Genomic DNA, 144,179 nt, shown 5'->3' with positions numbered 1-144,179 from the left:
AGGAGGAGGAGGAGAAGAAAGAAGTAGAAGAAGAGGAAGAAGAACAATAAAGAAGAAGCAGGAAGAAGGAAGAAGCAGGAAGAAGAAGAAGAAACATAAGTGGGAGGGGGGTTTGTGAAGAAGAAACATAGGGGTTTGAGAGGTTGTGTGTGTCGTATTAAAGAAAGAAAAATAAGATTTTTTATGTTTGTGTGATATTGATTTTCATTAAACGTATAAATATTATTATCTATATATTATTTAAGTGGTATTGTATTATTTTATGGGTGCAAATTTAGACCGGATGGTCTTTTTAATAAGAAAATCGGATGCCATAGGATGATTGACACGTGGATAATTTAAATTAAAATATAACTAGTATTCTAATAATTGGAAAAAGAAAAAGAAAAAGGAAAAAAGAAAACCCCAGCAGAACCCGTAACCCCTCTAACCCTAATTATAATAGGGTGATTTATTAAGAGTTAGACTTAAAAGTGCCACGTGTCAAAAAAATAGTGGAATCCGATTTATATTATATATCGGCTCATCCGCTCAGAATTTAATCTCTTATTTTATTGTTTTAACATATATATATATATATATATATATATATATATATATATATATATATATATATATATATATATATATATATATATATATATATATATATATATATATATTGACTTGATGTAATAAGAGTGTAATTTGAATTTCACAGATATATAACTCAATATTATTTGATAGATTTTTTATTATAATTTGTACTATCATTTTTACTTTCTTTCCTTTGTTGAATGCGACCCAACAAGCGCCGCGTCTCCTCCAGAGCCGCCATCCCTCCCCCCAAGCCACCACCTCCCCTAAAAAAAATGGGTTGGAGCGGTGGCAAAAGAGATAGCTTGCAATCGAGAGAAATTAACCGAGCAAGAGAGATAGAGAGAGCGAGAGAAAGCGAGACAGATCTGGAGAGAGAGAAGAATAAAGAAGAAAAATAGATCTGAGAGAGAAACATGAATATGTGGTTATAAGATTTATGGTGTAAGGGCAAGATAGGGATTAAAAAAAATTAAGAATGTGGGCCATATATTATATCAAACTAATGATTTATTTGAATAATTGGATTTAAACTTGTCATTTAGTTCAAATTAGGTTTCATATGAGGGGCTCATAGCATATTACCCCTATAATATATTATATCTATTTTATTATTTAGTCCACCCAAAATTCAAATATACAAAAAAAGTCCTAATTTTTTTTTTGTTAGCCCCTCTCCCCAAAGACACATTATATTATATCTATATTATTATTAGTCCACCCAAAATTCAAAATATACAAAAAAAAGTCCTAATTTTTTTCTTCTCCTAATTTATCTAAAAAAAGGTTCAATTTTTTTTTCCGGGCCCCTCTTCCCATAAACACATTATATTATATCTATATTATTATTTAGTCCACCCAAAATTCAAAATATACAAAAAAGTCCTAATGTTTTTTTTTTATCCCCTCTCCCCCAAAACACATTATATTATATCTATATTATTATTTAGTCCACCCGAAATTCAAAATATATAAAAAAAAAAGTCCTAATTTTTTTCTTCTCCTAATTTATCTAACAAAAAAAGGTGCATTTTTTTTTCGGGGGGCGCTGCCCTTGAACCTCCGAAAATTTAAGACAACTTTGTAGTAAATTCCTAAACTCGCCACAACCGGCATACTCTGAATTTTCATCCTGAATCCGCCACTATATATATATACTAGGGGAGTCGCACCGCGCTATACACGGTACGTAATGTCCAGTATGCATGGAATTTCACGATTTAATATATCTGCTTTTTCGATATATTTAACACTATATATCATATGTTTAAGTTGCATAAGATCGTAGGATAGAATAAACAAAATTATAAGGTTACATATTACAAAAGTTTTGAAGATATTATCATATATTCTAAGCAAGCATAAAATAAGTTGAAGTTATGATTTAGATAATGATAATACAATTCAAAACGATGGAGATAATACAAACTGTTTGATGTATTAATTATGCCAATGCAACGAAAAATGGATGTCTAATATTGGATTCTTCTACGATTGTAATTAGAGATCGAAGTTGGCTGGTAGATATGTACCACAATCCATCTTCAACATGCATGAACTCATGAGCAATATCTAAGAAAGATTAACAAATATTAGCCAATAAAGTTGAACAAAAGCTTAAAGAACTAAAAAAGAATTGGATTGTATGATATATTAATAGCTTACCTTCACCAAAAAGCTTCCTATCAATAACCTTTTTATTCTCGATATTCCCATAATCATTATGAAAATCACTGTTTGCTGAATAATCTTCGTGAAGAGGCTGCTTGTTCAATTGTTTTTCCAATAGTGAGATAATGAGTGTATATTGAATTTGCATATCATTAACATCACGTTTTATGATGTCTCTTGATCCACCTATAAATGAAGAAGGCATCGAAAAAAATTTCCGAACATTTGCAGGGTCAATTTCTCCATTGATCAAGGAGGAATGCAAATCTCATCAAGTGATTCAATTTGGGATTCTTTTTGAAGTTGTTCACATCTATAATAACCCATACGAGATTTCTCCAACTTAATGTATGAATCGATTGCGTCCTCATGACCAAGGCTTCCTAAATGCAACACAAAGGAAATGTGACAAAAATGTATTTAAGCTGTGTAACACAAATCGAAAACTCTCTACATATATGTTCATATTTATTTGAACAAGTGCACACAACTAACATTTTTTAGTTATTGTTAATTGAAGTATTGCATAAAAATATTAAAATTCTATGTTCAATTGTAACGGTAAATAACAACCGTAATTGAAACATTAAATCATATTATTGGTAATTTATCATGATATGTACCATTTTTTTCCATTGCCAATATCGTCTCAACTGAAACAGATATGTAAAAGCCTTCAAAAAATGTAGCGGATATATGCTGCTTCAACGAACCAGTTAAATAGTACCTATTGTACAGAAACAACATAAGAAGTGAAAATGGTTCATCCACTCCAAATAAGAAGAGGTTTCTAGTTTCTGCAACTCTCAGCGATCAGAAAAATACATTATATAATAAAGAAATTAGCAAAAATGTCTACCTTTGATTAAATGAGACGAACTCCGATAGATATGTAAAATATATAACACAAAAACAACAAAAAGATCATGCAAAAGAGTTGGAGTACATACCACAATATCAATAAAACTATAAACTGTTAAGAATTTGTTTGAGAGTAAACATATTTGACAAAAGCACAAGAATGTTAATATATTTTCTAACTGAAAAACTTTATCCCGATTCTATCTTGTTTGAAAAGATCAAAATTAAAAGCTTCATTAAATCTATGGAAAATTTTGAAAACTATTCTACTTGTGATCATATTTTCAGCATAATATTTTCAAGCTTCCTATCCTCTGTTCGTGTAACATCAAGTTCAACCATCAATCTTCCATTAACGAATGGTAATAAGAAATATTACAAAACAAAAACAAGAAGAGAAAAGACAACATACGACTGTATATCCCATTTTCAAGGAAAGAGAAAAAGAAAGTTGTGAATAATAGTGAGGACAAACAGAAAATTTCAACAAGTGTTTGATAAATACAAGAACTTTTACTTATATTGCATTGTAACAAAGAAATATAATATACAAGTAACAAATTACTTACTTTAGATGTCTATAAAGTTGGAGACGAAAGTTAAAGATCTGCAACCGAAAAAAAATCGTCAATGCAAAAAATTATAAGAGAAGAAGAAGAACTTGAAGAAAACTTACGTATGTGAAATGAAAGTTGAATAAGTAACCTGGGAGCAGAATGTTAAACTGGGGCCATTAATTATACGAGTAAATATAATTGTAACCAAAGCTTCTATTGAGATACAAAAATATTTGCCTAGAAAAGTAATTTAAGAAGAAAAAACCTGCAACAAAAATTTGGAAGAAGTGGAAAAAATGAACATATGGTTACCTTTTTATCACAAACTTTGATAAATGCAGTGTGAAATCTCTGAAACAAAACAATCAACAAAAACCCTGCACGTAAGAAGTGTTTGAGGGAGAAATAGCTAGAAAAATTAATGGAAATAGTATTCCATTGTAATGAATAAAAGTGGAAATGGAAAACTGAAAACCTCCTTGTATAAGTGTCTGAGAAAATGAAAAGAAAAAAAGAGGTTGTATGAGGGGCCATTTTTTTTCTACAACATGTGGGCCAATTTTTTTGAAAACTATGACGCATTTTCAGCTTCTTTTACTTCTACAATAATGCGTCATTCAATGTGACAGCTTTTTAAGAAACAACCATGTGTCAAGTGTTGGGGATCGTGCATGTATACGCAGCGGAATTTAAATTTTTTATATCGAACTAGTTTCGATTACATGCATAAACTAATCACATAGTCAACGTACCTTAACGCTTCCGCCATACATATGGTAATTATCGATTTAATTGAAAAACACGTAAAACCGAAAATTACGAAACACATATTACTCATAAAATCGAAACACGTAATCACATATTACTCATAATCATAAATTATAATTCATACAAACATGCTCGAATTAATTTACGAAAGTTTCGATTTATTTACCTCTTGTAGCGTGAGATTTCGACGAATCGAAACCTAGAACCAATCACGTACAAGCTGCAAATTACCAATCCTCGGGGCTGCAATTCACGGCTGGAACAAGCTGATCCAGCAAGCGACGAACGGCGGTGAATGGCAGCAGCAGCGGCGGCGCGTGGCAGCAGCAGCGGCGGCGCGTGGGCGGCATAGCGGCGCGTGCGGCGGTGCAGCGGCGGTGCGTGGATTCGTCGGGGCAGCAGCTCCTCTCCAATTAGGTTTCACCTCGTATTTTCGACCCACTCGAACTACAGCACTAGATGTAAACGAGTTAGATAACAACAAGAATAAAACGAAGGAAACGAGAGGAGAAAACCGGCGGTTTTCCGGCGGTGATCGGCGGTGGCGCGGCGGGGCAGCAACGGCCGAAGAGGGCTGAGCGGCTAGGGTTTTGGTGCTGAAAAATCTGATCTCAAACTCTTGTTTGAGGTCTATTTATACCTAGGGTTTTCAACCCTAGTGGGTTTAAGTCATTGGGCTTGACCCACTGATGTATTAAGCCCATTCCCTCGTCGGCCTCGTTTCTAATAAACGATCGTCCACAAAATTATAACAAAATTATATTTGTGACGAGCTCAAAGTCCTCGTCGATACGAGTGCCTCTTAGAAATTTCCAATTTCCAAAATTGGAAACTTCCACTTCAGTGGACTTGCTAAATCGGGAAACTTCCCAATTTAGAAAGTTCACTACCGCATGTCTCTCTTTCTCTACGTTTATTCCGATTCGCAATCCACAATTACGAATCTTGGATTCAATCATATCGACATCCAATCGTTCAAAGATTAACACATTAATCTATGCTTGTTGTTATCAAGGATCTATATTACACGAGAAGTGTAGCGCCCCGCCCCGAGTAGCAGGCACCTCGTGGCGGAACACCACTCAACATGCAGTACATTCAATGACTCCAAATATGCTCCTCAAAATTTCGATGATCAAAATATTAAACCCCCAATATCTATACCATCGTGTTTACAAAAGGAGGTTCTATTACAAGTCGACTTCGACACCACTTACTCTATTACAAAATTCTCGATCAAAGGATTCCTATACGAAACATAAATAGAGATACCTCTCGACGAGACTAATCGGAGGTATACACGAGCTTTAACTCTTAGTATGAAAATTTAGGTATAAATCTTTCTTTTACCTGCGCATTAATATCAGAAAGGAGAAACGAATAAGTCCGAATGACTTAGTGAAAAACATATGATCCATGAGTATGATGAGAATCAACAGAACAGAACATATAACGAGAGACTTTACAAGAATTTCATTAACAGAAGTGTAACATGTACAAGAGTGTAACATGTACGGCTTGAGTTCAATATTTGGTGGGGTCTCCAACCTTGTAACTCCCAACAAATAAAATCATATCACATCCTTATCCCTCCACTCCGTCCCGAGTGGCCACTCGGTCGGAAACAAGCAAGAGGCACGACCGGAACGTGCCGATCCGGCTCAGGAACGTTTAACTCCAAACGAACGTGAGTCCGAACCATCAGGAGGTACCATTCGGGAGACCAGTCATCGTCAGCCCAATACTGCCCGATCGTCTTGCCGAAATGGTCCTAGGGCCCAGCTCCCCCAAGAGCGTCCTCAAGGGTGGGGACAGTAGGTTCAAGAATCAATATCATTCCTTTTAGGAATATCAAGTCATTCATTTCAAGAATCAATTCAAGAATCAAGTCAATCGTTCACAAGATAAGTCACGATCACGATAATTGAATATTAAGTCTCAGGATAATGAACATGTTCAGATTTCAATTCAAGCCAATGAAAGAATTGTCGTGAATATGGAATTCAAGAAGAACAATAAGTTCCATGTCAGGTTCCAAGAACGAGTATATCAAGATCTCAATGAATTCAATAAACATGAGATTCAAGTTCGAGCCAACAAAATATTTATTCTCGGAAAGCATTCAAGACAAGATTTTGAGAATGAATATAGTTCAATATCGATTCAAGGAAAATGTTCGGGCCAAGGAATCAAGTATAGGAATTAGCCGTGAACATAGCAACCAAGAGAATTGAAAAGTTCAAGAGATCAAGGTTCCAAGTTCGAGCCAAGGAAACGAATATGCTCGCAGAACATTAAGGATCATATTCCAAGAAAAATATAATCAATGCATCAAAGGATTCAAGATGGAGAATATATTTGGTTCAAACAAAGGAGATATTAAGCGCAGGAAAGAAATCAGATAAGGAGTCATAGTTTCTCACCTGGAGTCCAACGCTAGTGTTATAGAAGTGCTATAAGCATCTTTAAGCTTATACCTTGAGTCAGAGCTTTACTACGCTCAACACCTATGCAAATATTAGAACTAAATAAGAATCCAAACAGTAATATAGCCATATTACCATCCACTATATGACATAGTCAATTTCTTAAACATATACTAAGAATTGCTTCTCGTGGCACTCTATTCAAATAATCACTGCGATCGTCGTACTTATCCGAATGACCTAAATGATATATAAAGTTAAAGATAACATCTGTATCTACAAGTTTACTGAAGACTTTAATCCCAAATTAACAACATAACCCGTCAATAACAACCCCGAAAGATGAACACATACCCCTGCCAGATTTTCGGATAATTTCGTTTACTGTCACACCCCGTTTGAAAAATCATAACAAATTGTACGGTTATCCAAATTGTCCAAACAATACATCAAATTAAACCTGACAGTTTAATCTACAAGTGTCATGAAGGCACATAGCCCAAATTATGATCCAACATATCGAAAACAGTCCCGCAAGAAGATACTCAAAACTGCCCTGTTTCCGGCAGATTACTGTCATCGGATTCGGACCTCTAAAACATGCATATTACATACTCTAATTCGATACAATTGAACACTTACTTATAGTTTACGATGTCCTCTACGAGTTTCCTGAAGGAACTGATTCGAAATTCGCATTCGAAACCCTTCGATTTCGGCTCCGAAAACAGGTGCGGCAGCAGATTTTGCTTCCCTTCGTTTCAACGAGCGAGCTGAAGTTCTAGCCAATTCCGGTGACCACCGCTGATGTAAACAATCAAGAACCACCACCACTGGAAATCTAACTTATTAAGGTTTCGAACGGTACCTTCGGATCATCGATGCTCCATCTTTAAGACCTCCGTTTAATTGATTTACGGAAAAGGCAAAACTCTGAAATTGAAATTCTGGACAGCTCGTCTTCTTTGTCGGATTCCAGCCACCACCGCCGGCGACTGCTGCTGGAGACCACCACCACTATAAATCCGACTTCCCAATATTTCTAATCATATGAGCTGATCATTAATACCCTTTGCTAAAGCATCCACGCAGCCCCGATTATGCTGATAATATGAATTGGGTATTTCAGCCAAGAATCAATATATAGAGAGAGAGAGAGAGAGAGAAGAGAGGAAGATAGAGAGAAAGAGAGAGACGGTGAGGGAGAGAGAAGAGTTGGGGAGAATGAAGAAACGTGGCTGCAAAGGAGCATTCTGAATTGATGATGTACACGTCAATCCATATCTCAAATATAAATTCTGAAAATTGGCTATAAGGCCAAATTGTTTTCTTAATTACCAAATAGATATCATAATTTTAGATAATTACAATTCTACACTTCCCATCAAATTCGAAATATATTATAATTCCATATCGACACATATCAACTAAATAAATTCAATTATCCCCACACTTAAACAACTTACATATTTACGGGGTGTTACAAGAAGTGTGACCCTCAATGGTTCAGGTGTATGCTAGCCGTGGGCTCACAACTCTTTGTGATTCGAACAACACATTGTTCTTATACGAACTCCTCCCAAGAGTCCCGATTAGAGTAAAACTCATTTTACCTAATCCCCGATCAAATCGGTGCCCAACGAATCAAGATTGGCGTCTAGCAACTACGCATCATGATTCCCTAGATACAAGTGAAGTGCCTGCAAGAACCTTATGATATAGTTAGCGTACAGTACGATCCTTTCGCAGCACATGTCCCGATTGAACTAGAGGCATTGGTTCACCGAGACCTCTTATAAAGTTCAATGACCGTGCGAACGTTCTAGGTATTATAAATCCGTTCGTGTGCGACTTAGGGAAACACATTTCCCTAATCACCCCACTATCAACTCTGGCCAGAGATTCCTTGGATTATAAACCGTCAGAACACACAGGACATCCATGACTACTCAAGCGCTCGAATCCCCTACTACAATGCACAGACTTCACACTAGATTTCGGATTGCACGAACGTTGGCCCTTGGAGTGGTCCGCGGTGGGACTCAGAGACAGGTCACGATACAATCGGTCCTCTAGTGAAGTCACGGTGATGTCTGGGTCTTAAGGACTAATGGTGTACAACTATATCTTAGAAACCTATTACTCGATGAATGAGAACCACTTATAGATTTCTAGGGCGAGGGAGTTCAGTGAACTCATCTAGTATGAGCACCCACTCAAGTATGCCGATGTCACAACACGAGGACTGATGAGACGCAGTACACATACACTAAGTGCTAGTCTCAAAAGGGAAAGGCCGGTATCCTCATTATTGGCGTAACCCATCGACTAGGAACAAGGTTTAACAGTTACATTACCTTGCTGAGTTATCTCACGATTCTACTAGACCAACTCACAATAATAGAGTAACTTGTTAGGACTATATCTATGCTACTTGCATGGGATAACAGATATAGAATGCCAAATAAGATATTTTATTATTACGAACGAAAAACGATTGTTTTATTACAAGATAAAAGGAAAGACCACAGCCACAAGTTGGCTTGTTGGTCACCTACTCCAACATCAAGGTGATTGTGGGCCACTTTGTATTTTTTTCGAGTAAAATATTGATGAAAAATAAAAAATGTGAGAGGCCCACACGGTAAAGGAGGACTTGGTGTGGGTAGGTTTGGCGGTAAGGATCGGGGGGGGGGGTGTGTGTGTGTTAAGAGCATCTCTAGTCATTTACCCCAAAACCACCCCTTAAATAGTGGGACCCATATGACACATTATCAATTTATTCAATCCCTAAAAAAATAACCCACTTTTATCCACCTAAAATAAAAGTTGCTCCAATGATGAATATTAATATTCCCTAAAACTTATCCTCGTATATTAAAATTATAATAAAATATTCATTAATTAAATATAATATTTTTTTATACTTAATTATAATATTTTTATAAGATACTTTATCAATTTAAATTTAAATAATATATTATATGAGTCATTAATAATTTTATCATATTGTAAGATGCATTATTTTTTTCTAATCATAAATATTTATGTCAATACGAAAGTATTACATTATTTATATAAACACGAATAACATAAATTTAACACGAGTATAACATGAATTATAATAAGTTTGACAAAGATTGTTGGAACATCCTTCCAACTTTAGGCACAATAGATTCAAGTAAAATCTTGTAGACAGTTATTATGCTCCCTACAATTTATCTTTATTTTTTCTTGTACGATTTAAGATCTCTATTTGTTGTTCAAGAATCCAAGCTTTACTTGCATCTGTAGGTGCTGACTCGGGATCCATCATCATTATTTCTTTCTCGTATTGTTTTGTTGGTGTTCTTGTTGTGCTGCAACTGCCATTCTCTTTGCTTCAATTTTAGCTTGTATTTTTTGTTGTTCTATTGCATTTCTTCTAACACTCTCCTCCTCAAAGCGGCTTGATCGTTCTTTTCTCATATTAGAAAACTCTTCCACAAATAAATCGAGGGAAGTGAGATTTTTCTTCCTTCTAGAATTTTGTGTAGTTTTGCTACCAGTAGGACGTCGTAGTCCAACTGAGTCATCGTTAGATACCGGCTCATTATTTTCGCTAGCTGAAGTTCGAGTTGTAGTTGGGGTCCATTGATCAGTTGACGGAGTTTGTCCGTTTGACGAATCTCCAATTTCTTCATCATCCAAATCAATTTGGGTCCTCTTTTTTTTAGAACTATTTTTTTGCTTAGCCTTTTGTGCAATGGTAAGATCATACCATTTGGGAGTGTCTTTAAGAATATTCCAACAACTCTCCCACTTAAATTGATGATTTTCTTTATTATTATATAGTAGTTTCACTGCAGCCATCTAGAAAAAAAAAAACAGGAGAAAAAAATATATCAATGATTGACGGAAAGTATTATACTACAATATTCATTAAAGAAAATTTCATTTTTTTTACTGTTATTTTCGAATTCCAAATATTTAACTGGAAAAAATCAAAGAAAAATAATTCTAAATACTTAGGGCCATAGGGGCAAGATGGGATATATATATATATAAGAGTATGATGAATTTTTTATTTACTTACAGAATCTTCTGCATTGTATCTATTGGGTTGAGATACATCTATGAATCTAACATATGAAGAAAACTTGGAGATGCTATATTGAATAGTTGCCCACCGATGCATTAATCCCGAAATATTCCTACCAGAATCTTTGTTTAATTTTTTTATAAATTACACTCTAATTTCTCTCCCACAACTTACCTCTTTCTTGGTCTGTACCAACTTCTGCATCTTCTGAAATACTTAACCAAGCCTTACATAATGCTCCATCTTCAGCCATATTCCAGTTCGGATTTCGTCCTTGAATTTTCTTTTTACCTGATTTGCTAGTATTTTGTGACTGTTGTTGACTTGGGATTTGAGATGGACCCGCAAACATGTATGGATTGAACGGTAAATGTGAAAATGGTTGGGACTGGGATTAAAATAAGGATTGAAATGTTGATTGTATGGCAAGTGTTGTGGAAATGTTTGAGATTCGTTTTGAGTAGGTGGTGGAGAGCTATATTCAGGATTAATATCAGAATCAAAGGGAAAAGATGGATCCATAGTATAATGACAAACTTTATATTGTAAATGTAAACTGAAGAGATGAGTTACAACATAAATGTAAAACAAATATTTATAGTATTGTAAAACTAAAATTTACTGATAGTATTTTGTGGATAGATTTTTCTGACACACTTTACAATTGTTCGGACAATATTTTCCCACCAGATATTTATGGATAAGCTTATAGATTTTTTGTACTATAGTGTATTGTAATTAAAGTTTGCACAGGAAACACGTGAGTTTTACTGATGTAGAACTCAATTATTTGTCTTGGTTTTCTCAACAAGACATGTGAATTGTTATCTTGATTTTCTCAATTCCAATTTTGTGGTGCTTCTGCATTTGGATGATTCCTTCAGTTATTTTCTATTCATTAACTATAAATAATGTGTTTCGGCACAATAATATAGACACCATATCTTATCTTAAATATGGCTTATTCATCTGGATGGTTTCCTTCAGATGAACTTCCATACACTAAATCTAGTTCTTCGTCCTCTTCCTCTTCTTCGGAGGAAGAACTTATTTCTATTCGCATGGAGAAAGAAACTCAAGAAATGTTCAATTTTATTCCTGGAGTATTATCTGCCATATAGGAACAACCACATCAACGACAATATATCAATCATGATCGCGAGCGAAGTCATCAATTTTTAGAGAACGATTATTTTTCTGAAAATTGTACTTTTACACCTTATTTGTTTCGCAGGCATTACAAGATGCTAAAAGAGTTATTTTTTTGCATTTTGAATGATGTTGAAAATCATAATACGCACTTCATTCGGAAAAGAGATGCTTTTGGTCGTCTTGGTTTATCATCTATTCAAAAAATAACAACTGCACTTCGTATTCTTGCTTATGGATTATCTGCAGATTATTATGATGAATATTTGAAGATTGGAGAGGCGACTGCTGTAGAGACCTTAAGCTATTTTGTTCATCGGTCATTGAGCTATATGGTAAACAATACATGCGTTCACCAAATGAACATGATATTGCACGTCTTCTACAAGAAGGTGAATCACGTAGTTTTCCAGGTATGCTTGGATCTTTAGATTGTATGCATTGGCAATGGAAAAATTGTCCAACTGCTTGACACGACACACATAGAGGTCGCAACCACAAACCAACTTTAATTTTAGAAGCAGTTGCATCCCACAACTTATGGATTTGACATTCGTTTTTTGGCATGTCGGGTTCTAACAATGACATCAATGTGTTAGATCGCTCTCCAATTTTTTATGAACTCATAAGTGGTAGAATGCCTCCAATCAATTATACAGTGAACGGTCATTCATATACGATGGGGTATTATTTAACTGATGGTATTTAACCTAAATATGCAACTCTTATTCAAACCACCGCTCATCCAACAACTGCAAAAGAAAATTTATTTGCGACAAAACAAGAAGCAGTTCGAAAAGATGTGGATCGTGCATTTGGCGTTTTACAAATTAAATGGGGTATAACACAAGGACCCGTTCGTTATTGGTTGAAAGAAGATATATGTAGCATAATGAAAACATGCATTATACTTCATAACATGATCATAGAAGACGAGCGTGGAACTGACGTTGAACCATGGGCACCACCACCCGAAGAAAGGATTTCGCCCCCTGTGATGGTTCCAGATCCATCGATTTTGGTTGCATATATCTCAGCACGGCTCGGTCGGATTCGCAATGGAGGAACCAATGAACTTTTGAGAACTGATTTGATGAACCATTTGTGGAATATCTATGGAGAAGAAGATGTATAAATAATTTATTATTTATAGTTTTTTTAGTTATATTTATTGTTTGTATTAAATTTTAAATTCTAGTCGAATTTAATTTTAACTTGTTTATTTATAATGAGAAAATTTTATTATAACATCTATTTAGTATTTGCATTAATTAATTAAAAAAATGGAGATAACATACATATAATATACTTAAGGTATCAAATAATTGATTTTAATTTAAAATAAATTAATGAGACAGACTAAAAAAATCAAGCATATAATTAGGGATGGCCAAGGGGCGGGTACGTGGCGGGTATCGCAATCCCCGCACCCGCCCCGTTTAGAAAATCAAGCAACCCGCACCCGCCCCATACCCGTTGCGGGTTGGAATTTTAGAACCCGCCCCCGACCCATTTTGCACCCGCGGGTACCCGCCCCGTTTGACGACCTGTTTTTCCTTTTATCTTCTATTTAAACTTTTCCTTCTTGAATATAAAAATCAATTCTAGTTATGTTCCTTCAAAAAATTTTTTTTTTTCCAATATATATATATATATATATATATATATATATATATATATATATATATATATATATATATATATATATATATATATATATATACTAATTACTAAATACAATTAAAATATAAATGCAAATCAACAATCATTTTATAAAATAACATATTACATCAGAAATTAAAAGCAAGCATCGTTATCTTTTAACAAGCCACCCAGTCACCTATGTTCGACAATACTTAATACAAAATAAATAAAAAGAAAATAAATAGAAAAATAATATATACAAGGGTATTTTACGTAAATAAAAAATACGGGTGATAAACGGGTCGGGTACGGGGGAAATTTTACTATACACGTACCCGCCCCTTACCCGTTGCGGGTATAAATTGTAAAACCCTTACCCGCCCCAATCCTAAACGGGGTGGGTATTACCCGTCTAAAATAGGGCGGGGCGGGGCGGGTACCCACCGGGTCGGGTAATATTGCCATCCCTAAGCATATTTTTTTAGATGAAAGGTTTTCAATAATTTATAAATTAAAATAAAAAAAAAAACTATACGTTAATGTTCATTCAAATAATGATAAAAATCATGATTAATGTATTTATAATTTTCTGATATATATTACAATTAATTACTATTTAAAAATTAAAGAAATAATTATTATTAGAAAAATGTATATTTTTTTAATTACAATTTATAAAACAATAAATAATTAATATTATCAATTAATTACCATTAATAAAACTCCACCATTTTTTCTCACTCCTAGTCACCATTTTCTCTCTCCTAAATAACTTCCATATTATGGGGTGTGTGATAGGGGATCCCAATGTTTAAGGGAAATTAGAGCATCTCTGGTCATTTATCCCAAAATCACCCCCTAATTAGTGAGACCCATATGACACATCATCATTTTATCCAATCCCTAAAAAAATAACCCACTTTTATTCCCCTAAAATAAAAGTTGCTCTAGTGGTGAGCATTAGTATTCCCTAAAACTTATATCCTCATATATTAAAATTATAATAAAATATTCATTAATTAAATATAATATTTTTTTATACTTAAATATATATTTTTACAAGATACTTTATCAATTTAAATTTAAATAACATATTATCTAAGTCATTAATAATTTTAAATTTAAATTTAAATAACATACATATAATATACTTAAGTTATATTTTTACAAGATACTTTATCAATTTAAATTTAAATAACATATTATCAATTATATACATATAATATACTTAAGGTATCAAATAATTGATTTTAATTTAAAATAAATTAATGAGATAAACTAAAAAAATCAAGCATATTTTTTTAGTTGAAAGGTTTTCAATAATTTACAAATTAAAAAAAAAAATTATACATTAATGTTCATTCAAAGAATGATAAAAATCATGATTAATGTATTTATAATTTTCTGATATTTATTACAATGAATTAATATTTAAAAAAATTAAAGATATAATTATTATTAGAAAAATGTATAGTTCTATTTAATTACAATTTATAAAACAATAAATAATTAATATTATCAATTAATTACCATTAATAAAACCCCACCATCTTTTCTCACTCCTAGTCACCATTTTCTCTCTCCTAAAGTACTCCCCAATTGTGGGGTGTGTGATAGGGTATCCCAATGGTTAAGGGAAATTACAGGGGTTCTATAATAACCCACTAGAGCATTATTTTCCCAAAATTTTAGGGATTAATTGGGAAAGTGGTTTTAGGGGTGTGACTATAGATGCCCAGGTGTGACTAGAAATAATTATTATTATTATTATTATTATTATTATTATTATTATTATTATTATTATTATTATTATTATTATTATTATTATTATTATTATTATTATTATTATTATTATTATTATTATTATTATTATTATTATTATTATTATTATTATTATTATTATTATTATTATTATTATTATTATTATTATTATTATTATTATTATTATTATTATTATTATTATTATTATTATTATTATTATTATTATTATTATTATTATTATTATTATTATTATTATTATTATTATTATTATTATTATTATTATTATTATTATTATTATTATTATTATTATTATTATTATTATTATTATTATTATTATTATTATTATTATTATTATTATTATTATTATTATTATTATTATTATTATTATTATTATTATTATTATTATTATTATTATTATTATTATTATTATTATTATTATTATTATTATTATTATTATTATTATTATTATTATTATTATTATTATTATTATTATTATTATTATTATTATTATTATTATTATTATTATTATTATTATTATTATTATTATTATTATTATTATTATTATTATTATTATTATTATTATTATTATTATTATTATTATTATTATTATTATTATTATTATTATTATTATTATTATTATTATTATTATTATTATTATTATTATTATTATTATTATTATTATTATTATTATTATTATTATTATTATTATTATTATTATTATTATTATTATTATTATTATTATTATTATTATTATTATTATTATTATTATTATTATTATTATTATTATTATTATTATTATTATTATTATTATTATTATTATTATTATTATTATTATTATTATTATTATTATTATTATTATTATTATTATTATTATTATTATTATTATTATTATTATTATTATTATTATTATTATTATTATTATTATTATTAAATTATTATTATTATTATTATTAAATTATTATTATTATTATTATTATTATTATTATTATTATTATTATTATTATTATTATTATTATTATTATTATTATTATTATTATTATTATTATTATTATTATTATTATTATTATTATTATTATTATTATTATTATTATTATTATTATTATTATTATTATTATTATTATTATTATTATTATTATTATTATTATTATTATTATTATTATTATTATTATTATTATTATTATTTTTTAAATGGTATCAGAGCCATGGAAGTAGATATTATATTTAGAATATAGTTCTTGATCTGGCACATATATTAAAATATTCTTATGAATATTTTTGGAATGAAAAATACTGTTAAAAACAATATATTTGAAGATTATGACATTCCAGATAACCTGGATCTACTTAATAAGTGGACTATCCCTAAAATCGAACCAAAATTGGTTTACAAATTAGGAACCTTTGAAAAAATAGGTCTTAGACAAATTGTTAAAACAACTGAATCATCAGTTCCTCTTCATGATGAAGAAATGGTTATAAGACTACTTAATAAAAGTGACTTAATTCCTTTTAAATTCCATAAATTTCTTCATATAGGATGTGTTCAAATTGCCTTCAGACCCTTAACTCTTGAAGGATTACCTGAAAGTTTCCTCGCTACTCTTAGAGATGGCAGGAATCTAAATTGGAAACAGTCCCTTATGGGAATTATACAATCCAGTCTGGCACATGGCCCAATCTACTTTGATGTTTATCCTAATCTTTCTTTATCTCTTTCAGATATAAACATCTTAGATGCTTTAACTTTAAATGTTAAAACACATGGGTATAATTATATACAAGGAACAGAAGTCATATGTATTTGTTATAGTATTTGTTATAGAATTTATTATAAACCTCTTTTTACTTTAAATCCTATGTGTAAAAGAGTTGATAAAAATTCCAATGAAACTATTCTAATAGAAACCAATTTCAATAAATCTAAGATTACAACTCGAAGATCTATCAAATGGGAAGAAATTATTTTTCCAGATAATTGGGTTATTGAACAAGCTATTCCTAGAAATCCTATAATAAATGATAGGTTTCAAAATATTGTTCAGACTAATGAAGGATCTGTACACATACAATTTGAAAATCGGCAAAAATATTTGCCTTCTCTTCATAGATCTAGTTCGAGTCATTCATACATTTCACCTTTTGACTATAATGTGGAAATTCCACAAACTTCTAGAGCTTCTACCTCTTGTCTAAGAGAAGATATGAGATCTGAAAAAGGAAGTCATATTGATGAAATTATAATAAACAGAAATAATATTGTTCACAATATTAAAGAAACTGATACATTATCAGATATGAATTTCACAATATAATTTATGGATTTAAACCCAAAAATCAATTTTGCTAAGGATCTAGTGCAAGAGCACATATCAATGAAGAATTTTATGATCCCAAATGGGATAAATTTAGATTATGGTATTTCAAAAATTTCTCTAAAGAAGAGTTTGAATATTTTATTAATAGTTTTTATGAATTCTGTGAAAAGCATAATGAAATCATATATTATGTTCCTTGGTTCTTTAATACATTTGTCAAAGATTATATTTCTGTTATTGAAAGAGATTATAAGCTTCAAACAGGACAAATACAAAAAGAATAACAAATAGAAAAGAATAACAAACAAATTAATTTTACTGCTTTTTCAAAATTACTTGAAAATGATATGCTTCAAATTACTACAAGACATATAAATCAACTCTTTGAGAAACAAAACTTCACCAACCTTTATCTAACTATTCTTGGTGAAGAAATCATATCTTTACAAGATAGGGTAGAAAGAATAATTTCTGCGATTACTCAAATTAAACCAGATGTGCATATACAAGCTAAAAAGGAAACTGATATAGTTTCCATTGCTTCTTCTTCCATCCAGCCTCCTCCTGAAGTCAGAGACTTCAAATTTAAAACCTTTGCTTCTCAACTTGAAAGTTTTATAGAAGAAAAATTTAAAGCCTTTAACATTTCTGCTTTAGATGATGATACTAATAATGTTGATGAAATTAACAAAATGAATGGGCTGATAAGCCTACTCATAATAAATATTATTATAACAGACCAACTCCTTTGGATGTTCTTCATGAAGAACAAGAATATATTATTTCTAATAGTTATAATGGAAAAAGTATTTATGAATGGAATGTTGATGGAAATACTGAAAAACATATCTTTACTCTTGCACACCGTATGCTCATGTATAGTACTGTTTGCAAACTGCTAATAATACCGACAAAAATATTGCCAAAATGATTATAGCCGGTTTTACTGGCCAACTTAAAGGGTGGTGGGATAATTATTTAAGTCTCAACCAGAAAAATGATATTCTAGGATCCATTAAAAATGAAAATGGTAGTCAAGTAGAGAATGCTGTGTATTCTCTTATAACTACTATGATTGAACACTTCACAGGTAGATATACTGATAATAGTGATACTATACGTACCCTTCTTAGTAATCTAAGATGTAAAACTCTAACTGAGTTTAGATGGTACAAAGATACTTTCCTTTCTAGAATCTTTGAATTACCAGAATGTAATTCTGGTCATTGGAAAGCAAAATTCATTGATGGCCTACCAAGTCTTTTCGCTGAAAGAATTAAGAAAATTCTTAGAAAAGATAATTTATCTATCCTCTATGATACATATACATATGGAAATCTCATAAGCATATGTATTCAAGAAGGATTATCCCTCTGTAATGATTTAAAATTAAATCAACAAATTAAGACTCAAAATCATCTTGAGAAAAGACAACTTGGTCAATTTTGCAACCAATTTGGCATGGATATACCAAAAGTTAATAATAAGAAATCCTCTTTCCAGAAAAGAGAAAGAGATCCTAGAAAAAAATTTAAGAAAAGAAAAGAATATAAAAAAGAATATAAAAGCAAAGAAAGAGAAAGATATCCTTTTAAAAGGAGTAAAAATTCTAAAAGAAACTCTTCTTTAATATGTCACAAATGTGGCAAACCAGGCCATTATGCTAATCAATGCTGGGCCAAAGAAAAAATAAAAAATCTTGATATCAATGATGACATAAAAAAAAGAGATTTATGATATTATATTTCATAATTCTGAGTCAGAAGATGATCTTGAAACAGACTATAAGTCTGAATCTTCTGAAAGCTCTAATAAGAAAATGGACAACGACTCCATCTTCTCAGAAGAAGAATGTGAGAATTGTAAACAAGGAAAATCTTGTATTAATCATATTAATAACACCAATGATAATAATGATGAATTTTATAGACTCATGTCGCAATTTAAAGATTTAAATATAAATGTCCTCACTGATAACAATATTTTAGAATTCTTAAAAAGAATAAAAGATCCAAATTTAAGAACAAGCATTATTGATCAGATGGAAGATATACCTTCTACTTCTAAAGAAGCAGAAGATAATTATGTTCCTCATTCAAATCTATCTTATTCTATGGCAGAAGTTAATAAGCTTTTAAAAAATAAATATACTAATCATAATACTATTACTATACAAGATTTATCATATGAGATTGATAATTTGAAAAACGATATTAAAGTACTCAAAAGAGAAAATTCTCTCATTAATAATCGTATCTCTGATATTGAAAAAGGAAAAAATATTATTCAGGAAAATTTTGAGGAAATATCCCTAGAAAAAAATCATCTTTCCACGATTACTATGATCATATCCCAGAAATGGTATACTAAAATTGTTCTTCTTATTGATAATACATATAAAAGAGAATTTATTGCCATGATTGATAGTGGTGCTGATTTGAATGTTATACAAGAGGGTCTTATCCCTACAAAATATTTTCATAAAACTTCTCATTCCTTATCACATGCTGGTGGAAAACCCCTCAACATAAATTATAAACTTCCTAAAGTCTATATTTGTAAGGATAAAAATTGTATTCCTTCCAGCTTTCTTTTGGCCAAAGACATCTCTAGGCAACTCATTCTTGGTCTTCCATTTTTACATCAGATATATCCTTTGACTTCTGTCAATTCAAAAGGTCTCACAGGTACTTTTGAAGGAAAACCTATAGTTTTTGAGTTTATTACAAAACCTATACAGAGAGTTCTAAATGAACTACAAGAGCATATTGACAGAAAAGAATTTCATATTAATTCTTTAAAAGAAGAAATTAGTTTTTTATCCATTGATGAAAAACTGAAAAATCCCAAATTACAGGATAAGATTAAAACTATCCAAAATAATTTCTCTGTCGAAATATGTAATGACTTTCCAAATGCTTTCTGGGAAAGAAAGAAACATATTGTTTCCCTTCCCTACGAGGAAGATTTTAAAGAAGAAGATATCCCTACCAAGGCTAGACCTTGCCAAATGAATTCTGAATACTTGGAGTTATGCAAAAAAGAGATAAAATCCCTCCTTGACAAAAAACTTATCTCTCCCTCTCAGTCCTCATGGTCTTGTACTGCTTTCTATGTTAATAAACATTCTGAACAAGAAAGAGGTGTTCCTAGGCTTGTTATTAATTATAAACCCCTTAATAAGGTTTTAAAATGGATTAGACATCCGATCCCGAATAAAAAAGATCTTTTAGACAGGCTTGTCCATGCCCTTATCTTCTCTAAGTTTGATTTAAAATCCGGATTTTGGCAAATTCAGATTAATAAATCCGATAGATATAAGACCGCTTTCAATGTTCCTATTGGACATTATGAGTGGAATGTTATGCCTTTTGGGTTAAAAAATGCCCCTTCAGAATTTCAACAAATTATGAATGACATTTTTACTCCTTATAGTGAGTTTATTATCGTCTATATAGACGATATTCTTGTCTATTCTAGAGACATTGAAAATCATTTTAAACATCTTGATCTTTTCAAAAAAATCGTTATACAAAATGGTCTGGTTATTTCAAAACCTAAGATGGTTCTATTTCAAACAAGCATTAAATTCCTCGGCCATAACATTGAAAAGGGAAATATTATTCCCATCCAAAGAAGTATTGAATTTGCATCAAAATTCCCTGATATTATTACTGATAAAACCCAATTACAAAGATTTTTAGGGAGTCTAAATTATATTTCCCCTTATATTGAAAATCTCAATAAAGACTCTTCTATTCTTTATGATAGGTTAAAGAAAAATCCTTTACCTTGGTCTGATAAACACACTGAGGCCATTAGAAAAATAAAAGAAAAGGTTAAAAATCTCCCCTGCTTAATGATTGCTAATCCCCAATGGGAAAAAATTATTGAAACTGATGCTTCTGATATTGGATTTGGAGGAATCCTCAAACAAATTGATCCCCAAAATAAACAGGAATATCTTGTTAGATTTTATTCTGGTAAATGGAATAATGCACAAAAGAATTATTCCACTGTTGCAAAAGAAATTCTTGCCATTGTTAGAAGTGTTCTTAAATTTCAGGATGATTTATATAATCAGAAATTTATTATTAAAACAGATTGTCAGTCTGCAAGGTTCATGTTTATAAAAGATTTTAAACATGATGTATCAAAACAAATGTTTGCCAGATGGCAAGCTCATTTAGCACCTTTTGATTTTCAAATTATTTATAAACGAGGGGAAGATAATCATCTCCCTGACTTCTTAACTCGTGAATATCTGACATGTCAAAATCCTCAGGAATGAGTACACCTGGACGTGGCTATTTTTCCTCTTATAGAGGAAGAGGTGGTAGGGGAAAACCCCCTAATTTTAATTACGATGGAAGAGATGATACCTCCAACACTATTCTTCAGCATGGGAAGAAAAAGCTTATAGCTCAAAGCTTTTCTGGAAGTAATACTTCTAGTTATACAAAAGACCCACTCCATGATGAGTTTCAAGAATTCTTGAAACAAAAACAACAGAAAAAAGGTAATATCCCTGAGTCAAGTTCACAGGCATCATATGCCAATATTGCAAAAGATGATGATGATTCCCATCTTTACATTGAAAATCCCAATAAAGAGATCATTCTTCTCATAGAAGAAAAGGATTCACAATGGGCAGATAACCCATGGATAATTATGGAAAGATATTTGAGTAATAGCTCTTTGCCATACGGTTCATACAAACCTAGAGGATTCTATGAAAATATCCTCGTTCACATGAAAAGTGTTGAGATCAACCATTTTTCTTCCGGAAATGAAAAGGAAAAAGGAAATTATAGTTTTTCCAAGATCATTATTAAAAAGATTATATCTTTTGAAGAATGGGGAATTTCTCCCCTAAATGAGAAAGAAATGTCCAATCAAAATAATATGAATTTTAAATTCAACTATTTTGATTATATAGAAAGTTTTTATAAAACTTTTTACTTTGAAAATAAAAAACAAAGACATTCTTGGTTTATTAAGATATGTGAAAATATTTTTCACAAACCAATTCCTACTTGGTTTTTTTCTTGGTGGAGAATTTTTGGACCATCAACAAATATTTTGCCTGAAAAATTCAGCAGCCTTATGAAAGAATGGGTAGCCATCTCTCCCAGCATCCAAAATAAAGAAAAATTTATTGAAGGAAAAACTTCTTGCATATTTTTTATTGAATTTGGTATTCCATGGATTTGCAAGTGGAAACCAACTTTCGGTTATACCAACTACGGTGCTCCATGCTTATGGAGAATCGGTATGTGTAAATTCTGGGAAAAACTCATACGCCTGGACACAGAAACGGGAGAAATATTTGGCTCCGAAACCATCGAAAAAATTAAAGAAAAGATCAATAGTTATAAAAATGATCAGGAAAAACGAGAGGAAGATGAGAATGCTAGTCCTTTCAAACTCTTTGCTCAGAAATATTCTGAGATCTATCCAAAGGAAAAAATCATTGATATTTTCCTCGAACAAATGAAGAAGGATATATCTAAGCAGATGAGAAGTTCAGAATCAGATGCTTCCATGAACTCCGATTCGAGTTTTACCAATGACCCTTTGCAAGATGCGCAAGACCCGGAGGATGATATTGAAGACCTCCCAGACATTGATAATGCATTTGAAAAGTTTAAAGACACTCTCTTAAAGTGATAAAGGAGACAAAAGAAGACGACAAGAAAATAAAAGCAGGAGCATTATTGTCCTTCATAGTGGACATATTGCTAATCACCTTTTTGACTTTTGAGTCATTTCTTTGTTTAGGTAACTATTTACCTTTTGACTTCTGAGTCATTTGTTTGGTGAAATATCACCTTTTGCTTGCAATAATAATAATAATAATAATAATAATAATAATAATAATAATAATAATAATAATAATAATAATAATAATAATAATAATAATAATAATAATAATAATAATAATAATAATAATAATAATAATAATAGTAATAATAATAATAATAATAATAATAATAATAATAATAATAATAATAATAATAATAATAATAATAATAATAATAATAATAATAATAATAATAATAATAATAATAATAATAATAATAATAATAATAATAATAATAATAATAATAATAATAATAATAATAATAATAATAATAATAATAATAATAATAATAATAATAATAATAATAATAATAATAATAATAATAATAATAACAATAATAATAATAATAATTATATTATTATTATTATTATTGTTATTATTATTATTATTATTATTATTATTATTATTATTATTATTATTATTATTATTATTATTATTATTATTATTATTATTATTATTATTATTATTATTATTATTATTATTATTATTACTATTATTATTATTACTATTATTATTATTACTATTATTATTATTACTATTATTATTATTATTATTATTATTATTATTAGGGGAAACTACAGATAAATCCCTAATCCAAAACTCAACACACAGATCAGTCCCTAGGTAGTTTCCCCAAGCAATTCAGTCCCTATTCACGCGTCTGACATGCAGTTCAGTCCCTAATGTGAATTTTATATATTTTATTATATTCTTATTATTCTATCTCTTCTTTTTCACTCTCACCCTTTTCTCTCTCTTCTTTTTCTCTCTCTTCATCTTCTCTTTCTTTCTTCTCTTTCTTCTCTGTTTCTATCTGCTCTCTTTCTTCCCTATTTCTTCTCTCTTTCTCTCCTCTGGTTTCCTCTTTTTCCGACGAAAAAATCACTGTAAAACCCACCCACCCCACAATGGTTTCGAATCCCGGAAGATTATTTTACTGTTGCCCACACTATGGCTACTCCCATTGGTGTGAACCATTTGAAGTTGGGCAAACTTTTTCCAACTCAAACCGTGAAGAAAATGAAGCTACAAGTGCGTCGATGAACCAAATCCATCAAGAAAGTGAAGTGAATAATTGCAATTCCGAAGGTGGAGTAGTTCATAGTTTGATAGTGTTGAATCTAGTAATATTTGCAGTCTACATGCTATGTAAAACCTATGTACTGTTGTTTAATTAGTGAGCATAAGAGTACAATGTATAAGCTGGTAAAGTTCGGGTTATTCGTGAATATAGTACGCTTTGTTCACCAAATAAGTACAATGTATAAGTTGGTAAAGTTCGGGTTATTCGTGAATATAGTACGCTTTGTTCACCAAATAAGTACAATGTATAAGCTGGTAAAGTTTGGGTTATTCGTGAATATAGTACGCTTTGTTCATCAAGTAAGTACAATGAATACACATGTGAAGTACAAGTGATTCGTGACTATAGTACGATTTGTTCACTGATAAAGTATATATTTGCCATTCATATAGTATTGTTACAGTCTATATATTATTGTCGGCCCAATGCATCCATATGATCGCATTTTAAGACACAACTCTTCATTTTAAGACTATTAAGAATGAATGGAGACAATGTGGGAGTTGATCAATATCGATTATGGTAACAATTGAGGAAAATATTAGTTTTACACTTGAGCATTGTAGACTTGTATGAATATATTGTATAGTATATGAGTATCATGTATGAAATTCAACATATTTATGGGATCTTGTATTCCAAACGCAACAATAATTCTCACCTACCTTAAAATAACCATCTAAAACATAATTTATGCATCTCCCGTACTTATTGATCATTAAAGCTTCAATGAAATTGGTACAATTCAATTCATCAAAAAATATGGTACGCTTTGTTCATCAAGTAAGTACAATGAATACACATGTGAAGTACAAGTGATTCGTGACTATAGTACGATTTGTTCACTGATAAAGTATATGTTTGCCATTCATATAGTATTGTTACAGTCTATATATTATTGTCGGCCCAATGCATCCATATGATCGCATTTTAAGACACAACTCTTCATTTTAAGACTATTAAGAATGAATGGAGACAATGTGGAAGTTGATCAATATCGATTATGGTAACAATTGAGGAAAATATTAGTTTTACACTTGAGCATTGTAGACTTGTATGAATATATTGTATAGTATATGAGTATCATGTATGAAATTCAACATATTTATGGGATCTTGTATTCCAAACACAACAATAATTCTCACCTACCTTAAAATAACAATCTAAAACATAATTTATGCATCTCCCGTACTTATTGATCATTAAAGCGTCAATGAAATTGGTACAATTCAATTCATCAAAAAAATGGTACGCTTTGTTCATCAAGTAAGTACAATGAATACAAATGTGAAGTACAAGTGATTCGTGACTATAGTACGATTTGTTCACTGATAAAGTATATGTTTGCCATTCATATAGTATTGTTACAGTCTATATATTATTGTCGGCCCAATGCATCCATATGATCGCATTTTAAGACACAACTCTTCATTTTAAGACTATAAAGAATGAATGGAGACAATGTGGGAGTTGATCAATATCGATTATGGTAACAATTGAGGAAAATAATAGTTTTACACTTGAGCATTGTAGACTTGTATGAATATATTGTATAGTATATGAGTATCATGTATGAAATTCAACATATTTATGGGATCTTGTATTCCAAACGCAACAATAATTCTCACCTACCTTAAAATAACCATCTAAAACATAATTTATGCATCTCCCGTACTTATTGATCATTAAAGCGTCAATGAAATTGGTACAATTCAATTCATCAAAAAATATGGTACGCTTTGTTCATCAAGTAAGTACAATGAATACACTTGTGAAGTACAACTGATTCGTGACTATAGTACGATTTGTTCACTGATAAAGTATATGTTTGCCATTCATATAGTATTGTTACAGTCTATATATTATTGTCGGCCCAATGCATCCATATGATCGCATTTTAAGACACAACTCTTCATTTTAAGACTATTAAGAATGAATGGAGACAATGTGGGAGTTGATCAATATCGATTATGGTAACAATTGAGGAAAATATTAGTTTTACACTTGAGCATTGTAGACTTGTATGAATATATTGTATAGTATATGAGTATCATGTATGAAATTCAACATATTTATGGGATCTTGTATTCCAAACGCAACAATAATTCTCACCTACCTTAAAATAACCATCTAAAACATAATTTATGCATCTCCCGTACTTATTGATCATTAAAGCGTCAATAAAATTGGTACAATTCAATTCATCAAAAAATATGGTACGCTTTGTTCATCAAGTAAGTACAATGAATACACTTGTGAAGTACAACTGATTCGTGACTATAGTACGATTTGTTCACTGATAAAGTATATGTTTGCCATTCATATAGTATTGTTACAGTCTATATATTATTGTCGGCCCAATGCATCCATATGATCGCATTTTAAGACACAACTCTTCATTTTAAGACTATTAAGAATGAATGGAGACAATGTGGGAGTTGATCAATATCGATTATGGTAACAATTGAGGAAAATATTAGTTTTACACTTGAGCATTGTAGACTTGTATGAATATATTGTATAGTATATGAGTATCATGTATGAAATTCAACATATTTATGGGATCTTGTATTCCAAACGCAACAATAATTCTCACCTACCTTAAAATAACCATCTAAAACATAATTTATGCATCTCCCGTACTTATTGATCATTAAAGCGTCAATGAAATTGGTACAATTCAATTCATCAAAAAATATGGTACGCTTTGTTCATCAAGTAAGTACAATGAATACACTTGTGAAGTACAACTGATTCGTGACTATAGTACGATTTGTTCACTGATAAAGTATATGTTTGCCATTCATATAGTATTGTTACAGTCTATATATTATTGTCGGCCCAATGCATCCATATGATCGCATTTTAAGACACAACTCTTCATTTTAAGACTATTAAGAATGAATGGAGACAATGTGGGAGTTGATCAATATCGATTATGGTAACAATTGACGAAAATATTAGTTTTACACTTGAGCATTGTAGACTTGTATGAATATATTGTATAGTATATGAGTATCATGTATGAAATTCAACATATTTATGGGATCTTGTATTCCAAACGCAACAATAATTCTCACCTACCTTAAAATAACCATCTAAAACATAATTTATGCATCTCCCGTACTTATTGATCATTAAAGCGTCAATGAAATTGGTACAATTCAATTCATCAAAAAATATGGTACGTTTTGTTCATCAAGTAAGTACAATGAATACACTTGTGAAGTACAACTGATTCGTGACTATAGTACGATTTGTTCACTGATAAAGTATATGTTTGCCATTCATATAGTATTGTTACAGTCTATATATTATTGTCGGCCCAATGCATCCATATGATCGCATTTTAAGACACAACTCTTCATTTTAAGACTATTAAGAATGAATGGAGACAATGTGGGAGTTGATCAATATCGATTATGGTAACAATTGAGGAAAATATTAGTTTTACACTTGAGCATTGTAGACTTGTATCAATATATTGTATAGTATATGAGTATCATGTATGAAATTCAACATATTTATGGGATCTTGTATTCCAAACGCAACAATAATTCTCACCTACCTTAAAATAACCATCTAAAACATAATTTATGCATCTCCCGTACTTATTGATCATTAAAGCGTCAATGAAATTGATACAATTCAATTCATCAAAAAATATGGTACGCTTTGTTCATCAAGTAAGTACAATGAATACACTTGTGAAGTACAAGTGATTCGTGACTATAGTACGATTTGTTCACTGATAAAGTATATGTTTGCCATTCATATAGTATTGTTACAGTCTATATATTATTTTCGGCCCAATGCATCCATATGATCGCATTTTAAGACACAACTCTTCATTTTAAGACTATTAAGAATGAATGGACACAATGTGGGAGTTGATCAATATCGATTATGGTAACAATTGAGGAAAATATTCGTTTTACACTTGAGCATTGTAGACTTGTATGAATATATTGTATAGTATATGAGTATCAAATGCACTAGTAATACTATTGTGGCATATGACACATACTACAGAACCATCAAAGATTATACTTCCAGTACCCTGTGTTAATACTGTCCGAAGTCAAGAGCAATACCATTATTACATATGACATATCCCTTGTTGGGACTAAATGCTTTCGGGACAGTACTTCGAGTACCCTGTGTCAATACCATCTAAATGCACTATTAATACCATTACTGCGCATGACACATACTATAGAACCAGTACGAAAAATACAATAAGCCTCTTTCCCATATCCTATATGAAACCCTTGTTAGGACTCAAAATGCTTTGGGGACATGCTAATGTCACCGAAGAATAATACCCATGAGGAAACTATTACAAAATCATGAAATTCGACAACAAATAAATGATCTTTGCAAACCCAAACAACAGAAAAACAGATATTGGAACCGATTTAATGATTAGGGAAAACACCGAATAAAGTCGATGCATAATACCCATGAGAGGATATGTTCAAAATCATGCAATTCTACAACAAATAAACCTTTTTGCAAGCTTAAGCAACACCCAAATGGGTCTGTTTCCAAGAAAATGAAAGAAAAAAAAAAATCAAACCTTGTTGTTTACCCTGCTTCACCATTGTCGATAAATGGGTTTGTTTATTTTTATTTTTCCTTTCGTTTTATAATTTTTCTGCGTTTTGTTGATTCTTCGTGTTTCGTTGTTTCTTCCTTCTTTGTTGTTTCTTTGTTCTTCGTTTCTTCTCTGTTTCTTCTTTGTCTGTAAATGGGTATAAACTGAACGGTGGTTTTTTTCCTGCGCCTTTTTAGCTTCTTTCTTGTTGTTTGATTTTTGAAATGTAACGGACAAAGAGCGTGTAACACAAACGGCGCGTAGGAGGTTGGAAATGAGTTATGTAAAATTAGTATAAAGTAAAGGGTATTTTAGTATTTGCACATTTTATAAGGGACTGAACTGCATGTTAGGCGCGTGAGTAGGGACTGAATTGCTTGGGGAAATTACCTAGGGACTGATCTGTGTGTTGAGTTTTGGATTAGGGATTTATCTGTAGTTTCCCCTTAAAATAATTATTTGGTGAATTTTTATTAGCACCTTTCTTGCAAAAATTGATGTTAATCATATATATATCGATGTCAAGTCATTTCTCGTCAGACTAATAAATAATAATTAATGAGATGCATCTCAAATCTCAATAAATAAAATATAATAATAAAATCTATTATATTTGCTTTATTTAGTTATTATATTCTTTTTGTCTATGTTTCCAATATATTTGATGCAATGAGAATAAAAATATTCGAGTTTATGATTAAAAATAAAATAAACTATATAGTAATTAATCTTTAATTTAGCTTAATTTGGTGTACAACTTACATTAGCTCAAGATGAATATCTGTAATCATTTTAATTTAATTAGATGATCATGATGAAGTTGTATTGTATACCAAATTAAATGGAAGAAACATCATTTAAATAATCCACGTTGGCATTCTAAAATTTCCGACCGTTAGTAATTAATTTATTGTGAATAAGGGAAAACATAATAAATATAGTGTGAAATTAAAGAAAGAATGAACAATATACAGCTGGTAATTAATTTTTTTTTTTAGCTGGTAATTAAATTAAAGGAACAAAATGAAATAATTTGAGGAAACAAATTAAAGAACATATAAAATCAGGTGCAGAGAAAAATACCAAAAGCGTGAAAGCGATTTATAGAGGAAAATAAATAAACTCGTAGAGGAAAAAAACGCAGTGATTTTATCCCTTTGCATGAAACTTTGTACAAGAGATTTACTAGCTGACAAAAAGCAAACCCTATTTATTCAATTGTTTGATTTATATTTATTTACATTTAATAATGTATTTAACCTATCAACAACCACCAACCTGCATGCATATTAATATATGACGAGGTTGTCTTGAATGTTTATATATGAGCTCCACCAAACCCTAATTTCTACACAGCTTTGAAAAAATTAGAATTCTGCAGCAGAAAAAAAATTAAAGGTGCTTTGAAACAGAATATCCATGGCGGCGATGAACCCTAGAACCGGGAGAAACTTCGTCACTCGATCAGTCGTAAGTCGCGATTCATCGATCTCTTACTTCATTGATTACTTTTTAATTAAATATGCCATGCTTTATATAAATTTATACAGGTTGTACGTAGTGCATGAATATTTATAACAAAATGATAAATCAACTATGTGAAAATATCGATTAGGCCCAAAACCCGCATGTTTTAAAATTTATTATTTGTACAGCAGTTTGAAAAGTGAGAAACCCGCACAGTACGGGTCCGTTGGCTGGTTATGTTACTGAAACCCGCTTTGAACCCGACCCGCACCCATACCCATAATTTAAGTATAAATCTGATAATTCAGCTTTTTCTTTCCCATCTTCTCGTTTTTTACAATCCACAACCGCTGCTAGATTCACCACCATCGGCAACACAGCTCGATTATATTCTTCCACCGGCAGCAGATCTAAATTTTCATGTGAGGAATAAAAAGATTTTCATTTTCATTTTCATTTTCATTTTCATGGCAGGTGTTATAAACTCAAACACTTTAGATTGTGGAATCATTTCGGTCTTAACTTTCTATTTCTTCACGGGTTCAGTTGGAATCTCTTTTATATGTATGTCTGTATTATTGCTTGTCCGTTTTTGAAAATTTTAGTTGTATAAGAATTAGCTTATTTCTACTCAACTGATGTTGCCCGCAACCCGCCTGCTAACTGCCCAACCCGACGAACCCGAACTGTGCGGTTTTCAAGAATAACTAGGCAGGTGCGGGTTGTGGTTTTAGTAACCCGACTGTTTCGGGTCGGGTTTTGTTTTTCCTCAAACCCGCCCGTGTTCACACCTAAACAGTATCGATATATATAGATCACTTGTTGGACGAAATTCCCCGCACATCAGAATATATAGATGCATGTTTATAATTCTTATTTTATAGAAACTATTTTTTGCAATGTTAGATTTTATTTATTCGGAAAAAGATGCTGCTAGAATTTTAAGGATAAGATTCTGGTAATTTATTTCTTGAGAATGTTTGGTACTGTGTCAATGATTTTTTTAATTGAAATTTTTATTTGAACTGTGCTAGCTTGCTAATTATATATATATATATATATATATATATATATATATATATATATATATATATATATATATATATATATATATATTTTGCAAAATCAAACTGTGCAGAAGGGTACAACCATGGAAAGGAAGAGTACAACTAAGCCTTCCTTTTTCCAGATCCTGATCCACAATGATTTCACTAGATCACTGGTGAGCTTCTGATCCATTAATCAATTTTTTTTTTCTTTTTTGAAGTTTTAATTAAATATTGTGTGTGTGTGTGTGCAGAAAGTTCCGCTAGCTTTCGGACAGAAACACAAAAATATCCTAACCGAAAACATGAGGCTGAGGATCGGTTCGGGAGAAACATGGGACGTAAAAGTCGAGCAAGCGGACGACGGGCATTACTACTTCACCAAGGGCTGGGAAGATTTCGCCCGAGATTTGAAGCTCGAGCGCTCCGATTTTATCGGTTTCACGTTCGACGACAATTCGACCTTCGACGTTACTGCATGGGGGTCCGACGGGTGTGGGAAGGAATATTCCTTCCCACATCCTTACGTCGTTGTTGACGACGACTCCTCAGAAGACGAGCTGCTCGAACAACAAGAAGAAGAGACGAACGTGATCAACCCTAAGTTCGCCATCGTTTTGCAGCGTTCGCATATTTCGAGAGTGGTAATTAATCAATTAAAAAAATATATTAATATTTCACTAATTTGTGTTTCTTTTTTTCTTTGCTTATGATTGATTTAATTTAATTTGTATAGAGCATATGCAAGAACTATGCGGAGGAGGCTGGTTTGATAGGTAAGAAGAGGGTGGTTTTGGAGTACCAGCCGGGCGGGTATTGTTCGAGCGTGGTGCTCGATTTTAGGTCGCCGAATATGAGGCTGAATAAAAATGGTTTCAGGCTTGATTTCGCAAAGGGTTGGCGTGATTTTCGGAAAGCGACTGGGATGCGCTTTTACCGAACTTATTTGTTCGAGTTCATTCCTTGGAAGGGGGTGATTCAGGTTAAGGAGGTCTGAAGAAGTTATTCAACTATATATTTATTGCATTTTATGTATGTTTTGTATAATTAATTCTGAACATTGATCTGGTTGATCACAAGTTAATTACTTAATCACATGCAACAGTTGGAGTGCTAATTATAATTTATATATATTAGTAATTACTTGTGTTAATTAATTAGCTAGCAAGTAATCTTAAATTTTGCATGTGTGCAGCATGCACAATTTACATTTGCCAATATGAATTTCTGCAATCACACCACAATTAATTTCATTAAGTAGGTAAATAGATGAATTTTGATTTTCAATTTTCATATTGGGGAGGGCGAAATGGTCAATAATAACAGTGTGGAGTCGAATTCGATCTAAGAACATGAGTAAAATCAAGAATATAGCAACTCAGTTATCTTGCAAACATAACTGAACTTCAATCAATGCAAGTTCTTTATAGCAGTTTGACATGTAAAGAAAAATTACTGGATGTAAAAAAATTGCAGATGTGACAGTATAAATAGCTAGCTCCAGAGCTGCATATACACAATTAATGGAGAATATTAATGTAAAGAATAATGACAACAATTAGTCTTAATCATAAATTTTAATGAAAAGAGGAAAAGAAATTGGGGAATGGCGATTAGTATTTCATCAAATCAGTATTTATTATTGCAAAAAAAAAAAACCCCATTTTTCTTCCAATCATATCACACTTCTCCGGAATGGCTTCCAGTTCCCGGCGGTGGCGCCGCCGCCGCCGCCACGTTTTGCCAAGGTTATAGTGGACCCTAAATCAGACAGCCTAGTAAGTACAATTTTCCAAATTTCCAGCAAATGTACATAGTATTATAATGTGGGGGATTTATAGGGTTTGGAGCAAGCAATTTGTTTAGAACTCGATTTTTTAATCGGAGAGAATCCCGGCTTCGTTTAGGCGAAGGTGTTACGGATAAAACTCTGCCGGGTCGGGTTTCGCTGAGGGTTCCCAAACGGGTCGGGTTTGGAGGTGGAATTGGTTCAGTTTTATGGCGTGGATTCAAAGAGCGTTTCTCGTCAGGATTTGGGTATTTCATGATGTTTGAATACAATGGTGAATCCTAGTTCGGATGTTGTCATTTTCAATGCAACTGCTTCTGAGATTGAATATCCACCGTTCAATGATGATTGTGATAAAACAATCGAAATCTCAGATAGCTCTCCACCGAGGAAATCGGTTAGGGAAAAACGCAACCTTGAATATCGATCGAGCTTCATCCCCAATTCGAAACGATCGTAGATTTTTTTTTTCTCTTCGTGTGTTTATAATTAGTGATGTTTTAATTTTTTTTTCGACGAAATGATGTATTTGCAGACGAATGCAGGACACTTGAAATGGAGAAAGATGCATCGCCTATCGGAAAGCATTAGATTTCACGTCAAATAACAGTAGCACTTTCGAAAACCCGTTCTTCGTTTCTGTCATGCGCCCGTCCTATGTTTCTTATAAGTTCCTGTTGGTAAGTAATTAATCAACAATGAAAAAAAAAAAAACAGTGATTAATTTTATTATTACATTTTACGTTCGTTGCAGAGTGTGCCGATGACCGATGCACGAGTCGTAATTGATCGAGGTTTTATGGCATCTTTGTTTAATCCATGACGAACTTTTCAAAGAGATACAAGATAGTCCGATGGATATAAATGCTATTGTGGCAAAGAGACGAAGGGATTTTACGGGGGACTTCTTTCGCCACCTCACTTTGCTCTCCGAAACCTACGACAGTTTGGAAGATCGAGATGGTAACGCTTCTTCAATTTATCAAATCTAACCCAAGTAACACAGATAGGCAAATTTTTAATATCATATCAGATTCGATGCATATTTCGATAATTTGTGGAGTCACAATACGGTGAAACTTGAATAAAAGAATTCCATGCAAAAATAAGAGATAAACTTGTGTTCGTTTCATCGAGCAGGGCTTGCTCGTCTGGGAGCCAGATGCTTATCTGCAGTCAGTGCTTTCGACAACACTTTGGATATTGTGGATACTTTAGACACTTCCCAGGAGAAGTTCGACGAAATCTTGAATTCTCCTTCAGTAGATGCTGCGTGTGATAAGATTAAAAGCCTAGCCAAGTCAAAGGAGCTCGATTCTTCTTTGATTCTGTTGATAAACGGTGCTTGGGCTTCTGCAAAGGATTCTCCTACCATTAAAAACGAGGTATCAATTTCTTTTTCTCCTCCGAAAAAAATAAAATTAGGAACATATGTTCCTCAATCGTAAAGCTTATCGGTGAACGTGGAGGATGACAGTAAGGTCTCGTTTGGTTGGTAAGATAAGACATGATTAATTAAATAATTAGGTTTTATGTGATGTTTGGTTAGTGCAGCAACTTTTTGGGTTGCCCCACAATTATCGAAATGAGCTATTATACAATTGGGGTCTCATTAGATTGCATAATCTTGTCTTGGTTAATTTTATCTTGCCACCAAAAGATAATGTGTTATGTTTAAAAACCTGCAAAATGACTTAGGCGTCGTTTGGTTTCTATGATAAGATTATCCAAGATAAAATTAAATAATCTAATGAAAAGTTGAAAACCCAATCGTATTATTTTACTGTGGGAAGGTCCAATAAAAAATCTTTCTAAGATAGATCATGATAAATTAATATTTCAGAGTCCACCCGGAAATCTATTGGGTTTACCAAACATTAAACAAAGTCCAATTAATTAATTAATCACGGCTAATCCTCCCAACCAAACGAGGCCTTATTGTGTTATACTACTTTTCCATTTCCTCAAGAACTTGGTTGATATTTTTTCGTACGGTTAAAAAACAAGCTAAGTTTTGTTTTTTTGCAGGTGAAAGATATAATGTACCGTTTATACAAGGCAACTCAAAGTAGTTTGAGAAGTATCGCACCGAAAGAAATCAAACTGCTCAAATATTTGCTGAACATCACGGACCCGGAAGAGCGATTTTCAGCATTAGCCACTGCATTCTGCCCAGGCGACAATCCTAATAATGTCAAAGAATCAAATGCTATATACACGTAATAATAATTTATTTCTTTATTGTAAATTGTTTAATGCTTGTGAATTTATATTGAGGATCAATTTCTTTCCATCTGACGTGGCAGAACACCGAAGGAGCTGCACAAGTGGATCAAGATAATGCTCGACGCATATAATCTGAGTAAAGAAGAGAGCGAAATTAGGGAAGCCAGGAAATTGAGTCAACCCGTTGTCATACAGAGACTTTTCATCCTTAAAGAAACCATCGAAGTGGAGTATTTGGAGCAGAGTACCAAAACAGAGACACAAGAAGAGGAGGAAGTAGACGAATCGGGAGATATTTTTTCTCATCAACCGACTCTGTGAGAGAGCTACTAAACCTAGTTTATTTTTCTTTCTTCCGGGCTCGTAAAACCCATTTTAGAACTTCCGGTAGAATTAATTAGTCTGTCGTCTATACTCTGTGGTGTGAAGTTGAAGCAAGCAAAATCTCGTCACATATTTTGTTAAAAATGACACGAGATGAACATGTAAAAAAATCCTCTCGTTTACGTATGTATGGTTTGTCTTCTTCTTCATACTATCGTCCTTGTATGGAATGCGTGATGGGGGCTATGTAACTGCTTTTAACTTATCCTAATTTGCATGGAACACACTTCCGAATAACCGTTTTTTTTTTCTTTTTTCGATGCGTAATTTCTCGGGGTGGCTTTCGTAGGCACTTGTGAATAAAACAGAAAGTCATGCTTATTGTGCAACTGAGGATGCTTTGTAGTGAAATCAGTTACTAGTACTATAAATGAATTACCCTCCGTTGGAATCTTTACAGAATATGCCCTTACATAATCTAAATCCAAACTCATTTACTAAATTAGCCGATGAATTGTTTAAATATGAATTATTTAATACTGTCCGAAGTCAAGAGCAATACCATTATTACATATGACATATCCCTTGTTGGGACTAAATGCTTTCGGGACAGTACTTCGAGTACCCTGTGTCAATACCATCTAAATGCACTATTAATACCATTACTGCGCATGACACATACTATAGAACCAGTACGAAAAATACAATAAGCCTCTTTCCCATATCCTATATGAAACCCTTGTTAGGACTCAAAATGCTTTGGGGACATGCTAATGTCACCGAAGAATAATACCCATGAGGAAACTATTACAAAATCATGAAATTCGACAACAAATAAATGATCTTTGCAAACCCAAACAACAGAAAAACAGATATTGGAACCGATTTAATGATTAGGGAAAACACCGAATAAAGTCGATGCATAATACCCATGAGTGGATATGTTCAAAATCATGCAATTCTACAACAAATAAACCTTTTTGCAAGCTTAAGCAACACCCAAATGGGTCTGTTTCCAAGAAAATGAAAGAAAAAAAAAATCAAACCTTGTTGTTTACCCTGCTTCACCATTGTCGATAAATGAGTTTGTTTATTTTTATTTTTCCTTTCGTTTTATAATTTTTCTGCGTTTTGTTGATTCTTCGTGTTTCGTTGTTTCTTCCTTCTTTGTTGTTTCTTTGTTCTTCGTTTCTTCTCTGTTTCTTCTTTGTCTGTAAATGGGTATAAACTGAACGGTGGTTTTTTTCCTGCGCCTTTTTAGCTTCTTTCTTGTTGTTTGATTTTTGAAATGTAACGGACAAAGAGCGTGTAACACAAACGGCGCGTAGGAGGTTGAAAATGAGTTATGTAAAATTAGTATAAAGTAAAGGGTATTTTAGTATTTGCACATTTTATTAGGGACTGAACTGCATGTTAGGCGCGTGAGTAGGGACTGAATTGCTTGGGGAAATTACCTAGGGACTGATCTGTGTGTTGAGTTTTGGATTAGGGATTTATCTGTAGTTTCCCCTTAAAATAATTATTTGGTGAATTTTTATTAGCACCTTTCTTGCAAAAATTGATGTTAATCATATATATATCGATGTCAAGTCATTTCTCGTCAGACTAATAAATAATAATTAATGAGATGCATCTCAAATCTCAATAAATAAAATATAATAATAAAATCTATTATATTTGCTTTATTTAGTTATTATATTCTTTTTGTCTATGTTTCCAATATATTTGATGCAATGAGAATAAAAATATTCGAGTTTATGATTAAAAATAAAATAAACTATATAGTAATTAATCTTTAATTTAGCTTAATTTGGTGTACAACTTACATTAGCTCAAGATGAATATCTGTAATCATTTTAATTTAATTAGATGATCATGATGAAGTTGTATTGTATACCAAATTAAATGGAAGAAACATCATTTAAATAATCCACGTTGGCATTCTAAAATTTCCGACCGTTAGTAATTAATTTATTGTGAATAAGGGAAAACATAATAAATATAGTGTGAAATTAAATAAAGAATGAACAATATACAGCTGGTAATTAATTTTTTTTTTAGCTGGTAATTAAATTAAAGGAACAAAATGAAATAATTTGAGGAAACAAATTAAAGAACATATAAAATCAGGTGCAGAGAAAAATACCAAAAGCGTGAAAGCGATTTATAGAGGAAAATAAATAAACTCGTAGAGGAAAAAAACGCAGTGATTTTATCCCTTTGCATGAAACTTTGTACAAGAGATTTACTAGCTGACAAAAAGCAAACCCTATTTATTCAATTGTTTGATTTATATTTATTTACATTTAATAATGTATTTAACCTATCAACAACCACCAACCTGCATGCATATTAATATATGACGAGGTTGTCTTGAATGTTTATATATGAGCTCCACCAAACCCTAATTTCTACACAGCTTTGAAAAAATTAGAATTCTGCAGCAGAAAAAAAATTAAAGGTGCTTTGAAACAGAATATCCATGGCGGCGATGAACCCTAGAACCGGGAGAAACTTCGTCACTCGATCAGTCGTAAGTCGCGATTCATCGATCTCTTACTTCATTGATTACTTTTTAATTAAATATGCCATGCTTTATATAAATTTATACAGGTTGTACGTAGTGCATGAATATTTATAACAAAATGATAAATCAACTATGTGAAAATATCGATTAGGCCCAAAACCCGCATGTTTTAAAATTTATTATTTGTACAGCAGTTTGAAAAGTGAGAAACCCGCACAGTACGGGTCCGTTGGCTGGTTATGTTACTGAAACCCGCTTTGAACCCGACCCGCACCCATACCCATAATTTAAGTATAAATCTGATAATTCAGCTTTTTCTTTCCCATCTTCTCGTTTTTTACAATCCACAACCGCTGCTAGATTCACCACCATCGGCAACACAGCTCGATTATATTCTTCCACCGGCAGCAGATCTAAATTTTCATGTGAGGAATAAAAAGATTTTCATTTTCATTTTCATTTTCATTTTCATGGCAGGTGTTATAAACTCAAACACTTTAGATTGTGGAATCATTTCGGTCTTAACTTTCTATTTCTTCACGGGTTCAGTTGGAATCTCTTTTATATGTATGTCTGTATTATTGCTTGTCCGTTTTTGAAAATTTTAGTTGTATAAGAATTAGCTTATTTCTACTCAACTGATGTTGCCCGCAACCCGCCTGCTAACTGCCCAACTCGACGAACCCGAACTGTGCGGTTTTCAAGAATAACTAGGCAGGTGCGGGTTGTTGTTTTAGTAACCCGACTGTTTCGGGTCGGGTTTTGTTTTTCCTCAAACCCGCCCGTGTTCACACCTAAACAGTATCGATATATATAGATCACTTGTTGGACGAAATTCCCCGCACATCAGAATATATAGATGCATGTTTATAATTCTTATTTTATAGAAACTATTTTTTGCAATGTTAGATTTTATTTATTCGGAAAAAGATGCTGCTGGAATTTTAAGGATAAGATTCTGGTAATTTATTTCTTGAAAATGTTTGGTACTGTGTCAATGATTTTTTTAATTGAAATTTTTATTTGAACTGTGCTAGCTTGCTAATTATATATATATATTTTGCAAAATCAAACTGTGCAGAAGGGTACAACCATGGAAAGGAAGAGTACAACTAAGCCTTCCTTTTTCCAGATCCTGATCCACAATGATTTCACTAGATCACTGGTGAGCTTCTGATCCATTAATCAATTTTTTTTTTCTTTTTTGAAGTTTTAATTAAATATTGTGTGTGTGTGTGTGCAGAAAGTTCCGCTAGCTTTCGGACAGAAACACAAAAATATCCTAACCGAAAACATGAGGCTGAGGATCGGTTCGGGAGAAACATGGGACGTAAAAGTCGAGCAAGCGGACGACGGGCATTACTACTTCACCAAGGGCTGGGAAGATTTCGCCCGAGATTTGAAGCTCGAGCGCTCCGATTTTATCGGTTTCACGTTCGACGACAATTCGACCTTCGACGTTACTGCATGGGGGTCCGACGGGTGTGGGAAGGAATATTCCTTCCCACATCCTTACGTCGTTGTTGACGACGACTCCTCAGAAGACGAGCTGCTCGAACAACAAGAAGAAGAGACGAACGTGATCAACCCTAAGTTCGCCATCGTTTTGCAGCGTTCGCATATTTCGAGAGTGGTAATTAATCAATTAAAAAAATATATTAATATTTCACTAATTTGTGTTTCTTTTTTTCTTTGCTTATGATTGATTTAATTTAATTTGTATAGAGCATATGCAAGAACTATGCGGAGGAGGCTGGTTTGATAGGTAAGAAGAGGGTGGTTTTGGAGTACCAGCCGGGCGGGTATTGTTCGAGCGTGGTGCTCGATTTTAGGTCGCCGAATATGAGGCTGAATAAAAATGGTTTCAGGCTTGATTTCGCAAAGGGTTGGCGTGATTTTCGGAAAGCGACTGGGATGCGCTTTTACCGAACTTATTTGTTCGAGTTCATTCCTTGGAAGGGGGTGATTCAGGTTAAGGAGGTCTGAAGAAGTTATTCAACTATATATTTATTGCATTTTATGTATGTTTTGTATAATTAATTCTGAACATTGATCTGGTTGATCACAAGTTAATTACTTAATCACATGCAACAGTTGGAGTGCTAATTATAATTTATATATATTAGTAATTACTTGTGTTAATTAATTAGCTAGCAAGTAATCTTAAATTTTGCATGTGTGCAGCATGCACAATTTACATTTGCCAATATGAATTTCTGCAATCACACCACAATTAATTTCATTAAGTAGGTAAATAGATGAATTTTGATTATCAATTTTCATATTGGGGAGGGCGAAATGGTCAATAATAACAGTGTGGAGTCGAATTCGATCTAAGAACATGAGTAAAATCAAGAATATAGCAACTCTGTTATCTTGCAAACATAACTGAACTTCAATCAATGCAAGTTCTTTATAGCAGTTTGACATGTAAAGAAAAATTACTGGATGTAAAAAAATTGCAGATGTGACAGTATAAATAGCTAGCTCCAGAGCTGCATATACACAATTAATGGAGAATATTAATGTAAAGAATAATGACAACAATTAGTCTTAATCATAAATTTTAATGAAAAGAGGAAAAGAAATTGGGGAATGGCGATTAGTATTTCATCAAATCAGTATTTATTATTGCAAAAAAAAAAACCCCATTTTTCTTCCAATCATATCACACTTCTCCGGAATGGCTTCCAGTTCCCGGCGGTGGCGCCGCCGCCGCCGCCACGTTTTGCCAAGGTTATAGTGGACCCTAAATCAGACAGCCTAGTAAGTACCATTTTCCAAATTTCCAGCAAATGTACAGAGTATTATAATGTGGGGGATTTCTAGGGTTTGGAGCAAGCAATTTGTTTAGAACTCGATTTTTTAATCAGAGAGAATCCCGGCTTCGTTTAGGCGAAGGTGTTACGGATAAAACTCTGCCGGGTCGGGTTTCGCTGAGGGTTCCCAAACGGGTCGGGTTTGGAGGTGGAATTGGTTCAGTTTTATGGCGTGGATTCAAAGAGCGTTTCTCGTCAGGATTTGGGTATTTCATGATGTTTGAATACAATGGTGAATCCTAGTTCGGATGTTGTCATTTTCAATGCAACTGCTTCTGAGATTGAATATCCACCGTTCAATGATGATTGTGATAAAACAATCGAAATCTCAGATAGCTCTCCACCGAGGAAATCGGTTAGGGAAAAACGCAACCTTGAATATCGATCGAGCTTCATCCCCAATTCGAAACGATCGTAGATTTTTTTTTTCTCTTTGTGTGTTTATAATTAGTGATGTTTTAATTTTTTTTTTCGACGAAATGATGTATTTGCAGACGAATGCAGGACACTTGAAATGGAGAAAGATGCATCGCCTATCGGAAAGCATTAGATTTCACGTCGAATAACAGTAGCACTTTCGAAAACCCGTTCTTCGTTTCTGTCATGCGCCCGTCCTATGTTTCTTATAAGTTCCTGTTGGTAAGTAATTAATCAACAATGAAAAAAAAAAAAAAAAAACAGTGATTAATTTTATTATTACATTTTACGTTCGTTGCAGAGTGTGCCGATGACCGATGCACGAGTCGTAATTGATCGAGGTTTCATGGCATCTTTGTTTAATCCATGACGAACTTTTCAAAGAGATACAAGATAGTCCGATGGATATAAATGCTATTGTGGCAAAGAGACGAAGGGATTTTACGGGGGACTTCTTTCGCCACCTCACTTTGCTCTCCGAAACCTACGACAGTTTGGAAGATCGAGATGGTAACGCTTCTTCAATTTATCAAATCTAACCCAAGTAACACAGATAGGCAAATTTTTAATATCATATCAGATTCGATGCATATTTCGATAATTTGTGGAGTCACAATACGGTGAAACTTGAATAAAAGAATTCCATGCAAAAATAAGAGATAAACTTGTGTTCTTTTCATCGAGCAGGGCTTGCTCGTCTGGGAGCCAGATGCTTATCTGCAGTCAGTGCTTTCGACAACACTTTGGATATTGTGGATACTTTAGACACTGCCCAGGAGAAGTTCGACGAAATCTTGAATTCTCCTTCAGTAGATGCTGCGTGTGATAAGATTAAAAGCCTAGCCAAGTCAAAGGAGCTCGATTCTTCTTTGATTCTGTTGATAAACGGTGCTTGGGCTTCTGCAAAGGATTCTCCTACCATTAAAAACGAGGTATCAATTTCTTTTTCTCCTCCGAAAAAAATAAAATTAGGAACATATGTTCCTCAATCGTAAAGCTTATCGGTGAACGTGGAGGATGACAGTAAGGTCTCGTTTGGTTGGTAAGATAAGACATGATTAATTAAATAATTAGGTTTTATGTGATGTTTGGTTAGTGCAGCAACTTTTTGGGTTGCCCCACAATTATCGAAATGAGCTATTATACAATTGGGGTCTCATTAGATTGCATAATCTTGTCTTGGTTAATTTTATCTTGCCACCAAAAGATAATGGGTTATGTTTAAAAACCTGCAAAATGACTTAGGCGTCGTTTGGTTTCTATGATAAGATTATCCAAGATAAAATTAAATAATCTAATGAAAAGTTGAAAACCCAATCGTATTATTTTACTGTGGGAAGGTCCAATAAAAAATCTTTCTAAGATAGATCATGATAAATTAATATTTCAGAGTCCACCCGGAAATCTATTGGGTTTACCAAACATTAAACAAAGTCCAATTAATTAATTAATCACGGCTAATCCTCCCAACCAAACGAGGCCTTATTGTGTTATACTACTTTTCCATTTCCTCAAGAACTTGGTTGATATTTTTTCGTACGGTTAAAAAACAAGCTAAGTTTTGTTTTTTTGCAGGTGAAAGATATAATGTACCGTTTATACAAGGCAACTCAAAGTAGTTTGATAGTAGTTTGAGAAGTATCGCACCGAAAGAAATCAAACTGCTCAAATATTTGCTGAACATCACGGACCCGGAAGAGCGATTTTCAGCATTAGCCACTGCATTCTGCCCAGGCGACAATCCTAATAATGTCAAAGAATCAAATGCTATATACACGTAATAATAATTTATTTCTTTATTGTAAATTGTTTAATGCTTGTGAATTTATATTGAGGATCAATTTCTTTCCATCTGACGTGGCAGAACACCGAAGGAGCTGCACAAGTGGATCAAGATAATGCTCGACGCATATAATCTGAGTAAAGAAGAGAGCGAAATTAGGGAAGCCAGGAAATTGAGTCAACCCGTTGTCATACAGAGACTTTTCATCCTTAAAGAAACCATCGAAGTGGAGTATTTGGAGCAGAGTACCAAAACAGAGACACAAGAAGAGGAGGAAGTAGACGAATCGGGAGATATTTTTTCTCATCAACCGACTCTGTGAGAGAGCTACTAAACCTAGTTTATTTTTCTTTCTTCCGGGCTCGTAAAACCCATTTTAGAACTTCCGGTAGAATTAATTAGTCTGTCGTCTATACTCTGTGGTGTGAAGTTGAAGCAAGCAAAATCTCGTCACATATTTTGTTAAAAATGACACGAGATGAACATGTAAAAAAATCCTCTCGTTTACGTATGTATGGTTTGTCTTCTTCTTCATACTATCGTCCTTGTATGGAATGCGTGATGGGGGCTATGTAACTGCTTTTAACTTATCCTAATTTGCATGGAACACACTTCCGAATAACCGTTTTTTTTTTCTTTTTTCGATGCGTAATTTCTCGGGGTGGCTTTCGTAGGCACTTGTGAATAAAACAGAAAGTCATGCTTATTGTGCAACTGAGGATGCTTTGTAGTGAAATCAGTTACTAGTACTATAAATGAATTACCCTCCGTTGGAATCTTTACAGAATATGCCCTTACATAATCTAAATCCAAACTCATTTACTAAATTAGCCGATGAATTGTTTAAATATGAATTATTTAATACTGTCCGAAGTCAAGAGCAATACCATTATTACATATGACATATCCCTTGTTGGGACTAAATGCTTTCGGGACAGTACTTCGAGTACCCTGTGTCAATACCATCTAAATGCACTATTAATACCATTACTGCGCATGACACATACTATAGAACCAGTACGAAAAATACAATAAGCCTCTTTCCCATATCCTATATGAAACCCTTGTTAGGACTCAAAATGCTTTGGGGACATGCTAATGTCACCGAAGAATAATACCCATGAGGAAACTATTACAAAATCATGAAATTCGACAACAAATAAATGATCTTTGCAAACCCAAACAACAGAAAAACAGATATTGGAACCGATTTAATGATTAGGGAAAACACCGAATAAAGTCGATGCATAATACCCATGAGAGGATATGTTCAAAATCATGCAATTCTACAACAAATAAACCTTTTTGCAAGCTTAAGCAACACCCAAATGGGTCTGTTTCCAAGAAAATGAAAGAAAAAAAAAAACAAACCTTGTTGTTTACCCTGCTTCACCATTGTCGATAAATGAGTTTGTTTATTTTTATTTTTCCTTTCGTTTTATAATTTTTCTGCGTTTTGTTGATTCTTCGTGTTTCGTTGTTTCTTCCTTCTTTGTTGTTTCTTTGTTCTTCGTTTCTTCTCTGTTTCTTCTTTGTCTGTAAATGGGTATAAACTGAACGGTGGTTTTTTTCCTGCGCCTTTTTAGCTTCTTTCTTGTTGTTTGATTTTTGAAATGTAACGGACAAAGAGCGTGTAACACAAACGGCGCGTAGGAGGTTGAAAATGAGTTATGTAAAATTAGTATAAAGTAAAGGGTATTTTAGTATTTGCACATTTTATTAGGGACTGAACTGCATGTTAGGCGCGTGAGTAGGGACTGAATTGCTTGGGGAAATTACCTAGGGACTGATCTGTGTGTTGAGTTTTGGATTAGGGATTTATCTGTAGTTTCCCCTTAAAATAATTATTTGGTGAATTTTTATTAGCACCTTTCTTGCAAAAATTGATGTTAATCATATATATATCGATGTCAAGTCATTTCTCGTCAGACTAATAAATAATAATTAATGAGATGCATCTCAAATCTCAATAAATAAAATATAATAATAAAATCTATTATATTTGCTTTATTTAGTTATTATATTCTTTTTGTCTATGTTTCCAATATATTTGATGCAATGAGAATAAAAATATTCGAGTTTATGATTAAAAATAAAATAAACTATATAGTAATTAATCTTTAATTTAGCTTAATTTGGTGTACAACTTACATTAGCTCAAGATGAATATCTGTAATCATTTTAATTTAATTAGATGATCATGATGAAGTTGTATTGTATACCAAATTAAATGGAAGAAACATCATTCAAATAATCCACGTTGGCATTCTAAAATTTCCGACCGTTAGTAATTAATTTATTGTGAATAAGGGAAAACATAATAAATATAGTGTGAAATTAAAGAAAGAATGAACAATATACAGCTGGTAATTAATTTTTTTTTTTAGCTGGTAATTAAATTAAAGGAACAAAATGAAATAATTTGAGGAAACAAATTAAAGAACATATAAAATCAGGTGCATAGAAAAATACCAAAAGCGTGAAAGCGATTTATAGAGGAAAATAAATAAACTCGTAGAGGAAAAAAACGCAGTGATTTTATCCCTTTGCATGAAACTTTGTACAAGAGATTTACTAGGTGACAAAAAGCAAACCCTATTTATTCAATTGTTTGATTTATATTTATTTACATTTAATAATGTATTTAACCTATCAACAACCACCAACCTGCATGCATATTAATATATGACGAGGTTGTCTTGAATGTTTATATATGAGCTCCACCAAACCCTAATTTCTACACAGCTTTGAAAAAATTAGAATTCTGCAGCAGAAAAAAAATTAAAGGTGCTTTGAAACAGAATATCCATGGCGGCGATGAACCCTAGAACCGGGAGAAACTTCGTCACTCGATCAGTCGTAAGTCGCGATTCATCGATCTCTTACTTCATTGATTACTTTTTAATTAAATATGCCATGCTTTATATAAATTTATACAGGTTGTACGTAGTGCATGAATATTTATAACAAAATGATAAATCAACTATGTGAAAATATCGATTAGGCCCAAAACCCGCATGTTTTAAAATTTATTATTTGTACAGCAGTTTGAAAAGTGAGAAACCCGCACAGTACGGGTCCGTTGGCTGGTTATGTTACTGAAACCCGCTTTGAACCCGACCCGCACCCATACCCATAATTTAAGTATAAATCTGATAATTCAGCTTTTTCTTTCCCATCTTCTCGTTTTTTACAATCCACAACCGCTCCTAGATTCACCACCATCGGCAACACAGCTCGATTATATTCTTCCACCGGCAGCAGATCTAAATTTTCATGTGAGGAATAAAAAGATTTTCATTTTCATTTTCATTTTCATTTTCATGGCAGGTGTTATAAACTCAAACACTTTAGATTGTGGAATCATTTCGGTCTTAACTTTCTATTTCTTCACGGGTTCAGTTGGAATCTCTTTTATATGTATGTCTGTATTATTGCTTGTCCGTTTTTGAAAATTTTAGTTGTATAAGAATTAGCTTATTTCTACTCAACTGATGTTGCCCGCAACCCGCCTGCTAACTGCCCAACCCGACGAACCCGAACTGTGCGGTTTTCAAGAATAACTAGGCAGGTGCGGGTTGTGGTTTTAGTAACCCGACTGTTTCGGGTCGGGTTTTGTTTTTCCTCAAACCCGCCCGTGTTCACACCTAAACAGTATCGATATATATAGATCACTTGTTGGACGAAATTCCCCGCACATCAGAATATATAGATGCATGTTTATAATTCTTATTTTATAGAAACTATTTTTTGCAATGTTAGATTTTATTTATTCGCAAAAAGATGCTGCTGGAATTTTAAGGATAAGATTCTGGTAATTTATTTCTTGAAAATGTTTGGTACTGTGTCAATGATTTTTTTAATTGAAATTTTTATTTGAACTGTGCTAGCTTGCTAATTATATATATATATATATATATATATATATATATATATATATATATATATATATATATATATATATATATTTTGCAAAATCAAACTGTGCAGAAGGGTACAACCATGGAAAGGAAGAGTACAACTAAGCCTTCCTTTTTCCAGATCCTGATCCACAATGATTTCACTAGATCACTGGTGAGCTTCTGATCCATTAATCAATTTTTTTTTTCTTTTTTGAAGTTTTAATTAAATATTGTGTGTGTGTGTGTGCAGAAAGTTCCGCTAGCTTTCGGACAGAAACACAAAAATATCCTAACCGAAAACATGAGGCTGAGGATCGGTTCGGGAGAAACATGGGACGTAAAAGTCAAGCAAGCGGACAACGGGCATTACTACTTCACCAAGGGCTGGGAAGATTTCGCCCGAGATTTGAAGCTCGAGCGCTCCGATTTTATCGGTTTCACGTTCGACGACAATTCGACCTTCGACGTTACTGCATGGGGGTCCGACGGGTGTGGGAAGGAATATTCCTTCCCACATCCTTACGTCGTTGTTGACGACGACTCCTCAGAAGACGAGCTGCTCGAACAACAAGAAGAAGAGACGAACGTGATCAACCCTAAGTTCGCCATCGTTTTGCAGCGTTCGCATATTTCGAGAGTGGTAATTAATCAATTAAAAAAATATATTAATATTTCACTAATTTGTGTTTCTTTTTTTCTTTGCTTATGATTGATTTAATTTAATTTGTATAGAGCATATGCAAGAACTATGCGGAGGAGGCTGGTTTGATAGGTAAGAAGAGGGTGGTTTTGGAGTACCAGCCGGGCGGGTATTGTTCGAGCGTGGTGCTCGATTTTAGGTCGCCGAATATGAGGCTGAATAAAAATGGTTTCAGGCTTGATTTCGCAAAGGGTTGGCGTGATTTTCGGAAAGCGACTGGGATGCGCTTTTACCGAACTTATTTGTTCGAGTTCATTCCTTGGAAGGGGGTGATTCAGGTTAAGGAGGTCTGAAGAAGTTATTCAACTATATATTTATTGCATTTTATGTATGTTTTGTATAATTAATTCTGAACATTGATCTGGTTGATCACAAGTTAATTACTTAATCACATGCAACAGTTGGAGTGCTAATTATAATTTATATATATTAGTAATTACTTGTGTTAATTAATTAGCTAGCAAGTAATCTTAAATTTTGCATGTGTGCAGCATGCACAATTTACATTTGCCAATATGAATTTCTGCAATCACACCACAATTAATTTCATTAAGTAGGTAAATAGATGAATTTTGATTATCAATTTTCATATTGGGGAGGGCGAAATGGTCAATAATAACAGTGTGGAGTCGAATTCGATCTAAGAACATGAGTAAAATCAAGAATATAGCAACTCTGTTATCTTGCAAACATAACTGAACTTCAATCAATGCAAGTTCTTTATAGCAGTTTGACATGTAAAGAAAAATTACTGGATGTAAAAAAATTGCAGATGTGACAGTATAAATAGCTAGCTCCAGAGCTGCATATACACAATTAATGGAGAATATTAATGTAAAGAATAATGACAACAATTAGTCTTAATCATAAATTTTAATGAAAAGAGGAAAAGAAATTGGGGAATGGCGATTAGTATTTCATCAAATCAGTATTTATTATTGCAAAAAAAAAACCCCATTTTTCTTCCAATCATATCACACTTCTCCGGAATGGCTTCCAGTTCCCGGCGGTGGCGCCGCCGCCGCCGCCACGTTTTGCCAAGGTTATAGTGGACCCTAAATCAGACAGCCTAGTAAGTACCATTTTCCAAATTTCCAGCAAATGTACAGAGTATTATAATGTGGGGGATTTCTAGGGTTTGGAGCAAGCAATTTGTTTAGAACTCGATTTTTTAATCGGAGAGAATCCCGGCTTCGTTTAGGCGAAGGTGTTACGGATAAAACTCTGCCGGGTCGGGTTTCGCTGAGGGTTCCCAAACGGGTCGGGTTTGGAGGTGGAATTGGTTCAGTTTTATGGCGTGGATTCAAAGAGCGTTTCTCGTCAGGATTTGGGTATTTCATGATGTTTGAATACAATGGTGAATCCTAGTTCGGATGTTGTCATTTTCAAAGCAACTGCTTTTGAGATTGAATATCCACCGTTCAATGATGATTGTGATAAAACAATCGAAATCTCAGATAGCTCTCCACCGAGGAAATCGGTTAGGGAAAAACGCAACCTTGAATATCGATCGAGCTTCATCCCCAATTCGAAACGATCGTAGATTTTTTTTTTCTCTTTGTGTGTTTATAATTAGTGATGTTTTAATTTTTTTTTTCGACGAAATGATGTATTTGCAGACGAATGCAGGACACTTGAAATGGAGAAAGATGCATCGCCTATCGGAAAGCATTAGATTTCACGTCGAATAACAGTAGCACTTTCGAAAACCCGTTCTTCGTTTCTGTCATGCGCCCGTCCTATGTTTCTTATAAGTTCCTGTTGGTAAGTAATTAATCAACAATGAAAAAAAAAAAAAACAGTGATTAATTTTATTATTACATTTTACGTTCGTTGCAGAGTGTGGCGATGACCGATGCACGAGTCGTAATTGATCGAGGTTTCATGGCATCTTTGTTTAATCCATGACGAACTTTTCAAAGAGATACAAGATAGTCCGATGGATATAAATGCTATTGTGGCAAAGAGACGAAGGGATTTTACGGGGGACTTCTTTCGCCACCTCACTTTGCTCTCCGAAACCTACGACAGTTTGGAAGATCGAGATGGTAACGCTTCTTCAATTTATCAAATCTAACCCAAGTAACACAGATAGGCAAATTTTTAATATCATATCAGATTCGATGCATATTTCGATAATTTGTGGAGTCACAATACGGTGAAACTTGAATAAAAGAATTCCATGCAAAAATAAGAGATAAACTTGTGTTCGTTTCATCGAGCAGGGCTTGCTCGTCTGGGAGCCAGATGCTTATCTGCAGTCAGTGCTTTCGACAACACTTTGGATATTGTGGATACTTTAGACACTGCCCAGGAGAAGTTCGACGAAATCTTGAATTCTCCTTCAGTAGATGCTGCGTGTGATAAGATTAAAAGCCTAGCCAAGTCAAAGGAGCTCGATTCTTCTTTGATTCTGTTGATAAACGGTGCTTGGGCTTCTGCAAAGGATTCTCCTACCATTAAAAACGAGGTATCAATTTCTTTTTCTCCTCCGAAAAAAATAAAATTAGGAACATATGTTCCTCAATCGTAAAGCTTATCGGTGAACGTGGAGGATGACAGTAAGGTCTCGTTTGGTTGGTAAGATAAGACATGATTAATTAAATAATTAGGTTTTATGTGATGTTTGGTTAGTGCAGCAACTTTTTGGGTTGCCCCACAATTATCGAAATGAGCTATTATACAATTGGGGTCTCATTAGATTGCATAATCTTGTCTTGGTTAATTTTATCTTGCCACCAAAAGATAATGGGTTATGTTTAAAAACCTGCAAAATGACTTAGGCGTCGTTTGGTTTCTATGATAAGATTATCCAAGATAAAATTAAATAATCTAATGAAAAGTTGAAAACCCAATCGTATTATTTTACTGTGGGAAGGTCCAATAAAAAATCTTTCTAAGATAGATCATGATAAATTAATATTTCAGAGTCCACCCGGAAATCTATTGGGTTTACCAAACATTAAACAAAGTCCAATTAATTAATTAATCACGGCTAATCCTCCCAACCAAACGAGGCCTTATTGTGTTATACTACTTTTCCATTTCCTCAAGAACTTGGTTGATATTTTTTCGTACGGTTAAAAAACAAGCTAAGTTTTGTTTTTTTGCAGGTGAAAGATATAATGTACCGTTTATACAAGGCAACTCAAAGTAGTTTGATAGTAGTTTGAGAAGTATCGCACCGAAAGAAATCAAACTGCTCAAATATTTGCTGAACATCACGGACCCGGAAGAGCGATTTTCAGCATTAGCCACTGCATTCTGCCCAGGCGACAATCCTAATAATGTCAAAGAATCAAATGCTATATACACGTAATAATAATTTATTTCTTTATTGTAAATTGTTTAATGCTTGTGAATTTATATTGAGGATCAATTTCTTTCCATCTGACGTGGCAGAACACCGAAGGAGCTGCACAAGTGGATCAAGATAATGCTCGACGCATATAATCTGAGTAAAGAAGAGAGCGAAATTAGGGAAGCCAGGAAATTGAGTCAACCCGTTGTCATACAGAGACTTTTCATCCTTAAAGAAACCATCGAAGTGGAGTATTTGGAGCAGAGTACCAAAACAGAGACACAAGAAGAGGAGGAAGTAGACGAATCGGGAGATATTTTTTCTCATCAACCGACTCTGTGAGAGAGCTACTAAACCTAGTTTATTTTTCTTTCTTCCGGGCTCGTAAAACCCATTTTAGAACTTCCGGTAGAATTAATTAGTCTGTCGTCTATACTCTGTGGTGTGAAGTTGAAGCAAGCAAAATCTCGTCACATATTTTGTTAAAAATGACACGAGATGAACATGTAAAAAAATCCTCTCGTTTACGTATGTATGGTTTGTCTTCTTCTTCATACTATCGTCCTTGTATGGAATGCGTGATGGGGGCTATGTAACTGCTTTTAACTTATCCTAATTTGCATGGAACACACTTCCGAATAACCGTTTTTTTTTTCTTTTTTCGATGCGTAATTTCTCGGGGTGGCTTTCGTAGGCACTTGTGAATAAAACAGAAAGTCATGCTTATTGTGCAACTGAGGATGCTTTGTAGTGAAATCAGTTACTAGTACTATAAATGAATTACCCTCCGTTGGAATCTTTACAGAATATGCCCTTACATAATCTAAATCCAAACTCATTTACTAAATTAGCCGATGAATTGTTTAAATATGAATTATTTAATACTGTCCGAAGTCAAGAGCAATACCATTATTACATATGACATATCCCTTGTTGGGACTAAATGCTTTCGGGACAGTACTTCGAGTACCCTGTGTCAATACCATCTAAATGCACTATTAATACCATTACTGCGCATGACACATACTATAGAACCAGTACGAAAAATACAATAAGCCTCTTTCCCATATCCTATATGAAACCCTTGTTAGGACTCAAAATGCTTTGGGGACATGCTAATGTCACCGAAGAATAATACCCATGAGGAAACTATTACAAAATCATGAAATTCGACAACAAATAAATGATCTTTGCAAACCCAAACAACAGAAAAACAGATATTGGAACCGATTTAATGATTAGGGAAAACACCGAATAAAGTCGATGCATAATACCCATGAGAGGATATGTTCAAAATCATGCAATTCTACAACAAATAAACCTTTTTGCAAGCTTAAGCAACACCCAAATGGGTCTGTTTCCAAGAAAATGAAAGAAAAAAAAAATCAAACCTTGTTGTTTACCCTGCTTCACCATTGTCGATAAATGGGTTTGTTTATTTTTATTTTTCCTTTCGTTTTATAATTTTTCTGCGTTTTGTTGATTCTTCGTGTTTCGTTGTTTCTTCCTTCTTTGTTGTTTCTTTGTTCTTCGTTTCTTCTCTGTTTCTTCTTTGTCTGTAAATGGGTATAAACTGAACGGTGGATTTTTTCCTGCGCCTTTTTAGCTTCTTTCTTGTTGTTTGATTTTTGAAATGTAACGGACAAAGAGCGTGTAACACAAACGGCGCGTAGGAGGTTGAAAATGAGTTATGTAAAATTAGTATAAAGTAAAGGGTATTTTAGTATTTGCACATTTTATTAGGGACTGAACTGCATGTTAGGCGCGTGAGTAGGGACTGAATTGCTTGGGGAAATTACCTAGGGACTGATCTGTGTGTTGAGTTTTGGATTAGGGATTTATCTGTAGTTTCCCCTTAAAATAATTATTTGGTGAATTTTTATTAGCACCTTTCTTGCAAAAATTGATGTTAATCATATATATATCGATGTCAAGTCATTTCTCGTCAGACTAATAAATAATAATTAATGAGATGCATCTCAAATCTCAATAAATAAAATATAATAATAAAATCTATTATATTTGCTTTATTTAGTTATTATATTCTTTTTTTCTATGTTTCCAATATATTTGATGCAATGAGAATAAAAATATTCGAGTTTATGATTAAAAATAAAATAAACTATATAGTAATTAATCTTTAATTTAGCTTAATTTGGTGTACAACTTACATTAGCTCAAGATGAATATCTGTAATCATTTTAATTTAATTAGATGATCATGATGAAGTTGTATTGTATACCAAATTAAATGGAAGAAACATCATTCAAATAATCCACGTTGGCATTCTAAAATTTCCGACCGTTAGTAATTAATTTATTGTGAATAAGGGAAAACATAATAAATATAGTGTGAAATTAAAGAAAGAATGAACAATATACAGCTGGTAATTAATTTTTTTTTTTAGCTGGTAATTAAATTAAAGGAACAAAATGAAATAATTTGAGGAAACAAATTAAAGAACATATAAAATCAGGTGCATAGAAAAATACCAAAAGCGTGAAAGCGATTTATAGAGGAAAATAAATAAACTCGTAGAGGAAAAAAACGCAGTGATTTTATCCCTTTGCATGAAACTTTGTACAAGAGATTTACTAGGTGACAAAAAGCAAACCCTATTTATTCAATTGTTTGATTTATATTTATTTACATTTAATAATGTATTTAACCTATCAACAACCACCAACCTGCATGCATATTAATATATGACGAGGTTGTCTTGAATGTTTATATATGAGCTCCACCAAACCCTAATTTCTACACAGCTTTGAAAAAATTAGAATTCTGCAGCAGAAAAAAAATTAAAGGTGCTTTGAAACAGAATATCCATGGCGGCGATGAACCCTAGAACCGGGAGAAACTTCGTCACTCGATCAGTCGTAAGTCGCGATTCATCGATCTCTTACTTCATTGATTACTTTTTAATTAAATATGCCATGCTTTATATAAATTTATACAGGTTGTACGTAGTGCATGAATATTTATAACAAAATGATAAATCAACTATGTGAAAATATCGATTAGGCCCAAAACCCGCATGTTTTAAAATTTATTATTTGTACAGCAGTTTGAAAAGTGAGAAACCCGCACAGTACGGGTCCGTTGGCTGGTTATGTTACTGAAACCCGCTTTGAACCCGACCCGCACCCATACCCATAATTTAAGTATAAATCTGATAATTCAGCTTTTTCTTTCCCATCTTCTCGTTTTTTACAATCCACAACCGCTGCTAGATTCACCACCATCGGCAACACAGCTCGATTATATTCTTCCACCGGCAGCAGATCTAAATTTTCATGTGAGGAATAAAAAGATTTTCATTTTCATTTTCATTTTCATTTTCATGGCAGGTGTTATAAACTCAAACACTTTAGATTGTGGAATCATTTCGGTCTTAACTTTCTATTTCTTCACGGGTTCAGTTGGAATCTCTTTTATATGTATGTCTGTATTATTGCTTGTCCGTTTTTGAAAATTTTAGTTGTATAAGAATTAGCTTATTTCTACTCAACTGATGTTGCCCGCAACCCGCCTGCTAACTGCCCAACCCGACGAACCCGAACTGTGCGGTTTTCAAGAATAACTAGGCAGGTGCGGGTTGTGGTTTTAGTAACCCGACTGTTTCGGGTCGGGTTTTGTTTTTCCTCAAACCCGCCCGTGTTCACACCTAAACAGTATCGATATATATAGATCACTTGTTGGACGAAATTCCCCGCACATCAGAATATATAGATGCATGTTTATAATTCTTATTTTATAGAAACTATTTTTTGCAATGTTAGATTTTATTTATTCGGAAAAAGATGCTGCTGGAATTTTAAGGATAAGATTCTGGTAATTTATTTCTTGAAAATGTTTGGTACTGTGTCAATGATTTTTTTAATTGAAATTTTTATTTGAACTGTGCTAGCTTGCTAATTATATATATATATATATATATATATATATATATATATATATATATATATATATATATATATATATATATATATATATATATATATATATATATATATATATATATATATATATATATATATTTTGCAAAATCAAACTGTGCAGAAGGGTACAACCATGGAAAGGAAGAGTACAACTAAGCCTTCCTTTTTCCAGATCCTGATCCACAATGATTTCACTAGATCACTGGTGAGCTTCTGATCCATTAATCAATTTTTTTTTTCTTTTTTGAAGTTTTAATTAAATATTGTGTGTGTGTGTGTGCAGAAAGTTCCGCTAGCTTTCGGACAGAAACACAAAAATATCCTAACCGAAAACATGAGGCTGAGGATCGGTTCGGGAGAAACATGGGACGTAAAAGTCGAGCAAGCGGACGACGGGCATTACTACTTCACCAAGGGTTGGGAAGATTTCGCCCGAGATTTGAAGCTCGAGCGCTCCGATTTTATCGGTTTCACGTTCGACGACAATTCGACCTTCGACGTTACTGCATGGGGGTCCGACGGGTGTGGGAAGGAATATTCCTTCCCACATCCTTACGTCGTTGTTGACGACGACTCCTCAGAAGACGAGCTGCTCGAACAACAAGAAGAAGAGACGAACGTGATCAACCCTAAGTTCGCCATCGTTTTGCAGCGTTCGCATATTTCGAGAGTGGTAATTAATCAATTAAAAAAATATATTAATATTTCACTAATTTGTGTTTCTTTTTTTCTTTGCTTATGATTGATTTAATTTAATTTGTATAGAGCATATGCAAGAACTATGCGGAGGAGGCTGGTTTGATAGGTAAGAAGAGGGTGGTTTTGGAGTACCAGCCGGGCGGGTATTGTTCGAGCGTGGTGCTCGATTTTAGGTCGCCGAATATGAGGCTGAATAAAAATGGTTTCAGGCTTGATTTCGCAAAGGGTTGGCGTGATTTTCGGAAAGCGACTGGGATGCGCTTTTACCGAACTTATTTGTTCGAGTTCATTCCTTGGAAGGGGGTGATTCAGGTTAAGGAGGTATGAAGAAGTTATTCAACTATATATTTATTGCATTTTATGTATGTTTTGTATAATTAATTCTGAACATTGATCTGGTTGATCACAAGTTAATTACTTAATCACATGCAACAGTTGGAGTGCTAATTATAATTTATATATATTAGTAATTACTTGTGTTAATTAATTAGCTAGCAAGTAATCTTAAATTTTGCATGTGTGCAGCATGCACAATTTACATTTGCCAATATGAATTTCTGCAATCACACCACAATTAATTTCATTAAGTAGGTAAATAGATGAATTTTGATTTTCAATTTTCATATTGGGGAGGGCGAAATGGTCAATAATAACAGTGTGGAGTCGAATTCGATCTAAGAACATGAGTAAAATCAAGAATATAGCAACTCTGTTATCTTGCAAACATAACTGAACTTCAATCAATGCAAGTTCTTTATAGCAGTTTGACATGTAAAGAAAAATTACTGGATGTAAAAAAATTGCAGATGTGACAGTATAAATAGCTAGCTCCAGAGCTGCATATACACAATTAATGGAGAATATTAATGTAAAGAATAATGACAACAATTAGTCTTAATCATAAATTTTAATGAAAAGAGGAAAAGAAATTGGGGAATGGCGATTAGTATTTCATCAAATCAGTATTTATTATTGCAAAAAAAAAAACCCCATTTTTCTTCCAATCATATCACACTTCTCCGGAATGGCTTCCAGTTCCCGGCGGTGGCGCCGCCGCCGCCGCCACGTTTTGCCAAGGTTATAGTGGACCCTAAATCAGACAGCCTAGTAAGTACCATTTTCCAAATTTCCAGCAAATGTACAGAGTATTATAATGTGGGGGATTTCTAGGGTTTGGAGCAAGCAATTTGTTTAGAACTCGATTTTTTAATCGGAGAGAATCCCGGCTTCGTTTAGGCGAAGGTGTTACGGATAAAACTCTGCCGGGTCGGGTTTCGCTGAGGGTTCCCAAACGGATCGGGTTTGGAGGTGGAATTGGTTCAGTTTTATGGCGTGGATTCAAAGAGCGTTTCTCGTCAGGATTTGGGTATTTCATGATGTTTGAATACAATGGTGAATCCTAGTTCGGATGTTGTCATTTTCAATGCAACTGCTTCTGAGATTGAATATCCACCGTTCAATGATGATTGTGATAAAACAATCGAAATCTCAGATAGCTCTCCACCGAGGAAATCGGTTAGGGAAAAACGCAACCTTGAATATCGATCGAGCTTCATCCCCAATTCGAAACGATCGTAGATTTTTTTTTTCTCTTTGTGTGTTTATAATTAGTGATGTTTTAATTTTTTTTTCGACGAAATGATGTATTTGCAGACGAATGCAGGACACTTGAAATGGAGAAAGATGCATCGCCTATCGGAAAGCATTAGATTTCACGTCGAATAACAGTAGCACTTTCGAAAACCCGTTCTTCGTTTCTGTCATGTGCCCGTCCTATGTTTCTTATAAGTTCCTGTTGGTAAGTAATTAATCAACAATGAAAAAAAAAAAAAAAAACAGTGATTAATTTTATTATTACATTTTACGTTCGTTGCAGAGTGTGCCGATGACCGATGCACGAGTCGTAATTGATCGAGGTTTCATGGCATCTTTGTTTAATCCATGACGAACTTTTCAAAGAGATACAAGATAGTCCGATGGATATAAATGCTATTGTGGCAAAGAGACGAAGGGATTTTACGGGGGACTTCTTTCGCCACCTCACTTTGCTCTCCGAAACCTACGACAGTTTGGAAGATCGAGATGGTAACGCTTCTTCAATTTATCAAATCTAACCCAAGTAACACAGATAGGCAAATTTTTAATATCATATCAGATTCGATGCATATTTCGATAATTTGTGGAGTCACAATACGGTGAAACTTGAATAAAAGAATTCCATGCAAAAATAAGAGATAAACTTGTGTTCGTTTCATCGAGCAGGGCTTGCTCGTCTGGGAGCCAGATGCTTATCTGCAGTCAGTGCTTTCGACAACACTTTGGATATTGTGGATACTTTAGACACTGCCCAGGAGAAGTTCGACGAAATCTTGAATTCTCCTTCAGTAGATGCTGCGTGTGATAAGATTAAAAGCCTAGCCAAGTCAAAGGAGCTCGATTCTTCTTTGATTCTGTTGATAAACGGTGCTTGGGCTTCTGCAAAGGATTCTCCTACCATTAAAAACGAGGTATCAATTTCTTTTTCTCCTCCGAAAAAAATAAAATTAGGAACATATGTTCCTCAATTGTAAAGCTTATCGGTGAACGTGGAGGATGACAGTAAGGTCTCGTTTGGTTGGTAAGATAAGACATGATTAATTAAATAATTAGGTTTTATGTGATGTTTGGTTAGTGCAGCAACTTTTTGGGTTGCCCCACAATTATCGAAATGAGCTATTATACAATTGGGGTCTCATTAGATTGCATAATCTTGTCTTGGTTAATTTTATCTTGCCACCAAAAGATAATGTGTTATGTTTAAAAACCTGCAAAATGACTTAGGCGTCGTTTGGTTTCTATGATAAGATTATCCAAGATAAAATTAAATAATCTAATGAAAAGTTGAAAACCCAATCGTATTATTTTACTGTGGGAAGGTCCAATAAAAAATCTTTCTAAGATAGATCATGATAAATTAATATTTCAGAGTCCACCCGGAAATCTATTGGGTTTACCAAACATTAAACAAAGTCCAATTAATTAATTAATCACGGCTAATCCTCCCAACCAAACGAGGCCTTATTGTGTTATACTACTTTTCCATTTCCTCAAGAACTTGGTTGATATTTTTTCGTACGGTTAAAAAACAAGCTAAGTTTTGTTTTTTTGCAGGTGAAAGATATAATGTACCGTTTATACAAGGCAACTCAAAGTAGTTTGAGAAGTATCGCACCGAAAGAAATCAAACTGCTCAAATATTTGCTGAACATCACGGACCCGGAAGAGCGATTTTCAGCATTAGCCACTGCATTCTGCCCAGGCGACAATCCTAATAATGTCAAAGAATCAAATGCTATATACACGTAATAATAATTTATTTCTTTATTGTAAATTGTTTAATGCTTGTGAATTTATATTGAGGATCAATTTCTTTCCATCTGACGTGGCAGAACACCGAAGGAGCTGCACAAGTGGATCAAGATAATGCTCGACGCATATAATCTGAGTAAAGAAGAGAGCGAAATTAGGGAAGCCAGGAAATTGAGTCAACCCGTTGTCATACAGAGACTTTTCATCCTTAAAGAAACCATCGAAGTGGAGTATTTGGAGCAGAGTACCAAAACAGAGACACAAGAAGAGGAGGAAGTAGACGAATCGGGAGATATTTTTTCTCATCAACCGACTCTGTGAGAGAGCTACTAAACCTAGTTTATTTTTCTTTCTTCCGGGCTCGTAAAACCCATTTTAGAACTTCCGGTAGAATTAATTAGTCTGTCGTCTATACTCTGTGGTGTGAAGTTGAAGCAAGCAAAATCTCGTCACATATTTTGTTAAAAATGACACGAGATGAACATGTAAAAAAATCCTCTCGTTTACGTATGTATGGTTTGTCTTCTTCTTCATACTATCGTCCTTGTATGGAATGCGTGATGGGGGCTATGTAACTGCTTTTAACTTATCCTAATTTGCATGGAACACACTTCCGAATAACCGTTTTTTTTTTCTTTTTTCGATGCGTAATTTCTCGGGGTGGCTTTCGTAGGCACTTGTGAATAAAACAGAAAGTCATGCTTATTGTGCAACTGAGGATGCTTTGTAGTGAAATCAGTTACTAGTACTATAAATGAATTACCCTCCGTTGGAATCTTTACAGAATATGCCCTTACATAATCTAAATCCAAACTCATTTACTAAATTAGCCGATGAATTGTTTAAATATGAATTATTTAATACTGTCCGAAGTCAAGAGCAATACCATTATTACATATGACATATCCCTTGTTGGGACTAAATGCTTTCGGGACAGTACTTCGAGTACCCTGTGTCAATACCATCTAAATGCACTATTAATACCATTACTGCGCATGACACATACTATAGAACCAGTACGAAAAATACAATAAGCCTCTTTCCCATATCCTATATGAAACCCTTGTTAGGACTCAAAATGCTTTGGGGACATGCTAATGTCACCGAAGAATAATACCCATGAGGAAACTATTACAAAATCATGAAATTCGACAACAAATAAATGATCTTTGCAAACCCAAACAACAGAAAAACAGATATTGGAACCGATTTAATGATTAGGGAAAACACCGAATAAAGTCGATGCATAATACCCATGAGAGGATATGTTCAAAATCATGCAATTCTACAACAAATAAACCTTTTTGCAAGCTTAAGCAACACCCAAATGGGTCTGTTTCCAAGAAAATGAAAGAAAAAAAAAATCAAACCTTGTTGTTTACCCTGCTTCACCATTGTCGATAAATGGGTTTGTTTATTTTTATTTTTTCTTTCGTTTTATAATTTTTCTGCGTTTTGTTGATTCTTCGTGTTTCGTTGTTTCTTCCTTCTTTGTTGTTTCTTTGTTCTTCGTTTCTTCTCTGTTTCTTCTTTGTCTGTAAATGGGTATAAACTGAACGGTGGATTTTTTCCTGCGCCTTTTTAGCTTCTTTCTTGTTGTTTGATTTTTGAAATGTAACGGACAAAGAGCGTGTAACACAAACGGCGCGTAGGAGGTTGAAAATGAGTTATGTAAAATTAGTATAAAGTAAAGGGTATTTTAGTATTTGCACATTTTATTAGGGACTGAACTGCATGTTAGGCGCGTGAGTAGGGACTGAATTGCTTGGGGAAATTACCTAGGGACTGATCTGTGTGTTGAGTTTTGGATTAGGGATTTATCTGTAGTTTCCCCTTAAAATAATTATTTGGTGAATTTTTATTAGCACCTTTCTTGCAAAAATTGATGTTAATCATATATATATCGATGTCAAGTCATTTCTCGTCAGACTAATAAATAATAATTAATGAGATGCATCTCAAATCTCAATAAATAAAATATAATAATAAAATCTATTATATTTGCTTTATTTAGTTATTATATTCTTTTTGTCTATGTTTCCAATATATTTGATGCAATGAGAATAAAAATATTCGAGTTTATGATTAAAAATAAAATAAACTATATAGTAATTAATCTTTAATTTAGCTTAATTTGGTGTACAACTTACATTAGCTCAAGATGAATATCTGTAATCATTTTAATTTAATTAGATGATCATGATGAAGTTGTATTGTATACCAAATTAAATGGAAGAAACATCATTCAAATAATCCACGTTGGCATTCTAAAATTTCCGACCGTTAGTAATTAATTTATTGTGAATAAGGGAAAACATAATAAATATAGTGTGAAATTAAAGAAAGAATGAACAATATACAGCTGGTAATTAATTTTTTTTTTTAGCTGGTAATTAAATTAAAGGAACAAAATGAAATAATTTGAGGAAACAAATTAAAGAACATATAAAATCAGGTGCAGAGAAAAATACCAAAAGCGTGAAAGCGATTTATAGAGGAAAATAAATAAACTCGTAGAGGAAAAAAACGCAGTGATTTTATCCCTTTGCATGAAACTTTGTACAAGAGATTTACTAGCTGACAAAAAGCAAACCCTATTTATTCAATTGTTTGATTTATATTTATTTACATTTAATAATGTATTTAACCTATCAACAACCACCAACCTGCATGCATATTAATATATGACGAGGTTGTCTTGAATGTTTATATATGAGCTCCACCAAACCCTAATTTCTACACAGCTTTGAAAAAATTAGAATTCTGCAGCAGAAAAAAAATTAAAGGTGCTTTGAAACAGAATATCCATGGCGGCGATGAACCCTAGAACCGGGAGAAACTTCGTCACTCGATCAGTCGTAAGTCGCGATTCATCGATCTCTTACTTCATTGATTACTTTTTAATTAAATATGCCATGCTTTATATAAATTTATACAGGTTGTACGTAGTGCATGAATATTTATAACAAAATGATAAATCAACTATGTGAAAATATCGATTAGGCCCAAAACCCGCATGTTTTAAAATTTATTATTTGTACAGCAGTTTGAAAAGTGAGAAACCCGCACAGTACGGGTCCGTTGGCTGGTTATGTTACTGAAACCCGCTTTGAACCCGACCCGCACCCATACCCATAATTTAAGTATAAATCTGATAATTCAGCTTTTTCTTTCCCATCTTCTCGTTTTTTACAATCCACAACCGCTGCTAGATTCACCACCATCGGCAACACAGCTCGATTATATTCTTCCACCGGCAGCAGATCTAAATTTTCATGTGAGGAATAAAAAGATTTTCATTTTCATTTTCATTTTCATTTTCATGGCAGGTGTTATAAACTCAAACACTTTAGATTGTGGAATCATTTCGGTCTTAACTTTCTATTTCTTCACGGGTTCAGTTGGAATCTCTTTTATATGTATGTCTGTATTATTGCTTGTCCGTTTTTGAAAATTTTAGTTGTATAAGAATTAGCTTATTTCTACTCAACTGATGTTGCCCGCAACCCGCCTGCTAACTGCCCAACCCGACGAACCCGAACTGTGCGGTTTTCAAGAATAACTAGGCAGGTGCGGGTTGTGGTTTTAGTAACCCGACTGTTTCGGGTCGGGTTTTGTTTTTCCTCAAACCCGCCCGTGTTCACACCTAATATCGATATATATAGATCACTTGTTGGACGAAATTCCCCGCACATCAGAATATATAGATGCATGTTTATAATTCTTATTTTATAGAAACTATTTTTTGCAATGTTAGATTTTATTTATTCGGAAAAAGATGCTGCTGGAATTTTAAGGATAAGATTCTGGTAATTTATTTCTTGAAAATGTTTGGTACTGTGTCAATGATTTTTTTAATTGAAATTTTTATTTGAACTGTGCTAGCTTGCTAATTATATATATATATATATATATATATATATATATATATATATATATATATATATATATATATATATATATATATATATATATATATATATATATATATATATATTTTGCAAAATCAAACTGTGCAGAAGGGTACAACCATGGAAAGGAAGAGTACAACTAAGCCTTCCTTTTTCCAGATCCTGATCCACAATGATTTCACTAGATCACTGGTGAGCTTCTGATCCATTAATCAATTTTTTTTTTCTTTTTTGAAGTTTTAATTAAATATTGTGTGTGTGTGTGTGCAGAAAGTTCCGCTAGCTTTCGGACAGAAACACAAAAATATCCTAACCGAAAACATGAGGCTGAGGATCGGTTCGGGAGAAACATGGGACGTAAAAGTCGAGCAAGCGGACGACGGGCATTACTACTTCACCAAGGGCTGGGAAGATTTCGCCCGAGATTTGAAGCTCGAGCGCTCCGATTTTATCGGTTTCACGTTCGACGACAATTCGACCTTCGACGTTACTGCATGGGGGTCCGACGGGTGTGGGAAGGAATATTCCTTCCCACATCCTTACGTCGTTGTTGACGACGACTCCTCAGAAGACGAGCTGCTCGAACAACAAGAAGAAGAGACGAACGTGATCAACCCTAAGTTCGCCATCGTTTTGCAGCGTTCGCATATTTCGAGAGTGGTAATTAATCAATTAAAAAAATATATTAATATTTCACTAATTTGTGTTTCTTTTTTTCTTTGCTTATGATTGATTTAATTTAATTTGTATAGAGCATATGCAAGAACTATGCGGAGGAGGCTGGTTTGATAGGTAAGAAGAGGGTGGTTTTGGAGTACCAGCCGGGCGGGTATTGTTCGAGCGTGGTGCTCGATTTTAGGTCGCCGAATATGAGGCTGAATAAAAATGGTTTCAGGCTTGATTTCGCAAAGGGTTGGCGTGATTTTCGGAAAGCGACTGGGATGCGCTTTTACCGAACTTATTTGTTCGAGTTCATTCCTTGGAAGGGGGTGATTCAGGTTAAGGAGGTCTGAAGAAGTTATTCAACTATATATTTATTGCATTTTATGTATGTTTTGTATAATTAATTCTGAACATTGATCTGGTTGATCACAAGTTAATTACTTAATCACATGCAACAGTTGGAGTGCTAATTATAATTTATATATATTAGTAATTACTTGTGTTAATTAATTAGCTAGCAAGTAATCTTAAATTTTGCATGTGTGCAGCATGCACAATTTACATTTGCCAATATGAATTTCTGCAATCACACCACAATTAATTTCATTAAGTAGGTAAATAGATGAATTTTGATTTTCAATTTTCATATTGGGGAGGGCGAAATGGTCAATAATAACAGTGTGGAGTCGAATTCGATCTAAGAACATGAGTAAAATCAAGAATATAGCAACTCTGTTATCTTGCAAACATAACTGAACTTCAATCAATGCAAGTTCTTTATAGCAGTTTGACATGTAAAGAAAAATTACTGGATGTAAAAAAATTGCAGATGTGACAGTATAAATAGCTAGCTCCAGAGCTGCATATACACAATTAATGGAGAATATTAATGTAAAGAATAATGACAACAATTAGTCTTAATCATAAATTTTAATGAAAAGAGGAAAAGAAATTGGGGAATGGCGATTAGTATTTCATCAAATCAGTATTTATTATTGCAAAAAAAAAAACCCCATTTTTCTTCCAATCATATCACACTTCTCCGGAATGGCTTCCAGTTCCCGGCGGTGGCGCCGCCGCCGCCGCCACGTTTTGCCAAGGTTATAGTGGACCCTAAATCAGACAGCCTAGTAAGTACCATTTTCCAAATTTCCAGCAAATGTACAGAGTATTATAATGTGGGGGATTTATAGGGTTTGGAGCAAGCAATTTGTTTAGAACTCGATTTTTTAATCGGAGAGAATCCCGGCTTCGTTTAGGCGAAGGTGTTACGGATAAAACTCTGCCGGGTCGGGTTTCGCTGAGGGTTCCCAAACGGGTCGGGTTTGGAGGTGGAATTGGTTCAGTTTTATGGCGTGGATTCAAAGAGCGTTTCTCGTCAGGATTTGGGTATTTCATGATGTTTGAATACAATGGTGAATCCTAGTTCGGATGTTGTCATTTTCAATGCAACTGCTTCTGAGATTGAATATCCACCGTTCAATGATGATTGTGATAAAACAATCGAAATCTCAGATAGCTCTCCACCGAGGAAATCGGTTAGGGAAAAACGCAACCTTGAATATCGATCGAGCTTCATCCCCAATTCGAAACGATCGTAGATTTTTTTTTTCTCTTTGTGTGTTTATAATTAGTGATGTTTTAATTTTTTTTTTCGACGAAATGATGTATTTGCAGACGAATGCAGGACACTTGAAATGGAGAAAGATGCATCGCCTATCGGAAAGCATTAGATTTCACGTCGAATAACAGTAGCACTTTCGAAAACCCGTTCTTCGTTTCTGTCATGTGCCCGTCCTATGTTTCTTATAAGTTCCTGTTGGTAAGTAATTAATCAACAATGAAAAAAAAAAAAAAAACAGTGATTAATTTTATTATTACATTTTACGTTCGTTGCAGAGTGTGCCGATGACCGATGCACGAGTCGTAATTGATCGAGGTTTCATGGCATCTTTGTTTAATCCATGACGAACTTTTCAAAGAGATACAAGATAGTCCGATGGATATAAATGCTATTGTGGCAAAGAGACGAAGGGATTTTACGGGGGACTTCTTTCGCCACCTCACTTTGCTCTCCGAAACCTACGACAGTTTGGAAGATCGAGATGGTAACGCTTCTTCAATTTATCAAATCTAACCCAAGTAACACAGATAGGCAAATTTTTAATATCATATCAGATTCGATGCATATTTCGATAATTTGTGGAGTCACAATACGGTGAAACTTGAATAAAAGAATTCCATGCAAAAATAAGAGATAAACTTGTGTTCGTTTCATCGAGCAGGGCTTGCTCGTCTGGGAGCCAGATGCTTATCTGCAGTCAGTGCTTTCGACAACACTTTGGATATTGTGGATACTTTAGACACTGCCCAGGAGAAGTTCGACGAAATCTTGAATTCTCCTTCAGTAGATGCTGCGTGTGATAAGATTAAAAGCCTAGCCAAGTCAAAGGAGCTCGATTCTTCTTTGATTCTGTTGATAAACGGTGCTTGGGCTTCTGCAAAGGATTCTCCTACCATTAAAAACGAGGTATCAATTTCTTTTTCTCCTCCGAAAAAAATAAAATTAGGAACATATGTTCCTCAATCGTAAAGCTTATCGGTGAACGTGGAGGATGACAGTAAGGTCTCGTTTGGTTGGTAAGATAAGACATGATTAATTAAATAATTAGGTTTTATGTGATGTTTGGTTAGTGCAGCAACTTTTTGGGTTGCCCCACAATTATCGAAATGAGCTATTATACAATTGGGGTCTCATTAGATTGCATAATCTTGTCTTGGTTAATTTTATCTTGCCACCAAAAGATAATGTGTTATGTTTAAAAACCTGCAAAATGACTTAGGCGTCGTTTGGTTTCTATGATAAGATTATCCAAGATAAAATTAAATAATCTAATGAAAAGTTGAAAACCCAATCGTATTATTTTACTGTGGGAAGGTCCAATAAAAAATCTTTCTAAGATAGATCATGATAAATTAATATTTCAGAGTCCACCCGGAAATCTATTGGGTTTACCAAACATTAAACAAAGTCCAATTAATTAATTAATCACGGCTAATCCTCCCAACCAAACGAGGCCTTATTGTGTTATACTACTTTTCCATTTCCTCAAGAACTTGGTTGATATTTTTTCGTACGGTTAAAAAACAAGCTAAGTTTTGTTTTTTTGCAGGTGAAAGATATAATGTACCGTTTATACAAGGCAACTCAAAGTAGTTTGAGAAGTATCGCACCGAAAGAAATCAAACTGCTCAAATATTTGCTGAACATCGCGGACCCGGAAGAGCGATTTTCAGCATTAGCCACTGCATTCTGCCCAGGCGACAATCCTAATAATGTCAAAGAATCAAATGCTATATACACGTAATAATAATTTATTTCTTTATTGTAAATTGTTTAATGCTTGTGAATTTATATTGAGGATCAATTTCTTTCCATCTGACGTGGCAGAACACCGAAGGAGCTGCACAAGTGGATCAAGATAATGCTCGACGCATATAATCTGAGTAAAGAAGAGAGCGAAATTAGGGAAGCCAGGAAATTGAGTCAACCCGTTGTCATACAGAGACTTTTCATCCTTAAAGAAACCATCGAAGTGGAGTATTTGGAGCAGAGTACCAAAACAGAGACACAAGAAGAGGAGGAAGTAGACGAATCGGGAGATATTTTTTCTCATCAACCGACTCTGTGAGAGAGCTACTAAACCTAGTTTATTTTTCTTTCTTCCGGGCTCGTAAAACCCATTTTAGAACTTCCGGTAGAATTAATTAGTCTGTCGTCTATACTCTGTGGTGTGAAGTTGAAGCAAGCAAAATCTCGTCACATATTTTGTTAAAAATGACACGAGATGAACATGTAAAAAAATCCTCTCGTTTACGTATGTATGGTTTGTCTTCTTCTTCATACTATCGTCCTTGTATGGAATGCGTGATGGGGGCTATGTAACTGCTTTTAACTTATCCTAATTTGCATGGAACACACTTCCGAATAACCGTTTTTTTTTTTCTTTTTTCGATGCGTAATTTCTCGGGGTGGCTTTCGTAGGCACTTGTGAATAAAACAGAAAGTCATGCTTATTGTGCAACTGAGGATGCTTTGTAGTGAAATCAGTTACTAGTACTATAAATGAATTACCCTCCGTTGGAATCTTTACAGAATATGCCCTTACATAATCTAAATCCAAACTCATTTACTAAATTAGCCGATGAATTGTTTAAATATGAATTATTTAATACTGTCCGAAGTCAAGAGCAATACCATTATTACATATGACATATCCCTTGTTGGGACTAAATGCTTTCGGGACAGTACTTCGAGTACCCTGTGTCAATACCATCTAAATGCACTATTAATACCATTACTGCGCATGACACATACTATAGAACCAGTACGAAAAATACAATAAGCCTCTTTCCCATATCCTATATGAAACCCTTGTTAGGACTCAAAATGCTTTGGGGACATGCTAATGTCACCGAAGAATAATACCCATGAGGAAACTATTACAAAATCATGAAATTCGACAACAAATAAATGATCTTTGCAAACCCAAACAACAGAAAAACAGATATTGGAACCGATTTAATGATTAGGGAAAACACCGAATAAAGTCGATGCATAATACCCATGAGAGGATATGTTCAAAATCATGCAATTCTACAACAAATAAACCTTTTTGCAAGCTTAAGCAACACCCAAATGGGTCTGTTTCCAAGAAAATGAAAGAAAAAAAAAAATCAAACCTTGTTGTTTACCCTGCTTCACCATTGTCGATAAATGGGTTTGTTTATTTTTATTTTTCCTTTCGTTTTATAATTTTTCTGCGTTTTGTTGATTCTTCGTGTTTCGTTGTTTCTTCCTTCTTTGTTGTTTCTTTGTTCTTCGTTTCTTCTCTGTTTCTTCTTTGTCTGTAAATGGGTATAAACTGAACGGTGGTTTTTTTCCTGCGCCTTTTTAGCTTCTTTCTTGTTGTTTGATTTTTGAAATGTAACGGACAAAGAGCGTGTAACACAAACGGCGCGTAGGAGGTTGAAAATGAGTTATGTAAAATTAGTATAAAGTAAAGGGTATTTTAGTATTTGCACATTTTATTAGGGACTGAACTGCATGTTAGGCGCGTGAGTAGGGACTGAATTGCTTGGGGAAATTACCTAGGGACTGATCTGTGTGTTGAGTTTTGGATTAGGGATTTATCTGTAGTTTCCCCTTAAAATAATTATTTGGTGAATTTTTATTAGCACCTTTCTTGCAAAAATTGATGTTAATCATATAAATATCGATGTCAAGTCATTTCTCGTCAGACTAATAAATAATAATTAATGAGATGCATCTCAAATCTCAATAAATAAAATATAATAATAAAATCTATTATATTTGCTTTATTTAGTTATTATATTCTTTTTGTCTATGTTTCCATTATATTTGATGCAATGAGAATAAAAATATTCGAGTTTATGATTAAAAATAAAATAAACTATATAGTAATTAATCTTTAATTTAGCTTAATTTGGTGTACAACTTACATTAGCTCAAGATGAATATCTGTAATCATTTTAATTTAATTAGATGATCATGATGAAGTTGTATTGTATACCAAATTAAATGGAAGAAACATCATTCAAATAATCCACGTTGGCATTCTAAAATTTCCGACCGTTAGTAATTAATTTATTGTGAATAAGGGAAAACATAATAAATATAGTGTGAAATTAAAGAAAGAATGAACAATATACAGCTGGTAATTAATTTTTTTTTTAGCTGGTAATTAAATTAAAGGAACAAAATGAAATAATTTGAGGAAACAAATTAAAGAACATATAAAATCAGGTGCAGAGAAAAATACCAAAAGCGTGAAAGCGATTTATAGAGGAAAATAAATAAACTCGTAGAGGAAAAAAACGCAGTGATTTTATCCCTTTGCATGAAACTTTGTACAAGAGATTTACTAGCTGACAAAAAGCAAACCCTATTTATTCAATTGTTTGATTTATATTTATTTACATTTAATAATGTATTTAACCTATCAACAACCACCAACCTGCATGCATATTAATATATGACGAGGTTGTCTTGAATGTTTATATATGAGCTCCACCAAACCCTAATTTCTACACAGCTTTGAAAAAATTAGAATTCTGCAGCAGAAAAAAAATTAAAGGTGCTTTGAAACAGAATATCCATGGCGGCGATGAACCCTAGAACCGGGAGAAACTTCGTCACTCGATCAGTCGTAAGTCGCGATTCATCGATCTCTTACTTCATTGATTACTTTTTAATTAAATATGCCATGCTTTATATAAATTTATACAGGTTGTACGTAGTGCATGAATATTTATAACAAAATGATAAATCAACTATGTGAAAATATCGATTAGGCCCAAAACCCGCATGTTTTAAAATTTATTATTTGTACAGCAGTTTGAAAAGTGAGAAACCCGCACAGTACGGGTCCGTTGGCTGGTTATGTTACTGAAACCCGCTTTGAACCCGACCCGCACCCATACCCATAATTTAAGTATAAATCTGATAATTCAGCTTTTTCTTTCCCATCTTCTCGTTTTTTACAATCCACAACCGCTGCTAGATTCACCACCATCGGCAACACAGCTCGATTATATTCTTCCACCGGCAGCAGATCTAAATTTTCATGTGAGGAATAAAAAGATTTTCATTTTCATTTTCATTTTCATTTTCATGGCAGGTGTTATAAACTCAAACACTTTAGATTGTGGAATCATTTCGGTCTTAACTTTCTATTTCTTCACGGGTTCAGTTGGAATCTCTTTTATATGTATGTCTGTATTATTGCTTGTCCGTTTTTGAAAATTTTAGTTGTATAAGAATTAGCTTATTTCTACTCAACTGATGTTGCCCGCAACCCGCCTGCTAACTGCCCAACCCGACGAACCCGAACTGTGCGGTTTTCAAGAATAACTAGGCAGGTGCGGGTTGTGGTTTTAGTAACCCGACTGTTTCGGGTCGGGTTTTGTTTTTCCTCAAACCCGCCCGTGTTCACACCTAAACAGTATCGATATATATAGATCACTTGTTGGACGAAATTCCCCGCACATCAGAATATATAGATGCATGTTTATAATTCTTATTTTATAGAAACTATTTTTTGCAATGTTAGATTTTATTTATTCGGAAAAAGATGCTGCTGGAATTTTAAGGATAAGATTCTGGTAATTTATTTCTTGAAAATGTTTGGTACTGTGTCAATGATTTTTTTAATTGAAATTTTTATTTGAACTGTGCTAGCTTGCTAATATATATATATATATATATATATATATATATATATATATATATATATATATATATATATATATATATATATATATATATATATATATATATATATTTTGCAAAATCAAACTGTGCAGAAGGGTACAACCATGGAAAGGAAGAGTACAACTAAGCCTTCCTTTTTCCAGATCCTGATCCACAATGATTTCACTAGATCACTGGTGAGCTTCTGATCCATTAATCAATTTTTTTTTTCTTTTTTGAAGTTTTAATTAAATATTGTGTGTGTGTGTGTGTGCAGAAAGTTCCGCTAGCTTTCGGACAGAAACACAAAAATATCCTAACCGAAAACATGAGGCTGAGGATCGGTTCGGGAGAAACATGGGACGTAAAAGTCGAGCAAGCGGACGACGGGCATTACTACTTCACCAAGGGCTGGGAAGATTTCGCCCGAGATTTGAAGCTCGAGCGCTCCGATTTTATCGGTTTCACGTTCGACGACAATTCGACCTTCGACGTTACTGCATGGGGGTCCGACGGGTGTGGGAAGGAATATTCCTTCCCACATCCTTACGTCGTTGTTGACGACGACTCCTCAGAAGACGAGCTGCTCGAACAACAAGAAGAAGAGACGAACGTGATCAACCCTAAGTTCGCCATCGTTTTGCAGCGTTCGCATATTTCGAGAGTGGTAATTAATCAATTAAAAAAATATATTAATATTTCACTAATTTGTGTTTCTTTTTTTCTTTGCTTATGATTGATTTAATTTAATTTGTATAGAGCATATGCAAGAACTATGCGGAGGAGGCTGGTTTGATAGGTAAGAAGAGGGTGGTTTTGGAGTACCAGCCGGGCGGGTATTGTTCGAGCGTGGTGCTCGATTTTAGGTCGCCGAATATGAGGCTGAATAAAAATGGTTTCAGGCTTGATTTCGCAAGGGGTTGGCGTGATTTTCGGAAAGCGACTGGGATGCGCTTTTACCGAACTTATTTGTTCGAGTTCATTCCTTGGAAGGGGGTGATTCAGGTTAAGGAGGTCTGAAGAAGTTATTCAACTATATATTTATTGCATTTTATGTATGTTTTGTATAATTAATTCTGAACATTGATCTAGTTGATCACAAGTTAATTACTTAATCACATGCAACAGTTGGAGTGCTAATTATAATTTATATATATTAGTAATTACTTGTGTTAATTAATTAGCTAGCAAGTAATCTTAAATTTTGCATGTGTGCAGCATGCACAATTTACATTTGCCAATATGAATTTCTGCAATCACACCACAATTAATTTCATTAAGTAGGTAAATAGATGAATTTTGATTTTCAATTTTCATATTGGGGAGGGCGAAATGGTCAATAATAACAGTGTGGAGTCGAATTCGATCTAAGAACATGAGTAAAATCAAGAATATAGCAACTCTGTTATCTTGCAAACATAACTGAACTTCAATCAATGCAAGTTCTTTATAGCAGTTTGACATGTAAAGAAAAATTACTGGATGTAAAAAAATTGCAGATGTGACAGTATAAATAGCTAGCTCCAGAGCTGCATATACACAATTAATGGAGAATATTAATGTAAAGAATAATGACAACAATTAGTCTTAATCATAAATTTTAATGAAAAGAGGAAAAGAAATTGGGGAATGGCGATTAGTATTTCATCAAATCAGTATTTATTATTGCAAAAAAAAAAACCCCATTTTTCTTCCAATCATATCACACTTCTCCGGAATGGCTTCCAGTTCCCGGCGGTGGCGCCGCCGCCGCCGCCACGTTTTGCCAAGGTTATAGTGGACCCTAAATCAGACAGCCTAGTAAGTACCATTTTCCAAATTTCCAGCAAATGTACAGAGTATTATAATGTGGGGGATTTCTAGGGTTTGGAGCAAGCAATTTGTTTAGAACTCGATTTTTTAATCGGAGAGAATCCCGGCTTCGTTTAGGCGAAGGTGTTACGGATAAAACTCTGCCGGGTCGGGTTTCGCTGAGGGTTCCCAAACGGGTCGGGTTTGGAGGTGGAATTGGTTCAGTTTTATGGCGTGGATTCAAAGAGCGTTTCTCGTCAGGATTTGGGTATTTCATGATGTTTGAATACAATGGTGAATCCTAGTTCGGATGTTGTCATTTTCAATGCAACTGCTTCTGAGATTGAATATCCACCGTTCAATGATGATTGTGATAAAACAATCGAAATCTCAGATAGCTCTCCACCGAGGAAATCGGTTAGGGAAAAACGCAACCTTGAATATCGATCGAGCTTCATCCCCAATTCGAAACGATCGTAGATTTTTTTTTTCTCTTTGTGTGTTTATAATTAGTGATGTTTTAATTTTTTTTTTCGACGAAATGATGTATTTGCAGACGAATGCAGGACACTTGAAATGGAGAAAGATGCATCGCCTATCGGAAAGCATTAGATTTCACGTCGAATAACAGTAGCACTTTCGAAAACCCGTTCTTCGTTTCTGTCATGCGCCCGTCCTATGTTTCTTATAAGTTCCTGTTGGTAAGTAATTAATCAACAATGAAAAAAAAAAAAAAAACAGTGATTAATTTTATTATTACATTTTACGTTCGTTGCAGAGTGTGCCGATGACCGATGCACGAGTCGTAATTGATCGAGGTTTCATGGCATCTTTGTTTAATCCATGACGAACTTTTCAAAGAGATACAAGATAGTCCGATGGATATAAATGCTATTGTGGCAAAGAGACGAAGGGATTTTACGGGGGACTTCTTTCGCCACCTCACTTTGCTCTCCGAAACCTACGACAGTTTGGAAGATCGAGATGGTAACGCTTCTTCAATTTATCAAATCTAACCCAAGTAACACAGATAGGCAAATTTTTAATATCATATCAGATTCGATGCATATTTCGATAATTTGTGGAGTCACAATACGGTGAAACTTGAATAAAAGAATTCCATGCAAAAATAAGAGATAAACTTGTGTTCGTTTCATCGAGCAGGGCTTGCTCGTCTGGGAGCCAGATGCTTATCTGCAGTCAGTGCTTTCGACAACACTTTGGATATTGTGGATACTTTAGACACTGCCCAGGAGAAGTTCGACGAAATCTTGAATTCTCCTTCAGTAGATGCTGCGTGTGATAAGATTAAAAGCCTAGCCAAGTCAAAGGAGCTCGATTCTTCTTTGATTCTGTTGATAAACGGTGCTTGGGCTTCTGCAAAGGATTCTCCTACCATTAAAAACGAGGTATCAATTTCTTTTTCTCCTCCGAAAAAAATAAAATTAGGAACATATGTTCCTCAATCGTAAAGCTTATCGGTGAACGTGGAGGATGACAGTAAGGTCTCGTTTGGTTGGTAAGATAAGACATGATTAATTAAATAATTAGGTTTTATGTGATGTTTGGTTAGTGCAGCAACTTTTTGGGTTGCCCCACAATTATCGAAATGAGCTATTATACAATTGGGGTCTCATTAGATTGCATAATCTTGTCTTGGTTAATTTTATCTTGCCACCAAAAGATAATGTGTTATGTTTAAAAACCTGCAAAATGACTTAGGCGTCGTTTGGTTTCTATGATAAGATTATCCAAGATAAAATTAAATAATCTAATGAAAAGTTGAAAACCCAATCGTATTATTTTACTGTGGGAAGGTCCAATAAAAAATCTTTCTAAGATAGATCATGATAAATTAATATTTCAGAGTCCACCCGGAAATCTATTGGGTTTACCAAACATTAAACAAAGTCCAATTAATTAATTAATCACGGCTAATCCTCCCAACCAAACGAGGCCTTATTGTGTTATACTACTTTTCCATTTCCTCAAGAACTTGGTTGATATTTTTTCGTACGGTTAAAAAACAAGCTAAGTTTTGTTTTTTTGCAGGTGAAAGATATAATGTACCGTTTATACAAGGCAACTCAAAGTAGTTTGAGAAGTATCGCACCGAAAGAAATCAAACTGCTCAAATATTTGCTGAACATCACGGACCCGGAAGAGCGATTTTCAGCATTAGCCACTGCATTCTGCCCAGGCGACAATCCTAATAATGTCAAAGAATCAAATGCTATATACACGTAATAATAATTTATTTCTTTATTGTAAATTGTTTAATGCTTGTGAATTTATATTGAGGATCAATTTCTTTCCATCTGACGTGGCAGAACACCGAAGGAGCTGCACAAGTGGATCAAGATAATGCTCGACGCATATAATCTGAGTAAAGAAGAGAGCGAAATTAGGGAAGCCAGGAAATTGAGTCAACCCGTTGTCATACAGAGACTTTTCATCCTTAAAGAAACCATCGAAGTGGAGTATTTGGAGCAGAGTACCAAAACAGAGACACAAGAAGAGGAGGAAGTAGACGAATCGGGAGATATTTTTTCTCATCAACCGACTCTGTGAGAGAGCTACTAAACCTAGTTTATTTTTCTTTCTTCCGGGCTCGTAAAACCCATTTTAGAACTTCCGGTAGAATTAATTAGTCTGTCGTCTATACTCTGTGGTGTGAAGTTGAAGCAAGCAAAATCTCGTCACATATTTTGTTAAAAATGACACGAGATGAACATGTAAAAAAATCCTCTCGTTTACGTATGTATGGTTTGTCTTCTTCTTCATACTATCGTCCTTGTATGGAATGCGTGATGGGGGCTATGTAACTGCTTTTAACTTATCCTAATTTGCATGGAACACACTTCCGAATAACCGTTTTTTTTTTTTCTTTTTTCGATGCGTAATTTCTCGGGGTGGCTTTCGTAGGCACTTGTGAATAAAACAGAAAGTCATGCTTATTGTGCAACTGAGGATGCTTTGTAGTGAAATCAGTTACTAGTACTATAAATGAATTACCCTCCGTTGGAATCTTTACAGAATATGCCCTTACATAATCTAAATCCAAACTCATTTACTAAATTAGCCGATGAATTGTTTAAATATGAATTATTTAATACTGTCCGAAGTCAAGAGCAATACCATTATTACATATGACATATCCCTTGTTGGGACTAAATGCTTTCGGGACAGTACTTCGAGTACCCTGTGTCAATACCATCTAAATGCACTATTAATACCATTACTGCGCATGACACATACTATAGAACCAGTACGAAAAATACAATAAGCCTCTTTCCCATATCCTATATGAAACCCTTGTTAGGTCTCAAAATGCTTTGGGGACATGCTAATGTCACCGAAGAATAATACCCATGAGGAAACTATTACAAAATCATGAAATTCGACAACAAATAAATGATCTTTGCAAACCCAAACAACAGAAAAACAGATATTGGAACCGATTTAATGATTAGGGAAAACACCGAATAAAGTCGATGCATAATACCCATGAGAGGATATGTTCAAAATCATGCAATTCTACAACAAATAAACCTTTTTGCAAGCTTAAGCAACACCCAAATGGGTCTGTTTCCAAGAAAATGAAAGAAAAAAAAAAATCAAACCTTGTTGTTTACCCTGCTTCACCATTGTCGATAAATGGGTTTGTTTATTTTTATTTTTCCTTTCGTTTTATAATTTTTCTGCGTTTTGTTGATTCTTCGTGTTTCGTTGTTTCTTCCTTCTTTGTTGTTTCTTTGTTCTTCGTTTCTTCTCTGTTTCTTCTTTGTCTGTAAATGGGTATAAACTGAACGGTGGTTTTTTTCCTGCGCCTTTTTAGCTTCTTTCTTGTTGTTTGATTTTTGAAATGTAACGGACAAAGAGCGTGTAACACAAACGGCGCGTAGGAGGTTGAAAATGAGTTATGTAAAATTAGTATAAAGTAAAGGGTATTTTAGTATTTGCACATTTTATTAGGGACTGAACTGCATGTTAGGCGCGTGAGTAGGGACTGAATTGCTTGGGGAAATTACCTAGGGACTGATCTGTGTGTTGAGTTTTGGATTAGGGATTTATCTGTAGTTTCCCCTTAAAATAATTATTTGGTGAATTTTTATTAGCACCTTTCTTGCAAAAATTGATGTTAATCATATATATATATCGATGTCAAGTCATTTCTCGTCAGACTAATAAATAATAATTAATGAGATGCATCTCAAATCTCAATAAATAAAATATAATAATAAAATCTATTATATTTGCTTTATTTAGTTATTATATTCTTTTTGTCTATGTTTCCAATATATTTGATGCAATGAGAATAAAAATATTCGAGTTTATGATTAAAAATAAAATAAACTATATAGTAATTAATCTTTAATTTAGCTTAATTTGGTGTACAACTTACATTAGCTCAAGATGAATATCTGTAATCATTTTAATTTAATTAGATGATCATGATGAAGTTGTATTGTATACCAAATTAAATGGAAGAAACATCATTTAAATAATCCACGTTGGCATTCTAAAATTTCCGACCGTTAGTAATTAATTAATTGTGAATAAGGGAAAACATAATAAATATAGTGTGAAATTAAAGAAAGAATGAACAATATACAGCTGGTAATTAATTTTTTTTTTAGCTGGTAATTAAATTAAAGGAACAAAATGAAATAATTTGAGGAAACAAATTAAAGAACATATAAAATCAGGTGCAGAGAAAAATACCAAAAGCGTGAAAGCGATTTATAGAGGAAAATAAATAAACTCGTAGAGGAAAAAAACGCAGTGATTTTATCCCTTTGCATGAAACTTTGTACAAGAGATTTACTAGCTGACAAAAAGCAAACCCTATTTATTCAATTGTTTGATTTATATTTATTTACATTTAATAATGTATTTAACCTATCAACAACCACCAACCTGCATGCATATTAATATATGACGAGGTTGTCTTGAATGTTTATATATGAGCTCCACCAAACCCTAATTTCTACACAGCTTTGAAAAAATTAGAATTCTGCAGCAGAAAAAAAATTAAAGGTGCTTTGAAACAGAATATCCATGGCGGCGATGAACCCTAGAACCGGGAGAAACTTCGTCACTCGATCAGTCGTAAGTCGCGATTCATCGATCTCTTACTTCATTGATTACTTTTTAATTAAATATGCCATGCTTTATATAAATTTATACAGGTTGTACGTAGTGCATGAATATTTATAACAAAATGATAAATCAACTATGTGAAAATATCGATTAGGCCCAAAACCCGCATGTTTTAAAATTTATTATTTGTACAGCAGTTTGAAAAGTGAGAAACCCGCACAGTACGGGTCCGTTGGCTGGTTATGTTACTGAAACCCGCTTTGAACCCGACCCGCACCCATACCCATAATTTAAGTATAAATCTGATAATTCAGCTTTTTTCTTTCCCATCTTCTCGTTTTTTACAATCCACAACCGCTGCTAGATTCACCACCATCGGCAACACAGCTCGATTATATTCTTCCACCGGCAGCAGATCTAAATTTTCATGTGAGGAATAAAAAGATTTTCATTTTCATTTTCATGGCAGGTGTTATAAACTCAAACACTTTAGATTGTGGAATCATTTCGGTCTTAACTTTCTATTTCTTCACGGGTTCAGTTGGAATCTCTTTTATATGTATGTCTGTATTATTGCTTGTCCGTTTTTGAAAATTTTAGTTGTATAAGAATTAGCTTATTTCTACTCAACTGATGTTGCCCGCAACCCGCCTGCTAACTGCCCAACCCGACGAACCCGAACTGTGCGGTTTTCAAGAATAACTAGGCAGGTGCGGGTTGTGGTTTTAGTAACCCGACTGTTTCGGGTCGGGTTTTGTTTTTCCTCAAACCCGCCCGTGTTCACACCTAAACAGTATCGATATATATAGATCACTTGTTGGACGAAATTCCCCGCACATCAGAATATATAGATGCATGTTTATAATTCTTATTTTATAGAAACTATTTTTTGCAATGTTAGATTTTATTTATTCGGAAAAAGATGCTGCTGGAATTTTAAGGATAAGATTCTGGTAATTTATTTCTTGAAAATGTTTGGTACTGTGTCAATGATTTTTTTAATTGAAATTTTTATTTGAACTGTGCTAGCTTGCTAATTATATATATATATATATATATATATATATATATATATATATATATATATATATATATATATATATATATATATATATATATATATATATATATATATATATATATATATTTTGCAAAATCAAACTGTGCAGAAGGGTACAACCATGGAAAGGAAGAGTACAACTAAGCCTTCCTTTTTCCAGATCCTGATCCACAATGATTTCACTAGATCACTGGTGAGCTTCTGATCCATTAATCAATTTTTTTTTTCTTTTTTGAAGTTTTAATTAAATATTGTGTGTGTGTGTGTGTGCAGAAAGTTCCGCTAGCTTTCGGACAGAAACACAAAAATATCCTAACCGAAAACATGAGGCTGAGGATCGGTTCGGGAGAAACATGGGACGTAAAAGTCGAGCAAGCGGACGACGGGCATTACTACTTCACCAAGGGCTGGGAAGATTTCGCCCGAGATTTGAAGCTCGAGCGCTCCGATTTTATCGGTTTCACGTTCGACGACAATTCGACCTTCGACGTTACTGCATGGGGGTCCGACGGGTGTGGGAAGGAATATTCCTTCCCACATCCTTACGTCGTTGTTGACGACGACTCCTCAGAAGACGAGCTGCTCGAACAACAAGAAGAAGAGACGAACGTGATCAACCCTAAGTTCGCCATCGTTTTGCAGCGTTCGCATATTTCGAGAGTGGTAATTAATCAATTAAAAAAATATATTAATATTTCACTAATTTGTGTTTCTTTTTTTCTTTGCTTATGATTGATTTAATTTAATTTGTATAGAGCATATGCAAGAACTATGCGGAGGAGGCTGGTTTGATAGGTAAGAAGAGGGTGGTTTTGGAGTACCAGCCGGGCGGGTATTGTTCGAGCGTGGTGCTCGATTTTAGGTCGCCGAATATGAGGCTGAATAAAAATGGTTTCAGGCTTGATTTCGCAAGGGGTTGGCGTGATTTTCGGAAAGCGACTGGGATGCGCTTTTACCGAACTTATTTGTTCGAGTTCATTCCTTGGAAGGGGGTGATTCAGGTTAAGGAGGTCTGAAGAAGTTATTCAACTATATATTTATTGCATTTTATGTATGTTTTGTATAATTAATTCTGAACATTGATCTGGTTGATCACAAGTTAATTACTTAATCACATGCAACAGTTGGAGTGCTAATTATAATTTATATATATTAGTAATTACTTGTGTTAATTAATTAGCTAGCAAGTAATCTTAAATTTTGCATGTGTGCAGCATGCACAATTTACATTTGCCAATATGAATTTCTGCAATCACACCACAATTAATTTCATTAAGTAGGTAAATAGATGAATTTTGATTATCAATTTTCATATTGGGGAGGGCGAAATGGTCAATAATAACAGTGTGGAGTCGAATTCGATCTAAGAACATGAGTAAAATCAAGAATATAGCAACTCTGTTATCTTGCAAACATAACTGAACTTCAATCAATGCAAGTTCTTTATAGCAGTTTGACATGTAAAGAAAAATTACTGGATGTAAAAAAATTGCAGATGTGACAGTATAAATAGCTAGCTCCAGAGCTGCATATACACAATTAATGGAGAATATTAATGTAAAGAATAATGACAACAATTAGTCTTAATCATAAATTTTAATGAAAAGAGGAAAAGAAATTGGGGAATGGCGATTAGTATTTCATCAAATCAGTATTTATTATTGCAAAAAAAAAAACCCCATTTTTCTTCCAATCATATCACACTTCTCCGGAATGGCTTCCAGTTCCCGGCGGTGGCGCCGCCGCCGCCGCCACGTTTTGCCAAGGTTATAGTGGACCCTAAATCAGACAGCCTAGTAAGTACCATTTTCCAAATTTCCAGCAAATGTACAGAGTATTATAATGTGGGGGATTTCTAGGGTTTGGAGCAAGCAATTTGTTTAGAACTCGATTTTTTAATCGGAGAGAATCCCGGCTTCGTTTAGGCGAAGGTGTTACGGATAAAACTCTGCCGGGTCGGGTTTCGCTGAGGGTTCCCAAACGGGTCGGGTTTGGAGGTGGAATTGGTTCAGTTTTATGGCGTGGATTCAAAGAGCGTTTCTCGTCAGGATTTGGGTATTTCATGATGTTTGAATACAATGGTGAATCCTAGTTCGGATGTTGTCATTTTCAATGCAACTGCTTCTGAGATTGAATATCCACCGTTCAATGATGATTGTGATAAAACAATCGAAATCTCAGATAGCTCTCCACCGAGGAAATCGGTTAGGGAAAAACGCAACCTTGAATATCGATCGAGCTTCATCCCCAATTCGAAACGATCGTAGATTTTTTTTTTCTCTTTGTGTGTTTATAATTAGTGATGTTTTAATTTTTTTTTTCGACGAAATGATGTATTTGCAGACGAATGCAGGACACTTGAAATGGAGAAAGATGCATCGCCTATCGGAAAGCATTAGATTTCACGTCGAATAACAGTAGCACTTTCGAAAACCCGTTCTTCGTTTCTGTCATGCGCCCGTCCTATGTTTCTTATAAGTTCCTGTTGGTAAGTAATTAATCAACAATGAAAAAAAAAAAAAAAACAGTGATTAATTTTATTATTACATTTTACGTTCGTTGCAGAGTGTGCCGATGACCGATGCACGAGTCGTAATTGATCGAGGTTTCATGGCATCTTTGTTTAATCCATGACGAACTTTTCAAAGAGATACAAGATAGTCCGATGGATATAAATGCTATTGTGGCAAAGAGACGAAGGGATTTTACGGGGGACTTCTTTCGCCACCTCACTTTGCTCTCCGAAACCTACGACAGTTTGGAAGATCGAGATGGTAACGCTTCTTCAATTTATCAAATCTAACCCAAGTAACACAGATAGGCAAATTTTTAATATCATATCAGATTCGATGCATATTTCGATAATTTGTGGAGTCACAATACGGTGAAACTTGAATAAAAGAATTCCATGCAAAAATAAGAGATAAACTTGTGTTCGTTTCATCGAGCAGGGCTTGCTCGTCTGGGAGCCAGATGCTTATCTGCAGTCAGTGCTTTCGACAACACTTTGGATATTGTGGATACTTTAGACACTGCCCAGGAGAAGTTCGACGAAATCTTGAATTCTCCTTCAGTAGATGCTGCGTGTGATAAGATTAAAAGCCTAGCCAAGTCAAAGGAGCTCGATTCTTCTTTGATTCTGTTGATAAACGGTGCTTGGGCTTCTGCAAAGGATTCTCCTACCATTAAAAACGAGGTATCAATTTCTTTTTCTCCTCCGAAAAAAATAAAATTAGGAACATATGTTCCTCAATCGTAAAGCTTATCGGTGAACGTGGAGGATGACAGTAAGGTCTCGTTTGGTTGGTAAGATAAGACATGATTAATTAAATAATTAGGTTTTATGTGATGTTTGGTTAGTGCAGCAACTTTTTGGGTTGCCCCACAATTATCGAAATGAGCTATTATACAATTGGGGTCTCATTAGATTGCATAATCTTGTCTTGGTTAATTTTATCTTGCCACCAAAAGATAATGTGTTATGTTTAAAATCCTGCAAAATGACTTAGGCGTCGTTTGGTTTCTATGATAAGATTATCCAAGATAAAATTAAATAATCTAATGAAAAGTTGAAAACCCAATCGTATTATTTTACTGTGGGAAGGTCCAATAAAAAATCTTTCTAAGATAGATCATGATAAATTAATATTTCAGAGTCCACCCGGAAATCTATTGGGTTTACCAAACATTAAACAAAGTCCAATTAATTAATTAATCACGGCTAATCCTCCCAACCAAACGAGGCCTTATTGTGTTATACTACTTTTCCATTTCCTCAAGAACTTGGTTGATATTTTTTCGTACGGTTAAAAAACAAGCTAAGTTTTGTTTTTTTGCAGGTGAAAGATATAATGTACCGTTTATACAAGGCAACTCAAAGTAGTTTGAGAAGTATCGCACCGAAAGAAATCAAACTGCTCAAATATTTGCTGAACATCACGGACCCGGAAGAGCGATTTTCAGCATTAGCCACTGCATTCTGCCCAGGCGACAATCCTAATAATGTCAAAGAATCAAATGCTATATACACGTAATAATAATTTATTTCTTTATTGTAAATTGTTTAATGCTTGTGAATTTATATTGAGGATCAATTTCTTTCCATCTGACGTGGCAGAACACCGAAGGAGCTGCACAAGTGGATCAAGATAATGCTCGACGCATATAATCTGAGTAAAGAAGAGAGCGAAATTAGGGAAGCCAGGAAATTGAGTCAACCCGTTGTCATACAGAGACTTTTCATCCTTAAAGAAACCATCGAAGTGGAGTATTTGGAGCAGAGTACCAAAACAGAGACACAAGAAGAGGAGGAAGTAGACGAATCGGGAGATATTTTTTCTCATCAACCGACTCTGTGAGAGAGCTACTAAACCTAGTTTATTTTTCTTTCTTCCGGGCTCGTAAAACCCATTTTAGAACTTCCGGTAGAATTAATTAGTCTGTCGTCTATACTCTGTGGTGTGAAGTTGAAGCAAGCAAAATCTCGTCACATATTTTGTTAAAAATGACACGAGATGAACATGTAAAAAAATCCTCTCGTTTACGTATGTATGGTTTGTCTTCTTCTTCATACTATCGTCCTTGTATGGAATGCGTGATGGGGGCTATGTAACTGCTTTTAACTTATCCTAATTTGCATGGAACACACTTCCGAATAACCGTTTTTTTTTTTCTTTTTTCGATGCGTAATTTCTCGGGGTGGCTTTCGTAGGCACTTGTGAATAAAACAGAAAGTCATGCTTATTGTGCAACTGAGGATGCTTTGTAGTGAAATCAGTTACTAGTACTATAAATGAATTACCCTCCGTTGGAATCTTTACAGAATATGCCCTTACATAATCTAAATCCAAACTCATTTACTAAATTAGCCGATGAATTGTTTAAATATGAATTATTTAATACTGTCCGAAGTCAAGAGCAATACCATTATTACATATGACATATCCCTTGTTGGGACTAAATGCTTTCGGGACAGTACTTCGAGTACCCTGTGTCAATACCATCTAAATGCACTATTAATACCATTACTGCGCATGACACATACTATAGAACCAGTACGAAAAATACAATAAGCCTCTTTCCCATATCCTATATGAAACCCTTGTTAGGACTCAAAATGCTTTGGGGACATGCTAATGTCACCGAAGAATAATACCCATGAGGAAACTATTACAAAATCATGAAATTCGACAACAAATAAATGATCTTTGCAAACCCAAACAACAGAAAAACAGATATTGGAACCGATTTAATGATTAGGGAAAACACCGAATAAAGTCGATGCATAATACCCATGAGAGGATATGTTCAAAATCATGCAATTCTACAACAAATAAACCTTTTTGCAAGCTTAAGCAACACCCAAATGGGTCTGTTTCCAAGAAAATGAAAGAAAAAAAAAATCAAACCTTGTTGTTTACCCTGCTTCACCATTGTCGATAAATGGGTTTGTTTATTTTTATTTTTCCTTTCGTTTTATAATTTTTCTGCGTTTTGTTGATTCTTCGTGTTTCGTTGTTTCTTCCTTCTTTGTTGTTTCTTTGTTCTTCGTTTCTTCTCTGTTTCTTCTTTGTCTGTAAATGGGTATAAACTGAACGGTGGTTTTTTTCCTGCGCCTTTTTAGCTTCTTTCTTGTTGTTTGATTTTTGAAATGTAACGGACAAAGAGCGTGTAACACAAACGGCGCGTAGGAGGTTGAAAATGAGTTATGTAAAATTAGTATAAAGTAAAGGGTATTTTAGTATTTGCACATTTTATTAGGGACTGAACTGCATGTTAGGCGCGTGAGTAGGGACTGAATTGCTTGGGGAAATTACCTAGGGACTGATCTGTGTGTTGAGTTTTGGATTAGGGATTTATCTGTAGTTTCCCCTTAAAATAATTATTTGGTGAATTTTTATTAGCACCTTTCTTGCAAAAATTGATGTTAATCATATATATATATCGATGTCAAGTCATTTCTCGTCAGACTAATAAATAATAATTAATGAGATGCATCTCAAATCTCAATAAATAAAATATAATAATAAAATCTATTATATTTGCTTTATTTAGTTATTATATTCTTTTTGTCTATGTTTCCAATATATTTGATGCAATGAGAATAAAAATATTCGAGTTTATGATTAAAAATAAAATAAACTATATAGTAATTAATCTTTAATTTAGCTTAATTTGGTGTACAACTTACATTAGCTCAAGATGAATATCTGTAATCATTTTAATTTAATTAGATGATCATGATGAAGTTGTATTGTATACCAAATTAAATGGAAGAAACATCATTTAAATAATCCACGTTGGCATTCTAAAATTTCCGACCGTTAGTAATTAATTAATTGTGAATAAGGGAAAACATAATAAATATAGTGTGAAATTAAAGAAAGAATGAACAATATACAGCTGGTAATTAATTTTTTTTTTAGCTGGTAATTAAATTAAAGGAACAAAATGAAATAATTTGAGGAAACAAATTAAAGAACATATAAAATCAGGTGCAGAGAAAAATACCAAAAGCGTGAAAGCGATTTATAGAGGAAAATAAATAAACTCGTAGAGGAAAAAAACGCAGTGATTTTATCCCTTTGCATGAAACTTTGTACAAGAGATTTACTAGCTGACAAAAAGCAAACCCTATTTATTCAATTGTTTGATTTATATTTATTTACATTTAATAATGTATTTAACCTATCAACAACCACCAACCTGCATGCATATTAATATATGACGAGGTTGTCTTGAATGTTTATATATGAGCTCCACCAAACCCTAATTTCTACACAGCTTTGAAAAAATTAGAATTCTGCAGCAGAAAAAAAATTAAAGGTGCTTTGAAACAGAATATCCATGGCGGCGATGAACCCTAGAACCGGGAGAAACTTCGTCACTCGATCAGTCGTAAGTCGCGATTCATCGATCTCTTACTTCATTGATTACTTTTTAATTAAATATGCCATGCTTTATATAAATTTATACAGGTTGTACGTAGTGCATGAATATTTATAACAAAATGATAAATCAACTATGTGAAAATATCGATTAGGCCCAAAACCCGCATGTTTTAAAATTTATTATTTGTACAGCAGTTTGAAAAGTGAGAAACCCGCACAGTACGGGTCCGTTGGCTGGTTATGTTACTGAAACCCGCTTTGAACCCGACCCGCACCCATACCCATAATTTAAGTATAAATCTGATAATTCAGCTTTTTTCTTTCCCATCTTCTCGTTTTTTACAATCCACAACCGCTGCTAGATTCACCACCATCGGCAACACAGCTCGATTATATTCTTCCACCGGCAGCAGATCTAAATTTTCATGTGAGGAATAAAAAGATTTTCATTTTCATTTTCATGGCAGGTGTTATAAACTCAAACACTTTAGATTGTGGAATCATTTCGGTCTTAACTTTCTATTTCTTCACGGGTTCAGTTGGAATCTCTTTTATATGTATGTCTGTATTATTGCTTGTCCGTTTTTGAAAATTTTAGTTGTATAAGAATTAGCTTATTTCTACTCAACTGATGTTGCCCGCAACCCGCCTGCTAACTGCCCAACCCGACGAACCCGAACTGTGCGGTTTTCAAGAATAACTAGGCAGGTGCGGGTTGTGGTTTTAGTAACCCGACTGTTTCGGGTCGGGTTTTGTTTTTCCTCAAACCCGCCCGTGTTCACACCTAAACAGTATCGATATATATAGATCACTTGTTGGACGAAATTCCCCGCACATCAGAATATATAGATGCATGTTTATAATTCTTATTTTATAGAAACTATTTTTTGCAATGTTAGATTTTATTTATTCGGAAAAAGATGCTGCTGGAATTTTAAGGATAAGATTCTGGTAATTTATTTCTTGAAAATGTTTGGTACTGTGTCAATGATTTTTTTAATTGAAATTTTTATTTGAACTGTGCTAGCTTGCTAATTATATATATATATATATATATATATATATATATATATATATATATATATATATATATATATATATATATATATATATATATATATTTTGCAAAATCAAACTGTGCAGAAGGGTACAACCATGGAAAGGAAGAGTACAACTAAGCCTTCCTTTTTCCAGATCCTGATCCACAATGATTTCACTAGATCACTGGTGAGCTTCTGATCCATTAATCAATTTTTTTTTTCTTTTTTGAAGTTTTAATTAAATATTGTGTGTGTGTGTGTGTGCAGAAAGTTCCGCTAGCTTTCGGACAGAAACACAAAAATATCCTAACCGAAAACATGAGGCTGAGGATCGGTTCGGGAGAAACATGGGACGTAAAAGTCGAGCAAGCGGACGACGGGCATTACTACTTCACCAAGGGCTGGGAAGATTTCGCCCGAGATTTGAAGCTCGAGCGCTCCGATTTTATCGGTTTCACGTTCGACAACAATTCGACCTTCGACGTTACTGCATGGGGGTCCGACGGGTGTGGGAAGGAATATTCCTTCCCACATCCTTACGTCGTTGTTGACGACGACTCCTCAGAAGACGAGCTGCTCGAACAACAAGAAGAAGAGACGAACGTGATCAACCCTAAGTTCGCCATCGTTTTGCAGCGTTCGCATATTTCGAGAGTGGTAATTAATCAATTAAAAAAATATATTAATATTTCACTAATTTGTGTTTCTTTTTTTCTTTGCTTATGATTGATTTAATTTAATTTGTATAGAGCATATGCAAGAACTATGCGGAGGAGGCTGGTTTGATAGGTAAGAAGAGGGTGGTTTTGGAGTACCAGCCGGGCGGGTATTGTTCGAGCGTGGTGCTCGATTTTAGGTCGCCGAATATGAGGCTGAATAAAAATGGTTTCAGGCTTGATTTCGCAAGGGGTTGGCGTGATTTTCGGAAAGCGACTGGGATGCGCTTTTACCGAACTTATTTGTTCGAGTTCATTCCTTGGAAGGGGGTGATTCAGGTTAAGGAGGTCTGAAGAAGTTATTCAACTATATATTTATTGCATTTTATGTATGTTTTGTATAATTAATTCTGAACATTGATCTGGTTGATCACAAGTTAATTACTTAATCACATGCAACAGTTTGAGTGCTAATTATAATTTATATATATTAGTAATTACTTGTGTTAATTAATTAGCTAGCAAGTAATCTTAAATTTTGCATGTGTGCAGCATGCACAATTTACATTTGCCAATATGAATTTCTGCAATCACACCACAATTAATTTCATTAAGTAGGTAAATAGATGAATTTTGATTTTCAATTTTCATATTGGGGAGGGCGAAATGGTCAATAATAACAGTGTGGAGTCGAATTCGATCTAAGAACATGAGTAAAATCAAGAATATAGCAACTCTGTTATCTTGCAAACATAACTGAACTTCAATCAATGCAAGTTCTTTATAGCAGTTTGACATGTAAAGAAAAATTACTGGATGTAAAAAAATTGCAGATGTGACAGTATAAATAGCTAGCTCCAGAGCTGCATATACACAAATAATGGAGAATATTAATGTAAAGAATAATGACAACAATTAGTCTTAATCATAAATTTTAATGAAAAGAGGAAAAGAAATTGGGGAATGGCGATTAGTATTTCATCAAATCAGTATTTATTATTGCAAAAAAAAAACCCCATTTTTCTTCCAATCATATCACACTTCTCCGGAATGGCTTCCAGTTCCCGGCGGTGGCGCCGCCGCCGCCGCCACGTTTTGCCAAGGTTATAGTGGACCCTAAATCAGACAGCCTAGTAAGTACCATTTTCCAAATTTCCAGCAAATGTACAGAGTATTATAATGTGGGGGATTTCTAGGGTTTGGAGCAAGCAATTTGTTTAGAACTCGATTTTTTAATCGGAGAGAATCCCGACTTCGTTTAGGCGAAGGTGTTACGGATAAAACTCTGCCGGGTCGGGTTTCGCTGAGGGTTCCCAAACGGGTCGGGTTTGGAGGTGGAATTGGTTCAGTTTTATGGCGTGGATTCAAAGAGCGTTTCTCGTCAGGATTTGGGTATTTCATGATGTTTGAATACAATGGTGAATCCTAGTTCGGATGTTGTCATTTTCAATGCAACTGCTTCTGAGATTGAATATCCACCGTTCAATGATGATTGTGATAAAACAATCGAAATCTCAGATAGCTCTCCACCGAGGAAATCGGTTAGGGAAAAACGCAACCTTGAATATCGATCGAGCTTCATCCCCAATTCGAAACGATCGTAGATTTTTTTTTTCTCTTTGTGTGTTTATAATTAGTGATGTTTTAATTTTTTTTTTCGACGAAATGATGTATTTGCAGACGAATGCAGGACACTTGAAATGGAGAAAGATGCATCGCCTATCGGAAAGCATTAGATTTCACGTCGAATAACAGTAGCACTTTCGAAAACCCGTTCTTCGTTTCTGTCATGCGCCCGTCCTATGTTTCTTATAAGTTCCTGTTGGTAAGTAATTAATCAACAATGAAAAAAAAAAAAAAAAAACAGTGATTAATTTTATTATTACATTTTACGTTCGTTGCAGAGTGTGCCGATGACCGATGCACGAGTCGTAATTGATCGAGGTTTCATGGCATCTTTGTTTAATCCATGACGAACTTTTCAAAGAGATACAAGATAGTCCGATGGATATAAATGCTATTGTGGCAAAGAGACGAAGGGATTTTACGGGGGACTTCTTTCGCCACCTCACTTTGCTCTCCGAAACCTACGACAGTTTGGAAGATCGAGATGGTAACGCTTCTTCAATTTATCAAATCTAACCCAAGTAACACAGATAGGCAAATTTTTAATATCATATCAGATTCGATGCATATTTCGATAATTTGTGGAGTCACAATACGGTGAAACTTGAATAAAAGAATTCCATGCAAAAATAAGAGATAAACTTGTGTTCGTTTCATCGAGCAGGGCTTGCTCGTCTGGGAGCCAGATGCTTATCTGCAGTCAGTGCTTTCGACAACACTTTGGATATTGTGGATACTTTAGACACTGCCCAGGAGAAGTTCGACGAAATCTTGAATTCTCCTTCAGTAGATGCTGCGTGTGATAAGATTAAAAGCCTAGCCAAGTCAAAGGAGCTCGATTCTTCTTTGATTCTGTTGATAAACGGTGCTTGGGCTTCTGCAAAGGATTCTCCTACCATTAAAAACGAGGTATCAATTTCTTTTTCTCCTCCGAAAAAAATAAAATTATGAACATATGTTCCTCAATCGTAAAGCTTATCGGTGAACGTGGAGGATGACAGTAAGGTCTCGTTTGGTTGGTAAGATAAGACATGATTAATTAAATAATTAGGTTTTATGTGATGTTTGGTTAGTGCAGCAACTTTTTGGGTTGCCCCACAATTATCGAAATGAGCTATTATACAATTGGGGTCTCATTAGATTGCATAATCTTGTCTTGGTTAATTTTATCTTGCCACCAAAAGATAATGTGTTATGTTTAAAAACCTGCAAAATGACTTAGGCGTCGTTTGGTTTCTATGATAAGATTATCCAAGATAAAATTAAATAATCTAATGAAAAGTTGAAAACCCAATCGTATTATTTTACTGTGGGAAGGTCCAATAAAAAATCTTTCTAAGATAGATCATGATAAATTAATATTTCAGAGTCCACCCGGAAATCTATTGGGTTTACCAAACATTAAACAAAGTCCAATTAATTAATTAATCACGGCTAATCCTCCCAACCAAACGAGGCCTTATTGTGTTATACTACTTTTCCATTTCCTCAAGAACTTGGTTGATATTTTAAAGAATATGCCCTTACATAATCTAAATCCAAACTCATTTACTAAATTAGCCGATGAATTGTTTAAATATGAATTATTTAATACTGTCCGAAGTCAAGAGCAATACCATTATTACATATGACATATCCCTTGTTGGGACTAAATGCTTTCGGGACAGTACTTCGAGTACCCTGTGTCAATACCATCTAAATGCACTATTAATACCATTATTGCGCATGACACATACTATAGAACCAGTACGAAAAATACAATAAGCCTCTTTCCCATATCCTATATGAAACCCTTGTTAGGACTCAAAATGCTTTGGGGACATGCTAATGTCACCGAAGAATAATACCCATGAGGAAACTATTACAAAATCATGAAATTCGACAACAAATAAATGATCTTTGCAAACCCAAACAACAGAAAAACAGATATTGGAACCGATTTAATGATTAGGGAAAACACCGAATAAAGTCGATGCATAATACCCATGAGAGGATATGTTCAAAATCATGCAAGTCTACAACAAATAAACCTTTTTGCAAGCTTAAGCAACACCCAAATGGGTCTGTTTCCAAGAAAATGAAAGAAAAAAAAAAAATCAAACCTTGTTGTTTACCCTGCTTCACCATTGTCGAGAAATGGGTTTGTTTATTTTTATTTTTCCTTTCGTTTTATAATTTTTCTGCGTTTTGTTGATTCTTCGTGTTTCGTTGTTTCTTCCTTCTTTGTTGTTTCTTTGTTCTTCGTTTCTTCTCTGTTTCTTCTTTGTCTGTAAATGGGTATAAACTGAACGGTGGTTTTTTTCCTGCGCCTTTTTAGCTTCTTTCTTGTTGTTTGATTTTTGAAATGTAACGGACAAAGAGCGTGTAACACAAACGGCGCGTAGGAGGTTGGAAATGAGTTATGTAAAATTAGTATAAAGTAAAGGGTATTTTAGTATTTGCACATTTTATTAGGGACTGAACTGCATGTTAGGCGCGTGAGTAGGGACTGAATTGCTTGGGGAAATTATCTAGGGACTGATCTGTGTGTTGAGTTTTGGATTAGGGATTTATCTGTAGTTTCCCCTTATTATTATTATTATTATTATTATTATTATTATTATTATTATTATTATTATTATTATTATTATTATTATTATTATTATTATTATTATTATTATTATTATTATTATTATTATTATTATTATTATTATTATTATTATTATTATTATTATTATTATTATTATTATTATTATTATTATTATTATTATTATTATTATTATTATTATTATTATTATTATTATATTATTATTATTATTAGTATTATTATTATTATTATTATTATTATTATTATTATTATTATTATTATTATTATTATTATTATTATTATTATTATTATTATTATTATCATCATTATTATTATTATTGTTAGTATTATTATTATTATTATTATTATTATTATTATTATTATTATTATTATTATTATTATTATTATTATTATTATTATTATTATTATTATTATTATTATTATTATTATTATTATTATTATTATTATTATTATTATTATTATTATTATTATTATTATTATTATTATTATTATTATTATTATTATTATTATTATTATTATTATTATTATTATTAGTATTATTATTATTATTATTATTATTAAAAAGTACAAGAGTATAATTTTTTTTCTTTCTTAATAATGATTATATTAGCACAACCCCCAAACAAATTTATTTATCAAAAAAAAAAGCATACAACCCCAAACCCCTTTCGGCCCTTACCCCCAAATCCACCCACCCACCCACACCAACTCCTCTTTTGCCGTGTGGGTCCCACATATTTTTAATTTTTGCATCTATATTTTACTTGAAAAAAATACAAAGTGGCCCACAATCACCTTGACACATGGCAACTTCTTAAAAAGTGTCAATTTGAATGACGCATTATTGTAATGTGTCCTAATTTTCAAAAAAATTTGCCCCCATGTTGTAGAAAAAAAAATGGCCCGTTGCATGAGTGTGAAGGAGATGAAGTTGATTATTCTATCAAAAAAAAAATGGAGTCACTCATAACCTATGCTGTAGGAAGCTACATGCCTTGCATGCATCTGATTTGATAGGTTGAACCGCCAAAGGCCGAAAAAAAGATTACAACTTTACGTGTACTGCTGTTGAGTAATAAATGCAAAAGTAAAGGTGTCTGTAAGGGCATAATTACATTCTGAAATGATTTGTGCAGGCGCCATTGAATCTTGCAGGCACTTTTTTTACTATTCATGAAAAATCAAAAGGTAAATATTAGGGGTGTGCACGGGTCGGTTCGGTTCGGTTTTAGCCAAAAACCGAACCGAACCGAATATATCGGTTTTTGTAAAATTAAAAACTATGTATGTCGGTTTTTTATCGGTTCGGTTTCTTTCGGTTTCGGTTCGGTTTCGGTTTTTTTCGGTTTGGTTTCGGTTCAAGTGTCAATATATATTCAAGTTGTACAAACAAAAAAATACAATTACAATTACTTTCACAACTTACTAATGTAATGAAAATATAAAATCTTTAATTTCATAGGACTTAACGTAATTTAGATGATGTATTATGCTTCATTTTTTTTTCCTACTTTCATCTACCACATTATTAACACCATGAACTCAAGTAAATTTTTACTTACTAAATAAATAAAATACAATGTCTCAATTTATGAACAAATGCTTAGAATGAGACAAGTAATTGAAAGATAGAAAATAAATATTAGGGTAAAATAATACATATATTATATAAAATGAAGTCATTTTATAGTTTCGGTTCGGTTCGGTTTTTCGGTTCGGTTACTTACCTTCCCACCATACCGAACCGAATAATTCGGTATTTCAAAAATAAAAAATCGTACATGCGGTTTGCTATTCGGTACGGTTTAAAACGGCTCGGTTTTTCGGTTTTTCGGTTTTTTTGGTCACCCCTAGTAAATATCCTCAAAAACTCTCTCATGCTTTTGGACTTCGATTTCAGATCCCGACCGAGATGATAACATATCGGAGGTAATTCTTACATACTTTTTATTGTTTCGTTACGTAGATTACGATTATTGAATTTTATTTTAAACGAAGAATTTTGTATTACTCGCGTGATTCTACACGAGTATAGTGGAGTTACTCGTGTTGAACCACGCGAGGAGATGAATGTAATTTTTTCTGTTTTTTAAAATACATATGTTTTTGATTGAAAAATATTAAAAAAAATGGGGGTCGTGTGTTATTATGCGAACAAGGGGGTTTGTGCTCGTGTCAAACCACGCGATCTCAGTTCAAGCTCGCCTACGATCACACGAGCTCCATTTTATTTTTTTTGCTGCTCGTGTGAAAACACGCGAGCAGATCTATTTTCCTCGCGTGCCTGCACACGAGTAAAATTGATCTGCTCGCGTATTTTCACACTAGCAACTTTGATTTTTTTATTTTTTTTTTTATTTTTTGTTTTTATTTTTTGTTTTTATTTTTTGTTTTTTTTAAGTTAAATACTAATTCAGTTTTTCTGTTAATTGTAGATGGCCAGCGGTAGAGGGAAAAGTATAATGATTCAAGTTGCGGGAAAATGTAAGAGTTTAATGAAAGCTTTGTGTCGGAAGTCGAACAATCCGGATGATCCGGATCATATTGGAGATTGGGAGTTCTTGCATCCGATCGTAGAAGGAAAGCGACGACAAGAGAAGAAGTGAAGAGAGTGAGGGAAGAAGCTACTGCAGTCGGAGTCGGGCCTTATGGCAATAGTGTGACAGCACTTTTGGCCATCTTGAAAAGATGGCTTCCTAAGGACAACACCTTGCCAGATAAGTATCCACAAATGAAGAGAATGATGAAAGATTTGGGGATGAAAGCCAATTTTATTCATGCATGTATCAATAATTGTGTCTTATTTTGGAAACATAATGAAGATAATGAGCAATGCCCTCAATGTGGTGAACCGAGATATACTGTAAGAGTAAAAAAGGGAGGGAGAGTTAGTAAGGAACCTTTAAAAGTATTAAGACATTTTCCTTTTATTCCAAGGTTAGTTAGATTTTACACTATACCATGGATAGCACATGAGATGACATGGCATGATCGATCAACATCTTCATGGGATTTTATGCGACATCCATCTGATTCTCCACAGTGGGAAGGGTTTAAAAATAAATGGCCAGAATTTTCAAGCGAACGACGTAATATTTCTTAGGAATTGCAACTGATGGGTTTAATCCGCGTGGTATTCAATCATCAAGTTATAGTTGTTGGCCAGTGATCATGGTGCCTTATAATCTTCCACCTTCATTGTGCATGAAACGGGAATTCCAAATATTGTCGTTGTTAATTCCTGGACCAAAAGCACCAGGTCAAGATATTGATGTATTCCTTGAACCCCTTGTAGATGAGTTGAAACTATTGTGGGAGAAAGGAGTTCCGACTTTTGATATGCATGAAAAACAACGTTTCACGCTAAAAGCAATGTTGCTATGGGGAATTCATGACTTTCCAGCTTATGGAAATTTATCTGGATGTATAACACATGGTTACAAAGCGTGTCCCATTTGTGGAGATAATACTCCATCTATCCACCTAAATCATAGTAGGAAGATAGTTTATACAAACTATCGCATGTTTCTTAACATGGATCACCCATTTAGGAAGGGCGGATATTTGTCACTAAAGTCAACTGAATATAGATGCCCTCCTTCTCAATTGAATGGGGATGAACTTTTGGAGAAATTAAGTAAGGTAAAGTATGTACCTGGGAAGACAAAAAAAATTCAGCAAAAAAAAGAAAGATGGGCATTGACGAAAGTGGTGAAGCTGAAGCTGTAGAATCATGGTATAAAAGGTCTATCTTCTTTGACTTGCAATATTGGAGCTCGCATCAAGTTAGACATGTTCTTGACGTGATGCACACGGAGAAGAATGTGGCGGAGCATTTAATATGCACAATTTTAGATGATAAACTCAAATCTAAGGATACTATAAATGCGGCCTGGATATGAAGGAAATTGGTATGCACAGTGGTTAGTGGATGCAGGTAAATGACCAAACAGGGAGAATGATAAAACCAAAAGCCCCATTTCTCTTGGATAAAGACGAGAAACATCAATTTTGTCAAATTTTGAAGGATTTGAAACTCCCTTCTAATTTTTCATCTAACTTGAGCAATATTGTATCTCTTAATTCTCCTAGTTTGCATTCAATGAAATCACATGATTATCATGTTATTGTGGAATATTTGTTACCGGTATTGCTTCAACATGCATTTCCGAAATATCGAGACTTGCGTAGAGCTATCCAGCAGATAAGCTTATTTTTCAACCTATTGTGCTCTAAAATAATGATACGAAAGGATATCCAAAGAGCCAAATACATGGTTGTAGAGGCATTATGTGTGTTGGAAAAATATTTTCCGCCATCTTTCTTCGATATTAGCATCCACCTTATGGTACATCTAGCTGATGAAGCATTAATTTGTGGACCTGTTGGACCACGTTTGATGTTTCCTTTTGAACGGTACGCTATTTTTACTAAGTTCAAATTTTTCTTATATCAACAACATTATTAGTTTTTTACTTATAATGTAATATTATTATTATTATTATAATCGCATGAATAGGCAAATGAAAGAATTCAAAGACATACCTAGTAACAAGAGGTATATTGAAGGATCTATTGCAGAGTCGTACATTGTTGGAGAATCCGTTAGGTACTGTATGGAATATATGCCAAATTCACTTGATGGAAATCACAAACGTACTCGGGAAGCTTTTTTGGAGGAAAATGGAGAATTTTCTGATGAAGGTCCTTTACTCGACGATGTTGTTATAAAGTTAGAACCCCAACAATTTCAACAAATACGTAGATGGATGCTTTTTCGACTTGAGGTTGATGGACTTCATGAATACTATAGGTTTGTTTTCTTGTAATATTGCTTAAGCTATTGAGATCAAGATATAGTTAATTTATAAAACCATATGTATATGAAATTCAGAGAATATAAAGATTTTTTAAAGTCCACTTTGCACGGCAAAGGAAAAGGGACCATAAACACAGAAGTAGAACTTCAAACTTCGTTTATCCCCTGGTTATACGAAAAGGTAGTATTATTAGTAATACTAACTTAGTTTAGTTTATGGAGTATAAATTATTTTTAACTTATATTATTCACTCAATTACCCAGTTGTTGTTGTCTAAAGAGACGGAGACAAAGGCAATGTTGTGGCGATTAGTTCAAGGACCAAGGCACGAGGCTAAGTCATAAAAAAATACCGCGTTAATGGTTTTGTGTTTTCACCTAAGTACCATGACGACACTGTTGTTACTCAGGATAGCGGTGTCTGTATGAAGGCATGGACTACATTTAGGGAAAAAAAAGGTGATAAAAGGCTTAAGGATGCTTGGACTATGTGGTATGGAGTTATCAAACAAATTCTTGAATTGAACTATACACTTTTTAAAGAGGTGGTATTTTATTGTGATTGGGTGAGAGTTGAAGACAAAGTTAATGGTTGTAAGCATTGTCTAGATTCCAATCTTGTGATGGTTAATTTTGATAAGTTCAAGAGTTGTAGTAGTGAGTTAGATGAACCCGTTATTCTTGCTTCTGAGGCAACTCAAGTATTCTACTCAAAAGACCTAAAAAATCGTAGTTGGTGGGTGGTTTTGCATTCACCAAAGAGATTGACCAGTCGTGTAGACGAGTTAGAGACACCAACGAGCTTTCAATCTACACTTGAAGACCAACATCACTTGGAAGAATTGTTGAAGCAACACAGATCTGCATAAATTTTAATTTGTGTATTATTTGTTTTATTTTAAAGACGAAAATAGTTCAGTTTTTAAATATAATAGTTTTTGTTTTTGCTATTATTAATTTTACTTGTGTGCTTTGAATAGATATTGGTATGATAACAATAATAACTTAGGAACTTGAAATAATATATCGTAATAAAGTTCGTAAGCATTTGCTGATATATATGTCGTAGATGTTTATTTTTATTTCTAATCTAAATGGCCTAACAGTTTTTTTTAAATGTCAGATATCCAAAATTATGTCAACCAGTGCAGGTAATTGGGATTGTAATTTTCTTAATCCATCTGCTTCAGATTCATCCATGTTCGAATCGTCAGGAAACAAACCCCCAAAAGGTAAGAAAAAAATCACAATTGAATATGATGGAGGGGTTGTAGGTGATCACTCGAAGCAATGGAGTTCGCGTACAGGTGATTTTGTGAGAGCTCACATTCCAATTAGCTACAAGGATTTTAGAGATGTGCCGAACAACTTCAAAGATGATGTTTGGAATGCATTGATAGTAATTCTAATTTTAAACTTAGTTTAGTACACATGTGCCTTCATCTATATTAAACACCTTAATATTACATATTCATCGATTATGGCAGAAGCATGGTTTAACAATTTTATGATAGTAACATATTTATACAGTTGTTTATGACTTGTTGTTTTTCGAATTTGAATCATGTCTTTATATTATTTTATACTCTATTACTTGTGTATAAACAATACTACTCATATATTTGTCATATTTGGACCTGGGCTATTGAATATGGATTACTATATTATTTAACTTGTCTCCTAAATATTTGGCTCTTAAATGTTTAAGTGGAAATCATGGAAATATTAATTGAACTGTAGGTGGTTTTCATTAGTTTGGTACAGTGTTTATTGTTTAAGTAATATTATGGTGATATTCCTTTGCAATTATAACACAGAGTTGTATGATATGATTAATTATTTTCATATAAATAATTAATTTCTTAGTGTTCTTAATTCGCATTGTTATCTTTTCGTAGGGCGAATTTGAACCGGATGTTCCATCACATGTGGCTCGACCACTAGCAGAGAAGACGTGGTCCCAAAAGTTTAGAACGCACAAAAAATCAGTGAGAGTTTTTTTAAAGAACAATCCTCCACAAGCTGAGCCAAAAGGTATTGACCCAATTATTTGGAGAAAGTTTGTAGAAAATGAGAAGGACCCAAAAAAGGAGGATCAAAATGAAAAAAAAAAAACAATCGAAAAAAGTCGACGTTTTCTCATTGCCTTGGCCGTCGCACTTACGCTCAAAAAGAATACTTGGTGGTATGTATCCTTTCATTAATTTCAAATTCTTAGTTTCTTTTCTTGAGCTAATTTATTGAATTGTTCAGCTACAAGAAAATCCGTCAATTCAAATTTCTCGAGCTGAAAAATGGTTGGCAGCGCATGAACATGCTGATGGGAGGATTTTGGAAAGTGCGAAAAGTAAATATGTATGTAATGTATTCGTCTGGAACTTTTTTATTTAAATTTTTTGAACTTCAAAACTTGTTATTACTACTTGTTACTTTAGCAATGAATATACTGCAAAAATTTAGCATTAGCCATCTCTATATTTTTATGTACTAGGAAGTATTTGGCTATTAGTAGTAACACACTTTTCACTTTATATTGTTTTACTATATGATAAAATATTTATCACTTGATTACAACAGGAGCAAGTAAAGACTGCTACCAGTAAAAGAAAAAGTCAAAGCTTAAGCGGAGAAGAATGTATGGACAGTTATGAAGACATTGATAATGACGAGTTAACAGAGGTATTTGGAAAAGAGAAGAAGGGAGGAATTCGTGGCATAGGTTCCCACATCAGTAAGAAGCAACTAAATTATCTTGCTGTAGCAAAGTCGAAACTTCAACAAAAAGATAAAGCTATCAAAGATGCTAATGATGGGAAGAATGAGATACTCGCAAGAATTGATGGCCTTGAAGGTATAATTCGTTCTTTATTTTAAAAAACTGACAAAATTGGTTGTCCACCTACACCTTCAAGTGAGCTTGGATCCAATTCAACTAGTCTTCCTATTTATCCAACTGAAAATGTGAACAATGTTACTGGTAATGTTGGTGCATCACTCCCCTCCCCAGCGAATACTAGCACTGAAAATCGTGGAGTGTTCTTATGTGATAAGTTCGGTCGAAAAATTGCAAAGGGGTATATTGTAACAGATAGCACATCTAAGACATGTCACTTCAGAAATGTTAGAAGTGAAGAAAAGAAAGTCTACATAGAAGAAGTAATTGATCCCAGCGCTCGTTTGTGGGATCCTCCTCAAGGGGGTTACGATACTTTGGCTGGCTTTATTCAAGGGGGTTATGTGATTTGGTTAGAAAATTGGTTAGTAAGCATTTGAGTTTCTGTACTCTTTTTTTTTTAGTCTTGCTCAGGATATTTTTGATATATTTGCACATGGTGGAAAGCTTATTTACTTTCTTGATGATACATGTTTTTTTTTCTATTTTGAACAAGATTGTACTTGAGTATTTTTTTATACTTTGGGTTAGTTTTTATATGATGGTGGATAATTAATTATGATACATTACTAGCTTGATGGAATGACAATCTTGTATTTTTCTTATTGATTATATATATATATATATATATATATATATATATATATATATATATATATCTATATATATATATATATATATATATATATATATATATGTATATATATAAACATAAATAAAATATTCTAACAGACTATCCGTTAGTATTTTAATTAAGGCTGTTAGAATGAAAACCATTACAAACATATTTGTAACAAATATAAACGTTAGTAATATTCATTTTTTTATAGTACTCTTACATCTCTAACGGTTATACCCGTTACAAATCTGTATAGAGTGTTACAACTAAATTGTTATAAATATATTTATAATGGATATAATCGTTAGGATTAATTATTTGCTAACGGTTATATCCGTTAGGCATTTGGCTACAGTGTTAGAAAACTAACCGTTAGAAAACTATTTCTAACGGATAATGCTGTTAGATATGATTATCTTTCTAACCATTTTCGTATATTATTCTAACACTTTGAATATATTTGCTAACGGTTAAATCCGTTAGCATATTTTTGCTATGTATTTCTAACACGCATTTTCTAACGGTTTTCCATCGTTAGAAATATTTTATCTAACATAATATATCCATTAGAAAATGTCTTAAATGGTGTAGTGATTTGTGCAATCCCACAAGAGCGTCAGCTTCAGTTCAGCACCAGTATTTTCATACTTTTATTTGGTTGTTGTTGCCACTATTTTGTTGTTGTTGTTGTTGTTGTTGTTGTTGTTGTTGTTGTTGTTGTTGTTGTTGTTGTTGTTGTTGTTGTTGTTGTTGTTGTTGTTGTTGTTGTTGTTAGCGGTTGCCAGAAGAAAACAAACAAGAGATTCATTAGCGGTTGATGCTACTGACACGATCAAATGTCTAAAAGATCCTCGAGGACGTTTGGAAGTTGTGAATTGAGTAGGATGTCGAGACTATGTCCGTTGTGACATCACTCCAGCCAGAATCAGTTATTGCAACACTATATTGCAACACTGCTTGTATCTATCCATTTGTATCTTACAGTATTTTGAATTTAATGTATTGATTTATTCCTAGACAAAAATGGTTTATTGGTTTGTTATATCATCTTTTATTTCATATTTTATCTTTTAAAAATATTTTATTTTGTTCGAGGAAAAATAAAGTTGAAGTACTGTTGTTTGAGCAAACTATCATTAGATTCATATTATGTTGTTGTGAAAAGACATTTGTAAAATAATATGTCTGACATATGGTAGGTGGTTCCATATTATATTTATTTTGCTATTTATTTTTGTTGTTACAAATTGCAGTTTGTATGTTGTTAGTTGTACTTTGCAATTTATTATTGTAACTTGACACAACTTAGAAAAAAAAAAGAGAAAAGAAAAGAAAATGAGAGAGAGAGAGAGAAAACGGAAAGAAAGAAAAGGAGCGAGAGAGACGTTAGACTACTAAAATAGAAAAGAAAAAAAAAATGAGAGAAAAGAAAGGAGAGAGAGAGAGAGAGACGTGAGAGAGAGGAGAGAGAGGAGTTAAAGGAGAGAGATAGACTGAATTATGGGATTTTATTCATGTTTTCCACAACTTACTATTTTAATATAAATAATGATTAAGGGTATTTCTGTTAATAGAAAAATAATTTAATTTAATTTATAGTAGATTTATTGGTCAATGGACCTATAGCTATAATCAACTAACAAAACGGACCCCCATCCATATAAGTTCCAAATAAGGGGGTCCAGCTAATTATCCCATATAAATAAGACCTCAGCATCATTGTAAAAGGTACGCTCTATTCTCTAGTTATAAGACCCAGAACTCTATTGTTTTACCTACTCATCTACTTGTCTAAGCATCTATCTGACTTGAGCGTCGGAGGGGTTTCAGCCGGATCAACCATCGGCTCAGTTCACATGTATTATTAATCTTGCAGGTTTGAGATTTAGGTGTTCATCTTTACGTGACAGGGACTCCGACCAAGATCACTTACTCGCTTGCAGTGACCTACCCTCGTGTTCCCGTTTATTCCACCCAAGGTGAGTGATACAACTCAATACCAAAGATCAAGTCAAACTCGGTTGGGTGTATAGTGAGAGATTTGCCTGCTATTTCGAATGCACCTCGTGTTTTTACATACGTAAGTAGTATATATATAGGGCCGGCTCATGCATATAGGCAGGTTGGGCCGTTGCCTAGGGCCCCAACTTGTTAGGGGGCCCCACCAAGTAATTGTTTATTATTATAATTATTATTTTTTCTTTCTGTTTATTGCAAGTGATTATTGGGTGAATAAAGCTTCTATTACGCTGACTTTCAACTTGCTATTTTACCATGTTCTATCATATTTGGTAATTGCTATTTTTCATATATTATGTCGAGTGGATAAAATATTTGTTTGGATCTAAAAACAAAAAAAAAATAAAAATAGAATAAGATAGTGAATCTCAAAGAGTTGGAGAAAAATCAATACATTTTCATCTACTAAAACACGAATAATAAATTTTAAATAAATCCCTTTTGAAAATAAAGGGCCCCGTTTTCTTGTTTCGCCTAGGGCCCCCCAATAACCTAGAGTCGGCCCTATATATATACTACCATCTTGTGTGCCCCTAACTGCATATGAAAGTACTCGTTTGTTTGCAAATGGTAATATGAAATGGTAGAAGTAAGTTTGTTTTAGGCATTCAAGTTGTGCGTGCTTGAGGTGAACATTCTTTTAAGAATGAATACGTTGCCCAAAGGTTTGACCGAAACTGTCTGACCTAATTACCCTTGTTCTTTCTTGTTTTTACAATCCGTTTCGTGCCCTTTGTTATACAAATTTAAAACAACATTGCATAAACAACACATTGCATAAACTATTACAAAATCAGCAGTTGCATTAGCTTTTTTAAAATAAATTATATTTTTTCCTCCTTTACAGTAAGATACATTAACTAGTACATGATTAATTTTACATTAAATAAACTATTTAACTAAGCAACGATTGAAGAACGGTTTGATTAAACAGCTATTTACAAAACCATTACTTGCATTCGCTTTCCTAGGATAATCTATTTTGTTAAATCAATAAACACAGACCAATCATTTATGTGACCTTCAGTTATTTCACAATAGCCTAAAAAATTAATTAATTTGAAAGCAACTATTTGCAAAAAAATAGTCCATTTACATAGCCAGGTATTGTCGTTTCTAGAATAAACAATCTGTTAAATTAATCTACTAATGTTGGACAACTTTCTCCCCATAAAATCAATTCAATACAAAATCCATTAAGTTAAAATATTTGAAAAGACAACTATTTAAATATCAACCATTCTAACATTTACCTATTTCAATTCAAATAATTCCATAAACCAGCTATTTCATAATCTAATAATTTCCAAAATAAACTATTTCAAACACAGTTTTTCACAATCAGTTGTTTCTCACGATCTATTTAAAAATTATTTATGTCAAATTCAACTATTTTCAAAATAATGTAATTCAAAATCAACTATTTTTCAGAAATAATAATTGTGTTCACACTAAATAAACTATTTAACTATGCAACTATTGAATAACAGTTATCAAAATGGTATGAGATAATAGCTGATTGAGATATTGTTTGAACAGTATGTAAGAACTATTATGAGATATTTGTTTGAACATTTTGTACATATAAATGCGACGTTATCCAACAAGAATGATAGATTAATTACTTGCGTCAGCTTGCCGAATGTCGTTCATTGATTTCGTCCTACATTCTCCTGTACAGCAAAATAAAAATAATAAAAACCACACATGCAAATTTACTTTTTTCTGGAATGAAATATAGTACGTTAATGAACACGACTATTTTCAATTGGGATACTTACTGGTTGTAGACATCTTTCTCATTAACTAATGTCGGTGCGTGATTGTGTACAACTTCAAGAATTTTGTTGATTTTGTAGCTTCGTCGACTTTTTTTTTGCCCTAGGAAACATCGCCGATGTAGTTGTTTTCAGACATTTCGGTGATGGAGTTTATGAGTTAGGAATGAATGGGTTCACGTTGTCGATTATTTCATCGACGATGTAGCGGTTTATGCGATTTAGGGTTTGCAGGTGGGAGTTTTTGCAAAGATTCGGGATGCAAGATTTTGGGGATCTAATTAGACACGATTGTATAAATCCCAATTTCCGGATTTTGTGTATGTTTTTTACAAAAAAACGTGGCTTCCAAAAGGCTATTTTCGGAAATCATTAAAATAGTGGGTTTTCTATTAATATTGAAAATGTAGCTGGATCCACTCTTACTGAAAAAACACTAGAGGGGGTTATGGCTAATAGACCATATAATTTAAGTTATGTAAGACATTATAATTGGGTATTGTTGTTAAAACTTTACTATTTATGATTCAAATCTTAGAAAACTCCGGCTGGATATATTATCTGATGATTTTCAAAAAAAAAATGTAATTTTAGGGGTGAAAATTAGAACGGAATTTTCGAATTTCGGTAATTCCGATAAAAAAATATCCGATTTTGGAACTGTATTTTTCATTCCAATTTTTGAAGTTTAAATTTCCGATTGTTCCGAATTTATTTGTGTGGCACCCTCCTTTTAGTCGGGCGAGAAATCGAACTGATTTATCGGAATATTCATTTATATAGCGAATGTGAAAGGATCTCTTTGTAAGTTTTAAAACTTTGGAGTGGGACTAAAATGTAATTATAAAAATTCTCTTCTTTAGGATGTGTCAAAATCTTGGTAATTTTCAAAAGGGGCATGCTAAATCCCACACTAAAATTTACTAAATCCCACACATAAATTAAAAAGGAAATATCTCTCTACTTATATTCTCTCTATGATGATTTTTTCCAAGTCACTCAAAATTCGTTAATCTTTTACGTGAATAATTATAAAAAGTGAGTTTAGGTTTATTTAATATTTTTCAATTTCATTATGCCTTTTTAATTATTTAAATTCATATCAATTCGAATTTTTTTCTCAAATTCCAACTTTATTTAAGTTTAAACACATAAAGATTTTTCTCAAATTCCAACTTGGAATGATATGAAAGGTTTTAGTGTGTGATTTTGTGAAAAAGTTAGGGAAAAAGATGGGTGGGGAAGGATAAGATGAGATTTTAGAGTGAGAAAAAATTTCAATTGTGTGTATGATTTGGTAAAATTGATGTGGGATTTAGCATATCAGTTTTCAAAAACATTCTTAGAAATACTTTAGTGTCGATTAAATGATTCTTCTAAAAATAACTTTCGAAAGAAGGATTTTTGTTCGGGGGCTACACTATCAAACTATATATTTTTTGGAGTAAAAAGCAGTTTGCCCCCTAAACTAATGGTCGATTTGCACTTTGCCCCCCAAACAAAAAAAATTTGCACGTTCTTACCTGAACTCCAATTTTTGTTGCACTATGCCTCAAAAATGGGATTTTCAGGCCATTTTGACCGGAACCCAAGACACGCGTGAATCACGTGACTTTGGCGGGGGCAAATATGTCCTTTTACATATTTTCTTCATTTACTCCTTCCTAATCCAATTTCTGCCGTCCAAACCCACCACCATATTGCACTCCAAAAATTTTGGCTAATGCTTTGGATATCTGTTTTCAATGGAATTTTATTAATCTAACTGCCAATTCGAGTATTGAGTTGAATACTTATTGTTTTTTTTTTTATTGTCACTATTTTGAAGAAATTTAAGAGAATAATTTAATTGGGGAAAAAGGACGCCGGTGGCGGAGGCATGATTCAAATACCGCCTGTTGATTCCAAGGTATTCTATTTCCCACAAGACCACGATGAGCAGTCTTAATAATTTCGATTTCGGGACTTTACCCAAAATTCCGCCGATGATGTTTTACAGGGCCCAATTTCGAGCAAATTGATCCCAATTTTATACATTCTGAAAGTTTTTTTGTTCATTTCGAGCAAATTGACCAAAATAACTTTTAATGAAAAATGATTAAACAGGGCAAAATATGTTTCATGTTTTCCTGTGGAATAATTTATGTTTGAACTAAAATTGATGATGACGATGAGCAATTGCTCCACATGTGTTAGTCTGCGTTGTAGATATATATATTCTTGTCAACTTTTTTCATATATTTTTATTTGTTCTTGTTTGATTTGTGCAGTACGAGACTAGAATTGAAAAAGAAAATTGATTTATAGAGAGAAAGAGAAAAGAAAATGTATCAGTGCGTGTTGGTTTCATGGGGATTTTGCAAAGAAGACGCACAAGGAAGAAAGATACATTTTTCTTTTCTTTTCTTTTATTACTTTTTTATTTTTTAAGTAAAGTGACAATTTTACCCCTTTAAAACTCACGTGAACGGCGCATGCTTAAGATTCCGGTGAATATTGCCTGAAAATGCCACTTTTTGGGCATTGTGCAACAAAATAGCTAGTTCAGGTAAAATCGTGCAAAAAAAAATTGTTTAGGGGGCAAAGTGCAAATCGACCACTAGTGTAGGGGGTAAACTGCTTTTTACTCTATTTTTTGTTTGAAAAGAAATCAGAGTTTTGAAAGATATTTTGGTGAACGTTTCAAAAACTCATAGTAAGACGTAAATTGACTAATTACTAAACGGATATTTATATAATAAGGTGCAAAGTACGATCCATAACGGTTTTCAAGTTCATTCCTCTAAGACTCTGATTGGTTCAAGGAAAATGATGAGTAAAAAGAGGAAATTATTAGGTAAATTGATTTCATGTTTGGTTACAAGGTAAAGTGCTAGGTAATGTAATTACTAGGAAAAAGTGGGGAAAAAATTACAATAAAAATAGGAAAATGTATTTTCATAAAAAAAAAGTGAGGAAAATGACATGTAATTTTATTCTTCTCTCTTATCCTCGGCGCTACTCTCTCTCCTATCTCTCTCTCTCATCTCTATCTCTTCTCTCTCCTCTCTCCCTCATTCTCTCTCCTCTCTCTCTCCTTTCCCTCTCTCCTCTCGTCACTCATTTTCCTTTCATTTCTCTTCTTCCTCTTCTCTCTCACACACATCATAACAATAAATTATTAAATTAGAAATATTCACAATTTTTTTTCTTTTCTTTAATATAACAGTGTTTTTTTTTTTTTTACGTCTTTGATAGAAAATAAAATTACTCCATTTAATAATTCATTGTTATTTTCACATTTATTTCCTAGAAACCAAACAAAAGCAAGAAAAATAATTTTCCACAAAACCTTTTTTATCACCATTTTACTTAGGAACCAAACACAACTGGGATTTCAAAAATCTTTGATTTTCTTTTCCTTTGCATTTTCATTTTCCTTATTTTGAAATCCATGAACCAATCAGAGCCTAAAGAGGAATTTGATAAACAAAAGATACGAAAAGGAAAATACGTCTTTTTAATATTACATCACCAAAAAAAAAATAGCATCGTTCATAGGCCCTCGTACTACTTCCAAAAAGCACGGGCAGGACCTCGATCCATTCCGGTGGAGGGTTACTAATAGTACTACCTGCAATTAAAAGGCATCTATATGAGCTATAAAGTTCAGTAAGAAATCCGATTAAATACCAAACTTTAAAAATACATTATATAATACATATAATATTATATAATTATTCCTTACTCATATTCAACACAACATAAGATAATCGGTTAATCATATTAATAACTTGTGAAATAATCCCACAATTCACACACATATACACATACATCCACACATGGCGCGCGCGCGCACACACACACACCTTCAGCACACACACACTTACACATGTAGCCAAACACATTAACAAACCACCATTTAATACCCAAACCATGCTTGTAAAACAAGGATCTTTTTTATCCATTATTTAATGAACTTATTACGGCTTTTAGGCAATAAAATCATTTCAAACTATTTCCAACAACAATTAAACACATCCTTGCAGCAATTTCAAGCACAAAATCCCAAGTTTCATCACTCAAAATCAATTATTCTAAAACAAGGAAATTAAAGCACCAAACATCATAAATGGCACGCATAATTGGCAAAAATTCGAAATAATAGTAAACCCTTTCCTAAAATTCTCAAATTAAATTCTAGAGTTCCTAACTGACCATGATTTGAATTTCTGAAATTATTTTTTAAATTCCATAAAGTTTCAAAATTTGTTTTGAAATTAAAAGCTAGACAATCCTCTTTTTGTTCTAAAAATCCAAATTCTAGTATAACCCTAAATAAGGTTTGAATCCTTTATAAAGAAAAAATTTCTTCTCATTTAACACTTGCTGGAAAACAGATTCCCAAATTTAGAAGTGACTGATTTTTCGGAAATTACAATTTTGACCCAAAAGTTTCAAGATTCACACATGCAACCACACTACAAGTTCAAAATCCGTTTTTTCATGCAAAACATCTAACAATATGAAATTTTATTTTAATATTTGCTGAAAACAAAGTTAAAAAGTTACTTGAGGCTGAAATTTCGAAAATTACATATTTTACCCCAAAATATGTAGATTCATCCATGCAAGACCACTAGAAGTGAAAAATCCAATTTTCTTGTACAACCCTTTTTAAATCTTAATTTTTTCCTCAATAATTACTGAAAAACAGAGTTGAAAACATATTTAGGATTGACTTCTTGAAAATTACGAATTTGGCCCAAAAATCTTTAGATCTATACATGCAACCCCATAAAAATTCAAAAATTCATTTTTCTTGCAACATCTTTTTTAACATCCAAAACTCTTTAAGCTCTAGGCCAATAAAACTTGTATCTACCCACTACCAACATAAATAATGCATGCAAGAACAAGAAATTAATAATCAACATAACTTTTTCATTTTTCCCCAAACAACCCTAAATTTTAGAAATTCTTCCAAGTCTTTTAGGAAATTTTGAAACCTCTTTCTATAATATTGACACCCTTTTATTGCTGCAAGAAATCGAGATTTCTTACCTATTAGCCGAAGAAAAGAAAAAAAACCGAAGGGAGAGTGCTTCAAATACCAAAATCGAGACAAGCAACCTTGGTGGTGAAAGAGAGGGTATGAGCTTCTAGGAGAGAGGTGTTGTTTTTTTCCCGTGAGAAGACAAGAGGTTTTGATGGTGTTATTTGTGTATTCTAAGGCTAGAGTTAAATAGGGGACTTTCATCTTGATTTTGAGATTTCTTTGAAAATGAGAGTTTAGGTGGAAGGAGGAGGAGGCCGATGGTGGTGATGGGAGATGAAGACAAGCAAGAAATTATGTGAAAGAAGAAAAAAGATGAAGGGTGCATTTTCATTTATCTTGAGTACGAGATTAAGCAAAATGATTGTTAATTTTCATGTGTACTTACATGAAATTTATCAAATAAATATTTATTTAATTAAGGTTGCGACTATATGCAATACTAATTCCACTTGTGCAAGACCAAATTAAAGAAAGATTCCAAAATATTCTATTTTATTTCTCATTATTTATATCATGCAAGACCAAATACAAATAATGAGGAAAAAAAACAAAAAAAAAACTTGAAAAAAAAACTAAAAAAAGACATTGTGCGTGAATTGAAAAAACAACCCCCTCCTTCAAACCCTACCCGCCCACCTTCTCCGTCGTTAAAGTTCCGCCGCCCAAGCTCCGCCGCCTAAGCTCCGCCACCCAAGCTCCACCACCGATCGCCGCCGCCGCTAGCCCCGCCGCTCACAATCATGAGTGACCCAAACCTGCCCAGCAACGCCGCCGCCGCCGCAGGTATTTATAAACTTTGTTTAAAAATTTTGAAAAGGGTTATTTAAATTCGATAAATCCATAGTTTTATTATGTTAAAATGACATTAAGAAGCTTTCGTTGATGAATTGTTGTCTGGAGAGCAGATTTTTGATTTGTTGTTCTTCATTTTCATTCGACCTGCAAATGTCGTTTTTCAAAGGAAAAATTCGACATTTGCAGGTCGATTTTGTATGCTATGATTCGACATGTGTCGATTTTATTTAAGGTTTCTCGACATCTTAAAGATGTCGATTTCTTATCATACAATTCGACACCAAGATGTCGATTTTTTTATGAGGAATCGACATCTACAAGATGTCGAGAAACACTCATAAAAATCAACACCAAGGTGTCGATTTTTTTATGAGGAATCGACATCTACAAGATGTCGAGAAACACTCATAAAAATCAACACCAAGGTGTCGATTTTTATGGTCAGAAATCGACATATCGACGTCGAAATTTAACTTTTTTTTTTTTTTAATAAATGTAATTGTTGTTGGTTTTTTGTAGAGGATGCTCGTGTACGACAAACCGCTTCCCATCGGAAGAGGAAATGCACAGTCCATCCTCCTCATGCTCCCCCCCTCCCGCGCCATCTACCCAAAAACGACGTAGTGATTCCCATGATTCAAATGTCGTTGTACCGGAGCCACCTGCCACTTCGACTACTGAAGTGGGTGGGTCCATAATCCGTATCGATTAGGTTTGTACGTGCAATCCATAAGTAACACGTATGGAATGCTACGCCCTAAGGCCAAGCAAGTAGGGTTGCTCGAAAACAAATCAGTGACTTCACCATCTTCGTTCCATCTATGATCCTCAAGGTAATTATGTTCGGACAATTTCGTCATCAAAAGTTGCATTTGAGATCTACCGGCTTTCTCTATCACCTGAAGCCTATGACGAGCATTGTAAATTGTCTTCATTTCAGCTACCATCTTTTATGAATTATTAAATAAAGAAAATAATTACACATATCGAAGTAGCCTACTAAAATAAATACTACACATCAACAAATACACATATCGAAGTAGGCAATTTCAAATTTAATATTCACTTATGAAATAAAAATCAACACTCACCTTCAAAGAAATACTTGATGCACTGAAAGGTTCTTAAAGTTATTAGCAGTAATTTCCCTGATACAAACACAAATATATAAGCAAAAAGTTAGAATTTATAAACTGAGAAAATAAAATACAAGAACTTGAGAAGGCATATACAAGATTTTCGTTATCAAATATACAATACTACCCAAGTCTTCTAATTTTCTTATTAGTTCTCTTGCTAATAAGAACTAATAAGTCTTCTAATTTTATGGTGACAATTGAGTTGTTTGATTTTACTACACTGGTTTTTTTATTTTCAAAATCGTGCAGGAAATCAATAATTTGCAATATAGATTTCAAAAAATCTGAACCTACTGCATAAATGATCACACCTAATTAACTACAAACATGATTTCACACCATGTCTCCATTGTAGTCTTTACACCCCCAACGTTACTTCAAAAAGTGTATCTTTTACCCCCATATATCCACACCCCCACACCCAAAGCACCGATTTTTTGCCCATTGTCTTACAGTGAAGAGCACAATTCTAAGATTCTCACAGCATAACTACTTTCATAGGGTTAATTTCAATTAACCCCAATAACTAGGGTTAATTTCAATTAACCCCAATAACTAGGGTTAATTTCAATCAACCCCAATAACCCAAGGCGACAACACAAAAATCGATAGACATTCAGTAAATGCAAGCCAAACAAATTCCCATCCCAAACAAAAAACCAGAAAGAAAAAAAAATTCCGACAAGAGAAAATTCTTTTAACAGCAGAATTCATCAAAATTGACTGATAAAAAGAATGAAATAAGAGAATCAAAATAAAAAAATGAAGTGAATCAGAATGTACCTCGGCCAAGCAGGAAAACCCTTGACCCGTTATCAAACAACTCAATCGCCACCGTAAAGTTACCTAGCTCTGTTAGTCGAACCCACACAACCTGCGCAATAATTTTGTAGAAATTATTGGAGTTTAGGTCTGACAATTTGGTAGAAAAGCGGGAAAACGAAAAAAACCCCGCGTAATTTTCAGAGTTAGGTCTGATAATTTTGATGAAATGGATGTGAAATTGGACAAGATTTTGAAGAAGAGAAACTGATGAGCCGAAGAGGAGGAGAGAAGCAAAAGAAAATAATTGAAACTTAAAAGAATCCCTAAAAATAAAACTATCGGGAATATAATATCCCCTTTTATTTTAATATATTTAATTAAAAATATCCTTTTTCATGTGTCCTAATGAATCTTATTAATGAGACACAATTTAACTAGAGTCCCGATACTCTCTTTTTGGGACATCTCAAAATAAGTATCTCAAATATAATGTCGTAACATATATGTTTTGTTGTAGTGAGTATTGCCTTTTGTTGCACCAACACATGTGACATTTCTTCTACAATTTTCATCTCTTCGCTTGTTAATCTTGCCGCATATGCGTGGCCCTCTATTGTGATATGGGTGATTATGAACGCCAAAAACAACTTCGAGCTTCCATCCAACATTGTCATCATCCATGCCCAATTTAGTGCCTTTAATTTAAAAAGGCAATTACATTTTTTTGACCTCGTACTTCTTTTTGGTTTTGCAGTTTCAAATTTATCAGGTACCTTAGTGCCACGATACTCACCCGCACGCTCACACACAAGCACCATATAAGGTGTTCTACGTCTATTGAGTCCATGACTTGATGACATGATTATAAAGACCATTCCGAGACGTCTACCCACTTCTCTCACCCATTTCAGCAATTCATCCCTTGTTGCAAATGTATCGTGGTTGATGAATTCACTAGAGTAGTCAATTGATAATTCCTCATTTTGTTCAACCTTATAAACAAAAGAGGAAAAACAAATTAAATTTGAAACTGGTAAAAATCGACACCAAGGTGTCGAAAACCTATGCTATAAATCGACACTTAAGCTTCGAATTTTATGGGTATAAATCGACATTGACATGTCGAATTTATAGCACAAATTCGACATTGCCAAATGTCGAATTTTATACCTCAAAATCGACATCTAAATGTCGATTCGTACCCATAAAATTCGTCCTGTACATGTCGAATTCGTTTGCGCGGGATTTTTTTGGAAAAACGATATTCTAGCTAAAAAAAACCCATAAATGCATACCTTCTTGGGTTCTTCCACCGTAGAATCTTCTATCTTGATGTCTTCTAACTCCATACTTGCCATCTTTGTAAGATTTGTTGAGTTTTGATAATTTTGAATGTTTAGGTTTTGTGGATTTATGGAGGATGAAGGAGAAAGGTCTTGTGGGTTTTGGAAGATGGAGAATATGAGAGTTGGTCTTGTGGTCTTGTGATAGGGTTTTTTGTGTTTTTAAATTTTTGGTCTTGCACATTTTGAATTTTTTATTTTTTTTAACAAGTAAGGGTATTATAGTATTTATACATTGAAAAATTTAATTTGGTCTTGCACAAGTGGTTTTAGTCTTGCATATAGCCGCAACCTTTAATTAATCCTCAACTTGACTAATATACGCACATACACCCGGTCATATATATATATATATATATATATATATATATATATATGTATATATATATATACTAGGAAGGTGGACGTGCGTTGCACGTCTTTTATCGATTTAATTGGGGTTTTTTTTTGGCTTATAATTCGATCAAAAGAATAATACAAATTAAAATATCGAAGTTATTTGGAGTATATTGATATATTATTCATTAGTCCAACTTTGCCTAATATTACAATATGTTTAGATTCATTATTTTGTATTCAAGATTCCATTTAATATTTTTTTATTTTCTTTCATCTTGATTTTATTTTTCACATCGATCATTATTGGAAAATGTTATTTATCCATTTCTTCTTATATATATTAGTTTTTTCTTGCAACTTCTTCTTGAAACACTATCATATTTTCTTGGATAGATAGATTATTATTATCATTATTTTTCTTTTTGAAAATAGAATACTCTTAAAAGTTAAGGTATTTATAGTTTAACTTTGTTTAATATTATAATAAAACATATTTAGATTAATATAATTTCTATTTATATTTGTAGTTATGATTCCATTAATTATTTTTTATTTTTTTATCTTAATTTTTGTTTTCAAATCTTGAAAGGAACTCGAAAAATTACATCACAATAATTTTGCAACAACACCAAAAAAACCGTTTAAAATTGCGGAATGGTGAAACTATGAAGAAAATCCCAATTGAGGGGTGAAAGTGTAAGTTATGAGTATATCTACTTATTTTGATAATAACCTTACAATTTAGGGACTGCGTTGATTTCTTTTAAAAGATATTAAACAATGTTGGTTGTTCAACTGCTCCACCGAAATAATGTGGAGTTGGAATAGAAACATAGTCAAATACACTGATTTTCCTAATTATAGGTCAAGAAGACTTCTCATTCACATAGTAAAAAAGAAAAATTCTCAAAAGTTTACAAGAACATGGATTTCATTTATCCATTTCCCTAACCTTTTTTTCCATTTCATTTTTTTTTCTTGCTAAATTTCGAGTGAGGGAAATAACATTTTTTTTTTGGGTCATCAATCATTGTACTAATGCTTTTCAGTGACGTGATTAATTTTTATACAAACTTTCTTCATTTTCTTTTTGTAATATAATGTAACACAAGTAAACATCTATTACCACCACATGTGATCATGTTCATAACCCAGATAAAAAAAAAGTTTAAACTGTAACTCAAGAAAATGAGTAAATTAACAATATTTACACTGAGGTATAGTTAACCCTAAACCTTAAACACGTCAGCCAAAATAATTGAAATTTTGTGAAAAATTTACAACTTCATTTCATTTTTTATCTTTCCGAAATGACTTAATTACTCCATTTGGCACTTAAAATATAGCATTTGGCACTTTGCACCCCCGAAAAATAATAATAGCACTTTGCACTCTCAAAAGGTAACTAATCATTCACATTGCACCCCAATTGTTTTAGCAAAATTCTCTAAATAAATTATTTGTTTGGTTGATCTTTAGTGAAATATATATATATATATATATATATATATATATATAATTTGTGGAAATTTTCAAGTAATTTAGTGAGAAAATGGTTGAATGGTGAGGAGAACTAAACAATTGAACTTGACACTTTCCACAAAAATATATACTATTGCAAAGATCAAAATACCATCGCACACATACAAAAATATTTATTTTATGTGTACAAAATATTTTTTTTTTTACTTTTCCATCTTTCAACTATTTTTTCACCAAATTATATAAAAAATATTGTTTCATACAAAAAACATCATTAATTCTTTTATCAATCCCGAAAAAGTGGTACATAACCAATAAATTTATAATTTATTTATCAGAATTCTATTTTTGAATTATATTTATCACATAAAAGAAAAATGTCATTTATAAATGCTACTAAAACATGAAATTATCTTCATTAACCTTAAAATTTATGTTGGGCGGAACGTGATATTATTTTTTTTGTTGCGCTGTAAAGTGCCAAAATGCTACATCTCGAGGGTGCAAACTGGAACTAAACCTTCCAAAAATAATCAAAAAAATCCTCAATTATTGAAGAAAAAATATAATGGAAACTTATCAAATTTATCGGTTAGAATTGTAAGTATTGAAATCTCGAGAAACTGCCTCCAAATTAAAATTTGAGTCGAGCCTTATATTTGTTGTTGTCAACAAATACTTACGTGATCTAGAAAAATTGAAGTCAAATCAATCAATCAAGAAATGAATATATAAAATAACAAATGATTAATAAATAAGTTTTACATGTATTTTTCATAATAATTAGCGCAAATTATGAAAACCCCCTGCGGTAAAGCCTAATTAAAAAAAAAATCCCCTCATGTTTGTGTAGTTACAAAAATCCCCTTTTGACCAGCGTTGACCTTTGAAATTCACAGAAAATGTATCTTGTCCGTCTTACCCTTCTGTAATTTGAAAAACAATAAATGATAAATTACGAGAAACCCTTTGAAGTAATGTCTAATTAATAAAATCCCCTCATATTTGCTTAAGACGAAAACCCCTCAAGGTATGTTGCCATCTTACACAGGCCCCATGGCCCATATGGTGTTACTTTTGATGAATAAAATAATATTTTTTTATAATTTATTTATATTTAATATATACTTTTTGCATTTTATTTGTTTAAAATTGAAATATTATTAGAAATTTATTAAAAACTTATGAAAATATTTTTAACCTACAATAAGAAATACGGGAATATCTTTCCAAAATATGTGAAATCGATTTTATTGAACAAATAATTATAAAATTATAAACAAAACAAATACAAAACAAATAAAACTTTTAATGTTACAAGATATGTTAAATTATTTTATATATATTCTATATTTTTAATAATTATAAACTCAAGAAATACATTACAGTTTTAAAATTAAAAGTAACTACAGCTCTTTTTAAATATATTACATTTTGCCCCCTAAGTAATTAATATACTTACAATTACCCAACAAGGGCTAAAATGACCTTTTTAGATGAATATTCCATGGAATAAAAAAGATTCCGTTAGTAACATCGTATGGAGATTGTGTAAGACGATAACATACCTTAGGGGGGTTTTGGTAATCACGCAAATATGAGGGGATTTTTTAATTAGACCTCACCTCAGGGGTATTTTTGTAATTTGTATAATAACTATTAAATTCATTCTCGACATCATGCATATCGGCATTGTTGCCCATTATTGAAACCGCAAAATGCGAAGAGCTATCTCTTGAAAAATCGATGTAAGATGCTATCTAGCCACCGGTGGTTCCTGTCTTATTCTCCACATTTTTTATGGTCGTAGGTGGTGGTGTCGTGGTTGATCATGGTGTAACCTTATTTTTGTATGTCTAGAGCATGAAATAGATTACAAAAACATATATTATTTGTGGTTTATGCCGTTTTATTCAAACAAAAATTGTTTGGGGTAGAATGTACATTAAAGACTTGAGACTATACAAATTCTCAGCTCAATAAAGTTGCTTATAATTAGATATTAATAAATACATTAGGAATTAGTTGAACAATCATTAGGAATCACATAGTTTTCCTTATCAATAATTGAGTATTCCTGAATTATGGAAAACTTATTCAATGAAAGATTACAATTTATTTTTATAAATAAATTAAACAAATTATTTATTTATTTATATTACTCGTTTAATCTTACATATTATAATAATTACTGATGGGCATAGATAAAATTATGAATTTCATAAACTATTTTTTATTAGTAAACATAGATACTCAAAATTCGGAGAGTGATAGAAATTCTTCAACTGATGAAATTTGAAACTAACTAATTAAATGAAGATTTTTTTTATTATATTTTAGATAATGATAAATGTTAAGATAATTAAAACTAATTTTAAAATGTCATGTTGGTATTATTTTTTTCGTTAATTCTATTGTACGTGCATCTAGATTTTTTTACATAAATTGACCTTATTAGTTTAAACTTGTCCCTATTATATTTGGCAATAGTTAATAATATAACTATTTAATGTCATAAGTTAATATTAATTTATAATAATTAACAATCTGTTTATATTACTCAATTGTCCTTCAAAGTTTGAACTTGCCAAAGGGTATTTTTGTCTCTTCCAAAAATGGAAGAAACAACCAAAGGATTCCTCCTTTTATAAGTAGTGTATATATATATATATATATATATATATATATATATATATATATATATATATATATATATATATATATATATATATATATATATATATATATATATATATATATATATATATATATATATGACCGTGAGTATGTGCGTATATTAGTCAAGTTGGGGATTAATTAAGAGATTAAATTCTGAGCGGATCAGCCGATATTTAATATAAATCGGATTCCACTAATCTTTTGACATGTGGCACTCTTAAGTCATAACTCTTAATAAATCACGCTATTATAATTAGTATAATTAGGGTTAGACGGGTTACGGGTTATGCTGGGGTTTTCTTTTTTCTTTTTCTGTTTCTTTTTTTCCAATTATTAGAATCTTAATTATATTTTTATTTAAACTATCCACGTGTCAATCATTCTATGGCATCCGATTTTTCTATTAAAACAGGCCATCCGGTCTAAATTTGCACCCATTAATTAAATAAATATTTATTTGGTAAATTGCATGTAAGTACACATGACAATTAATCCATTAGCAGAGTTTCTTCCATTGGCAGGTTAGGACCTCTTATGCATGATTTTCATACTCCAACAACTTATGGTCTGTGTCAAGATAGAATGTTTTACATGCTAAAAAAACATTAAAAAAATAGTCATGAAACAATAGCTAGCAATTCTACAGAGAGTTAAAACATGTTAGAAATGAAGAACATCTTTTTTCTTTGCTACCAAAAGTTTCAGTTTATAGACAAGTATTTTGGACCACGTAAGAAAGCTGACCAGCTGACAACTTATTGATGAAAGAAAATGAACAAATAATTAAAGGCAAGACAACTAAAACCGATGTACTGGCAAACTTGAATTAACAATCCTAAGATGTTTACAAAAGAGTGTTATTTGTCCAAGAAATTCAAATTCAAATAACTGAAAATCAATGCACTAATTTTATCAATTTTATCTTTTCCATATTAATATGTTGACTCTACTGAAAATAAATTGAATGAAAAAAAAAAACTTTTTATTCACCCGAGAAACAAATTTCCTAGAGTTGTACTACATTCGTTCAAGAGTTCCGCTGCTGAAGCTTTGTCATCGAAAGAGAGAGCAAAACTTGAATAAAAACAGGGGAAACATTATAACGATTGTATGAATAACTAATAGTATATTATCTTAATAATAAATCAAACCTTGTCGTGAAGAAGATAAGAAATTTGATGTTGTTTCCCTTACACATTTTGAACATAAACACGTCCATTAAAAAAATAAGTCAGAGCATTAAAACTATAGTATTCGTCTCCTAGTTCGGAGATGGTTATTCGACAAATAGAGATGAATGAAAATATTTTTTTTAGAACATCAACTCATACAGTATTGGGCTAATATGATTGGAGATGGTTTATCAGAAAACAAAATATAGACTAAATTTTTATTCATCGAACAAATGGAGATAACGTATGGCTGTTTTACGATTTATTTTTTTACTGCAGATAAATATAAGACTGATTTACTTAACAAATGATACGTAAGATTTTTGGAGATTTATAGCCATATGCTTTGAAAATCCTATCCGGCTAAATGTGCAATGAGTTCAAAGAAAAATACACCTTGCGGAAAATTTGATATTATAAAGATACGCAAGAATTTTATGCAACTAATTAGGGCAGCCAAACCTTCCTAGAATTACGTTGTAGAGATTCATCTCTATCTTTCTCAACTCACTTTAAACTAATCATTCATGAGAAAATCGATGATTGAGTAGATTTTTTATGTGAAAACAGCATAAAAAAAACAAAGAATGTGATTCTCGCTTAAAATCACCGGTGTTAATCAAATACCGGTAATGTACATGGCAGTATTCTCTTGAGACGGTTTTGCATAGTATGTGGAAAGCTGGGCTTTCAAAAGTTCCTTCTCAAACGGCTGTAAAGTAAAGTGAGAAGATTCCCAGTAATTTTGGAAAAGAAGGAGCCAATGCGTCGTTTTCTACTTTTCTTCTTTCTATAGTGAATTATTTGTTGGAGAAGATTCCCAATAATTGGCCATGCAAAGAAGGAGCCGATGCGTTTTCTACTTTTCTTCTTTTTATTTGTTCTATAGTGAATTATCTGTTGGAGAATGATTCCCAATAATTGCCCCTGCTTCAGACACGTTTTACTGAAGGAATTTTTTCTACCAATAAATTGATTTGTATTTAATACTAGGATAGCAGTTGGCCTATTTCTACCATAAACACACATATATTATTTACAGTTAATTACACACACACTAAGAAAACTGTTTGCAATCATGGTTGATGCTATCGTTTCCGTTGTGGTGGAGCGGCTCGCTGCTACCTTAGAAGAAAAGGTCCGGAAAGAAGTAAATCTGGTGAGAGGCGTTGAGGATGAGATTCGGAGTCTTTCCGATGATCTGAAGAAAGTTAGAAACGTGTTGGAAGATGCGGAGAAGAAGGGGTATAAGGACAAAAGCGTCAAAGATTGGCTGACTAGGCTCGAAAACACGACCTACGAAATGGACGACGTGTTGGACGAATGGAACTACTCCGTTCTCAAATTTCGGATCGAACAATCGTCTGATCTTGATGTTTATGTTCCTCCTAAGAAAAAGGTATGGTCCTCCTTCGTCCCATCTTCGTGTTTATGTTTCAAAAAAGTTCTCACTCGTCATGAAATTGCCTTGAAAATAGAACAAGTCAAAACACGACTCGATCTAATATTGGGTGAGCAAGTTCGATTCGGTTTTCATGAGATCAAATCTCAGCCCAATGAACCTTCTCACCAATCGTCAAGAGTTCAAACTACTTCTTTAATTGATTTAGAGGAAGTTTGTGCTCGTAAATTTGAGAGTGAAAATTTGGTGAGCAAATTAGTGGGTGGAGGTGGTGGGGGGGAAGAATTAGACGTATCTGTTTTATCTATAGTTGGTACTGGGGGTCTTGGGAAGACAACTCTTGCTAAACTAGCTTATAACGATACTCGAGTTGAGAAACATTTTGAGTTAAGAATTTGGATATGCGTTTCAGATCCCTTTAACGAGGTTGAGATTGCAAAAGGGATTGTTGTTGCGAGTGTGAAAAAGTTCGATAACCCCCCTAATACCAATTACCAACTGGAAATTCTACTACAAAGTCTAAAAGAGACTATTTCACTGGAAATGGTACTACAAAGTCTAAAAGAGAGTATTTCAGGGAAAAAAATTCTTCTCGTCCTGGATGATGTTTGGACGGAAGACAGTACCAAGTGGGAATCTCTGAGAATTTGTCTCAAAGGTGGTGGTTTGGGTAGTAGAATTTTGGTGACGACCAGAAATGAAAGGGTTGCTTTAATGATGGGTAGCGTTAAGAATGACATCCACCATTTAGGACATCTATTGGTTATTGTTAAGTCGAATAGCGCTTTCTGGAAAGTGCGAGAAGGAACGTGAAAAATTCCAGAACATAGGTAGGGAGATAGCCAATAAGTGCAAGGGATTGCCACTTGCAGCGAAGACTTTGGGAAGTCTTTTGTGTTTTAAGAATAGTGTGGAAGCATGGGACAACGTATTGAATAGTGAAATATGGGAATTGGAGGAGGTAGAAGATGACCTCTTCCGTCATTTGCTTCTAAGTTACAAAGAATTGTCCCCAACGCTTCAGCGTTGTTTCTCATATTGCGCTGCCTTTCCTAAAGATACCGAAATTAGCGTGGCGGACATAATAAGAAGATGGTTTGCAATGGGTTACCTAGGATACGGTAGTGATTGGGAAGTTAGAGGGAGAGAGTATTTTGATAAGTTAGCAATGCGTTCTTTGTTTCAAGACTTTAGCAAAACATCAAATTTGGATGAGGAGTCGATAGCATCATTTAAGATGCATGATATAATACATGATTTTGCTCAATTTCTTCGAAACAATGTGGGGTCAAGAATGAAGGAAACAAATTGCCAAACATGTAGCCCTTTGTTAGTTTCCCAAGTCGAAAAATACCGTAGCTTATTTCTCACCAGAGAACTTTATGATCCACACTTTTGTGATGGCCTCACAAGTGTGAGGTTGCTAAGCCTAAGGAAATGTGGCTTGGAAGGTATTCCGGAAGAAATAGAAAAGTTAATTCACTTGAGGTGGTTGGATTTGAGTTGGAATTACTTTGGGGCCGAAAATGGTCTGAAGAGCATTTGTAAACTTTACAACTTGCAATTTCTTTTGGTGGGAGGGTGCAAGATAAAAGAGATTCCGCGTGAAATTGGGAATTTGATTCAATTGAAAGAATTGGACTTAAGCTCTAATACAGTTATAGAGGAGTTGCCGGAGAGCATGTGCAATTTGCGTGAATTAGAAAGCTTGAATATTAATTCATGCGTGGCTCTTGTTCGACTTCCCCAAGGGATCCACAGGCTCGTAAACCTCAAACACCTCTATAACGAAGGTACCAATTCTTTGAAGCAATACCCTCAAGGACTAGCCCAGTTAACTAACCTTGTCACATTGAAAAAATTTCATAATCAAGATGGGAGCAAGTTGGGGTGGTTGAAGAACTTAAACCAACTTAGCGATTCCCTGGATTTGACGATCAAATTAACTAGTGGTGATGATTCGGCGGAGGTGGAGGATGCTCGTGAAGTGGAGTTGAGGAAAAAGACGCGCATTCGTAACCTTGTAATATTTTTTAATGAATCAACAATGGGTGGTGAAGAAGTAATGAAAGAGGCATCGGCTTGGAATGACATACTAGATGCTCTTGAGCCACATCCAAACCTCCGAAAGCTGACTATTTGTGAGTATAAAGGCTCCCGACTTCCGAGATGGATAGCATCGCCCCTCAACCAACTCACATTTATTTTTCTCTACAATTGTGAATACCTTCCGTCGCTGCCGCCGCTGGGTAAACTGTCGCTACTGAAGACTCTTCGGATTAGTGGTTTATCTGAGTTGAAGTTTGTTGGACGTGAATTCCTCGGAATAACAACAACAACTACGACTAGTATTATTGGTGGATTTCCCAAATTGGAGGAACTGTTATTTGAGGACTGTCCAGAGTGGAAGGAGTGGGAGGACATTACTGCCGAAGAAGAAGATTGTGACGGTGTCTCAATAATGCCTTGCCTGACAGAGCTGATAATCAACTGTTGCGACGGATTGACGGAGTTGCCGCAACGCCTCATGCGAAAGGTATTGTCATCATTGAAGTTGTTGGATATTTTTAGTTCAACACGATTGGAACAAGTCTACGGGGACAAGGAAGGTCAGCCCTGGAAATCCATTTCACGCAACAATCCACACCTCGAGCTCAAAGTTTTGATTAGTCCTATTTCTCTGTAACTTTAATTCTCTTCATTAAAACTACGTTTCTCTGTCTTTTTCGACCTTATTATATATGGTGGTGAATTTCATTTTTTATTGGCGGGGTGCGGTTTGCACTCTGTAACACAGTAGTATATCCAATTTCTATTATTATTTTTTATGTTAATAATAAAAATAATATGCATATATAAAATGCACATCAATAAATATGATCATTTTTAAAATAAAATAACATGAAAACTAATAAATCCTTGTGCAACTGGACCAATATTCAGCCACAAGCTTTGAAAATGAAGATTCTGTCTCCATTAGCTTCAAAGGCTCATCATACTCCACCACCTTCCCTCCAATAATTTTCAATAAATTTAATCCAAAATTTAAATCTCATTATTTTTTTTATATATAAAAACAAAAAATTCAATATTATTTTCACGGACGCATAATAGTATGTCACTGTTTATGACAGTTGGAACTCTGTGTGCCACAGTTATTACGGTACACTCGGCAAATTCTTGTCTGATTATCTTCTGTAATATGGAATCCGTCGATGAATCGATCGAAGCCGTTGCTTCGTCGAGAACCAAGATTCTGTTCCTCTTCAGAAGCACTCTTCCTAGGCAGAACAGCTGCCTCTGCCCCATGCTCCAATTCTCCCCTTCGTCACTCATTGTTCGGGATTTTTGGCCCACTATTGGAGCTTATTTGTAATAGATTGTAAATGTTTTTCCCTTCTCTATTTTTATTCCGTATTTTGTTAGGGATACTCTTTTCCTTGTGTAGACCCACAAAATTTTTAACGAGGCCCTTGTGTACTTGTCCTTTCAAGTATTTAATGGAGTAAAAAACGTTATGACAAAGAAAAAAAAAAAAATTCCAATAATGATCAATGTGAAAAAGAAAATCAAGATGAAATAAAATAAAATATAATTAAATGGAATCTTGAATACAAAAATAAGTAGAAATAACTAATCTAAACATATTGTAATATCAGACCAAGTTTGACTAATGAATAATATCAATATACTTCAAATAACTTTAATACTTTAATATATATTATAATTTCTATTGAATAATATGCCAAAACAAACCAAAAGGAAACAGAATAAATTGACGCAAGACGTATATTCTATACTGTTTGATCCTTTCGACGGAGACTATATAATTAGCTAAGCTACTATACCATCTCGATAAAAACACTTGCGTGCCGGTTAGTGCAAATGCGTAAGAAAGAGAGGGGATGTTTGTTTCTATTTCCAAAATGGATTTCCAGTTTTATATTATTCATAAAACCGAGATTATGTTTGTTTGACAATTTTATCCAGAAAATCCCATTTTTCATTCTCAAATTTCTATTGGAAATTCACTATTCATACTTTTTTCAATTTTCAAACCTACTAAAACCTACTAACTAACCTATATATTTTATTCCACCAACTCATTTCTCTCTCCTTGTATTCATCACTCATTAATATTTACACTCTCTCTCCTCAAATTTCTCTCTCCTCATTAATATCTACACTCTCTCCTCCTAATTTCTCTTTCTTCTTCTTCTTCTAATAATAATATTAATAATAATAATAATAATAATAATAATAATAATAATAATAATAATAATAATAATAATAATAATAATAATAATAATAATAATAATAATAATAATAATAATAATAATAATAATAATAATAATAATAATAATAATAATAATAATAATTATTATTATTATTATTATTATTATTATTATTATTATTATTATTATTATTATTATTATTATTATTATTATTATTATTATTATTATTATTATTATTATTATTATTATTATTATTATTATTATTATTATTATTATTATTATTATTATTATTATTATTATTATTATTAATATTTATTGTAGAAGTAGTAATAATAGTAATAATGGTAATAGTAATAATAATACTAATAAATAATAAAATAATAATAATTATAATAATATAAGAATATAAACAATAATAATAATAATAACAAAAATAATAATACTGCAAAAAAAATTAATATATGATGATGATAATAATAATAATAATAATAATAATAATAATAATAATAATAATAATAATAATAATAATAATAATAATAATAATAATAATAATAATAATAATAATAATAATAATAATAATAATAATAATAATAATAATAATAATAATAATAATAATAATAATAATAATAATAATAAAATTAATAATAATAATAATAATAATCATAATAATATTGTTATTAAAAATAATATTCATTGTAGAAGTAGTAATAATAATAATAATGGTAATAGTAATAATAATACTAATAAATAATAAAATAATAATACTTATAATAATATAAGAATATAAACAATAATAATCATAATAATAAAAAAAAATAATAATCATTATTATAATAATAATCATTATCACTATCATCATCCTCAATCATTATATTCTACTTTTTCACGTACTTTCGTAGAGAAAATTCACCACAACCAAACATATTCTCATTTCTACACCTACATAAAACTAAAAATACCCCTTCATCCAAACATATTCCCATTTTCTACACAAAAACCAATAAACTACTTTTTCCATCAGAAATTTTGAAAACTAGAAATTCCCATTGGAAACATAACCAAACATCACCAGAGAGTCCCACAAGCCCCGTTGTAATAACATAATATATAATTTTAAGGGTTAAATACAAAAACACCCATGTACTATTAACTTTGTATCATATACCTCATGTACTACACATAAATACTACAACCCCCCTCACATTACATTTTTTCCAAAATATGATGAAAATACCCCTCTTCAAGCATATATATATATATATATATATATATATATATATATATATATATATATATATATATATATATATATATAAGAGTTTGTTTGAGCCATTTTCCACTGTATATTTTTCTTCTATTTTCAGTCAATTTTATGTGAGAAATTTTGGTATTTATATTTCTCCAAAACATTTAATTGCTTAGATTTTTTTTATTTTCTGAATAAAACCTTTTATTTTTTGTCATTATGAGTTTCTTCATTTTTTTTTTATTTAATGTCTTCCGGTAGTTCAAACATCCTAAGATTACAAACATCTTTACAATCCTATGATTGTTGAGAATTTGAACCACCGGAAGACATTTAAAAAAAAATGAACAAATTCAAAATGACAAAAATAAAAGTTTTTATTCAGAAAATTCAAAAATCAAATCTAAGTAATTAAATGTTTTGGAGAAAAAAAATATCAAAATTATTGACCGAAAATGTTAAAAAAATACAGCGGAAAATGGCTCAAACAAACCCTTATATTTATAGGCTCAAGTCTTAACAGGGGTATTTTCGTCTTTTAAGAAATTTTGAAAACTCTTTTTATAATATTGACACCCTTTAATTGCAGCAAGAAATCGAGATTTCTTACCTATTAGCTGAAGAAAAGAAAAACAACCGAAGGGAGAGTGCTTCAAATACCAAAATCGAGACAAGCAACCTTGATGGTGAAAGAGAGGGTATGAGCTTCTAGGAGAGAGGTGTTGTTTTTTTCCTTGAGAAGACAAGAGGTTTTGATGGTGTTCTTTGTGTATTCTAAGGCTAGAGTTAAATAGGGGACTTTCATCTTGATTTTGAGATTTCTTTAAAAATGAGAGTTGAGGACCTGAGGTAGAAGGAGGAGAAGACCGATGATGGAGATGGGATGTGGAAGAAATGAGAGTATAATATTGGTGCTCAATGTGGCTAGTTCCCATCGATTTTTTCATGCCGTTTACTTTCTTGATTAACTTGGACGGAAAAAGTTATAAAAAATAAAAATTAGTAATAACAAATAAAAAAATAAAAAACGTGCATGGCACATGATAGTGATTTCATCCCTTCTGAGTTAAAAATTAGTAGAGAAAAAATATTAAAAATAAATAATTACAGAAATACCATTAGGGTTTTTTAGGGTTGCCCAACGTTTCTTTCTTTTATATATAAGATATAGAGCCTAATTTTATAATTAGAGTAAACCTGTTATGTAATCTAACACAATCTCAGTGTAGTCGCGTCAATTTAATCTCACAATCTTCACAATTAAGAACTTCTCTTCGGATCTTTTTTTTCTCTCTCTCTCCCTCACTCTCTCTTAGTTTCTTTTCCTCCATTGACAGGTTAGGTAATATTTTTTTTTCTACTAATTTTGTTACTATAATTTTCAACAATTATCAATCTTCTATTTTTGATCAATATATTTCAAATCTTAAGAGATAAAGATAGAAATTTGATTATTAAATCTTAATCTATATATTTGGATTATAAATCATAATCTCCAACATTTAAAAAAACTAATGTTATATATAATATGAATAATACTACATCATTAAATTTTACTATGTATTATATTTTCTAACGAAAAAAATACCAAAATTAAAAAAAAAAAAAAAAGTCATCGCCGGAGACTGGCAGTCAACGACGGCGACGGGCAAAATGTATCAAAATTGTGTTTTCGGTCAAAATTGAATAATTTGTGAAATTTGGGGTCCAATTGAGGTTAAATTAAATTAAAGGATGAAATCGGAGCATATTAAAATGTGAGGGGCTATTTTAGTCTTTTACAAATATCTGGACAATATGTTTATTTTTTGTACAAGAGTTTTTTGTCTGGACCCTCGATAATATAACGTATCTATTGATGAACTTATTTGTAAGATGCTCTCAATAATATAACTTATCTATTATAAGTAACTAGTATTTTTTCCCCGTCCGATGCACGTACGTGATATATTTAAGGGTTAATAAGATATAACCCCCTCATTTGGAAAAATATTAGGACTAACCACTTTACATTATTTTTAATGGGTCAAACCCCCTAACAATTAGCAATTACTGAACTACCCTCATAATTTCTAATAGCAATGACCCCCCCCCCCCACTATTTTTCCCAAAGCTGCATATCTTCACCCGTTTCATCAAACCAATCTCTCCTCAATTTCCGCTACGGTGCTATATTTGTGCCAAGAAAATTGACAAAAAAAATCTTCAAATATATCGAATCATTTCCCAGACGCAACAAGTCCCTAGTTTGCTACATTTCTTAAAAAAAAAACAACAAATAATATTTGTGAGAGAATCGTTGAGAAATACAGGTCAACAACAATGGTGAAAGGTAGCAAGAAGAAGACAGGTAGTTTTCTATACACTCGTCGCTCCCCTCGACGTCTATTAACCTAATTTATGTACATTTACCACATAATTTATATTTTTGACACACTCTTCAGCGACTCCGAAGGACAAAATCGAGGTCTCCTACAGAAACGGTATACAACGGTACGCGACGACCATTTGCGACGGTTCGGAATTCTTCCATGGTTGATTACTCGAAAATGGAGTTTGTAAACACAATTATTTTTTAGATCTACAGATCTATGGTCGCACTATTTGTTGACTCATAAATATTTATTTCCTATGAAATTTGTTTTATTAGAGTCCAAAACAAAGAAAAGATCAGTGCATTGTCGAAAACATAAAATATTGTAGTCATCTACACTCAGAGTCAACTATAAAATCGGTAGTTCACTATATTTTCCTCAAAGTCAACTATAAAAATTAGATAGTCAACTATAATTTTTACGATGTCAACTATAAAAAAATGGTAGTTAACTATATTTTTGCCAGAGTCACACAAAAATTAGATAGTCAACTATAATTGTTCAAATGTCAACTATAAAAAAATTGGTAGTCAACTATAATTTTTCCATTAATTTACCATATTAATTTTCAATTTAAGATACTATAGTGTTATAAAATTGAATACTCATGATAAAAATCTCATCTTCATGAAAACATGAATTTCATAGAGTAGAAAAGAAATTAATTTCAACGACCAAAAAATGAGATATAGTATAGTAGTGAGAAGAAATAGAGGGAAAAAAAATGAAACAGAAACAGACGAGAAGAGAGGAATTGAGGGAAGAGAAAGAAGAGAGAGAGAAGAGAGAGAGAGGTTGAAAAAGAAGAAAAGAAAAAGATATGGGAAAAGAGGAAATTGGGGAGGAGAGAGAAGATAGGAGAGGGGAGAGAGAAAAATAAAAAGAAAGAGAGAGAGAAGAGAGAGGGAGAAAAAAGAAGAAAATAAAAAGATACGGAAAAAGAGAAAATTGGGGAGGAGAGAGAAGAGAGAGAAGGGAAAGAAGAGAGAGAAGATAGGAGAGAGGAGAGAGAAAAATAAGAAGAATAAAAGAACACGTTAAATATTGAGAAAAATAAGGAAGAGAGAGAAATTAATGTAGAATATAAAATGACGGATATGAGAGAAATAAGGAGAAGAGAGAGAAAGTTGGAGAAAAATATGGACAAAAAAGAGCATAATTGGCATTACCATTAGCTTAGGGGGGTCACACAATTCAGAAAATATTAAATGGTTTTGTCTACAAATGGTCAATTATAAATTGGGCCCGTACTATATTATTTTACCTAATGAGGGGTTATCCCTCATTTTCCCTATATTTAAATAGTGAATTATTTTTTAATTTAATACTTAATAAGAAAATAGGAGATTAATAATCGTTGAAAATTATAGTTAAAAATTAGTATATAAAAATATTAAAAATAAATAATTACATAAGTAGTAATAAGGTAGGATTCTTCACGGGTTAGTTTTAATTTCGATAATTGTTAAAAATCATAGTTATAAATTAGTAGAGAAAAAATATTAAACATAAATAATTACAGAAATGCCATTAGCGTTTCTTAGGGTTGCCCATCGTTTCTTTCTTTTATATAAATATAGAGCCTAACTTTATAATTACAGTAAACCTGTTATATAATATAACACATCTCAATGTAGTCGCGTTAATTTAATCTCACAATCTTCACAATTAAGAACTTCTCTTCGGATCTTTTTTTTCTCTCTCTCTCTTAGTTTCTTTTCCTCCATTGACAGCTCTCTCTCTCTCTCTCTCTCTCTCTCTCTCTCTCTCTCTCTCTCTCTCTCTCTCTCTCTCTCTCTCTCTCTCTCTTATTTTCCTCCATTGACAGCTCTCTCTCTCTCTCTCTCTTAGTTTCTTTTCCTCCATTGACAGGTTAGGTAATATTTTTTTTCTACTAATTTTGTTACTATAATTTTCAACAATTATCAATCTTCTATTTTTGATCAATATATTTCAAATCTTAAGAGATAAAGATAGAAATTCGATTATTAAATCTTAATCTATATATTTGGATTATAAATCATAATCTCCAACATTTAAAAAACTAATGTTATATATGATATGAATAATACTACATCATTAAATTTTACTATGTACTATATTTTCTAACGAAAAAAAAAACCAAAATTAAAAAAAAAAGGTCATCGACGGAGACTAGCAGTCAACGACGGCGACAATGTATCAAAATTGTGTTTTCGGTCAAAATTGAATAATTTGTGAAATTTGGGGTCAAATTGAGTTTAAATTAAATTAAAGGATGAAATCAGAGTATATTAAAATGTGAGGGGCTATTTTAGTCTTTTACAAACATCTGGACAATATGTTTATTTTTTGTACAAGAGTTTTATGTTTGGACCCTCGATAATATAACGTATCTATTGATGAACTTATTTGTAAGATGCTCTCAATAATATAACTTATCTATTATAAGTGACTAGTATTTTTTCCCCGTCCGATGCACGTACGTGATATATTTAAATAGTGAATTATTTTTTAATTTAATACTTAATAAGAAAATAGGAGATTAATAATCGTTGAAAATTATAGTTAGTATATAAAAATATTAAAAATAAATAATTAAATAAGTAGCAACAAGGTGGGATTCATCACGGGTTAGTTTTAATTTCAATAATTGTTAAAAATCATAGTGACAAATTAGTAGAGAAAAAATATTAAAAATAAATAATTATAGAAATACCATTAGCGATTCTTAGGGTTACCCAGCGTTTCTTTCTTTTATATAAATATAGAGCCTAATTTTATAATTACAGTAAACCGGTTATACAATCTAACACAATCTCAGTGTAGTCGCGTCAATTTAATCTCACAATCTTCACAATTAAGAACTTCACTAAGGATCTTCTCTCTCTCTCTCTCTCTCTCTCTCTCTCTCTCTCTCTCTCTCTCTCTCTTAGCTTCTTTTACTCCATTGACGGCTCTCTCTCTTAGTTTCTTTTCCTCCATTGACAGGTTAGGTAATATTTATTTTTCTACTAATTTTGTTACTATAATTTTCAACAATTATCAATCTTCTATTTTTGGTCAATATATTTCAAATTTTAAGAGATAAATATAGAAATTCGATTATTAAATCTTAATCTATATATTTGGATTATAAATCATAATCTCCAACATTTAAAAAAACTAATGTTATATATAATATGAATAATACTACATCCTTAAATTTTACTATGTACTATATTATCTAACGAAACAAAAAAACCAAAATTAAAAAAAAAAAAAAAAAAAAAGAGTCATCGCCGGCGACTGGCAGTCAACGACGGCGACGGGCAAAATGTATCAAAATTGTGTTTTCGGTCAAAATTGAATAATTTGTGAAATTTCGGGTCAAATTGAGGTTAAATTAAATTAAAGGATGAAATCAGAGCATATTAAAATGTGAGGGGCTATTTTAGTCTTTCACAAACATCTGGACAATATGTTTATTTTTTGTACAAGAGTTTTTTGGTCTGGACCCTCGATAATGTAACGTATCTATTGATGAACTTATTTGTAAGATGCTCTCAATAATATATCTTATCTATTATAAGTAACTAGTATTTTTTCCCTGTCCGATGCACGTACGTGATATATTTAAATAGTGATTTTTTTTTTTTAATATAATACTTAATAAGAAAATAGGAGATTAATAATCGTTGAAAATTATATTTAAAAATTAGTATATAAAAATATTAAAAATAAATAATTACATAAGTAGTAATAAGGTAGGATTCTTCACGGGTTTGTTTTAATTTCGATAATTGTTAAAAATCGTAGTTAGAAATTAGTAGAGAAAAAATATTAAAAATAAATAATTACAGAAAGACCATTAGCGTTTCTTAGGATTGCACAGCGTTTCTTTCTTTTATATAAATGTAGAGCCTAATTTTATAATTACAGTAAACCTGTTATACAATCTAACACAATCTCAGTGTAGTCGCGTCAATTTAATCTCACAATCTTCACAATTAAGAACTTCTCTTCAGATATCTCTCTCTCTCTCTCTCTCTCTCTCTCTCTCTCTCTCTCTCTCTCTCTCTCTCTCTCTCTCTCTCTCTCTCTCTCTCTCTCTCTCTCTCTTAGTTTCTTTTCCTCCATTGACAGCTCTCTCTCTCTTAGTTTCTTTTCCTCCATTGACATGTTAGGTAATATTTTTTTTCTACTAATTTTGTTACTATAATTTTCAACAATTATCAATCTTCTATTTTTGATCAATATATTTCAAATCTTAAGAGATAAAGATAGAAATTCGATTATTAAATCTTAATCTATATATTTGGATTATAAATCATAATCTCCAACATTTAAAAAACCTAATGTTATATATAATATGAATAATACTACATCATTAAATTTTACTATGTACTATATTTTCTAACGAAAAAAAACCAAAAAAAAAAAAAAAAAAAAGCAAAAGGCATCGCCGGAGACTGGCAGTCAACGACGGCGACGGGCAAAATGTATCGAAATTGTGTTTTCGGTCAAAATTGTATAATTTGTGAAATTTGGGGTCAAATTGAGGTTAAATTAAATTAAAGGGTGAAATTAGAGCATATTAAAATGTGAGGGGCTATTTTAGTCTTTTACAAACATCTGGACAATATGTTTATTTTTTGTACAAGAGTTTTTAATTTTGTCTGGACCCTCGATTATATAACGTATCTATTGATGAACTTCTTTGTAAGATGCTCTCAATAATATAACTTATCTATTATAAGTAACTAGTATTTTTTCGCCGTCCGTTGCACGTACGTGATATATTTAAATAGTGATTTTTTTTTAATTTAATACTTAATAAGAAAATAGGAGATTAATAATCGTTGAAAATTATAGTTAAAAATTAGTATATAAAAATATTAAAAATAAATAATTACATAAGTAGCAATAAGATAGGATTCTTCACGGGTTAGTTTTAATTTCGATAATTGTTAAAAATCATAGTTAGAAATCAGTAGAGAAAAAATATTAAAAATAAATAATTACAGAAATACCATTAGCGTTTCTTAGGGTTGCCCAGCGTTTCTTTCTTTTATATAAATATAGAGCCTAATTTTATAATTATAGTAAACCTGTTATACAATCTAACACAATCTCAGTGTAGTCGCGTCAATTTAATCTCACAATCTTCACAATTAAGAGCTTCTCTTCGGATCTTTTCTCTCTCTCTCTCTCTCTCTCTCTCTCTCTCTCTCTCTCTCTCTCTCTCTCTCTCTCTCTCTCTCTTAGTTTCGGGGTTTGCTTTTCATAGTGCAGTTTTTTCCAGCTACAGTGCGAAATAATTCATTTGTCAAAAAACACTTAACCGTTTACAAAATCCTCTCAACCTCCAAATATTTCGACTTTTGTAGATCGTGATTTGTTTTCGTAGAAATCAGTTAAAACCCAACGATTATCAAGATGGCCAACAGCGATCCCGTAAATGAGGTAAAAAAATACGTTTTAGTGTGATTTTTTTCGATTTTCAGTCATTTCGTGTAGAATATCAAGAAATTATTCAAGTCGTTTCGTGGTGTTTTGCACGAAATTAACACCTTATTCGTGTTTTCCAGTCATTTCGTGTAGAATACTACGAAATTATACCTCTGATTTCATGTAAAGTCACACGAAACAGCAGTAAACTGTTTTGTTATTCATTTCGTGCAGTACTACACGAAATGTATACATGAATTTCGTGTACTTTTACACGAAATAACTAGTATTTTTTTTTTGTGCAAGTATCTAACTTTATTTTGTATTTACGCAGCCATATGAAGACAATTTGTATTTTGATCCCTCGGTTTTGGATCAAAATGAATATGAAGATTTCTCTCACTTCTTCCAAGTTGATATTGTGTTCGGTAGTAGGGAAGAATTAATCAACTGGGACAAAGCAACTGCAGTTAGTCATTGTCACCGTTTGATTTGTCAGTCTAGAAGGGAGAATGCACAGTACTTGACGTGTGACAAATACGGACATGGCCGACAAACGAATATCGATCCTAGAAACATTGGAAACAAAAAAACGTGGTTTTCCGTTCAAATTAATTGGCAATAAGTCAAGGTTTGATGAATTATGGCGGTTGACTGTCAGCGATGGCAGGCATACTCATCGTCCGCCTTTGTTTCCTCACGGACAAGGTACGACTAGTCGTATAACTCCACAACAGAAAGCAAGAATTAAAGAATTGCAAAATTCTCACGTGAAGCCAATGCTATTCATGGATAGATTGATGAAAGATGATCCGACGATACAAACCTCTATGAAACATGTTTACAATGAGTTGGCCAAGATTAAATCTGAGGAAATGGAGGGCATGACTGTTATTCAGTTTATGATGCATAACTTTCAACAAAGCGAGTATCGATATTGACATCGCGTCGATAGTGAAACGAGCAACACGATTACAGATATTATGTTTGCATGTCCCAAATCTATTAAGTTACTACGGCTGTTCCCGTATGTTATATTGATGGACTGCACATACAAAACCAATAAGTAAGTAAAAATTACGATTGTTTAAATTATGATTATTGTGTTTTAATGTCTTGTATTGTTTAAATATGTAAAAACAACATTGTTGTAGGTATGCTATGCCTCTTTTGGAAATAATTGGGATAACTCCAGTTGGGAGGAATTTTACAATTGTTGTTGCATTTATGTCACATGAAGATGCAGACACCTACGAGTGGACTTTGAATTGTTTGAAAGAGTTGCTAGATGGTGTCGAACCTGATGCGATCTTGACAGACAGGGAGTTGGGTCTTTTGAAAGCACTGCCAAATGTCTTCCCATTTTCGTATCATATGTTGTGTATATTCCATATAAACAGAAATGTTGAGGCAAATGCGACGAAATTTATTGGAGGCAACAAAGACCAAGGTCTAATATTCCGACGTGTGCTGTGGGCTAAGCTGGTGAAATCAGAAACCGAAGAAGAGTATCATTACAATTACAATGAAATTGTTGGACGGTATGCAGGGTATCCTAGGCTGATACAATATTTGAATGATACATGGTTGATATACAAGGAGAAGTTTGTTCGAGCCTATACTCGCAATGTGTATCATTTTGGCAACACGAGCACCAACAGGTATTACATGTTTTAGTTATTTAAATGTTAAAATATATTATATAAAAATAATATTTATTTTGTATTTGATTGTCGTTGTATGCTTTGATTGTTGTTGTAATTGGATAGGGTGGAGAGTGCTCATTCTTCAGCGAAGGGTTGGTTAAATGCTTCGACCGGAGGTCTGGATAACGTGCAAGGCAAACTTCGGGACCAAGTTTATATCCAAATTAGTCAGCTGAAGTGCGATTTTTCATTATCATCCAAGATAAGGAAGCATACTGCAGCATGGCCATGTTTTCAGGGTTTGATTTGTTATGTTACGCATCTGGCATTAGAGAAATTGGATCAAGAGATGGAGTCCCCGGCGATATAAGATCCGAGTATTTGCACACACTATCTTTGGAATACTCATGGGCTCCCATGCGCGTGCAAAATTGTGCAGAAAACGGAAGATAATGACACGTTCGTCATTTCAGACTTGCATCCATTCTGGAGTACCATGTCAGTTGAGCCTTCGGAGCTACCTGAGTATCAAGTAAACCGCGAGGAGATTGTGGATAGACAGATTGATGACCTGAATTGCAATTTGAAGAAGATGAATTACACGAGTAAGATAAATGCCGTGTCCTCATTGCGTGGCATCGTTTATCCGTCTACGTCGCATCTGTCTGAGCCATCATTTGTTAAGACCAAAGGACGACCAAAGAATAACTCGACAAAGAGAGACCCTTCCGGATGGCAGTATCATATTGATGAGGAGACAATTAAGTCGTCTTGTGGTTCCAAGGGTTGCCAAACCTCATCTGGTGCAAATATTCCTAAAGCAAAGATTGAGAGAAGCACTGATGGAACGCCTCAATCGAAGATGAAAGGTCGTGGTTCTCGTATTCCCACACAAGAATCTGCTGCCACTACAATACCTGCACATGAAGGAATCGACTTTTATTCTTTCATGCCCAGATTTATGGTCAGTCTTATTCAAGATTATGTTAACGTGATGGCGGATGGCTGTTGGGTTTCGGGCACGCATACGCAGCGGAAAACAAAAATTTTATGCGAGTTAAACGACTTTAAATCACACAAGTACATGCCCGACAAATTAAATCAATTAATTGCGTACCTTTGCGCTTCCAGCGAAATTAAAAACAACATACATGCTAAATAATTTAACCGAATTTAAATCAATTAACATGCTCGCGTTTAAACCAATTAACATGCTTGCAAAGATTAAAACGATTACACATAATCACATAAAATCATACGATAGCAAACATGAAATCATAGTTTAAACATAAACGAATCGAAACTAGGGTTTCGTGTATTTACCTCTTGACGCGTGAGGTAGGAGCGTTTAGCAAGTCGAGATTGCTACGGAAACCAATCCGTACAATCGGGGCAGCAGCAGTGCAACGGCAGCAGCAGCAGATCGGCCCACGGCGGCGCGTGAGGTACACGCGCGGTCTTCCGGGGCGGCGCGTGGGGCAGCGTGCAGCTTCGGCTCGTGCGTTGCTCCTCGATTCTTCGATCTACAGTCTTCCTCCTCTCGGATTTCACCTCGTATACTTCGATCTACTAAACACGTGGCACTAGACACGTAATAGTTAGAAAAACGGAAGAAAAAGAGAAGGAAAAACAATACCGAAACAATCGGCCAATGAATGGCCGATTCCGATGAAGCTCCGGCGACGGCGGCGCGGTGGCCGAGGAGAGAGGGCCGAGAGAGAGAGTGTATTAGCGGCTAGGGTTAGGGTTGTGTTGTGTGTTTTGTGCAAGACCTATAAATCAAGTATTTATATGTCTTGCATAAAACCCTAGCGGGCTTAAGTTGGACTGGGCCCAACAGCTTAAGTCCGTTAGTATCTTTACTTGCTCGTCTCTCATAATTCAATGACCGAAAAATTGCAACGATTACATTTTCGGATTCATTATAACTTCCTCGTCATTACGAGTGCCATCTCTCATTTTCCAACTTTCCAAAAGTGGAAACCCTAGTTCAGTGCACTTTCTAAATTTGGAAACTTCCCGATTTAGAAAGTTCACTAATACGTTCGCCTATTCTTTTCCTTTTCTTATTCTCATTCATAATTCCAAATTACGAATGTTGGACTCAATCATATTGACTTCCAATCATGCAAAGATAAACTATTTTATCTCTGACCGTTTATTCAAAGATCTCATGTGCACGAGCAGTGTGACCCTCGATGGTTCAGGTGTAAGCTAGCCGTGGGCCCACAACCCTTTGTGGTCAAAACTCGTCCCCTTCGAGTTACGATTAAGATGAAGCTCGTTTCACCTTAATCACCCAACGAATCAAGATTGGCGTCTAGCAACTACGCGTCATGATTCCCTAGATACAAATGAAGTGCCTGCAAGAACCTTCAGATATAGTTAACGTACAGTACGGTCCCTTCGATACATATGTCCCGATCGAACTAGAGGCATTGGTTCATCGAGACCTCTTTATATGTTCGATGACGGTGCGATCGTTCTAAGTGTTGTAATCCTTACGTGCATGACTTAGAGAATCGAATTCTCTAATCATCACTTAGTCAGCTCTGGCCAGAGACTTAGAATGATTACAAACTTTCAGAACACACAGGACATCCAAGACTATTCTAGCGATCGAATCCCCGACTACAATGCACAGACCTCCCACTAGATTTCGGACTGCACGAACACTGGCCCTTGGGATGGTCCTCGGTGGAACTCAGGGACAGGTCACGATACAGCTGGTCCTCTAGTGAAGTCACGGTGATGTCTAGGTCATAAGGACTAATGGTGTACAACTATACCATAGATATCTCTACTCGATTATTGGGAACCACTTAGAGATTTCTAGGGTGAGGGAGTTCAGTGAACTCGTCAACTTACGAGCACCCACTTATGCATGCCGATATCACAATACCGTTTACTGATGAGATGCAGTACACATACACTAAGTGCTAGTCTTAATGGGAAAGGCCGATATCCTCATTAGTGGCGTAACCCTTCGACTAGGAACACGTTTAACAGTTATAATACTTAAGTAAATATCTCACGATCCTAACGATCAATTACTAGTACTTGTAATAACTGTAAGGACTATATCTATGCTTGTGACAAAGGGACAAAGATATAGAATGCCAAGATGTTTTATCATTAATACGAATAAAGGTTCGTTCATTACAATAATAAATACGAAAGGCCACAGCCACAAGTTGGCTTGTTGGTCACCTACTCTAACAATCTCCCACTTGACCTAAAGCCAACTACCCATAAATCGCAATCCCATCGACTCTCGATGTTTCTCATGGACCGATCTCGGTAAAGGCTTCGTGAAGGGGTCTGCAACGTTCTCTTCCGAGGTGACTCGTTCAACCTTGACTTCACCTCTATCAATGATCTCTCGGATCACGTGATACTTCCTCAGAATATGCTTCGACTTCTGATGAGATCGTGGCTCCTTAGCTTGCGCCACGGCTCCGGTGTTATCGCAGTACAACGGTACTGGATCACTAGCATCAGGAATGACACCCAACTCTTGGATGAACTTTCTTATCCAAGTCCCCTCTTTTACAGCTTCGGACGCTGCAATGTATTCCGCTTCGGTAGTGGAATCGGCCGTCGTGCTTTGCTTGGAACTCTTCCAACACACGGCACCACCATTAAGCGTGAATATAAATCCAGAATTCGACTTTGAGTCGTCCACATCCGATTGAAAACTAGAGTCAGTAAAACCCTCTAATTTCAACTCGGCACCCCCATAGACCAAAAATATATCCTTAGTTCTTCGCAAGTACTTGAGGATATCTTTCACGGCTTTCTAGTGAGCCGGGCCGGGGTTAGACTGATATCTGCTTGTGACACTCACAGCATACGCAATATCGGGTCTCGTACATAGCATGCCATACATTATGCTTCCTATGGCAGAAGCATAGGGCGTCCTTTTCATCTCCTCGATTTCACTAGGTGTTTGTGGACACATAGATTTCGAGAGACGAACCCCATGGGACATTGGCAAGAATCCCTTCTTGGATTCTTCCATGCTAAACCGTTTCATAACGGTGTCTATGTACAGGCTTTGGGATAAGCCAAGCATCTTTCTTGCTCTATCTCTATAGATGCGTATTCCTAATACATAAGATGCTTCTCCCCAATCCTTCATTGAGAAACGTGTGGACAACCATGCTTTCGTTTGCTGTAACATTCCTACGTCATTCCCAATGAGTAGAATGTCATCAACGTAAAGCACTAGAAATATTACTGCCCTCCCACTAACCTTCTTGTATACACAAGGTTCCTCCGGATTCTTCTCAAAATCAAACTCTTTGATAGTTGAGTCGAACCTAATGTTCCAACTACGGGATGCTTGTTTCAATCCATAAATGGATCGCTGGAGCTTGCAAACCTTTTGCTCACTTCCAGAAGATATGAAGCCTTCCGGCTGCGCCATGTAAATTTCTTCCTCAATATCTCCATTAAGGAAGGCGGTCTTCACATCCATTTGCCATATCTCGTAGTCGTACCACGCAGCTATGGCCAGCAAAATCCTAATGGACTTCAGCATCGCGACCGGCGAAAAGGTTTCCTCATAGTCAACACCTTGCCTTTGAGTGTATCATTTTGCTACCAATCTAGCTTTATAGGTCGATACCTTTCCATCAACTCCAATTTTCTTCTTATAGATCCACTTGCAGCCTATAGGAACAATTCCCTTAGGTGGATCTACCAAGGTCCATACCTTGTTGGAGTACATGGAGTCCATTTCGGATTTCATGGCAGTTAGCCAATGTCCCATGTCCGCATCCGATACGGCCTCATTGTATGTTCTTGGATCTCGTCCAAGATCAACATGATCTTCATCATTTTCGAGGAGGAATAACCTATCCGGCATTTTCCGAACTCTTTCGGATCTACGTACCGTAGGTTCAGGAGGTATATTAGTGGTTTGTTGTATTGGTTCGATTACTTGTTCTTGCGTTTGAACTTCACTTTGTGGTTCTTGAACTACTTCAAGTTCTATCATGCTGCCCTTTCTATCGGATAGAAACTCCCTTTCCAAAAAGGTGGCATTTCTCGAAACAAACGTCTTTGCTTCTTTGACATAGTAGAACTCGTATCCCATCGAGTCTTCGGGATACCCCACAAAATAGCACAAGTCGGATTTACTATCCAACTTATCTCCCACTAATCGCTTCACATAAGCGGGACAACCCCATATCCTAATATGTTTGTAGTTGGGTTTCCGGGAATGCCAAAGTTCATAAGGTGTTGATTTAACTGCTTTGGTGTTAACTCTATTCAGCAAATACGCGGCTGTACGAAGTGCATGACCCCATAAGTACGCTGGTAAGTTTGTGAACCCCATCATTGATCGAACCATATCTAATAAAGTTCGATTCCGACGTTCGGAGACTCCATTAAGTTGAGGAGTTCCCGGTGGAGTCCATTGGGATTGTATCCCATTCTCTTTTAGATAGTCAATGAACTCGATGCTCAAGTATTCTCCACCACGATCGGATCGCAGCTTCTTAATACTTCGTCCGAGTTGCTTTTCCACTTCGTGTCTAAAATCTTTGAACTTTTCAAATGTTTCAGACTTGTACTTCATCAAGTACACATACCCATACCTAGAATAATCGTCGGTAAAGGTAGCGAAGTAGTTATATCCACCCTTCGCACTAACACTTAGTGGACCACATACGTCTGTATGGATCAAATCCAAAAGACCTTCGGCTCGTTCCATTTTCCCTTTGTAGGGTGACTTGGTCATTTTCCCTTTAAGGCAGGATTCACAAGTTTGTAGTGATTTCACGTCCTTCAAAGAGAACAATCCTTCACTGACAAAATCGTTCATCCTTCTTAAAGAGACATGACCTAATCTAGCGTGCCAAAGTTGTGCGGGGTTTTGATCTATCTCCTTACGTTTTGCTGATATAACATTAATAGGTATTTCATTTGGATTCAGTTCATATAAGTTGTTTAATAGTCGTCCTTTGCAAATTAAATTCTCATTCTTTTGTATAATGCAAATCGAATTTCCAAAAACAAAAGTAAAACCTTCAATATCTAATACAGGAATAGAAATAAGGTTTCTAATGAGCGACGGAACAAATAAACAATCGTTCAAAACAATAGGAAAACTAGAATCCAAAACATTTAAGTAAATTGTGCCAATGGCTTCAGCAGCAACTCTTGCTCCATTCCCCATCCTTAGGTAGGTCTCACCCGCTCTAAGTCTTCGACTTCTTGTCATTAGCTGCAAATCATTGCACAAATGTGAGCCACAGCCCGTATCCAATACCCAAGAAGAAGAGTTAACAGACAAATTTACGTCAATGAAATACGTACCCTTTTCAGAACCTTTCTGCTTTAGGTAAGCCTTGCAGTTGCGGCGCCAATGTCCTTTCTTTCCACAGTGATGGAAAGCATCATCATCTTGCTCACCAACCTTTGCTTTGGGGCCCCCACTACCTTCACCCACTTCGAACTTGCTGTTTGGGAAGGGAACTCTTTCCTTTCTCTTCTTTTGGAAAGAACTCTTCTTTCCAGAAGTAGCAGCAATGAGAACAGACTTCTCTTTCTTAATGGTGGACTCGAAACTGACCAACATGTTCATTAACTCATCCAAGGGAGGATCTAGTTTGTTCATGTTGAAGTTCACTATGAACGATTCATAGGAACTAGGAAGAGACAACAGGATCAAATCCAACGAGAGCTCGGCCGGGAGGGTGACATCAAGATTCACTAGCTTTTCAAGGAGAGTGATCATTTTGAGACAGTGCTCGTGGACCGAAGTCCCTTCGCGCAGTCTCGCTGTGATCAACTCCTTTGTAGCAGCGTACCTCGATGCCCTAATATTCTCACTATACATGCTATCGAGATGAGCCTTTATATCGAAAGCATGCAAGTGAGACTCATATTTCCTCGCAAGCGCGGGCTCCATGGCGGCTATCATATAGCACCTAGCATGAGTGTCATCTTTCTTCCAAACTTCATAAGTTTCCTTTTCAGCATCAGTCGCTGTGGCAGGTATAGTGGCGGGAAGTCTCTCGTTCAAAACATAGAGACGCCCCTCAACAGTTAGCACAAGCTTAAGACTACGCAACCAATCTAGGTAATTAGGGCCATTGTGTTTATTGTCGAGGATTGACATTATGGGATTCTTAGACATGATTATCTGAGACATATAGAGAAGAGGATTATTAGAGATTCGCGTTAAATGATTGTTACAATTAAATGTTTGGACTTATGTTATTTAATTGTTCTCCCACTAATTTTATCGAGTTCCACTTCCCTCTAGTAGACAAACGAGAAAACTGATTTTTCTTAATGGGCTTTAGGTCCAATAGACAAATATAACCCGTAGTTAATCTAGCCCGATTATATTTGCCCAAAGGTAGATCACAATCAATCATATCCACAATATGACCCTAAATTAATTTTCCTCACACTTGATAATGACCTAAGTTAATCTCGCGAATATCAAAATCGTCGTGTGTCAAGTCTAACCTACCAATCAAAGATGCTCATAGAACTTGATTATGCCAAACTAATGCAGTCCCTAGTTAATCTAGCCGACCACGTTAATCCAACATAACCCTTTTCTATGGCTACCTTCATCATTATGTCAATTGAATTACAGCTTACTCTACCATAGCACTCCCCGCTAACACGGCTTACTGCACTACAGCAAAGGGCTACACATAATCCAACCGTTGGCAGAAGGAAAGAAATAACTCAACAGATTGGGTCATTCTTTATAGCTTGAAATGATTCTCAATTAAATTAAGAATGAGGGGTTTTATTAAAAGTTTTATCTCATCAGAAGGTTCGGATTGGTCTATGTGATTCCTACATCTATGTTCTCTAAAGGTATATGGAAACGCATATTGTCCTAAGAGGAACATACGACCTAACTATATAATTAATTACATTAATTAATTATCGGGTTTTTCAAAATAATTATAGAACCTCAACTAGCATAAATCATTCAAATAATGTTGAGGTACTACTAATTCAGTTGAACTTATAATCAATATTATATATGTGTTCTATTAATTGAAATCAATTTAACAATTTAAATCAATTTGATTAATCTAACACTTATTTACTAAAATAGATGATTGTTGATCCAATTATCTAATTGGGATTAATTGAAAATAATTTTCCAAAAATTAAAATCAATTTGTTTTAAGTTTAATTTTAGAAATCTGAAATAAATTTTTTTTTTTTTTTATTTTTTTTTTATTTTCAGTGAACCGGTTCGGCCCAACCGGTCTGACCGGTTCGGACCGAAGCGGTCCGGTTCTGTCCGGTCCAGCTGACCCAAATCAGTGGGCCGGGTCAGTCGGACCGGGAACCGGTCTGACCGACCCGAATCCACGTGGATTCGGTCAACTAAATCGCACACAACCATCGAACCGGCCGGTTCGACCGGTTCGATCCAAACAATTAAAAACCGACGTTTTAAAAACAATTTCAGATCCGATTTTCCAATTTTAAACAATTTTAAAGCTGGAAAAATTCTAAACAATATTTCAAAAATATTTTAAACTTACGAAAACTCCCAATTACATAATACAACAATCACTACTTTAATAAATCGAACATGCATAAAATCATAGCATATAATACGACGCAATTAATTGCGTAACGAGCTCTGATACCACTGTTGGGTTTCGGGCACGCATACGCAGCGGAAAACAAAAATTTTATGCGAGTTAAACGACTTTAAATCACACAAGTACATGCCCGACAAATTAAAT

General features: G+C 33.5%; 14 protein-coding genes, 4 long non-coding RNA genes, 1 other non-coding gene and 3 pseudogenes across 20 annotated transcripts; 19 read left to right on the top strand and 3 right to left on the bottom strand.

The window, feature by feature from the left end:
* Positions 1-1,899: 1,899 nt before the first annotated feature.
* On the bottom strand, positions 1,900-5,040 carry LOC148768032 (uncharacterized). Of its 2 annotated transcripts, XR_016033419.1 has the most exons (6): positions 4,600-5,040; positions 3,978-4,042; positions 3,678-3,715; positions 2,871-2,974; positions 2,242-2,630; positions 1,900-2,148 (listed from the first exon to the last, which is right to left on the bottom strand). It is a non-coding gene; the product is annotated as an uncharacterized LOC148768032 (long non-coding RNA). The 2 variants fall into 2 exon arrangements; XR_016033418.1 differs by lacking the exon at positions 4,600-5,040 and having other exon boundaries at positions 3,978-4,083.
* A 495-nt stretch (positions 5,041-5,535) lies between these two features.
* LOC148768031 (uncharacterized) lies at positions 5,536-8,046 on the bottom strand. The gene is made up of 3 exons (XR_016033420.1): positions 7,502-8,046; positions 6,857-6,940; positions 5,536-5,783 (listed from the first exon to the last, which is right to left on the bottom strand). It is a non-coding gene; the product is annotated as an uncharacterized LOC148768031 (long non-coding RNA).
* A 3,662-nt stretch (positions 8,047-11,708) lies between these two features.
* On the top strand, positions 11,709-12,636 carry LOC148768030 (uncharacterized). The gene is made up of 2 exons (XR_016033417.1): positions 11,709-12,424; positions 12,503-12,636. It is a non-coding gene; the product is annotated as an uncharacterized LOC148768030 (long non-coding RNA).
* A 19,332-nt stretch (positions 12,637-31,968) lies between these two features.
* Positions 31,969-33,175, top strand: LOC148768029 (uncharacterized). Its single transcript, XM_088823506.1, has 3 exons — positions 31,969-32,042; positions 32,121-32,510; positions 32,603-33,175. The coding sequence occupies exons 1-3, from the start codon at positions 31,971-31,973 to the stop codon at positions 32,861-32,863; spliced, it is 723 nt and encodes a 240-aa protein (XP_088679632.1). The 5' UTR covers positions 31,969-31,970; the 3' UTR covers positions 32,864-33,175.
* Positions 33,176-34,478: 1,303 nt separating this feature from the next.
* Positions 34,479-36,502, top strand: LOC148768028 (uncharacterized protein At4g37920-like). The gene is made up of 4 exons (XM_088822834.1): positions 34,479-34,618; positions 34,796-35,040; positions 35,684-35,874; positions 35,962-36,502. Exons 1-4 carry the CDS (start codon positions 34,510-34,512, stop codon positions 36,200-36,202), a joined length of 786 nt encoding a protein of 261 aa, XP_088678960.1. The 5' UTR covers positions 34,479-34,509; the 3' UTR covers positions 36,203-36,502.
* Positions 36,503-39,823: 3,321 nt separating this feature from the next.
* On the top strand, positions 39,824-40,964 carry LOC148768027 (uncharacterized). The gene is made up of 3 exons (XM_088823505.1): positions 39,824-39,897; positions 39,976-40,365; positions 40,458-40,964. Exons 1-3 carry the CDS (start codon positions 39,826-39,828, stop codon positions 40,716-40,718), a joined length of 723 nt encoding a protein of 240 aa, XP_088679631.1. The 5' UTR covers positions 39,824-39,825; the 3' UTR covers positions 40,719-40,964.
* Positions 40,965-41,780: 816 nt separating this feature from the next.
* On the top strand, positions 41,781-44,373 carry LOC105963019 (uncharacterized protein At4g37920). Its single transcript, XR_016033379.1, has 6 exons — positions 41,781-41,965; positions 42,076-42,190; positions 42,310-42,478; positions 42,656-42,900; positions 43,544-43,745; positions 43,833-44,373. It is a non-coding gene; the product is annotated as an uncharacterized protein At4g37920 (transcript).
* Positions 44,374-47,753: 3,380 nt separating this feature from the next.
* Positions 47,754-48,892, top strand: LOC148768026 (uncharacterized). Its single transcript, XM_088822743.1, has 3 exons — positions 47,754-47,825; positions 47,904-48,293; positions 48,386-48,892. The coding sequence occupies exons 1-3, from the start codon at positions 47,754-47,756 to the stop codon at positions 48,644-48,646; spliced, it is 723 nt and encodes a 240-aa protein (XP_088678869.1). The 3' UTR covers positions 48,647-48,892.
* Positions 48,893-49,707: 815 nt separating this feature from the next.
* On the top strand, positions 49,708-52,296 carry LOC105963009 (uncharacterized protein At4g37920-like; annotated as a pseudogene).
* Positions 52,297-58,220: 5,924 nt separating this feature from the next.
* On the top strand, positions 58,221-60,263 carry LOC105962991 (uncharacterized protein At4g37920). The gene is made up of 4 exons (XM_012987344.2): positions 58,221-58,379; positions 58,557-58,801; positions 59,445-59,635; positions 59,723-60,263. The coding sequence occupies exons 1-4, from the start codon at positions 58,271-58,273 to the stop codon at positions 59,961-59,963; spliced, it is 786 nt and encodes a 261-aa protein (XP_012842798.2). The 5' UTR covers positions 58,221-58,270; the 3' UTR covers positions 59,964-60,263.
* A 3,408-nt stretch (positions 60,264-63,671) lies between these two features.
* Positions 63,672-65,016, top strand: LOC148768025 (uncharacterized). The gene is made up of 3 exons (XM_088823504.1): positions 63,672-63,745; positions 63,824-64,213; positions 64,306-65,016. The coding sequence occupies exons 1-3, from the start codon at positions 63,674-63,676 to the stop codon at positions 64,564-64,566; spliced, it is 723 nt and encodes a 240-aa protein (XP_088679630.1). The 5' UTR covers positions 63,672-63,673; the 3' UTR covers positions 64,567-65,016.
* Positions 65,017-66,164: 1,148 nt separating this feature from the next.
* On the top strand, positions 66,165-68,208 carry LOC148768024 (uncharacterized protein At4g37920-like). Its single transcript, XM_088822833.1, has 4 exons — positions 66,165-66,324; positions 66,502-66,746; positions 67,390-67,580; positions 67,668-68,208. The coding sequence occupies exons 1-4, from the start codon at positions 66,216-66,218 to the stop codon at positions 67,906-67,908; spliced, it is 786 nt and encodes a 261-aa protein (XP_088678959.1). The 5' UTR covers positions 66,165-66,215; the 3' UTR covers positions 67,909-68,208.
* Positions 68,209-71,670: 3,462 nt separating this feature from the next.
* Positions 71,671-72,509, top strand: LOC148768023 (uncharacterized). Its single transcript, XM_088822742.1, has 3 exons — positions 71,671-71,686; positions 71,767-72,156; positions 72,249-72,509. The coding sequence occupies exons 2-3, from the start codon at positions 71,818-71,820 to the stop codon at positions 72,507-72,509; spliced, it is 600 nt and encodes a 199-aa protein (XP_088678868.1). The 5' UTR covers positions 71,671-71,686; positions 71,767-71,817.
* Positions 72,510-74,108: 1,599 nt separating this feature from the next.
* LOC148768022 (uncharacterized protein At4g37920-like) lies at positions 74,109-76,151 on the top strand. The gene is made up of 4 exons (XM_088822832.1): positions 74,109-74,267; positions 74,445-74,689; positions 75,333-75,523; positions 75,611-76,151. The coding sequence occupies exons 1-4, from the start codon at positions 74,159-74,161 to the stop codon at positions 75,849-75,851; spliced, it is 786 nt and encodes a 261-aa protein (XP_088678958.1). The 5' UTR covers positions 74,109-74,158; the 3' UTR covers positions 75,852-76,151.
* Positions 76,152-79,620: 3,469 nt separating this feature from the next.
* Positions 79,621-80,459, top strand: LOC105974800 (uncharacterized). The gene is made up of 3 exons (XM_012999961.2): positions 79,621-79,636; positions 79,717-80,106; positions 80,199-80,459. Exons 2-3 carry the CDS (start codon positions 79,768-79,770, stop codon positions 80,457-80,459), a joined length of 600 nt encoding a protein of 199 aa, XP_012855415.2. The 5' UTR covers positions 79,621-79,636; positions 79,717-79,767.
* A 1,599-nt stretch (positions 80,460-82,058) lies between these two features.
* On the top strand, positions 82,059-84,101 carry LOC148768021 (uncharacterized protein At4g37920-like). The gene is made up of 4 exons (XM_088822831.1): positions 82,059-82,217; positions 82,395-82,639; positions 83,283-83,473; positions 83,561-84,101. The coding sequence occupies exons 1-4, from the start codon at positions 82,109-82,111 to the stop codon at positions 83,799-83,801; spliced, it is 786 nt and encodes a 261-aa protein (XP_088678957.1). The 5' UTR covers positions 82,059-82,108; the 3' UTR covers positions 83,802-84,101.
* Positions 84,102-87,488: 3,387 nt separating this feature from the next.
* LOC148768020 (uncharacterized) lies at positions 87,489-88,383 on the top strand. Its single transcript, XM_088822741.1, has 3 exons — positions 87,489-87,560; positions 87,641-88,075; positions 88,123-88,383. Exons 1-3 carry the CDS (start codon positions 87,489-87,491, stop codon positions 88,381-88,383), a joined length of 768 nt encoding a protein of 255 aa, XP_088678867.1.
* Positions 88,384-89,982: 1,599 nt separating this feature from the next.
* LOC148768019 (uncharacterized protein At4g37920 pseudogene) lies at positions 89,983-90,606 on the top strand (annotated as a pseudogene).
* Positions 90,607-99,053: 8,447 nt separating this feature from the next.
* Positions 99,054-100,505, top strand: LOC148768018 (uncharacterized). The gene is made up of 3 exons (XR_016033624.1): positions 99,054-99,246; positions 99,315-99,416; positions 99,639-100,505. It is a non-coding gene; the product is annotated as an uncharacterized LOC148768018 (long non-coding RNA).
* A 19,496-nt stretch (positions 100,506-120,001) lies between these two features.
* Positions 120,002-123,345, top strand: LOC105962746 (disease resistance protein RGA2). Its single transcript, XM_012987073.2, is given in 2 exon segments — positions 120,002-121,282; positions 121,284-123,345. Coding segments are annotated over 2 exon segments (3,009 nt in total). The 5' UTR covers positions 120,002-120,200; the 3' UTR covers positions 123,211-123,345.
* An 87-nt stretch (positions 123,346-123,432) lies between these two features.
* Positions 123,433-123,860, bottom strand: LOC148768017 (ABC transporter C family member 8 pseudogene; annotated as a pseudogene).
* A 10,474-nt stretch (positions 123,861-134,334) lies between these two features.
* LOC105969394 (protein FAR-RED ELONGATED HYPOCOTYL 3-like) lies at positions 134,335-135,805 on the top strand. The gene is made up of 3 exons (XM_088822739.1): positions 134,335-134,687; positions 134,944-135,450; positions 135,559-135,805. The coding sequence occupies exons 1-3, from the start codon at positions 134,335-134,337 to the stop codon at positions 135,803-135,805; spliced, it is 1,107 nt and encodes a 368-aa protein (XP_088678865.1).
* The last annotated feature ends 8,374 nt before the right edge of the window (positions 135,806-144,179 follow it).

Source organism: Erythranthe guttata, chromosome 9 (assembly GCF_056151865.1).
Source record: "Erythranthe guttata isolate IM_541 chromosome 9, IM_541, whole genome shotgun sequence".
In the NCBI taxonomy this organism is placed as follows: domain Eukaryota; kingdom Viridiplantae; phylum Streptophyta; class Magnoliopsida; order Lamiales; family Phrymaceae; genus Erythranthe; species Erythranthe guttata.
The sequence above is the reverse complement of the archived record's forward strand: the minus strand, read 5'-3'. Positions and strand labels throughout refer to the sequence as shown.

Excerpts from the sequence above, each read along its gene's own strand:
- LOC148768023 (XM_088822742.1), top strand. The coding sequence starts at position 71,818 with ATGAGGCTGAGGATCGGTTCGGGAGAAACATGGGACGTAAAAGTCGAG. Across the intron at positions 72,157-72,248 it reads GTTCGCATATTTCGAGAGTG|AGCATATGCAAGAACTATGC; the intron begins GTAATTAATCAA and ends TAATTTGTATAG.
- LOC148768027 (XM_088823505.1), top strand. The coding sequence starts at position 39,826 with ATGGAAAGGAAGAGTACAACTAAGCCTTCCTTTTTCCAGATCCTGATC. Across the intron at positions 39,898-39,975 it reads ATGATTTCACTAGATCACTG|AAAGTTCCGCTAGCTTTCGG; the intron begins GTGAGCTTCTGA and ends GTGTGTGTGCAG. Across the intron at positions 40,366-40,457 it reads GTTCGCATATTTCGAGAGTG|AGCATATGCAAGAACTATGC; the intron begins GTAATTAATCAA and ends TAATTTGTATAG.
- LOC148768026 (XM_088822743.1), top strand. The coding sequence starts at position 47,754 with ATGGAAAGGAAGAGTACAACTAAGCCTTCCTTTTTCCAGATCCTGATC. Across the intron at positions 47,826-47,903 it reads ATGATTTCACTAGATCACTG|AAAGTTCCGCTAGCTTTCGG; the intron begins GTGAGCTTCTGA and ends GTGTGTGTGCAG. Across the intron at positions 48,294-48,385 it reads GTTCGCATATTTCGAGAGTG|AGCATATGCAAGAACTATGC; the intron begins GTAATTAATCAA and ends TAATTTGTATAG.
- LOC105962991 (XM_012987344.2), top strand. The coding sequence starts at position 58,271 with ATGGATATAAATGCTATTGTGGCAAAGAGACGAAGGGATTTTACGGGG. Across the intron at positions 58,802-59,444 it reads CTCCTACCATTAAAAACGAG|GTGAAAGATATAATGTACCG; the intron begins GTATCAATTTCT and ends GTTTTTTTGCAG. Across the intron at positions 59,636-59,722 it reads GAATCAAATGCTATATACAC|AACACCGAAGGAGCTGCACA; the intron begins GTAATAATAATT and ends CTGACGTGGCAG.
- LOC148768029 (XM_088823506.1), top strand. The coding sequence starts at position 31,971 with ATGGAAAGGAAGAGTACAACTAAGCCTTCCTTTTTCCAGATCCTGATC. Across the intron at positions 32,043-32,120 it reads ATGATTTCACTAGATCACTG|AAAGTTCCGCTAGCTTTCGG; the intron begins GTGAGCTTCTGA and ends GTGTGTGTGCAG. Across the intron at positions 32,511-32,602 it reads GTTCGCATATTTCGAGAGTG|AGCATATGCAAGAACTATGC; the intron begins GTAATTAATCAA and ends TAATTTGTATAG.
- LOC105974800 (XM_012999961.2), top strand. The coding sequence starts at position 79,768 with ATGAGGCTGAGGATCGGTTCGGGAGAAACATGGGACGTAAAAGTCGAG. Across the intron at positions 80,107-80,198 it reads GTTCGCATATTTCGAGAGTG|AGCATATGCAAGAACTATGC; the intron begins GTAATTAATCAA and ends TAATTTGTATAG.
- LOC148768028 (XM_088822834.1), top strand. The coding sequence starts at position 34,510 with ATGGATATAAATGCTATTGTGGCAAAGAGACGAAGGGATTTTACGGGG. Across the intron at positions 34,619-34,795 it reads CAGTTTGGAAGATCGAGATG|GGCTTGCTCGTCTGGGAGCC; the intron begins GTAACGCTTCTT and ends TTCATCGAGCAG. Across the intron at positions 35,875-35,961 it reads GAATCAAATGCTATATACAC|AACACCGAAGGAGCTGCACA; the intron begins GTAATAATAATT and ends CTGACGTGGCAG.
- LOC148768021 (XM_088822831.1), top strand. The coding sequence starts at position 82,109 with ATGGATATAAATGCTATTGTGGCAAAGAGACGAAGGGATTTTACGGGG. Across the intron at positions 82,640-83,282 it reads CTCCTACCATTAAAAACGAG|GTGAAAGATATAATGTACCG; the intron begins GTATCAATTTCT and ends GTTTTTTTGCAG. Across the intron at positions 83,474-83,560 it reads GAATCAAATGCTATATACAC|AACACCGAAGGAGCTGCACA; the intron begins GTAATAATAATT and ends CTGACGTGGCAG.
- LOC148768024 (XM_088822833.1), top strand. The coding sequence starts at position 66,216 with ATGGATATAAATGCTATTGTGGCAAAGAGACGAAGGGATTTTACGGGG. Across the intron at positions 66,325-66,501 it reads CAGTTTGGAAGATCGAGATG|GGCTTGCTCGTCTGGGAGCC; the intron begins GTAACGCTTCTT and ends TTCATCGAGCAG. Across the intron at positions 67,581-67,667 it reads GAATCAAATGCTATATACAC|AACACCGAAGGAGCTGCACA; the intron begins GTAATAATAATT and ends CTGACGTGGCAG.
- LOC148768025 (XM_088823504.1), top strand. The coding sequence starts at position 63,674 with ATGGAAAGGAAGAGTACAACTAAGCCTTCCTTTTTCCAGATCCTGATC. Across the intron at positions 63,746-63,823 it reads ATGATTTCACTAGATCACTG|AAAGTTCCGCTAGCTTTCGG; the intron begins GTGAGCTTCTGA and ends GTGTGTGTGCAG. Across the intron at positions 64,214-64,305 it reads GTTCGCATATTTCGAGAGTG|AGCATATGCAAGAACTATGC; the intron begins GTAATTAATCAA and ends TAATTTGTATAG.
- LOC148768022 (XM_088822832.1), top strand. The coding sequence starts at position 74,159 with ATGGATATAAATGCTATTGTGGCAAAGAGACGAAGGGATTTTACGGGG. Across the intron at positions 74,690-75,332 it reads CTCCTACCATTAAAAACGAG|GTGAAAGATATAATGTACCG; the intron begins GTATCAATTTCT and ends GTTTTTTTGCAG. Across the intron at positions 75,524-75,610 it reads GAATCAAATGCTATATACAC|AACACCGAAGGAGCTGCACA; the intron begins GTAATAATAATT and ends CTGACGTGGCAG.
- LOC148768020 (XM_088822741.1), top strand. The coding sequence starts at position 87,489 with ATGGAAAGGAAGAGTACAACTAAGCCTTCCTTTTTCCAGATCCTGATC. Across the intron at positions 87,561-87,640 it reads ATGATTTCACTAGATCACTG|AAAGTTCCGCTAGCTTTCGG; the intron begins GTGAGCTTCTGA and ends GTGTGTGTGCAG. Across the intron at positions 88,076-88,122 it reads TTAATATTTCACTAATTTGT|AGCATATGCAAGAACTATGC; the intron begins GTTTCTTTTTTT and ends TAATTTGTATAG.
- LOC105969394 (XM_088822739.1), top strand. The coding sequence starts at position 134,335 with ATGGCCGACAAACGAATATCGATCCTAGAAACATTGGAAACAAAAAAA. Across the intron at positions 134,688-134,943 it reads GAGGGCATGACTGTTATTCA|GTATGCTATGCCTCTTTTGG; the intron begins GTTTATGATGCA and ends ACATTGTTGTAG. Across the intron at positions 135,451-135,558 it reads GGCAACACGAGCACCAACAG|GGTGGAGAGTGCTCATTCTT; the intron begins GTATTACATGTT and ends GTAATTGGATAG.